The sequence below is a fragment of the Bubalus kerabau genome, chromosome 13 (genome assembly GCF_029407905.1).
Source record: "Bubalus kerabau isolate K-KA32 ecotype Philippines breed swamp buffalo chromosome 13, PCC_UOA_SB_1v2, whole genome shotgun sequence".
In the NCBI taxonomy this organism is placed as follows: Eukaryota; Metazoa; Chordata; class Mammalia; order Artiodactyla; family Bovidae; genus Bubalus; species Bubalus kerabau.
Window position 1 is genome coordinate 51,893,359 of NC_073636.1, and position 135,542 is coordinate 52,028,900.

The 135,542-nt window shown below is 52.1% G+C and overlaps 8 protein-coding genes, 2 long non-coding RNA genes and 1 other non-coding gene across 29 annotated transcripts in view; 7 read left to right on the forward strand and 4 right to left on the reverse strand.

Annotated features, from left to right (window-relative positions):
• Positions 1 to 1,512: 1,512 nt before the first annotated feature.
• Positions 1,513 to 11,109, reverse strand: CDC25B (cell division cycle 25B). Of its 4 annotated transcripts, XM_055544300.1 has the most exons (16): positions 10,693 to 11,105; positions 9,788 to 9,894; positions 9,090 to 9,141; positions 7,308 to 7,349; positions 7,117 to 7,153; positions 6,743 to 6,865; positions 6,516 to 6,638; positions 6,194 to 6,328; positions 5,661 to 5,741; positions 5,363 to 5,542; positions 5,089 to 5,184; positions 4,328 to 4,390; positions 4,087 to 4,185; positions 3,764 to 3,897; positions 2,951 to 3,062; positions 1,513 to 2,797 (listed from the first exon to the last, which is right to left on the reverse strand). In XM_055544300.1, the coding sequence occupies exons 1-16, from the start codon at positions 10,890 to 10,892 to the stop codon at positions 2,657 to 2,659; spliced, it is 1,725 nt and encodes a 574-aa protein (XP_055400275.1). In that variant the 5' UTR covers positions 10,893 to 11,105; the 3' UTR covers positions 1,513 to 2,656. The 4 variants fall into 4 exon arrangements, with proteins under 4 accessions (XP_055400275.1, XP_055400276.1, XP_055400277.1 ...); XM_055544301.1 differs by lacking the exon at positions 4,087 to 4,185 and having other exon boundaries at positions 10,693 to 11,109; XM_055544302.1 differs by lacking the exon at positions 6,516 to 6,638 and having other exon boundaries at positions 10,693 to 11,106.
• Positions 11,110 to 22,983: 11,874 nt separating this feature from the next.
• Positions 22,984 to 25,853, forward strand: CENPB (centromere protein B). The gene has a single exon (XM_055544304.1). The coding sequence runs from the start codon at positions 23,227 to 23,229 to the stop codon at positions 25,033 to 25,035; it is 1,809 nt and encodes a 602-aa protein (XP_055400279.1). The 5' UTR covers positions 22,984 to 23,226; the 3' UTR covers positions 25,036 to 25,853.
• A 130-nt stretch (positions 25,854 to 25,983) lies between these two features.
• SPEF1 (sperm flagellar 1) lies at positions 25,984 to 32,166 on the forward strand. Of its 2 annotated transcripts, XM_055544305.1 has the most exons (8): positions 25,984 to 28,787; positions 29,827 to 29,938; positions 30,287 to 30,443; positions 30,622 to 30,661; positions 30,809 to 30,869; positions 31,079 to 31,202; positions 31,291 to 31,394; positions 31,623 to 32,166. In XM_055544305.1, exons 1-8 carry the CDS (start codon positions 28,679 to 28,681, stop codon positions 31,945 to 31,947), a joined length of 1,032 nt encoding a protein of 343 aa, XP_055400280.1. In that variant the 5' UTR covers positions 25,984 to 28,678; the 3' UTR covers positions 31,948 to 32,166. The 2 variants fall into 2 exon arrangements, with proteins under 2 accessions (XP_055400280.1, XP_055400281.1); XM_055544306.1 differs by having other exon boundaries at positions 31,291 to 31,758.
• Positions 32,167 to 35,643: 3,477 nt separating this feature from the next.
• Positions 35,644 to 36,569, reverse strand: LOC129624988 (uncharacterized). The gene is made up of 2 exons (XR_008701216.1): positions 36,451 to 36,569; positions 35,644 to 36,327 (listed from the first exon to the last, which is right to left on the reverse strand). It is a non-coding gene; the product is annotated as an uncharacterized LOC129624988 (long non-coding RNA).
• Positions 36,570 to 36,722: 153 nt separating this feature from the next.
• Positions 36,723 to 49,823, forward strand: ADISSP (adipose secreted signaling protein). 2 transcript variants are annotated; one of them, XM_055544312.1, is made up of 6 exons: positions 36,723 to 36,879; positions 43,924 to 44,087; positions 45,355 to 45,497; positions 47,837 to 47,975; positions 48,814 to 48,936; positions 49,174 to 49,823. In XM_055544312.1, the coding sequence occupies exons 2-6, from the start codon at positions 44,069 to 44,071 to the stop codon at positions 49,272 to 49,274; spliced, it is 525 nt and encodes a 174-aa protein (XP_055400287.1). In that variant the 5' UTR covers positions 36,723 to 36,879; positions 43,924 to 44,068; the 3' UTR covers positions 49,275 to 49,823. The 2 variants fall into 2 exon arrangements, with proteins under 2 accessions (XP_055400287.1, XP_055400288.1); XM_055544313.1 differs by having other exon boundaries at positions 36,724 to 36,879; positions 43,971 to 44,087.
• On the reverse strand, positions 48,949 to 67,263 carry HSPA12B (heat shock protein family A (Hsp70) member 12B). 4 transcript variants are annotated; one of them, XM_055544309.1, is made up of 13 exons: positions 67,127 to 67,263; positions 62,805 to 62,864; positions 60,941 to 61,038; positions 59,856 to 59,980; positions 57,454 to 57,640; positions 57,073 to 57,132; positions 56,607 to 56,723; positions 54,527 to 54,701; positions 53,935 to 54,021; positions 53,411 to 53,515; positions 53,044 to 53,302; positions 52,319 to 52,422; positions 48,949 to 51,683 (listed from the first exon to the last, which is right to left on the reverse strand). In XM_055544309.1, the coding sequence occupies exons 2-13, from the start codon at positions 62,845 to 62,847 to the stop codon at positions 51,028 to 51,030; spliced, it is 2,016 nt and encodes a 671-aa protein (XP_055400284.1). In that variant the 5' UTR covers positions 62,848 to 62,864; positions 67,127 to 67,263; the 3' UTR covers positions 48,949 to 51,027. The 4 variants fall into 4 exon arrangements, with proteins under 4 accessions (XP_055400284.1, XP_055400282.1, XP_055400286.1 ...); XM_055544307.1 differs by having other exon boundaries at positions 57,028 to 57,132; XM_055544311.1 differs by lacking the exons at positions 62,805 to 62,864; positions 67,127 to 67,263 and adding an exon at positions 60,673 to 60,803 and having other exon boundaries at positions 57,028 to 57,132.
• Positions 67,264 to 91,739: 24,476 nt separating this feature from the next.
• Positions 91,740 to 109,609, forward strand: SIGLEC1 (sialic acid binding Ig like lectin 1). The gene is made up of 21 exons (XM_055543161.1): positions 91,740 to 92,006; positions 92,298 to 92,657; positions 92,926 to 93,222; positions 94,937 to 95,203; positions 95,503 to 95,757; positions 96,969 to 97,268; positions 97,925 to 98,182; positions 99,469 to 99,798; positions 100,073 to 100,327; positions 100,538 to 100,840; positions 102,664 to 102,924; positions 103,083 to 103,394; positions 103,896 to 104,150; positions 104,422 to 104,691; positions 104,769 to 105,020; positions 105,340 to 105,645; positions 106,259 to 106,519; positions 107,274 to 107,576; positions 107,835 to 107,937; positions 108,294 to 108,366; positions 108,997 to 109,609. Exons 1-21 carry the CDS (start codon positions 91,958 to 91,960, stop codon positions 109,069 to 109,071), a joined length of 5,145 nt encoding a protein of 1,714 aa, XP_055399136.1. The 5' UTR covers positions 91,740 to 91,957; the 3' UTR covers positions 109,072 to 109,609.
• A 2,738-nt stretch (positions 109,610 to 112,347) lies between these two features.
• On the forward strand, positions 112,348 to 112,420 carry TRNAW-CCA (transfer RNA tryptophan (anticodon CCA)). Its single transcript has one exon. It is a non-coding gene; the product is annotated as a tRNA-Trp (tRNA).
• Positions 112,421 to 112,796: 376 nt separating this feature from the next.
• On the reverse strand, positions 112,797 to 125,904 carry LOC129625671 (uncharacterized). 2 transcript variants are annotated; one of them, XR_008701581.1, is made up of 5 exons: positions 125,765 to 125,904; positions 124,903 to 125,008; positions 123,693 to 123,920; positions 121,256 to 121,456; positions 112,797 to 113,921 (listed from the first exon to the last, which is right to left on the reverse strand). It is a non-coding gene; the product is annotated as an uncharacterized LOC129625671 (long non-coding RNA). The 2 variants fall into 2 exon arrangements; XR_008701580.1 differs by having other exon boundaries at positions 124,903 to 125,207.
• Positions 115,492 to 131,867, forward strand: ADAM33 (ADAM metallopeptidase domain 33). Of its 10 annotated transcripts, none has more exons than XM_055544322.1 (22): positions 115,492 to 115,631; positions 117,832 to 117,911; positions 120,175 to 120,251; positions 122,767 to 122,845; positions 123,025 to 123,140; positions 123,228 to 123,417; positions 123,660 to 123,725; positions 123,813 to 123,884; positions 124,044 to 124,210; positions 124,294 to 124,378; positions 124,466 to 124,608; positions 125,073 to 125,250; positions 125,363 to 125,458; positions 125,666 to 125,861; positions 126,006 to 126,114; positions 126,196 to 126,394; positions 126,489 to 126,566; positions 126,651 to 126,759; positions 126,849 to 126,996; positions 128,225 to 128,316; positions 128,500 to 128,574; positions 128,813 to 131,866. In XM_055544322.1, the coding sequence occupies exons 1-21, from the start codon at positions 115,532 to 115,534 to the stop codon at positions 128,535 to 128,537; spliced, it is 2,418 nt and encodes an 805-aa protein (XP_055400297.1). In that variant the 5' UTR covers positions 115,492 to 115,531; the 3' UTR covers positions 128,538 to 128,574; positions 128,813 to 131,866. The 10 variants fall into 10 exon arrangements, with proteins under 10 accessions (XP_055400297.1, XP_055400299.1, XP_055400290.1 ...); XM_055544324.1 differs by having other exon boundaries at positions 123,064 to 123,140; positions 125,363 to 125,452; positions 128,813 to 131,863; XM_055544315.1 differs by having other exon boundaries at positions 126,489 to 126,759; positions 128,816 to 131,867.
• A 111-nt stretch (positions 131,868 to 131,978) lies between these two features.
• The window catches only part of GFRA4 (GDNF family receptor alpha 4), a 4,476-nt gene continuing 912 nt past the window's right edge, over positions 131,979 to 135,542 (forward strand). The window contains exons 1-5 of the mRNA XM_055543303.1: positions 131,979 to 132,024; positions 134,138 to 134,185; positions 134,344 to 134,689; positions 134,792 to 134,901; positions 134,982 to 135,116. Coding sequence (XP_055399278.1) covers positions 131,979 to 132,024; positions 134,138 to 134,185; positions 134,344 to 134,689; positions 134,792 to 134,901; positions 134,982 to 135,116 — 685 coding nt within the window. The remainder of the gene's footprint in view (positions 132,025 to 134,137; positions 134,186 to 134,343; positions 134,690 to 134,791; positions 134,902 to 134,981; positions 135,117 to 135,542) is intronic.

Genomic DNA, 135,542 nt, shown 5'->3' on the forward strand with positions numbered 1-135,542 from the left:
ACCTAGCTCATTCTGGGTGGGGTTAGATACTCAGCCCCAATTGCTTTCTCCTCCCCATGTGATCTGATCCACATGGCCAGGGAGGTAAGAGGACTCTTAGAGCAGAAGCTAGGCAGCCTAGCCCCACCTTCTTGCCTCTTGCAGAGGTGGGAAGGTGAAGAGTGCGAGTCCTGGGCAGCTGGAATATCTACTCTGCTTGTATCTGCTGTGTGACCTGGGGCAGGTGAGTGCCCTTTGAGTATCCAGGGGCCTTCCTCCTCATAAAACCAGACCACTTGAGCATTCAGGGTGGTGCAGGCAAATCTCAGAACTGTGCCCAGGGCTCTCTCTCTCCTCTCCCTCTACTTCTTCCTCTTTCTCAGGGGTCTGCACAAGTATTTTCCCTTTTCTGGGGCAAATCCCATCACCCAGATAAAGCTGGCTTGGTGCCAGCCGCCTGCTCAGTGGAGGGGGCTTCTGGGCTACACTTCTTGAGTAGAAGCCCAGCCCCCACCCCCACCCCCCCAATATCATCCCTCCTACCTATTGTGCCCTTGCAGCAGGCTCAAGACCAAGATTGAAGACCAAGGAGCTTAAGAAACTTGGGATCGGGGGGGACAAGCTAGAGACAGGGTAAGTGTCCTTTAGACTCAGCCTAGGACTCTCAAGTCTCTTCTTATTGCTCTGGCAAGAAACAGCCTGTTTTCCCACCTGCAGAATGGAGCGAATAATCACAGCAAGGTAGAACTTTAACAAGAAGTGGGAATGACACTTAACATGTTGTGTGAGCACTCTGTATCAGGCAGAGTCTTAGTTGTACATTTGCAAAGGAGCCCCTACCATCATAGCTCATATTTGGGCTGCTGTGGGAGAGAGTAATTTGCTGTGGTATTCCAAGCGCATTTCCTGACACATCCAGGTTTCTGGTTCTGCCATATAGGCCCTTTCCTACTCTTTTACCTTGACCTTGGCACCTCCTAAGTGGTGGAACCTTTGCTGAGTACTGGGGATAATGAAAGTAATTTCCCTAATAGAGCAGGGAGACTTCTGGGAGGCATTAACATTTGAAATTGAATCTTAAGAGAAATAGCAGCTTGAGGAGAGCATTCCTGAGCATATTGCAGATGCAAGGACAAGGAAATGTGAAGAGCAACTATGGGGGATTTAATTCAGCGAGAGGTGAGGAATGAGGCAGCAGAGGGTCTAGGTCCTAAAGGCTGAGACTTTTAAGTTTCTGAAGGCAATGGTGAGCCACTGACAGTTCTAGAGAACAGACTTGATGACATCATTCTTGTCTTTTTGGTGCAGAATTTAGGAATGGAGAGCTAGTTTAGAAAGGTGGACCCCAGAAGTGCTTGAGAAGCCAGATGAGGGAAACAGGGAAGCTGAATCCAAAATCTTGGCAAGACTTGGGAAGAGGGTATGAGGCCACCTCCCCAGGAGTCTTCCAACCCCAATCGGAGACTTGCCTCTGCTGTATTCCACCATCAGGGTCTGCCATAGTCTTATTAAGGGCTCCACAGGACACAATGCTACTTACTCAACTTGCTCAGTGCTTTATTGAACCAAGACCCTTCCAGATGACTCAGCAGAGCCTTCAAGAAGCCCTGCCCATTTCCCAAGATTCAGAATCCAGAGGTGGCTGGCCTTAGTTTAGCTGCTTCCATAACATTTCCTTTTGAATATCTCCAAATCTTAAAAGTGTAAAGATTTTGTTCACACAGACAGGCACATGTATACTCCTGCTGCAGGCAGTCACACTCACTGAAATGCCTTCAGTTCAGTGGTTTGTGGACAAGGCATTGTGGGTCTATGGCCATCCATGCACCCACTATCCATCCACACTTCCATTCGTCCATCTGTCCATCCGTGACGAGACAGTAGCAAGTTCTGACGTGGGTTCAGCCCCCAGGGTTCACAGCAGTGAGGGCTAGGTTTCCAGTGGGCTCAGGATGCAGGCCTTAACCCTCACCCAGGGGCCTCCATGGATAATAACATCCCTTTCCGAGCCACAGAAGCCAGGGCCAAGTGGGTTATGAATGTTTGTATCTTTAACAACTGGACAGGGAAAACCTAAACCTTAGCCTGTAACAATCCTGAGATGGAAAAAAAGAGATCAAACATACAAATAACACTGAAACAGGAAAGAGGAAGAGCTCGTGCCTGTGCTGGAGATGTTCACATGAAGAGATGGGAAGGAGAAAGGGAGTGTGGCACACATACTTAGGAGTGTGTTAACACCTGGGACTTGGTGCTAACTCCGAGGGTAGCGGTGGCTCCTCCTAGGAGGCTGGAGCTTTCTCTCAGCCACATACATATAGACAAAGCTCTTAGGAAAAAAGAGGCTTTTCTGAATACAGCAAGACAAAGGGTTAACCCAAACAAGGAAGAAAAAGACACCAAAAAGGCTCCTGTTAGACACAAATACTTCCTTTGAGCTAGACTTAATCCAATTTCACTTAGTCAGCAGGCTGGGCTCTCCTGGAGTGAGGATGGGGGTGTCACCAGGATATGGAACATGACTGGAGTGAGACAGAGGATCAGGGCTGGTGCAGGCAGACAGGACGCCCTCACCATCTTTTCCCTCGACAGCAGACCCTCAGCTCCGGAGGCCACAGGGCAGCTGATGCCCAGGCCGCACAAAGCAAGGAAGGCGGGTGGGACAGTTGCTGGCCTTTCACTGGTCCTGCAGGCGGCTGCAGAGCTCTCGCCGGCTCCGCTCGCCAGCCCAGCTGCGTGTCTTGAGGCGGAAGGTCTTCATTTCATCCTTGAAGTCCTCATGGTTCATGGGCCGGTAGTCTTGAGGCTCACAGAAGGTCTAGGACAGGATGGGATGGGGAATCAACATGGGGAACTGGGCAACTTCAGGGAGGACCCTATCCTCCCTTATCCGAGGGCTACTGCCTGGTCAACCCCTTTCCCTGTAGCCCAAACCTCCCATGGATGCTATGGCCACCCCCACCCATGGTACCGGGTGCTGTGGGAAAAAGTCCTTGTAGCCGCCTTTGAGGATATACATCTCAGGATAGTAGAGGCTGGGGTAGTCATTGGAGGCTCTGTCTCGTTCCCTGATGAAACGGCACCTGCGACCAGTAGGGGTGTGGGGGTGAGAGCTGGTTGTGCAGTGGGATGTATCAGGGGACCTGCTCCATGCACCCACTGATCTAGGAACTACAGAAGGCTTGAGTGCAGGAATGTCAGCCACAAGAACACTTTTAGTTCAGTCTGGCTAACTGGGTTCACAAGAGGTTGGGGAGACAGAAAAAAGCAAATCAAACGGGCTCTGTGTTCAGAAGACAGTTACACAATCTCTGTCCGAGACATTTCTTCTGGGCCAGGAAAGTGGAGGCAGAAGGGAGACAAGTGAACCAAGTTCAAGAAGTAAGAGTCAGAAGGTCTGGACAAGGCTTGGTGAGGAGATGGAGAGAGGAAAGAACAATCGAACCCTGGAAGGGCCAGCATCACTGAGGACTGGGACAGGGCCTTTGGATTTTAAGGACACTGCTGGAGAGTTAGAATTAGGTTTTGTGGAGATGGTGGCAATGGACAGAGGGAAGATGGGAGGCCTGACGGAAAGGATGAGAGGAGACAGGAGGACAGTGCCATGCACAGGGAAGCAGGGATACGGTCTGCTCCAAGCTCCAAGGTGAGATAAGAGGCCCAGATCAAGGAGGGGCCAGGGCTGGGCGCACGCCTCTTGGCCACTGGATGGTTCCAGCACCCGAAAACCTAAGCAGGGAAGGTAAGGAGGAGCACTAGCTGGCTGGGCGGAGCCGGGACTCACATGCGGGGGCCCCGCTCAGATGAAAATTCACAGTGGAAAATGAGGATGATTCTCTTATCCAGGCTGCAGGGTGTGATGGGGCTCTGTAGCAGGAAGGTCTCGGCATCCCGTTCCAGAGGCAGGTTCACAGCAGTCTGCCAGAGAAGCCGGGGTCAGGCCGCAGCTGTGCGCAGCTGACCCTGCCTTGTGCGGTCCCCATCTTTCAGATGAGTGACTCCACCTCTTGAAGGGCAGATCCTACCCCATGAGAGGGTGCATCCTCTGGGCAGAGGAAGGACAGAACTGGATGAGTCTTCAGGGCCTCTCCCGTCACCCTGCCTCACCTTGATGTGCCCGCCTTCATACTCATAGGGGTATCTGCAGTCGACAATCACAAACTTCTCCACGATGTGGCTGAACTTGCCTGTCAGCAGAGCCACCACCTGCAGGAGGCCGCAGAGGTGGGTCCCAGTGGCTCAGGCTGGCAGGCAGGGGCTGACCCAGTGCTTGTAGCCTGACTCCAGGGGAGGTTAACATGCAAACAGAAGTCCCAAAGGCACCGAAAAATAGCTCATCCCTGCATACCGTTTCTGGTGAGATGTACTTGAGGTCTTGGTGCTTTCCATCCACAGTCTGTAGGAGGAAGGCCTGAAGGGAAGGGGAGAGAGACAGTGACATTGGCAAAACTAGGAACCTGAGAAAAATGAATTTTTCCTCAAGTCTGAAAGCCAAACTTGCTTGACTTTCCCTTTTTTTAATATTTATTTATTTGTTTTATTTGGCTGCATCCAATCTTAGTTGCATGGGATCTTTGATCTTCACTGCTGCATGTGGGATTTTTTGCAGCACGTGAACGCTTAGTTGTGCCATGCGGGATCTAGTTCCCTGACCAGGGATCCAACCTGGGCCCCCTGCATTGGCAGCATGGAGTCTTAGCCACTGGACCACCAGGGAAGTATCTGCTTTGATGTTCAAATTAAGCTCTGGTTCCCATAGCAACGAAGAGGTGCCTCTAGGGTCTGATCCCCAGAAAACAGCCTTCCAAGGGGAAATGAAGATGGGGAGCAGAGGATATGAACCCTCCATGCCTCCTGCCCCCATGCTTTGCCAGGCAGGCCCCAGGAGGCCCCAGGCAAGATGGAAATCTTCTCCAAGGTGGAGATACCACTGATGCCCTGGACAGATTTGAGATAGGAGATCAAAGAGAGCCAGAGAGAGGAGTCTGGGTGAGACTACAGGATAAGATGCAAAGGACAAAATGAGGGGCTTCTGGGAGAGTGGGAGTCACTGAAGCATTGGGCCACATAATAAAGGACCGAGCCTCCTGAGGGTCCCACTGCTGGTACCTTGGAGTAATCCCCGATCAGTTCTCGGTGGTCACTGTCCAGGATATTCTCAATCTCATCATGACACAGAGACTTTGAGCGGAGAATGCGGGCTTTCTGTGAGGCAAGTGGCAGCCAGGGTCAGGGGTGAGGCTGTCCCTCAGTGCCTTGTCTGGTTAGCATCCCCCTTCCTTGCACCCTGCCCCCCTCTACAAACCCAGCTGAGACGGGCTTACAGGGTGGACTTGGAGGGTGGCAGTCCAGCCTAGTCCCAGCCCAGGACAGGGGTACTCACGGGTTCCTCAGCCTCCTGCAGTTCCTCCTCTGGAGGAGTCACACTCCTTTTCCGCTTGTTCTGTACAGGCAGATCCCGGTCCTGCGGGCGCTCCAGCCTCTTGAGGATGGGCCGGATCACACCGCAGGGCATGGACGGAGAGCGGAAGAGCCGCTGGCACTTGCTGTACATGATGAGGTCCTGGCAGACGTAGCAGGTCTGGGGTCAGCATTCCTAGCCCCTGCTTTCCATCCCAGTCTCACTCAGAGGGTAGGGCTCCACCATTCCCAAGTTTTGAGGGGCCTCTCCAGGGGCTCACCTGTTCCTCTTCCTTTTCTGAGGTCTTGACCAGTGGGGCACTAATGAGGCTCTCCATGCCTGGGGGAACTACATCATTCTCCTGAGGCCAGATCAGCAAGGGTATGGTCACACTCGCAGGCACAGGTCCAACACCTAAGGCCCCAAGTCCTCCAGGGCAGTTTTCCCAGTTCTCCCAGCAAAATTCCAGGCCAGCAGCCCTTGGTGACCCTGCTCATACCACCACACAGGACAGCCCCCAGGACCAGGAAACTGCGGGGCCCCACTTGCCAGAGGGACTTGCATAGATATGAGAAGCATGGCAATACAGGAAGACCAGGCTTCCCTTTGCCCTGCCCATCCACCCTCCACTGCAGCACCAGCCACTTCCTCTTCTCTGATTGGCCAGAGGTCAGGCTGTGACTCAGTTACTTCCAGTTCTTCTTCTGACATTGAAATGAGGTCATAGTCTTGCTGTAGGAGCTCAGAGCTTACCTCTTTCAGGAGATCTCAGGAAGGGAGAGGTAGGGGGCCTGACAAGGCAAGGCTGTTTACCTTTAAGTCCGTCTCCAGGATATCCACGAATCCATCGTCTTCCTCAACAGCCCCTGTGGAGGGGGTCACGGAGAACTGGCATCGGGCCAGGGGGATCAGTTCCTCAACTTCCATCTTCCGCTCAGGGGTGAGACACTGCATGGGTGACAAACAGAGGAGATTTAACATGGGGCCCGAGACAAGTCTCCACCCTAACCTTCTGAGAAATAAGGTTCCCACTGCCTCAGGGCTCAGGATCACCCCCAAGTTTCCCGGGGCTGCCTTCACAGGCACCTGCCCTGTGCGCATGCCTGCCCTGCAGGGGTCAGCTCTCCTGGTATACCATCAGGTCGGGAGCTGAGCTTGGCCTCTGGGCAAAGGCTTCTCTGCGGCTGGCCCACTCCCCAAGAGCACAGGAGTGGCTGGGATGTGTGGGTTTCCCTGGCATCTTGAAGACAAATCCATCCTGTGGGCAATACAGGGGGATGCATGATCAAATGCCAGAAAACCACTCCAGTAAGCCCCCCTCTCTCCCTGAAGTGCTTCGACTCTGGCCTTCTGGAAACATACATTCTCTTTGTCTTCCCCAGAGCCGTGGGCAGCTTGGTCACACGCCTCAGTCTTCCTCCAGGTGCCAGACGCTTGGGAGTTGGTGATGTTCCGTAGCACAGGACTGTGGCCCAGAAGCCTCCCCTAGAGAGCCAGGAGGGCAGTAGGTAAAGAAGGCTCCATTCCCCTAGTGCCAGCCCAGGCCCTACCTTCTCCCATCTCTGCTCCAACTCCCCCAGATCCCCTGTCCACCTCCAAAGCCCCATCTCCCATAGCCAGACAAGGACACCCAACTGCTTCAAGTCGACCTTCCAGAATCAATCCAGGTCCCTCCTGCCCTCTACAATCCTGGCCAGTAGGCCCAAGTCTCTCAATGGGCCTCAGAGGATACTCACCGGCAAGGACTGGAAACGTCGGATGGCAAACTGCTCACTGCAGAAGGAAAGAGGGACACCTCAGGGCTGGAGAGTCAGGCTGTGCCGGAGAACATGTAGTGTGCCCCTCCACCACAGAGCCCTGTACATCCTGGGGCCTATTCCACCCACACGGGGCAGGGAGCCTGCATAACGAAGGCCAGAGCACTTACTTTTGAATAACTCGGCTGGCTGCCTGGATGGCCTGTTCAAACCTAGGACAGAGAAGGGTCCCATTCAACCTAGGTCTCCTCACAGCCCATTGCCTATCCCCAGCCTTGGGTCCTCAGTCCACAAGACCCAGGGGAGCCAGAGCTCAGGCCAGGGGAAAGAGGAGGTAGGAAGAATGCAGCACCTATCATGGGCCCAGGTATAGGGGAAGAGGGAGATAAGACGCAGCCTGGGATTTTAAAAGCTGCCCTGAATGGAAGAAGCCTGAAGAATGGCAGTGACAGAGACAGCTGGGGTAGGTCTTGGGGTAGCTGAGGAGTTACCAAGGCAACGGTCTCACCAGCCTGCCCACAGGCCTTCCACCTGTATGCAAATCACCTCAGCAGGGCCATATGGCTGCCAGGAAAGGCATCCATCCATCCCATGACAGGCCTTGTCCTGAACATGTGGGTGTCTGCAGGGCCTGGATACCAGCAAGGCAGGGCTTCCCTCCCCTTGTGTGGGATAGTCCTGGCTCCTCCAGGACAGGGAGCTGGTTCAGTGTGCCCTTGGATCAGCCCCGGTCTGCCATGTCAGACCCCCTAGTGACAAATGTCCAAGGTCATAACCTCTCCTCCCTCCTGTGGAATTTTAGAACCCAGCCTCTGTTCTACCCCCTCCTCCTGCCTTAGAAGAGACCAGCAGGCAAAGAATTCCAACAGATGTTCCTTCTGAGCCTAGCTATGTTACCAGGGACCACCTGCCAGGCAGGGCTTTTGTGTGTCTCTGTGTACACACACACACACCTCTTTCTGTGTAACTGTTAAGGCAGGTGCAGTGTTGGTGGTGGGAAACTGAGGGCTAAAGTGTCAGGAGGATAGGCGCCCCCCTCACCCAGATGGGGCAGGGTGGCTGTATGCAGCCAACCTGGCACCAGGATGACCAATTTAATTGGCTTGGTTTTCAGTCTGCACCTGGGCCCTAGGGGTAAAGCAGGTTCAGCTCTGTGTTATCATCAAAACCCAACCTGCAGTCCCCACACCACCACCCAATGCTCTCCCCATTTCCTGTTTATGAACAAACCTGCAGCCCAGCCCAGTCTGACCAAAGGCAGTGGGAGGAAAGACAGCCACCGCCCTAAACCCAAATCCACAGTCCCTCAGCGCAGGCCGGGGATGCCCGTTGTTCCCAGTAACACCTGCTCTCCCTGCTGGGGCCTGAACAGCTGGATGGGAACAGCTGTGCTCTGGAAGGTACTACTCCTGCCCCACAACCAAGAAGCAGAGAACTGTGTTGAGCAGAGCCCCCCAACTTCTCCACTCTCCTTCACAAAGGGCCTGGTCCAAGGGTTGGCCAGCGGGTGAAATGTCACTGAAACCAGTGGTTACTGATAGGAGGGCCAAGGGCCAAACCAGCTTGCAGCAACTGTTTTGTTTGGCCTAGAGTAAATTAAAAATTTTGAATTAGTTGGACCATATTTTAAAATTGTGATAATTCACAGGAAAGAAAAATATGTGCATAGGCAGAAAGGGCACATACAGTCCTGTATTCCCACAAGAGGCTCCCTGTGGCTACTGTTCCTTCCACCCTGTTCCTGAACCCATTCTAAGCTGCTCCCATGATAGTAGACCCTTCCCTGAGACAAGCAGAATGCCAGGACATGGAAAGGTCAATTAGTGCCCCTACACAAGGGTTTAGGGAGGTCTGATTGCTCTCCCAAGCTCCCCTAGTGAGTTTAGGGTGGAACTAAGATTTCCAAGGGCAGGTTCCCCTCCTTGACCGTGTGGTCCCTCTTCTCTACTCACGTCTGCTCTGCCATGTTGGGGTCCATAGGGCTGGGAGAGTCCATGCACAGACCTGAGAGACAGAGTGCCTTGGTTTGAAAGTGGTGGCATTTCCTGCACGCTTTTCCCTACCATGTCCCAACCCTATTCAGAGAAGGGGGGAAAACCCATTTTTATCTTAGGTCTTGATACATTAAAAACTGAAACAAAATCCACCCATAGACCCCAAGGGCTGACACATGGCCAAGTTACACAGGGCTCCATTCCCTATTTACTATTCTCGCTGGAATTGCCTATTACTATGGAAACTTTAAAGCCTAAAGTTTAGGCTTTAAACCAAAATTCTGCTAAGCATTTTTCTTGAACTGATTTAAAATAATTTGTTCTAGAAGAGATTACAGCTTTTAATGAAAGTTAAAGCCGAAGGCAAGTGAATGTTATAAAATGACAGACTTTCAGCCTAATTGCCTCCCAGGTGGGGCTGTGGTTTAGGACTTCAGTGCCTAGTTTTAAATAGTAAGATCTCATCTCCCTTGGAGGACCCCACCCAGCACCCATCACTCAGCCAGTCTATGCTGGCTGTGGCATGCCCCACCAGAAGTGGGCAGGGGGAGGCTGCTGGGGTCCCATCAGGTTGTGGTGAGTATGTTAGTCTGACAGCAGGGAAGTGGGGAGGCTCGGGTAGCCCCCCAAACTCCCCTGGCACCCCTGGGCCTCACCTGCATCAGAAGATTCAGAGGACTCAGACGACAGGGAGGATTCAGACGCCCGACGGGACAGGGATAGGCATGTGAGCAGGCTGCCTACCTGACTCTTTGGGGTCTCGCTGGGAAGGGAGCAGGGACCCAGGGAAGGAGAAAGGTAAATGTAGGGCTCAAAGGCTGGCTGGCCCATGTTCCCACCAACACCGCCGCCCACCCTCCCCAACCTCTGAAGGACCCTTCCAGTCACTGCACTGTCTCAGGGAGGTGATGGCATCAAGGATCTACCCTCTTCTCAGGCCTTCTACAGAGGCCCTAATGTCTTCTCTTTGTTGATTGATTAAAGGTTCTCCTGGGTGCAGGGAAGGTGAACCCAGAGCAAGAGCAAGGAGGTGGGCTGGGACCATCCTGAAGAATGGTGGGGCAGCAGACAGCCCTAGAGGGCCATCCCCTAAACTCTAAAGGTCCCTACCCACCCACAAGCCTTTCTGGAGGAATGGCCAAGCCTTTGGCCTTTATTGCTTCAAGGACAACACAGCCTGGAGCTGCAAACTTGCTCAGGGAACAGGACCAGTGTTTAACCCCTTTACCCCAGGAAAGAACTGAGGGTGGAGGGAACAGGACCACCCTCAAATTCCCCCTCCAGGCTCAGGATCCCCTGCCTGGGGCAAAATGGTGGAGATTTGAGCCAAGATTAGGGAGGCAGCATGGTGGAGGTGGGGAAGAGGGTCTCCAGAGAATTGTGGCAGCCAAGAACAAGTCACCTGGAGGGTGTGAGCAGCACAGCTCGGTCCTGAGCCTTGAAGCAGGCTGTGTCTGGGATGCCTCTCCGTTTGGCACCCATGCCGGGTTCCAGAGAGGCGTGGGACCAAAACCTAGTACGGGCCTCCCACCCCACACCGAGCATCCCTGGGGCCCCCTACCTGCCGAGCCCAGCGAGGTGGTGCATAGTCTGGGTGAGGTTGGTGACCGGCGAGGAAGCGGCCGCGCGCTCCGGAGACCCCAGGAGGCCATGAGCCCCCAGCCGGAGGCCCGGGAGGTGGCCAGGACGCTGGGCGCCACCGCGCATGCCGGCCGGACTGAGAGCCGAGCCTGCCACGGACTCCGACTGGGGCAGCTCCATCGCGGTGGGCGGGCGGGCCTGGCGTAGGGCGACCAACAGACGCCGGGCACAGCTGGCCTGGACGAGGTAGGGAGCCGGCCCGGGGTGGAAGGGAAGGGAGGGAGGAAGAGCAAAGGGGCAGGAGCGAGAGAGAGGGAAGTGGGGAGGGTGGGGAAGGGAGGAGGGACACGGGGACAGGCCACCAGCCCAGGAAGCCTCTAGCAGAGGCTGCCACCTCCACCTTCTTATATATTCGAAAAATAACAGCGGCCGCGCCGCCGGACGCCACCAATGGGGGCGCAGTAAAGAAAAGAGGCGGGACAGAGGGCGGGGCTACTGTGTTGGAAGGCGCGGAGGCTGGACCAGCCCGGCCTCACCCAGCTCCAGGCTTTGAGTCGGGTGGAGGAATCAAGGAATTAACCCTGGCACTCCCTCCCAGCCAGGGCTCAAGGAGCCGGGCTTCTCAAATTCCGATTCTCAGTATGTGGTTTGGAGCTACCCACCCCTCCAGCGAAGAGGGCCTCAGGAGATGCAACAACTCCCTAGAGTAGCCTCAGAGGGACCCCACCGTTTAACATCACTTACAAGTACCGGCTGGCATCATGATAGCCTCCATTCCAGGAATCTGCGGAATATAGCTGTGCAGTGCGGTGTGTGTTCGCCTTTCCACTTTACCGACAGAGACGATGAGGCGTAGAGAAGTTCATTAACTCGTTCAAGGTCACATGATTGTGCAGATGGTAGAGTTCAGATTCACCCTAGATACATATACTCTCCCAGCTTCCCTGACCCCGCGACTGGCAGCTCCTGGGGCGGCCCCAAGGGTAATTCCCACGGGGAGCCCCCAGTGCTGGAGGTGGACCCGCGGTGGGGGCCGACACATAACTAGCCAGTGTTTCCGGGGGTCCCCGGTTAGATGTGATCCCAAGCCGCCCAGTTTTTGCCGGCAGCTCCAGAGGAGGCTCTAATGATTGGTCTAGTCGTGAGTTTTGGCAGTGAGGACAAAGGAGGGTGTCAGCAATCTCCGAACCCAGTTATGGAATGCCTATTGATGGTTTGGCTAATTTGGTGCCAATGTTTAATTGGTGTTTCTTTGATCAGAGAGGCTGAATTTGTCACTGGTTTTAACTGAGCATCTTCTAATTATCTGATTACCTGCTAGTGAGTTCACTGTCCTTGACTGTGGTGGGAAGGCTGCATTCAAAAACTAGTGGGGAGTAAGCTGTTTTTGCACCCCATCTCTCCAGGGAAGAAGTGGCTTCCAGCTTATCAAGTCACAGCTCAAGAATGCTGGCACTGCAGACTTGAGCCCCTTCCCATACAGCTTCAATCCTTCAGGCCAAGGAGCAGTAGCAGGGGTGGGAGGGGGGTGGCAGAAAGGAGAGCCTGGCATTGGGGGCTGGGGGAGGCCAGGAGAAACATGGAAGAAGGGAATGAGAAGGCCCCAGTCCCATCTGAGAGGGATGAGGAGGGTGGGGATGTGACAAAAGTAGATCATGAACCCCAGACAAATCTTCAGGACCCTTCCCCAGTCACTATAGTGAATGTGTTGCATATTCTTCCAGAGTTTAGTCTAAACAGTCCTAGGCAATAGAAACAAAATGGGAGACACGTAGGTAATTTAAAATTTTCTAGTAGGCAAATTTTTAAAAGTAACAAGAAACAGATGAAACTTTAATATTTTATTTAACCTAATATATTGTTTTTAATTTCAGCTTGAGAACTTTTAATGTTTTTATTTATTTATTTGATTATGCAAGCTCTCAATTGGAGCATGTGGGATCTTGGATCTTTGCTGTGGCATGGAGGATCTTCAGCCATGGCATGTAGGATCCAGGTCCCCAACCAGGGACCAAACCTATCACCCCTACACATTGGGAGTGTGGAGTCCCAGCCACAGGGACCACCAGTCAGTCAGTTCAGTCGCTCAGCCATGTCCAACTCTTTGTGACCCCATGGACTGCAGCAAGCCAGGCTTCCCTGTCCATCACCATCTCCCAGAGCCTGCTCAAACTCATGTCCATTGAGTCAGTGATGCCTTCCAACCATCTCATCCTCTGTCATTGCCTTCTCTGCCTGCCTTCCATCTTTCCCAATATCAGGGTCTTTTCCAATGAGTCAGTTCTTCTCATGAGGTAGCCAAAGTATTGGAGCTTCCACTTCAGCATCAGTTCTTCCAATAAATATTCAGGGTTGATTTCCTTTAGGATTGACTGGTTTGATCTCCTTGCAGTCCAAGGGACTTTTAAGAGTGTTCTCCAACACCACAGTTCAAAGGCATCAGTTCTTTGCACTCAGCTTTTGTTATGGTCCAACTCTCACATCCATGCATGACTACTGGAAAAACCATAGTTTTGACTAGATGGACCTTTGTCCACAAAGTAATGTCTCTGCTTTTTAATAGGCTTTCAAGGTTTGTCATAGCTTTTCTTCCAAGGACCAAGCGTCTTTTAATTTCATGGCTGCAGTCACCATCTGCAGTGATTTTGGAGCCCACGAAAATAAAGTCTGTCACTGTTTCCATTGTTACTCCATTTATTTGCCATGAAGTGATGGGACTGGATGCCATGATCTTTGTTTTTTGAATGTTGAGTATTAAGCCAGCTTTTTCACTCTCCTCTTTCATTTTCATCAAGAGGCTCTTTACTTACTCTTCACTTTCTGCCATAAGGGTGGTGTCATTTGTGTATCTGAGGTTACTGATATTTTTCCTAGCAATCTTGATTCCAGCTTGTGCTTCATCCAGTCTGGCATTTCACATGATGTACTCTGCATATGTTATATAAGCAGGGTGACAATATACAGCCTTGACATACTCCTTTCCAGTTTGGAACCAGTCCATTGTTCCATGTCCAGTTCTAACTGTTGCTTCTTGACCTGCATACAGATTTCTCAGGAGGCAGGTAAGGTGGTCTGGTATTGCCATCTCTTTCAGAATTTTCCATAGTTTGTTGTGATCCACACAGTCAAAGGCTTTGGCATAGTCAATAAAGCAGAAGTATATGTTTTTCTGGAACTCTCTTGCTTTATCTATGATCCCACAGAAGTTGGCAATTTGATCGCTGGTTCCTCTGCCTTCTCTAAATCTAGCTTGAATATTTGAAGTTTTCAGTTCATGTACTGTTGAAGCCTCTCTTGGATAATTTTGAGCATTACTTTGCTAGCGACCACCAGGGAAGTCCCTAATGTAATGGATTTTTAAAGTTATCACTTCAACATGTTATCAATATAAAAGTTGTTAATGAAATGTTTTACATACTTTTTGTTCTGATACTAAGCCTTCAAAGTCCAATGTGCATCTTACATGCACAGCACATCTCAGTTTGGAACTGCCATATTTCAAGTGCTCAGTAGCCTCAATGGGCTACTCTAGTGAAAAGTGTGTATCTATATATTCAATTGTATGACCATATTTTTATAAATCTACAAACAGTATAAAAAACAATGTTTTATACCTTGCTTTCTTTTATTTGAAGATATATTTACTCAATTCCCTAATGCTGTACATTTATTAGCTTTTAAATGATGCAACAGATATGCACAGAATGAATTCCTAAAGAGAAACTGCTGGACAGAATGGTTTTATTGAAATCTTCTTTTCCTTTTCCTAAATCTCATTTTCTGAAGCTGACTGAGTTTTTGAAGAACAGGTAGCAGATCATTTACCTCTCCCCTGCCTCCCAGTACCTCAAATAGGCCCGAGCCCGAGGTTGGTCTCTCTAACCCCAATATCCTAATTCTAGACATTTCTCTCAAGATGATAAAGGTACATACAGATGTATGTTTATAATATTGAATAACAATGAAAAATGAAGAGCAAGCTGAGTGTCCTTCAATAGGGGCCTAGGGCAATGAGGGTGGTTCCCCTACACTGTGCAATACCTGAAGAATCTAAAGAGAGCAGGCATTGGGAGGCTAGGGATGCTTGACACCTGGCAGGCCCAGTAATTCTTGTTCAGTCACTCAGTCGTGTCTGACTCGGTGACCCCATGGACTGCAGCATGCTAGGCTTCCCTGTCCTTCACCATTTCCTGGAGCTCACTGGAATTCACATCCATGGAGTCGGTGATGCCATCCAACCATCTCATCCTCTGTCATCCCCTTCTCCTCCTGCCCTCAATCTTTCCCAGCATCAGGGTGTTTTCCAATATGTCAGCTCTTTGTATCAGGAAGTCAAAGTATTGGAGCTTCAGCTTCAGCATCAGTCCTTCCAATGAACACCCAGGACTGATTTCCTTTAGGATTGACTGGTTTGATCTCCTTGCAGTCCAAGGGACTCTCAAGAGTGTTCTCCAACACCACCATTCCAAAGCATCAATTCTTCGGTGCTTAGCTTTCTTTATAGTCCAACTCTCACATCCATACATGACTACTGGAAAAACCATAGCTTTGACTAGACGGACCTTTGTCTGCAAAATTATGTCTCTGCTTTTTAATATGCTGTCTAGGTTTGTCATAGCTTTTCTTCCAAGGAGCAAGCGTCTTTTAATTTCAAGGCTGTAGTCACCATCCACAATGATTTTGGAGCCCAAGAAAATAAAGTCTGTCACTGTTTCCATTGTTACCCCATCCATTTGCCATGAAGTGATGGGATGAGATGCCATGATCTTTTAATTTTCTTTGAATGTTGAGTGTCAAGCCAGCTTTTTCACTCTCCTCTTTCACCTTCATCAGGAGGCTTTTCAGTTCTTCTTTGCTTTCTGCCATATGGGTTGTATCATCTGCATAGCTGAGCTTATTGATATTTCTCCCAGAAATCTTGATTGCAGCCTGTGCTTCATCCAGCCCAGGATTTCACATGATGTACTCTACATATAAGTTAAATAAGCAGGGTGACAATATACAGCTGTGATGTACTCCTTTCTCAATTTGGAACCAGTCTGTTGTTCCATGTCCAGTTCTGTTGTTTCTTGACCTGCATACAGGTTTCTTAGGAGGAAGGTAAGGTGGTCTGGTATTCCCATCTCTTTAAGAATTTTCCACTGATTATGGAATGATTACCCATTGGGCTTTTGGAAAATGGTCTCTTACAGAAAGCGTTCCTAGACTAAAAGAATTTTGAATCTCATTGATGTGCATATTTATTGATATGAGAAAATATTTATAATATGAGCTAAAATATTGTGCCAAGTGTGGTCCCATTAAAAACAATGTGCACAGATAAGTATCCTACAAGGGTGTTCTCTGAGCAGTGGAATGAATGGTAATTAAGTGGTTTATCCTAAAATTTTTCTGTATTTTAAAATATCTTCCAAAGAACAGGTATAATTTTTAGATTAATTAAAAGAACATGGTAGTACAGTGGATTAGAATCTTCTGGCCAACACAGGGAACATGGGTTCTATCCCTGGTCCCAGAAGATTCCACGTGCCATGGAGCAACTAAGCCCACACAACACAACTACTGAGGCCCTGTGCCCTAGAGCCCACACTCGGCAACTGCTGAAGCGCATGCTCTGCAACAAGAGACGCCACCACAATTGGAAGCCCGTGCACTGCAATGAAGAGTAGACACCACGTGCTGCAACTAGAGAAATCCCACAGGCAGCAACCAAAAATAAATAAAATAAATTTTAAAAAATCAAGAAGTACTTAAAAAAGAAGTACTAGGATGTCTCTAGTGGCCCAGTGGTTAAGAATCTGCCTTCCAATGCAGGGGACCAGAGTCCAATCTCCGCTCAGGGAATGAAGATTCCACATGCAGCAACACTTCTACTGAGCTCACAGACCTCAACTACAGAAGTGCACATGCCTCAATGAAGAGCCCAACTTGCACACCACAATGAAGACCGAGTGCAGCCAAAAAAGAATGGAAAAGAACATGATCTCCATCTGGCCATTCCTCAAATGATTAAACATAAAGTTATCATGAGAAAAGGAGAAAAGGAAAGATATACCCATCTGAATGCAGAGTTCCAAAGAATAGCAAGGAGAGATAAGAAAGCCTTCCTCAGCGATCAATGCAAAGAAATAGATGAAAACAATAGAATGGGAAAGACTAGAGATCTCTTTAAGAAAATTAGAGATACCAAGGGAACATTTCATGCAAAGATGGGCTCGATAAAGGACAGAAATGGTAGGGACCTAACAGAAGCAGAAGATATTAAGAAGAGATGGCAAGAATAATGTACAAAAAAAGATCTTCACGACCCAGATAATCACAATGGTGTGATCACTCACCTAGAGCCAGACATCCTGGAATGTGAAGTCAAGTGGCCCTTAGGAAGCATCACTATTATCAAAGCTAGTGGAGGTGAAGGAATTCTAGTTGAGCTATTTCAAATCCTGAAAGATGATGCTGTGAAAGTGCTGCACTCACTATGCCAGCAAATTTGGAAAACTCAGCAGTGGCCACAGGACTGGAAAAGGTCAGTTTTCATTCCAATCCCAAAGAAAGGTACTGCCAAAGAATGCTCAAACTACCACACAATTGTACTCATCTCACACACTAGTATGGAGAAGGCAATGGCAACCCACTCCAGTACTCTTGCCTGGAAAATCTCATGGATGGAGGAGCCTGGTAGGCTGCAGCCCATGGGTTCGCGAAGAGTTGGACACGACTGAGCGACTTCACTTTCACGCATTGGAGAAGGAGATGGCAACCCACTCCAGTGTTCTTGCCTGGAGAATCCCAGGGGCGGTGGAGCCTGGTGGGCTGCCGTCTATGGGGTTGCACAGAGTTGGACACGACTGAAGCGACTTAGCAACAGCGGCAGCACACACTAGTAAAGTAATGCTTAAAATTCTCCAAACCAGGCTTCAGCAATACGTGAACCGTGAACTTCCAGATGTTCAATCTGGTTTTAGAAAAGGCGGAACCAGAGATCAAATTGCCAACACTGGTTGGATCATCAAAAAAGCAAGAGAGTGTCAGAAAAACATCTATTTTTGCTTTATTGACTATGCCAAAGCCTTTGACTGTGTGGATCGCAATAAACTGTAGGAAATTCTGAAAGAGATGGCAATATCAGACCACCTGACCTGCCTCTTGAGAAATCTGTATGCAGGTCAGGAAGCAACAGTTAGAACTGGACATGGAACAACAGACTGGTTCCAAATAGGAAAAGGAGTACGTCAAGGCTGTATATTGTCACCCTGCTTATTTAACTTATATGCAGAGTACATCATGAGAAACGCTGGGCTGGAGGAAGCACAAGCTGAAATCAAGATTGCTGGGAGAAATATCAATAACCTCAGATATGCAGATGACACCACCCTTATGGCAGAAAGGGAAGAAGAACTAAAAAGCCTCTTGATGAAAGTGAAAGAGGAGAGTGAAAAAGTTGGCTTAAAGCTCAACATTCAGAAAACGAAGATCATGGCATCCAGTCCCATCACTTCATGGCAAATAGATGGGGAAACGGTGGAAACAGTGTCAGACTTTATTTTTCTGGGCTCCAAAATCACTGCAGATGGTGATTGCAGCCATGAAATTAAAAGACGCTTACTCCTTGGAAGGAAAGTTATGACCAACCTAGACAGCATATTGAAAAGCAGAGACATTACTTTGCCAACAAAGGTCCGTCTAGTCAAGGCTATGGTTTTTCCAGCAGTCATGTATGGATGTGAGAGTTGGACTATAAAGAAAGCTGAGCACCAAAGAATTGATGCTTTTGAACTGTGGTGTTGGAGAAGACTCTTGTGAGTCCCTTGGACTGCAAGGAGATCCAACCAGTCCATCCTAAAGGAAATCAGTCCTGGGTGTTCATTGGAAGGACTGATGATGAAGCTGAAACTCCAATACTTTGGCCACCTGATGCAAAGAGCTGACATATTGGAAAAGACCCTGATGCTGGGAAAGATTGAGGGCAGGAGGAGAAGGGGATGACAGAAGATGAGATGGTTGGATGGCATCAGTGCTTCAATGGACATGAGTTTGAGTGAACTCTGGGAGTTAGTGATGGACAGGGAGGCCTGGTGTGCTGCGGTTCATGGGGTTGCAATGAGTCGGACATGACTGAGCGGCTGAACTGAACTACCATGAGACCCAGCAATACCATTCATATACCCAAGAGAGATGAAAACATATATCCTTGCAAATAAGTGTTTATAGCAGTTATTTATGATTGCCAAAAGGTAGAAACAACACAAATGCCCATCAAGCTGACATTTTGATAGGCAAAATGTCATAAATCTCTACAACAGAATATTATTCAGCCATAAGAAAATAATGAAGTCCGAATAGATGCTACATAATGGATGAATCTTGAAACATGAAACTAAGTGAAAGAAGCCAGTCATAAAAGACACAAATTATATGATTCTATTCATATGAAAGGTTCAGAACAGGGAAACCTATAGATGGAAGTAAATGAGTGGTTGTTTAGGGCTGGGCAAAGGACAGGGAGTAGATCGGGAGATGATAGCTAAAGAGTATGAGATTGCTTTATAAAGTGACGAAACTGTGCCATCTTTCCAATTTTCCACCTTAGGGAAGTCCACAGTCCACCTTCCTTTCTTTTGGCCCAGGCTGTTCAAAGTTGCCCACCAGGCCTATACCCATTCCTCTTAGCTCATCACTATTCTTTGTGCCTCTCAGCAAACTTTTCATTTTCATTTTCAAGAGCCTGTAGTATTAGCTATTGAAGAAAACTTGGAAAATTCAGCAAAGTAGAAAATAAAAAAAAAAGCTCAGCCACAGTGATTTCACCCAAACATCCATTGATTATAAGCCAGGATGGGTGAGGGGTAGGAGACCACCAGTGCACATGGATGAACCCTCCAGAACGTCGACTTGGTTTCCTGAGGATTTGTGGGAAGGAGTGCTGGTGGCGCTAGTGGTAAAGAAACCACCTGCCAATGCAGGAGACATAAGAGATGCAGGTTCGATCCCTGGGTCGGGAAGATCCCTGCTATCCACTCCAGTATTCTTGCCTGGAGAATCCTATGGACAGAGGAACCTGGCGAGCTATAGTCCATGGGTTTGCAAAGAGTCGGACATGCCTGAAGCAACTGCGCCCGCACATCCTCAGCTAGGTGTATCTACATTTACTTCTGCATAGGGACCACAAACCCATTATAGGCCAAGCACTGATCCGGCTCTTATGAGAAAAAGTCTCCCAAGTTTTCTTCTGGACCTTGCGATTAGAAGGATATTTTTTATGTCTTGAGATGGGAGGAGGGGGGCAGGGAGAGAAACCCTCTCTAAGTAAGACATAAAATCCAGAAGCAATAAAGGAAAAAACTAACAGACCTGCCTATTTAAAAAGACTTTTTTAAATTCTCATATCTGAGATTCCTTATTTGTTGCTCAGTGTCTCAGTTGTGAGATTTCTTAGGCTAAGTTAAAGGACAGCGGCAGATTGGGAAAGTATGTTCAATATACGAAAAGATTTTATGTTCAGAGCATATGAAGAGTTCCCAAAAGTCAACAAAATGACAAATACAAGAGAAACAAAGGCAAAAGATATGACTAGAAAATTCTCAGGCTTCAGATGGCCAATACACATATGAAAAGAGAAACGCACACTAAAACAGTGAGTTATACTTTTCTTCTCTTAACTTCCAGAACAGCATACAAGAGTGAATTTCCTCGTACTGCTTTATCTGTTCCTCCCAAATTTCTTGTTAGCCTTTCTTGAGCCTTTAACCTTGGAGAACTCAGGGCACTGTCTTTGGTCCTCCTTTCTGTTTTGTCTACAGCCATTTCCTTAAAACTCCAGATCCTCAGCCTGTCCCTCTGGGTCACAGCCTTCCTCTCTGCCTACTCCTCAGGCTACTTTAAGATTAAAAAAAAAAAAAAAAAAAAACCCACTACAATTCATTGTTTTAAGAACTTGTCATTTTTTTATGCATTTGGTGGAGGAAGAGGTTTCAGGGATTTGTATGTATGTATATATGTATGTATGCTTATGTACATATATGACATTATTTCTATAGGTGCAAACACATACATTTATGGCTAAATGCATGGAACAGCACAGAAAGTGACCCCCTGAGATGTTATCAGTGTTTATATATGGATTGTAGGATTATCATCAAACAGATTTAAAACTATAGTGTTGCTTATAAAAATAACCTAAATGTGTAACAAGAGGCTTCACTGATTAGTATTCAACCATAGTTGGGACAATATACAACCATTAAAAAGTTTGCAGTACTTTATCAGTAAGGCAAAATTCTCATCACTTGATGCCAGGTAAAGAAGCATTTAGAAAATTCAGCAGTGGCCACATGACTGGAAAAGGTCACTTTTCATTCCAATCCCAAGAAGGGCGATGCCAAAGAATGTTCAAAATACCCCACAATTGCACTCATTTCACATGATAGCAAGGTAATGTTCAAAATCCTTTAAGCTAGGCTTCAACAGTATGTGAACTGACAACTTCCAGATGTACAGGTTGATTTAGAAAAGGCAGAGGAACCAGAGATCAAATTGCTACCATCTGTTGGATCATAGAAAAGCAAGAGAATTACAGAAAAACATCTACTTCTGCTTCATTGACTATGCTAAAGCCTTTGATTGTGTGATCACAACAAACTGGAAAATTCTTAAAGAAGATGGGAATACCAGACCATCTTACCTGCTTCCTGAGAAACCTGTATGCAGGTCAAGTAGCAAGTTAGACCTGGACATGGAACAATGGACTGGTTCAAAATTGGGCAAGGAGTTCATCAAGGCTGTATATTGTCACCCTGCTTATATAACTTATATGCAGAGTACATCATGTGAAATGCCAGGCTGGATGAAGCACAAGCTGGAATCAAGATTTCTGGGAGAAATATCAATAACCTCAGATATGCAGATGACACCACCCTTATGGCAGAAAGCGAAGAGGAACTAAAGAGGCTCTTGATGAAAGTATAAAAGGAGAGTGAAAAAGCTGGCTTAACACTCAACATTCAAAAAAAAAAAAAAAATCATGGCATTGGGTCCCATCACTTCATGGCAAATGAATGGGGTAACAGTGGAACAGTGACAGACTTTATTTTCTTGGGCTCCAAAATCACTGCAGATGGTGACTGCAGCCGTGAAATTAAGACACTTGCTCCTTGGAAGGAAAGCTATGACAAACCTAGACAGTGTATTAAAAAGCAGAGACAAAGACTCTTTAAGTGTCTTAAAAAGCAGAGACTTTGCTGACAAAGGTCTGTATAGTCAAAGCTATGGTTTTTTCCAGTAGTCATGCACAGATATGACAGTTGGACCATAAAGAAGGGTGAGTGCAAAAGAACTGATGCTTTGGTATGGTGGCCTTGGAGAAGACTCTTGAGAGTCCCTCGGACTGCAAGGAGATCAAACCAGTCAATCCTAAAGGAAATCAACCCTGAATATTCATTGGAAGTTAAATGAATGATGCCATATCTGAAGCTCCAATACTTTGGCTACCTGATGCAAAGAGCTGACTCATTGGAAAAGACCCTGATGCTGGGAAAGTTTGAAGGCAGGACCAGGGGAAGACAGAGGAGGATATGGTTGGATGGCATCACCGACTCGATGGACATAAGTTTGCGCAAACTTGGGGAGACAGTGAAGGACAGGGAAGCCTGGTGTGCTGCAGTCCATGCGGTCGCAAAGGGCTGAGCGACTCAATGACTGAACAACAAAAAAGCAACAGGAGATGCCAATATATGCCTATACTGTCTGATTCGTTTTATAAGATAAATTTTTTAAAAGCAAACTACATGCGCCTAGAGATAAGACTGGAAGAAAATGTATCCAACCGTGAGCTGTGCATCTCTCCAGGTGTTGGGATGAAAGGTGCTTTTTTAGTTTCCATTATTTTTCAGTTTCCGGGGGGAAAACAACAACAACAACAAAAAGGCGGGCTATTTCTACCTTGATAAGATAAAAAAGACAAAACACAGTTGTTATTCTTTGTAAGCTACAAATCTCTGCCCACCCGGGGCAAAGGCCGGGCACACAGCCGCAGCCCTCACTGCAGCCAGTGGGTCACCAGGCGCCACAGCGCTGGCCTTTCCGGCAGGCCGAAGCGCCCCCGCGCGGTCTGTCCCGGGCGGCTGGGAGAGGGGTGGGCGCGGAGGGCTGGAGGCGGTGCCCGGCGTCCCCGCGCTTCCCGCGAGATCCCGCTCCGCCCGCTCCGCCCTGCTCGCCGCGCTCCCGGCTCCCCGCTCCCCGCGCCGCGACACTTCCTGTCTTCAGCTCCCGCGCCGCCCGCCCGCGCCCGCGCCCGCGCCTGCCGCCTGCCGCCCACCGCCCGGCGCCGCGCCCGCCGGCGCCCCCGAAGGTGCCCCCGGCCCGGCCGGGTCGCTGCCCCGCCCGCCGCCCCGCGAGCCGCTTTGTCTCGGGCGGGGCGCGCGGGAGAGGCCGCCAGGTGCCCCCCGCCGCGGGCCCGGGCCCCCCGCCCCGGGGTGGCGGCGGTGGCGCCGGGCCCCGGGGCGGGGGGCGCGCCGGGATGGGCCCCAAGCGGCGGCAGCTGACGTTCCGGGAGAAGTCGCGGATCATCCAGGAGGTGGAGGAAAACCCAGACCTGCGCAAGGGCGAGATCGCGCGGCGCTTCAACATCCCACCGTCCACGTTGAGCACCATCCTGAAGAACAAGCGCGCCATCCTGGCGTCGGAGCGCAAGTACGGTGTAGCCTCCACCTGTCGCAAGACCAACAAACTGTCCCCTTACGACAAGCTCGAGGGGCTGCTCATCGCCTGGTTCCAGCAAATCCGCGCCGCTGGCCTGCCGGTCAAGGGCATCATCCTCAAGGAGAAGGCGCTGCGTATAGCCGAGGAGCTGGGCATGGACGATTTCACTGCCTCCAACGGCTGGCTGGACCGCTTCCGCCGGCGCCACGGTGTAGTGTCCTGCAGCGGCGTGGCCCGCGCCAGGTCGCGCAGCGCTGCCCCCCGGCCCCCAGCGGCGCCCGCTAGCCCTCCCGCAGTGCCCTCGGAGGGCAGCGGTGGGGGTACCACGGGCTGGCGCGCTCGGGAGGAGCAGCCACCGTCGGTGGCCGAGGGCTACGCTTCCCAGGACGTGTTCAGCGCCACTGAGACCAGTCTGTGGTACGACTTCCTGCCCGACCAAGCGGCGGGGCTGTGTGGCAGTGATGGACGGGCACGCAGGGCCACCCAGCGCCTGAGTGTCCTGCTGTGTGCCAACGCCGATGGTAGCGAGAAGCTGCCCCCACTTGTGGCTGGCAAGTCGGCCAAACCCCGTGCAGGCCAAGCTGGCCTGCCCTGTGACTATACTGCCAACTCTAAGGGTGGTGTCACCACCCAGGCTCTGGCCAAGTACCTGAAAGCCCTGGACACCCGCATGGCTGCAGAATCTCGCCGAGTCCTGCTGCTGGCTGGCCGCCTGGCTGCCCAGTCCCTGGATACCTCGGGCCTGCGGCATGTGCAGCTGGCCTTCTTCCCACCAGGCACCGTGCAGCCGCTGGAGCGTGGAGTGGTCCAACAGGTGAAGGGCCACTACCGCCAGGCTATGCTGCTCAAGGCCATGGCAGCACTAGAGGGCCAGGATCGCTCAGGCCTGCAGCTGGGCCTCATGGAGGCCCTGCACTTCGTTGCTGCGGCTTGGCAGGCTGTGGAACCTTCGGACATAGCTGCCTGCTTTCGTGAGGCTGGCTTTGGGGGTGGCCCTAATGCTACCATCACTACTGCCCTCAAGAGTGAGGGAGAGGAAGAGGAGGAGGAGGAGGAGGAGGAAGAAGAGGAAGAGGAGGGTGAAGGGGAGGAGGAGGAGGAGGAAGATGGTGAGGAGGAGGAGGAGGAAGCAGGGGAAGGAGAGGAGCTCGGGGAGGAAGAGGAGGTAGAAGAGGAGGGTGATGTTGATGACAGTGATGAAGAGGAAGAGGAGGAGGAGGAAGAGAGCTCCTCTGAGGGCTTGGAGGCTGAGGACTGGGCCCAGGGTGTAGTGGAGGCTGGTGGCAGCTTCGGAGGTTATGGTGCCCAGGAGGAGGCCCAGTGCCCTACCCTCCATTTCCTGGAAGGTGAGGAGGACTCTGAGTCAGACAGTGAGGAAGAAGAGGAAGATGATGAGGAGGAGGATGAAGATGATGAAGATGATGAGGAGGATAGTGATGAGGTGCCTGTACCCAGCTTTGGGGAAGCCATGGCTTACTTTGCTATGGTCAAGAGGTACCTCACCTCCTTCCCCATTGATGATCGTGTGCAAAGCCACATCCTCCACTTGGAACATGACCTGGTTCACGTGACCAGAAAGAACCATGCCAGGCAGGCAGGAGTTAGGGGTCTTGGACATCAAAGCTGAGCCACTGAGCTTAGCCATGCCCCCAACCTGGATGTGGCAGCCCCAGGGCAGAGGACTCTCTGGGCAGCTGCTGTGGATGGACCCAGAGTGGGGAACCCCACATCCTTTAGTGATATTCTCCTGGCCCTGTGACAGGCCCAGTCACCTCTGTAGGGCCTGGGGCTGGCATCAGCCTCACTGCCTGCTTTTTGCCTCTTTTTCAGAATCCTCTTTCCTCCCCAGTTGCCCCTGGGCATGGGGGACTAGGTGGGAGGATGGGGAGCTGTCCGGTGCTACCACACCGTGCCATCAGTGGACTAGGCCACAGTAGCAGCCAGGGATGGACCCTGGAAGCTCCTGGCCAGAGAGTGCCTCTCCCCTCTGCCATCCACACCAGGTCTTTGGTGGTGGGGGGGACCCCAAAGCCATTCTGGGAAGGGCTCCAGAGAAAAGTCCAGCCTAGGACCCCACAAGGCTGGCAGCCCCACATCCCTGTCCCCAGGCCACCTTGAGAAGCACAGTCTAACCACGGGCTCCTAGGCCTGCCTCAACCTGCTTCCCCACTTCCCAACCCCTTCCTCTGGCCCAGTCCATGTTACTTTGGCCCTTGATTTTCTTTCAGATTGGAGGTTCTCAAGAGGCCCTCCAGAGGAGTGATAATGGGCACTTCCCTTGTGGGCAGCTGCAGGCCCCATGCCTCTCCTCCCTCTCTGGCAGGGCCCTATCCTGGGCAGGGGGCCTGGGGCTGGGCCCAGAGTCCAGCCATCCAGCTGCTCCTTTCCTAGTCTGAATTCAATAAATCTGTCTGCTCCCCTTTTGTGGGAGTGGACGTTTTAACAGCCAAGGGTGCATCCTTCATGGTCTGGGCTTGCGTCTGTCTTGGGGACACGTCCTTTCCCGGTTCCTTTTGATCCTTGCTCTGGTGGGACAAATGTTGAGAGAGTGGCTACAGCCCAGGCCCTGACCAGGGTGAGGGGCAACATCTGTATTTAAATGTTGCCTAATCTGCCTGCCTCCTTAAGTGCAGGAGACTTAAGAGAGTCGGGTTCGATCCCTGGGTCGAGAAGATCCCCTGGAAGAGGCAATGGCACCCCACTCCAGTATTCTTGCCAGGAGAATCCCATGGACAGAGGAGCCTGTCGTGCTACAGTCCATAGGGTCGCAAAGAGGTGGACATGACTTGAGCGTCTGAGCACAGGCTTTGGGGCAGGAGGCATCTTCAATGCACCAATGCCTGGGGGTGGGTTTTAGGAAGCTAGGCCTTGCAGTGCTTAGAGGTTAGAAGCTTTGGGTCAGTTGGCTAGGATAGGAGGGAGGGAGCCAACAGTCCCTGGAGGGCCAAATTAACCTAGGTGCCTGGGAACTAGGCTTATCAAGGCCCATTAAAGAAGATCCTTGCAGGAGAGGGGCAGAAAAAAAGAATGTTGGGGGCAGCTCCTGTGGTCCTGGTTGGAGTTGCAGGGGTATCCCTTGTATGGTGCCTTAAGTGGGGAGTCCTCTACGCCTTTCAGTGTTTGGCATCTCCAGTCCTGGTGGCTATCCTTGGAAACAGTGGCAGGGTAGAGGTGAAGTTGCTGGGGACACTTTGCACCCTGAAGAGGCTGAAGATGTCAACCATTCCTTGTGTAGTACCCTCTAGAGGGCCCCCCCATCCACAGGTGAGACAGCCCACTCTGTTGATCCTACCTGCCTTTTCTCTTCTCATCCCTCCCAGGCCCTTCCTCGCTGAGGCCCTCAGCCCCAGTGGTTCCAGTGAAGGGAGGGCCTGAGCTTGAGCTGGCTGGCAGCTCTGGGCCCCAAACCGGTTTTCCCACCTTGCCTGAGGCTGGCACATCACCCCTCTGTTTCCCTGCCCCCACCTCGTTGCAGTTCCTCCTCTCTCCACCCTGGAATGTGGGGGGCGGGGGGCACTTATCCACATCATCTTTTTAAACAGGAAGGTGGAAGGGCTGTTCCACGCTTTCCCTTCCACACCTCTGGCACTCAGGGATTCCTTCCAGGCCTTGAAGGCTTCAGAACTAAGTGAGAGCAAAAAGCACCTGAGATTCTCAGCCCCACCTTGGCCCACGTCTAGTCCCCATCTGAGCTCTGGAAGGATGAGACAAAGAAGCCCAGTCTACCCCCTCGCCTGCTCTGGAGTAAATGGGTGGGAGCAGTAGCCTTCTCCCTAGGTGCCACTGGCCAATCCAAGTCCCTCGCCTCAAATACCAACAAGGCAAATGCTTCCATTTGCTGCCAACAAGAATGCCTCTTGCTGGAACTGAGATCATCTCTTTAGTGATAACACCAGTCAACATGAATAGGGCTCTTGCTGTGTGCCAGGCTCTGTGCTGAACACTTTAGATGCTCACAAAGCTCCTGTGAGGGGACCACCAGGACTCACAAAGCCCTGGTGGTCCAGTGGCTAAGACTGTGCTCTCAGCGCAGGGGGGCCTGGATACGATCCCTGGTCAGGGAATTAGATCCTACAGGCTGCAACTAAGTTTCATGCTGCAACTAAAGATCCTGCTCGCCGCAACGAAGATAGAAGATCCCCCATGCTGCAACTAAGACCCGACGTGTCCAAATAAATAAAATATTCTTTAAAAAAGAAACCCGTATGAGGTAGGTAAAACCATGAGAAAACATGTACAGAAAAGCGCCTAAAGCCAAATCACTAGTCTGTGGCAGAAGCAAGCTCTGTTCCCCAGGCTGATCTAAAAGTGTCCCTTTACTAAGACATTCCTAGCCCAGTTTTCCTTAAGGAACTGGTTACTGACTCAGTTTCTAACCTGTAGAAGAATAGCTCTTGGAGATGAACGGTGTAGAAGTGTCTACAGGAGCGGAAGCTCCCGTTCTTATAACTTAACTCTTGTTCCACCAGTTCCCAAATACAGATCTGTAAATATCCTTCCCATTCTCCCTATTACTCCTTTGGGACAAATAGATGAGAACCATATCCATTTCATGAAGAAAGAAATAGGGTTAAGGACTTAAATGACCTGCAAAGACACTGGTCTTGAGGTCTGGTTCTCTCCCTGGGAATCTGGGTTACATGTTAAATGCCTCACCAGGACACTACTGGGGGTGGGGGTGTAAGGGGCAGTGGTGTGGAGATGGCCCTATGAGCACAGAGCTTTGAGGAGGGACCTGGCAAGGCCTGTCACACAGCCTTCCACAGTCCAGATGTGAAGCAGCTGGTGACTAACAATGGACCCCCAGATAAAGCTAACAAAACACTGGGCTGCTGCCTTCACTTGGGACTGATTGCTAAAGGACCCTGAAGGGGATCTTTGTTCTGAAGACACAGGTGCAGGGGTTCTGGAGGCCTGGTTGTCTTCGGCAGTTCCCAGAGTGGGCCAGTGTCTGGTCAGCATTTGGCAGAGGTGGTTTTTCTTGGGAGGCGGGGAAGAGAAACCGCCTTTCCAAAGTGAGGCCTAAAAGGAGGTAGCGGGAGGAGAGGAAACTACAACTCCCAGAAGCCCCGGCTCCCCGGCGAGTCAGTTTCGGTTGCCATGGTTTCAGAAAACAATATGGCCGCTCCCAGCTGGGACGCGAGTCTGGGTTAGAGACGCAGCGGCGGATCTGGGTCGCAGCAGTGGCGAGAGAAGAGGGTCTTGAGGGCTCGTGAGGTTGGCCCTGGACGCTATACAGCTGGAACGGCTTGACCTTTCCGAGGGCGCCAATGGCGGGCAGCGTGGATGAGGAAGCACTGCACCAACTGTATTTGTGGGTAGACAACATCCCTCTGTCCCGGCCCAAGCGAAATCTGTCCCGGGACTTCAGTGATGGAGGTGTGTGCTCCAACGTGTGTGAGTGTGTCCGCACGCACGCCTGGGTGTCTCCTGTATGTCTTTGTGTGTCAACGCCTTCTGTCCTGTATGTACGTGTGTACAGGGTCTATGTGAATACCTGTCTCTTGGTGCTTGTGTGCTTGTGGCAGAGGGGTTAGGTGTGGGTTAGTGAGAGGGGTGTCCAATTATCTCCTAAGATTTCAATTGCAGAAGTGTACATCTGTGGGAATGTGAACATATGTGTGTCCATATTTATGTACACATATTCTATCCTTTATGTGTGTGGGGTGTATTGTGTCTGTGTATGTGTCTGTGACTCCTTCCCTGGACTTTAATGACTAAGATGTGTATATGTGCATCTGTGTGTGTGTGTGCATGCTTATTCCTGAATTTTATATATCTTGTGGGAGTCTGAGCATGTGTTTGTTCATATGCAAGTTGATATGTTCTGTCCTATATGTAAGAACGGGGGTGTTGTGTGCGTATGTTTCTTTGTGATTGTTTAGGTGTCTGTGTGTTGAAGACCCTCTCCTGGGATTTTAATGACAGAAGTATGCATTTCTCTGTGTGTATATTGATGCATATGTGACACTTTGTGTTTCCGTGTATATGTGTGTTGGTAACTGTCTCTTGGGACTCTGGTGATGGCCCTATGTGTCTGTGTGTGTTTCTACATCTCTGTATCATTGTGTGTGTGTGTGTATTTATGTCAATTCCTAGGATGAGCCCCCAGGCTCCTGAAGGTTTGTCTTGGAGACTCATTCTCTAATAGGGGACTAGAGACCTTAGTTTTCAGATGCCCTGAGTTAATGGCAAAGGGATGAAGCTCCTCCGGAGAATTTGTCTCTGGCTGATCACTGTTCTTGGTCTCTTACCTCCCCTCCATATTATCCTTCCCCTTTCCACATCTCTACCTCTTCTCTTGGCCCCACCACACTGCCACCCCTGATTCTCCCACCCCACCCATTCCTTCTCCCTCTTCCTTCTTACTTACCCATCTCTACACCTTCCATGTCTGTTCCCACCTCCTCTCCCTCAGTCCTGGTAGCAGAGGTCATCAAGTTTTACTTCCCCAAGATGGTGGAGATGCACAATTATGTCCCTGCCAACTCTCTCCAGCAGAAACTGAGCAACTGGAGTCACCTGAACAGGTAACAGAATACCTGGGCACACTAGTGGGATCTCTAGCCCCTAGCCTGGGATCTGAGGAAGGGTTGCCCAGCCTTTCCATCTCCTACAGTCTCCACAGTCCAGGCTGGTGGCTGGGGTGGGGAGGACAATGCAGACAGAATCTATCTGGTAACAAAATCAAGGGACTCTTCTTTGGGGGAGGTGACAAGGATCCTCGAGACATACATGCTCTGGGCTCAGGTTGGGTGCCCTTCCATTCCCCCAGGGCTGTGCACGGAAGGGCTACCACTGCTACATCTCCTTCCTTCCCCCTATCCCTCACTTCATCCACCCAGGAATCAGTCCACCATCCCTGTGTCTACCCCCAGGAAGGTGCTGAACAAACTGAACTTCTCTGTACCAGAGGATGTGATGCGCAAGATAGCACAGTGTGCCCCAGGTGTGGTGGAGCTGGTGCTCATTCCACTGAGGCAGCGCCTAGAGGAGCGTCAGAGACGTAGGAAGCAGGGCATCGGCTCCTTACAGGTGCCTCCCTACTCCAGCTTCTTGCACTGTTCTAGGGGAGTTTTCCAGGCAGCAGAAAGCTCTGCCTCAGTGACAAGTGTGGGAGAAGGGTGCTTGGCTAAAGGGAGCCCACAGTGGGAGGGATGTCCTTGGGAGTGGGCAGCCTAAGCTCACTGCAGACTCTGGGCGGTTCTTACAGGAGCTGGCTCCTCAGGATGGCACTGACTACATGGATGTGGGTAAGGTAGCCTTTATTTGCCTTCCCTTCCAGGAAGAGCTTTTCTCCTGTCCATCCTTCCTGCGGGGGAAGGGGTGGGACTATGGGGAGGGGGAAGACAGGAAAATAGGACTCCTTCAGGGTTATTCCTATACTTGCCTTGTCTCAGGTTTGTCCCAGAAGGCCCGAGGGGAAGGTGTCCCAGACCCCCAGGGACGGGGGCAACTCAGGTAAGGAAGCTGGGAGCTCCTGACCTTACCAAGCCTGATATTCTCTACCTGGGAGGTGAGGGTGAGGGTTGCATCTGGAAAGGTAGGGAAGTCAGGGATGGAGGGATTTCAGGGACAGTGGGAGGGAGGAAAGGCTTGGTCGAGGTACACTGAAAGGGTGATGGTGGGGTCTGAGATCCAAGCCTCAGCTAAGCTGCATCTCACCCAAGGGAGGGCCGACTGCCTGTGCCCCGGCCTCCAGGGGACAGCCAGGCACTGCAGAGCGACCCGAGCTTCGTCCTCCAGATCGCTGAAAAGGAGCAGGAGCTGTTGGCCTCACAGGAGACCGTGCAGGTGAAGGCGCACTGGGAGGGAGCAGGGGAATTGAGGCCTGGGAAGATGGGCAGGCCACTGGACTCGACTTCTGTGTGGCTTGGCCTAGGTCCTGCAGATGAAGGTGAGACGCTTGGAGCACTTGCTCCAGCTCAAGAACGTGCGCATAGAAGACCTCTCCCGGAGGCTCCAGCAGGCAGAGCGTAAGCAGCGGTGAGACTGGGAGACGCCCCCTTATCCGCCAGAGCCCAGAAGTCGCAAGTGACGCACCCACCTCAAAGGGCAGACGAATGGGCGGGCGGAGCCAGCTGCTCCAGTGAGCCTCCTGGGACACAAGCGCCCCCTTGGGGTGTGAGTGAGCGAGCACAGGGGGCAGTGGGACAGGAACCCTCCAAGCAGAGTCCAGGAACTGAGCCACTCCTTCCACTCCATCTGGGTCAGGAGAATGGACCGCTTTCCAGAACCCAGAAGCCACACGCAGAGACCTGGCGTGCATCCCAAATCAGTGCTTGACACCAGGGACTCTGCCTTGGTGCTCCCAGTGCTGGGCCTTAGCGGGTGGTCCCCCAGCCTGGTCCGCACCCTTAGAACCGGGTCCCCACCCAGCTCTGGTGACAGCAGTGTCTCCATCCAGGCTAGTTCTCTGTACCATGGGTCAAAGGGGAGGCTGTCCGAGACAGCTGAGGGGCTTCCTTGCCCGTCCTGGGCACTCACCTGGGACCCAGCTGAAGACTGGAGAACACAGCAGCTGAAGAGGAAGGGGTGAGGTGTGAGCTCAGCCATAGACTGTGCTTTCCAGCTGCCCTCCCCTCCCACAGCGTATGTTGAGAATGTTTGGGGGATGTGGAGCTGAGTTGTTCCCATTAAAGTTCTGGTATCCTTCCTGTGCCTGCTTTCTCTTCTCTGAGGGAAGTGAGTTCCTGTCCGCCTTGTGTTATCCCTACCCCTTAAGTGAAAGAGCCTTGTGGGCCCAAGCTGGGTCTCAACTCTTGGGGAGCTGGACCCTGCAGTGGCCACTTCTTGGTAGGAGGTTGGTTTTGTGCACTAGGCCTGCCTGACTTCTAACTCTTAGAAGTCTAACTCTTAACTAAGTCAGGCCTTAGACTGACCCCCAAACTTACTCTGTGTCTTCCAACATTGCCCAAACCCAACCACAAATCCAGGCTTCAGATTCTTCCCAAATGTAGCCTCAGATTCACCCTCAACCTTGCTTATGGTCTCACCCCTAAATATGTATGACTCCCGACCCCGCCCACAGACTGACCCCAAGTTCTGTGGACCAAGACTAACCCTGATCAAGATACCATGGCCTTGGTGTGACCTTAACTTTGATCATTACACTGCCAGTAACATTGAACATTTGAATATCCTGAGACCCCACAATTCTATTCCTAGGCATATATTCAGCATCACTTCAGTTCAGTTGCTCAGTCGTGTCCAACTCTTTGTGACCCCATGGACTGCAGCACGCCAGGCCTCCCTGTCCATCCATTACTCCTGGAGCTTGCTCAAACTCATGTCCATCAAGTCGGTGATGCCATCCAACCTCTCATCCTCTGTCATCCTCTTTTCCTCCTGCCTTCAGTCTTTCCCAGCATCAGGGTCTTTTCCAGTGAGTCAGTTCTTCACAGCAGGTAGCCAAAGTATTGGAGCTTCAGCTTCAGCATCAGTCTTCCCAATGAATATTCAGGGTTGATTTCCTTTAGGATTGACTGGTTTGATCTCCTTGCAGTCCAAGGGACTCTCAAGAGTCTTCTCCAAAATATTCAGCATATCCAGGGTAAACTTAAGTTCCTGTGTTTTGTGACACATGTACTGCGATGTTCATAGCAACACTCCTCATAATAGCAGAACTGAAAAGAACTCCTATTAATTCTCTATTACAAACTTAGTGACTTGAACAGCACATATTTATTACCTTATATTTTCTGTGAGTGAAGAGTCCAGGCATGGCTTAGTTGGATCCTCTGGTTCAGGGTTTCTCACAAGGCTGTGGTCAAAGTATTGGCCAGAGCTATGGTCTCATCTGAAAACCGGGGAAAGATTGACTTCTGAGTTCACTTGGTTGTTGACAGTTAAGTTCTTTGTGGGCTGAAGGACTGAGGGTTTGTTTTTTGCTGGCTATTGACTGGTGGCTGCCCTCATTTCCTTGCCACGTGACCATCTCCAGTATGATAGCTTACTTCAAAGCCAGCAAGGGAGTTAATGGAGTCTATTAGCAAGATGGAAGTTATAATCTTATCTAATGTAATTGCAGAAGTGACATCCATCACATTTGTGGTATTCCATTTATTAAAAGTCATTAGACAGGGACTTCCCTGGTGGTCCAGTGGTTAAGAATCCACTTTGCAATGCACGGAACTCAGGTTCAATCCCTGGTCAGGGAAGGAGCCCACATGCTGCGGAGCAACTAAGCCTGGGTGCCACAACTAGAGAGCCTGTACTCTGCAACAAAGATCCTATTGCCTGCAGCTAAGATCCAAGGTGGCAAAATAAATAAATAATTCATTAAGTCCTGCCCACTTTCAAGGGGAGAGGTACACAGGTGTGAAAATCAAGAGGCAGAGATAATGGAGCTATTTAGAAGCTTGTGACCATGAAGATGAAGAAACAATGAAAGGATAAAGTCTAGAATAGTGTTATTTCTGAGAGAAAGCAGAAGATTTATTCTATTGTTGATGGACACCTGGGTGGTTTCCAGTTGGGGGCTATTACAAATGATGCTGCCACAAAGATTTGCATACATGTCTTTTGATGTGTAACTAAGAGTGGAATTGCTGGGTCACAGGGTTGGCATTTATCAGCTCTATTAGATACTGCCAAGCAGTTTTCCAATGAGGTTATAATTGTTTAATTTTTATTAAAAAGAATGAAGTCCAGGGAACTCCCTGGCAGCCCCGTGGTTAGGACTCCAGGTTTTCACTGACAAGGGTGCATCTTCAGCCCCTGCTTGGGGGAACCAAGATCCCACAAGCTGGGCTGTACAGCCAAAAAAGGAAGAAAAAGGAAAAAAATAATAATGGAGTCCAGAAAACCATGTGTTTGAAGCTGGAGTGGATGCTTTACATATGCTCAATCTGTTCTCCTAACCTGGAGTTGCTCATAAATCCTCCCTTGCTGGCTCACCCTAATCTTGGTACACAGGCTGTTGGACTTTGAGGGGGGGCAGTTGGATACCTTCTACCCTGACTTCTTCCTGGCATGAAGAGTCTCATTTCCTCCTGGAGGCTTTCTGGAACCATCTGCACTTGCACCGTGGCTTTGGGGCCTTCCCTGGGAGCCTGTAATATCCCCAGGCATGGAAAGCTCTGTACTGCAGGTCCTCCCAACTGGCCAGTTAGCCAGACTGCCCAGTGCCTGGGAATGGGAGGAATGTTTGGCAGGGACAGGCGGTCACAGTTCTTTTTGTCTTTTATCTCCCACCCTAAACTGTAAGTGCCTTTAATTCCAGAGCCTTGCACAGTAACTTGCTCGTCACCTACACTTAGTAAATAGTTGTTGAAAGGAGGGGACAATTAAAAGTCCCAAAAGAAAGAAAAGAAAAGAAATAATACAGTTAGTTGTTAGTCTGTATGTCTGAAAGAGTCCATACCAGGGATGATTTTGAGAAGTTGACCAGAAAAATATAAAAGAGGAAGGCCTTAACCTGGTCTTGAAGGGAGGGTAGTTTTGCCTATGAGAGGAGGGAAGGTAGTATAAGGAGGGGATCATAAATTCAGATATCTACATAGACCCAGAGGTAAAATGTCAAGAAAAGGACTGGTGAGGACTATGGTAAATTGGGGGGTCAGCCTTTGGTACCAGGCTAGAATTGAATCCATGTTGTTCAATCAATAAGAGGAAGCAGAGAAGGAGGAAGAAACTTTTTTTTCAAGAGTTTAGTTTTTTTTAATTAATTAATGTCTGGCTGCATTGGGTCTTCCCTGCTGTGTGTAGGCTTTTAGTTGCCTTGAGCAGGGGCTACTAGTGGTGCAAGGGTTTCTCACTGCAGTGGCTTCTGTTGTTGTGGAGCAGCACGGGCTCTAGGTGTGGGGGCTTCAGAAGTTGCAGCACCCAAGCTCAGTAGTTGTGGCCCAGGCTCAGGTGCCTTGAGGCATATGGAATCTTCCCAGACCAGGAATTGAACTGTGTCCCCTGCATTGGCAGGTGGGTTCTTAACCACTGGACTACCAGGGAAGTCTGAATTAGAATTTTTTTAAAGCCCATATGGACTAAACAAAATACATCTATAGCTTACTCTGGGCACATCGTCTGCCACCTTGAATAGACACAGGACTGCAACTGAGGGATGGACAAGTGGAGCACATGGACTGGTGGGGTTGGGTAAAGAGAAAGCATCTGGCAAGAGTGAATGGGCTGAGATCAGTGGAAATCTCCCGATGATCGGTCATCTCAAACACCAGAGTGTTCACGTTTCACCCAAAATGATGCTAAGAAGTTTGAAGTTTTTCTGGACACTCCCAGAGCACAGAGCGCTTTTGAGCAGGGTAGGATTCACTGTAAACGATAGCTCAGGAAGACCTGTCAACAGTGTGTTAACCAGAGACCAGAAGATGAGGGGTCACAGGGATCCAGCAGAGGGTAGGAGCCTTGGAGGCCCCCCAGAGGCAGTGACCGCGGTCTTTCTGAAAAGCTGGCCTTCAGCCGCCCATACCATCTCTCCTAGTTATGTTGTTAGAAGGGTTCAATCCCCTCGGGTACTTTAGGGACCCTGTTCCAGCCAGCGAAATGGGGAGGAGGGACCTGTAGGCGGAGCAGTGGCTAGAACCCTTAAACATCCGAGGGCTAAGTTTTTGCTCCGAAGGCTCTGTGCAGGTGCGCACCCTGGGACGCAGAGCTAGGCGCATCCTTCTGACATTGCGACTGCCTCCATAGAGACAGCAGAGGCTGTGGTCCCCGGAGGCGCCTGCAGAGGTTCTCCCAACCTCCACCCCGTGGGGCCTTCTTTGTTCTGATGCATTTCAGGGCCAGCCAGGCGCCCAGGATGTCTCTCAGATCCTCAAAGGGGCATTTACTCCGAGGCAGGGAGATAAGACGGAAGAGGAAGATGCCGAAACCAAAAATCGCAGAGCGAGAATGGAGGGCTCTTCCGCTCCAGGACAGGACCTAGCGATACCCGTATCAACGGCCAGGCGGACTTGGAAGCCTAGGGGAAAAGGCAACCTTCAGGTGCCCCACCTAGCCCTGAGCCCCACCTTACGGCCGCTCCAGGGGGCAGAACCCGAGGACCGCCCCTTCCAAATTGGGCGGAGATATAGAAAGTGCAAACCCCAGCGCTGAGAGTGGTCGCGCTTTGAGCCCATTCAAAGTTGCTTCTTCCTTCTCTGGCTTCTGAGCGATTCCGGTTTATTGGCTACAGCGAGCTCGAGGGCTAACCTCATCGCGAGAACTTTTCGGGCCCTGGGGCGGGGACTCTTACAGCGCAGCCGCAGGGCCTCCTGACGCAGAGGCGCATCGCCCGTTGGCGGTTCTCTGGCGCCCGCTTATTGGTCCGAAGCACCCTCGCCCCACCCCCACCCCCGTCGACCAATGGGCGGGGGAAGGGGCGTGCCCCGGCGGTGGGCGGCGGCGGCGCGGGGCTCTCTCATGTTCGGCGTTGGGCCCCGGCTGCTGCCGCGGTCTCCAGAGCTGCCGCCTCAGCCACTGCCGCCGCTGCGGTCGTCCCTGACCGTCGCGGCCTCAGGGTGCTCCCCGCACGGTGAGACTGCTCTTCCTTCTGCCACCTCCCAGTTTCATCCCGCTCACAGAGATCCACTCCCAATCGAACCACTGTTCTAGGTAGTCGGTGGCTGGGACCCCTCCGGCTGGAGCTGGAGGGCTCCGCTGTCGGGTCCGGGCCAGGGAGGGCTCCTTGGCACCCGAGCTGGGGAGGTATTAGGCCCCAGGGCCGCAGGTGACTGTTAGGTGGTAGAGTTGAAGTGTTTTCCGCGGGGCGCTGTCGAAGGTATGAGTGACATTGTGAGGGTGGGGGCCTAGGGGTCAGCGCCCTCAGCAACTCCCAGCACCCCCTTCCCCCCATTGTCATCGCCTCGCTGGTGACCTTGGACGAGTAGTCTCGCTCTGACCTCGCGTGGCTCGGCACCTTCAGGGAGGAGGGCAGTGATGTTGGGGAGTATGGGCTCGCGAAACTACTGCGTCAGTAGAGGTGATGGTGGGACAGAGAGGATTATCTCTGAGGGAGAGAGTCACCGCTTCGCAGCCCGGGAGGGGTGTGATTGGGGTGGGTGGGGTGGGGGCGGCGTCCAGACGCTTTTGTCCCCTTAGAAGATGAGGATAGGATGGGGATGGAGGGTGGAGAGGATACAGATTCATATACCCAGGCCCCTGATGTCTCTTGGAGCTTGGCAATTACCACCCCGTTGTCATAGAGCAGGAGGTCTTCGTTTAGGTTCTGGACCAGTGTTTCTTTTAGTGAGCAGGGATCCTGGTGGACTGAGAAGGGAGACATTCAGTTGTTTTTCCTCTTGAATCTTGGCTTTGGGAAGTGTGGGTAAGGCGTTTCTCTGCCCAGGGAGCTGAAGCAGGTCAGAGGCAGCTGTTGCCCCCTGGACCTGGCCTCGCCTGGGTCGGGCAGTCAGTCTGGAGGCTAGAGGTGTCTGAGCACCCTCAGGCTAGAGGGATTGTGGGGAGGAGATGCTGGGGAGAGAAAGGCAGCATTTCTTGGTGGAGACAAGAGGATGTGAGATGGTGGGGGTCCTTTCCTCAGTTCAGTCCTGCTCCACCCATTTTTGAGAGAGAACATCCATAACTTACCCTTGCAACTTTGGCCTGCTGCTGGAAGGAGGAAACGTAGTCACATCCATACTGAGTTGCTGTAAAACTGTCGCAACCACTCCTGACCTCCATCCAGCCTTGCCTTTCCAGGCCTGTTCTAGGTATGCAGGCCCCAGTGAGCTGGGGCTGCTCTCTTGTTGCAGAGCACAGGCTCTAGGCACATCGGCTTTAGTAGTTGTAGCACGAAGGCTCAGTAGTTGCTGCTTTCGGGCTCTATAGAGCGTGGGCTCAGTAGTTGTGCCTCCCAGTTGCTCCTCAACAAGTGGGATCTTCCTTGACCAGGAATTAAACCTGTGTCTCCTGCATTGGCAGGCATATTCTTTACCACTGAGCCACCAGGGAAGCCCCATGCTTGAGCTTTGAGGAACAGCTTCTGTGGGATTGAGTGCTTAAGCCAGGACTGAGCCCAGAGTTGGGGTAGGGAGGGTAGGAGATTGTACAGTTCCTGGTTCAGAAAATACTTGAACAGGTTGAGAATGGGAATTGAAGAATGAATGAGAAACAAGGCCCCAAGAAGCATGTCCCTAACCACAAAGCAGAGGACAAGCTGGGGCTGGTCCTGTGATGCCTGGGACCTGCGGGCTGCAGAGAGGTGCTATTAGCATGCAGCTGTGGGATATAGGTCAAGAGTGTGGCAGGTCCTGGAGCTCTACTTTGCCATGGACAGACTGTCTTTGGCCCCCTCTCCAGCCTTGGGCACCAAGTGTGGGACAGTCTGGAGGAGCAGCTAGCACCCTGTGTGCACAGCGGGACTCTAGAGGGCTGAGAACTCTGAGTTTCTGTGTAACTGTCTCTCTGCCTAGCTGCCATTTCCTTGTTTCTGTTCCCCATGCCAGAGGCACCAGTGGGCCTGGCTGAGCCCTACCTTGGGTAGGATAACCTTGAAGCAGCTTTTCTCTCTAAAGCTGAGAGGGACCTGAGCTGGGAGCTCTCTGTTTACCAGAGAGAAGGTTCTGACAGTTTCCCTGAGAGAGTAACTGAGAGCTGAAGAAGTCCCCCAAGGCCCTTATTCCAGCTTCCCAACCCTCCCCATCCCATGACTCTCCGTGGTACCACCTCTGACAGCTCATTTAAAGAGGGGGGTGTCTTTTTTTTTTTTTTTTGCTGGAATGGGGGCATTTCCCAGGATATATATTCTTCACATTTTCTTTATATGTCTTTCTGGTTGAGGGAGGTGGACAGTGAGCTCCCAACAGTCTGCTCTCTGGCAATCCCTGGAGAACTTGCTGGCCTGGGAGTGGGGGAGGGAGAAGGCAGGATGATAGAAGGGAGAGGGAGGCCCCTCAACCCTTGAGCTGTTTTCTGAGAAGGCTAGAGGGCCTGCCCTGAGGGCCATTCCTGACTGTTCAGGATTGAAGTCCTTCTTTGATGCTGAAATTGCTGTTGCTTCAGAAAGCAGTCCTTTGGGGGATTTGTTCTACAAAGGTGGGGGCAGAGTGGGGAGTGCTGTCACAGAGCTTCAGGCAACAGCTGCACCAGACCCACTGAGGAAGAGGCCATTGCTTATTTATTCCTGTGCTGCAGGTGAGGAAACTGAGGCACTGAGGCATGAAGTAACTTTGCCATGCAGCCTGAATTTAAACCAGGTCTTTGGGGCTCTGGAGCCCATGCTCTTGACCATGGCCCTGCTGCCTCTTGGGGGCTGAGCTGCTTGGGCCACGATCAAGATTTGGCTGGCACAAGAGGAGGCCTGGGGCTTCAAGGGTGCCTGGTGTTTCTCTTTGGGCACAGCTGCTGCAGGAAGAGGCCTGATGCCCTCTTCTCCTGATTCTAATGAAGAATTGTGTGTAGCTCAGGTTCTGGCTCACAGGGGACAGCGACCAGTGAGGCTTTCTGCTGGGAAAGGAGCTTTTCCAGCCTTCTCTGGGCCTTCTCATTCTCTGTTCTCAAGGGTTACAAGGCAATGCCTGAGTGCTTGCTCTATACTGAGCTCTGGGCAGTGCAAGAGACACAGGTCCTGCCCTCAGTGACCTTCCATTTCAAGGTTGGTGGTGGCAGTGGGGAGGTAACAGCTGATTGTGGCCAGGCTAGAAGATGCCCTGTGGGAGGCACCACTCTGAGATGGGGGAAGGGGAATGCCTTCCAGCGCAGGGGTTGCTAAGAGAGCAGGGTGGGGAGCTCTTCTTCTAAGTGCCTCTGGGCCCTGATGTGCTACGTCTGCCTAAAGGGCCCACTGAGGCCCATTCTTGGGCTCCATTTAGTTTGGTCATTCATTCATTAACAAATATAAACCTAACACACCTGCTCCCTGTCAGATGCTGGACTGGGTGCTGGGGATACAGGGTTTGGCAAAAGCACAGTCGCTGCTCTTGTAAGGTGGGAGACAGAGATATTAAATGATTGCAGAAGTGAGAAAGGGAATTCTTTTTGAAGATTTTCAGGCCTATCCTGGAATGGGAGGGGATGGGAATGGGTTGTGCTGCCTTGAAAAAGGTCCCCAAGCTGAGATGTGGATGGGAGAACAGAATTATCCCAGGCAGATGGCCTGGGTGAAGGCAGGCAGGCAGGCAACAGGCAGTGGACAGGGGAGGAAGACAGGTACAGGGCCCTGCATGTAAAAGCCCTAGGAGCCTTTGCTCACCAGCCAGTTTTATCCAGGCTTCCCAGGAAGTGTCCTGGGAAGGATAGCTGTTTCCTATTCCAGGGGATCTTCCCAACCCAGGGATCGAACCCGCATCTCCTGAGTCTCCTGCATTGGCAGGTGGATTCTTTACCACTGCGCCACCTGAGAAGCCACAAAATTATGATTGTTGTTGTGTAGTCACTAAGTCATGTCCAACTCTTTTATGACCCCATGGACTGTAGCCCACCAGTTCCCCTGTCCATGGGATTTCCCAGGCAGCAATACTCAAAGGAGTTGCCATTTCCTTTTCCAGAGGATCTTCCTGATCCAGGGATTGAACCCACATCTCCCGTGTCTCCTGCATTGCAGGCGGATTCTCTACCGCCGAGCCACCTGGGAAGCTCAGGAAATGGGGGGATCTTGTCGTTTTTCCCCTGGCTGTAGAGATGTGGCTGGAGCAGCCTCTGTGCAAGGTAGGGGCAAGGCCTGGTCCCCTTGCTCTTGGCTGTGTTTCACAAGCTCTGAGTCCACAGCTTCAGGGGGTGGCTGGAGTGGGTAGGTAGGACAGGCCTCTCTCCAAGGGCCAGACTTTCTGGAGACAGCCTTAGGGGCTGCCCTTCTCTGGGACTGACCCAGAGTGCTGGCTTGGGGCTGTTCCTGCATTCCTGAGGCTCTAGCTTTGCCCTTCCCTGTACCTCCTGAGTCTTCCAATGGGGGTGCTCCTCATACCCAAGCTGTTAGCCCTGCCTTTGAGGTGGGGCTTGAGCCTTGGTGGGCTTTTGCATTGGGAAATGGGGAGGGAGGTAAGGCCTGCTCCCAGGGTAGCTCAGCACCTGAGGGGCCTTGAGGTCATGCCCTCCACAGGCCCAGCACCAACTCTGAGGCCACTCAGTGGTTTTTCTTCATTCCCTGGACCAGCAGAGGTCATTCATACATCACTCATCTCTACTTTAGTGTATATCTCTGACAAATAAGAACACATGCGTGCATGCGTGCTCAGTCCGTTGTGTCCAACGCTTTGCGACCCTATGGACTGTAGCCTGCCAGGCTCCTCTGTCCATGGCATTCTCCAGGCAAGAATACTGGAGTGGGTTGCCATTTCCTCCTTCAGGGGAAATAAGGACATACTTCTCTACATAATCTAATTCCATTATCTCACCTAGCTGATCAACTCTTATTTCTTAATGTCTAAGATCCAGTCCTGTTTATTAACATTTCCCAATTATTTCCCACGACTGAGCAACTGAACTGAACTGAACTGAGAAATGCCCTTCTACATATATTTTTCTTCTTGAAACTGACGTGGTGGGAAAAACCAGGTCAGTTGTCCCATTGAGTATCCTGCTGTCTTAGTCTCTTTGTGTATTAATGTAGCAGAACAGTTGGCAAACTTTTACTGTGAAGGGTGAGATAGTAAATATTTTAGACTTTGCAGGCTATGTGGCCTCTGTGGCAACTACTCAGAGTAGTTTTAATGTGTGTGCTCAGTCATGTCCGACTCTTTGCAACCCTATGGACTGTAGCCTGTCAGACTCCTCTGTCCATGGAGTTTTTTTCCAAGTAAAAATACTGGGGTTGGTTACCATTTTCTCCTCCAGGAGATCTTCCTGAAACAGGGATTGCTTTAGTGCAAAAGCAATTTTAGGTGGCAGTCCAGTGGTTAGGACTTTCACTGCCAGGCTTTAATCCCTGGGTCAGGGAATTAAGATCCTGTAAGCCGTGAGGGCACAGCAAAACAAAGAAACAAATAAAAGCAATTTTAGACAACATGTAAACAAATGAGCACTTGGTTGTGTGCCAGTAAAACTTTACAAAAAAAAAAAACAGGAAACAGTGGCAGCCTGACAGGCTGTAGTTGGCCCATCTCCTATCTAAAGCAACTTCCCTGTTTTATTAAAATTAGGTCACTTGTCTTGCAGAATATTTGGCCTTCTGGGTTTGTCTCCTTGCTTTTTTGTGGAGTCATTTAATTGGTTCTGCTCGCAGGTTAGACATTTGGGGCAGAACTGTCCTGTGAGCGGTGCTGTGACTTGGTGCCGCTTCACATCAGTAGGCATACTTGTGCCCCATGTCCCATTCTGAGAGGAGACTGACTAGTGCAAGACTGGCTAACGTCACTTTGCTCCATGGCAAACTTGTTCCCTTTGACCTGGGTCATCTGTCAGTGGTACTTGTGTGTCTGTGAGCATCCGCACCTTCCTGGTTTAGCACCCACTGATTGGTGTTGCTTCCAACATTTGTTTATTGGGGGGTTGCAGAATTATTTAGCATTCAGTTATTCCTTTGTTAAGGAAGAGCTATCCTTTAACCACCAGGGCTGTTTGGCCACAAGAAAGACCAAGAGACAGACTGAATTAGTTCTCTGTAAGATTGCCAGTTTTCAGAGCAGAGAGTTAGGGTGTTGCTCTTGTCAGTAGTGACAAATAAGGGTTTGGATTTGTTTTGCTTTCTTCCTTTTTTCATAATCACTGTGAATGCTCTGATTTTATATAGTTCCATCTGTTAACATCAATTGCATAATATTCTCTCTGATGCTGAAATGGTCCCAGCCCAGTGTTTCAGAGCTGTGCTGCTTACACAGGCTTCCTGGGGGTACTTCCCACTGCCTCTGCTCTGAGGCTGCCCTTGGGGACCTGAACTGGAAGGCCTGCCAATCAAGCCAAAGTCTGAACTGTGAGTTCTAATGGGTGGCAACCCTCTCATAGGTGCCTGTTCTGTGTATGGCCCTGTTTGATCACCAGGAGGGAAAGCTCTAAGAACATGTCTTATTATATAGTGAATAGTGAAGTCTCTCAGTCGTGTCCGACTCTTTGCAACCCTGTGGACTGTAGCCCCAGGTTCCTCTGTCCGTGGGATTCTCCAGGCAAGAATACTGGAGTGGGTTGCCATTTTCTTCTCCAGGGGATCTTCCGGAGCCAGGGATTGAACCGAGGTCTCCTGCATTGCAGGCAGATGCTTTAACCTCTGAGCCATCAGGGCATATAGGCGCCCCTCGAAGCCTACTGTTAATTCTAACCTGGATTGACTTGTGCAGCAAGAATACTATGACCTCTGGATGTATGATGGTACAACCTGTATGTCTGGGCTGGGCCAACTCTTGGGTCACCAGTGCCAGAACTGGCCCCTGGAAAGTGCCAGTGAAGTCCCCTTCCTTTGCTGGCTGCCTCTTCCCACCAGCCTCAGGTTTGCTGGGCACTAGAGTTCTGGGCTGGTGCTTTGACACCCAGAAACTGCAGCTCAGTACATACTGGTGGGGCTGTGGGTCAGTAGTGTGTCAGGCAAGGGTGAGGGCTCTTGGCAAATGTGGAGTGGGTGGAGGAGTAGGGGGCACAGGTACCACTTGGGCTACTGAGAGCCGCAAGGGTTTGGGTCCTTCCTAAAGGGAAACCTCTGCTCTCCCACCAGCCACAGGCCCATCAGTGGCCCTGACCCTTGCCCTCCCCACCCATCAGGCTCCTGCTGGTGTCCCTGGAGCATGGGAGGCTACTGAGCGTGACTGGTGGTGTCCGGCAGGAGCTGTGTGTCTCACCCTGTGGCAGGGAGGGCGTCCATGGCTGCAGCCAACAAGGGTGAGTGCCTGCCTGGTCTGCTGGGGTTTGTAGAGTCTTATAGTGCACCCTGGTGGGAAGGGGTATTGTTGCATGTGGGATCTGCGTTGGCTGTGTGTCTGTCTGTCTGTCTGAATGTGAGGTATGAATTATATTACATCAGTAATTACACCCGTGTCTGTGCTGGGGACGCCCAAGCACTAGCAGGGAACCTTGGTGTGCTGCCCTCATGGCCCCATGTTCCAGCCTCCCTGTTCCACTGTGGAGGTTGGTAGCACAAGGGGCTTGGTGTGAGCACGGAGCCTCAGAAGTGGGTAGGGCTACAGTAGGTTGTGGAAAGGAATTGGGGTTTCATTCAGAGTCCAGAAAGACTCATAGAAGGTTTTAGGTGAGGTAGGATATGAGGGTTAAATCCGAGGGACTCAGCAGGGAAATGTGGAAATGCCAGGTTGACCCCTTGGGCCTCCATTGAGTCTTCATTGTGTGCAAAAACCCAGGCAAGGACTGGCTCAGACCCTCACCAAGCTCCTACTAATCTGCCTGCCTTAACTCCCTGCCTGCCTGGCCTTGGAAAACCTGACCCAGTGAGGGACAGCCGAGGGCCATGTGAGGAGCTCAGCGGAGGAAGGAAAGGTTTCTCTGGGAGGGGTCCTGGAGCTCCCCTGGGTTCTTCTCACCTGCCAGTGATCAGTAGTGAGGTTTAGAGGAAGCTGCAGCCCCTTCTAGGAGGGCTGAGTGTAGTTTTTGACCCTCTCTGTTTCTCCCACCCCCAGGCAGGTCCCATAAAGCCCAAGCCCATTCCTGTCTCTGCCATTTTCCCCTCTCAAGGGGGTCAGCAGGAGGAGCAGGCAGAGGGCCTCAGGACTGGCAGATCTAGAAGAGAAGGCCTAAGAGATGGGGAGCTTGGAAATGTGAAGGAGAGCACAGGGCAGGGTATCCTGAGCACTGGGGCTGAGGCCCACACTGCCTGGGGTTTGGTTAGCGTCAGGACTGTCTCTTCCCTGTCAGCCCCATTCCCTCTAAGTGAAGGGTCATATTAGCTAATCCCTAAATCTCCTCATACCCTTTGAGGGTGTGCATTTTCTGTGGGAGGACTAAGCAGGCAGGGGCAGATGAGAGTCTCAAGCCTTATGATCTCCATTGTCCAGTAGGATGTGGCCTAGCTCAGCAGTGGATGCTGACTGATATGAAGGGGCAGTCACAGGGGCAGGGCAGTGACACGGTGGAGTAGTTTCCTGGGGCTAGGAGAAGGCAACACCCCTGGAGCTCTCTCCCACTCTCTTCGTAGGCAACAAGTCCAGAGTCCGGAGTATCCGCTTCGCAACAAGCCATGATGCAGAAAGCTCCCAGAGTCATGTCCACTTTGATGAGAAGCTGCATGACTCTGTGGTCATGGTCACCCAGGAGAGCGACAGCAGCTTTCTGGTCAAGGTATGTGCATACCTCCCCCCCTTATAATCATCAACTTTATTCCCTCTGCCTTCTCCCTGGCCCTGCCCAGCTTCCTGGGCCTGTTTCATTTCCTCTAAGCTGGCTCCATCTTTGTCCTTCCCTGGGCCTTGGTTTCCCCATCTGTAAAATGGGAAGCGTGCGACTGATGAGATGAGTGCACTTACGATGTTACTTGAATGGGAATGGGGCTTGTTAGCATCAGCATCACCCCAGCCATTGCAGTTGGAAGGCAGGTGTCCAGGCTTTGGTGTCACAGGCCTGGGTACAGTTCTGGGCCTCCTATTTTGGCTCTGTGACCTTGGGCAGGTCACCTTGATTTTCCTTCTCTCAAGCAGAGACAACTGACACCCCAAAGAACTGGAAATGGAAGGGTGTATGTATGTGAGGCTAATTATATTGATAACACGGTGTGACTTTATTTACTCTGCTTTGCCAAACCTCTGGCTGATTGAAGCTCTTTGCAGTAGTATTTATCACCTCTATGATTTTCCTTTCTCTTTCTCTTCTAGTGTCCATACCTCATACACCCTTGGCTCCTCCAACTACTGGGACACTGTTAGATCTCACATCCATTTGGGAGGGGCAGGAAGAATTCTTTGGAGGGGATGGATTGGAGGGAAACAGGGAGTGAGGCCTTAAGGTTGGACAGTATACCAGGGCTCCCATGTTGAGCCCCGGAAGGCATGGAGGTGAGCATGGTGGTTGGCGTCTGATCTATTGAGACCACCCTGCAGAGGGGCCCAGAGTCATAGCCATTTCTGCCCAAGTCTGAAACCTTTGCTCTTTCTCCAAGAGCTGACAGTTTCCCCAAGGGAGCAAACAGAATGAACCCAAACTTTCAAAAATAGCTCCCTGCCTCCCATTGCAAAATCTATTCATGTCCATGGTAGAGAAGACTTGAAAGATAGAGAAAACTATAAAGAAATTTAAAAGTATCTGCAATCATACTATCTGGAAATAACTATGGGTAATATTTTGATGTTATTCCAGTTTCCTTTCTAGCTTTCTTTCCAAAAATGAAAAGCTGGTATACCAGCGTACACACTGTTTTTTGGTTGCTTCTGTTGTGATCCATCTCCTGTTTGTTTCAGTAAATAATTTTCCATGAGATTTTACAACTGCCTGATATTCCACTATATCTGTCATCATTGATTTAGCTGGTTCCCTGTTCCTGGTGTTACAGTTGTTTCTATTTTGTACTGTTATAAATAGGGCAGTGATGAGTTTTGTTTTTTTTACATCTGAGTATTTCTCCAGGGAAATACTGCAAGTGGTGCAGCTGGATCACAGGGTACAGCCGGTGATTAGCAGGCACAGCCAGAAAGCCCTCTTGAGAGGTGTGCCCTCTTTTAGCAGAGTGTGGGAGCCATAGGGACTGAGCTTTATCATGCAGTGACATCATCCTGATCCTACTGAAAGGCTAAATACTCCCTCAAAAGACAGGGCCATCCATTTCCTGAAACTGAGCAGGAGAGCGCATGCCCTGTGAGCTGTGCATACAGCACGCACATTACCCCTCCTGGACAGGCACTCCAGTCAGCCTACCTGCCCAACAGCTACCCTGGCCTGTGACCCGTCACATGACTGAGTTTCTGAGGATGGCAAAGCTGTGTGTATGAACAACAGAAGTTTCCCAGGCCGTGAATCAGGGCTGTTGGACACAGTGAGCCTTTGAATGGGCAGGCATCCATGTTCGGGTGCCAGCAGGGCAGGCTGGATTCCAGGTTCCATGACTGGTGCCAGTCTTGTGGGCCAGCCCTGGACTGACAAAGCTTGTCTACTGTCTGTTTTTATGATTCTGACCCACCCTCCATCTTGTGCTATCTATGTTGCCTGGTGGCCTCACCATGAGTGACCAGAGGACCAGTGTCCCTGGGCACATGCTGATAGTGGTGGGGGCAGGTGGATAGCCTGTGTAGTGGGGTTTTGAGCCTTCCCTGTGGGCAGTGGCTGGTGCCTTGCCGTGTGGCAGGAGTAGCCAAGAGGTCCAGGGAGGACTATAGCTTGACCACACTGTGGCCTTCAGCCAGTCATTTCCTGGCTTCTATTTTATCATCTATAGAATGGGCCACCAAGGAACTTCAGGGCCCATGAGACAGATATGGGACAAGTAATAGGGGTGGGGTCCTTGAAGAAAGGGCCTGGAGCTGCCAGGCCAGGGGTGTGAACCAGCTAAAATGATGGAGGGAGTCAGAATCCCCTGGGATTGTCAAGGAAGCAAGTGGAGGGCCCACAGGATCACCAGTGGTACAACCTGGGCGGACCCTGGGGGAGACTGTAAGTGAAGGTGCCTCCATCCCCCACCCCTCCTGCTGCAGGTTGGCTTCCTGAAGATCCTGCACAGGTATGAGATTACCTTCACTCTACCGCCAGTGCACAGGCTGAGCAAGGACGTCCGAGAGACACCTGTCCCCAGCCTGCACCTCAAGCTCCTCAGCGTCATGCCCATCCCAGAAGGTGCGTCCCCTGCTTGGGGTGCTGGAAGCTTGCCCTCCTCCAGCAGAGCCTGGGTGTGAGCAGGAGTGCCAGCATGGGTACTTCCTTCCCCCATCAGGGGCTGATGGGTAGCTCAGAAACCAGGAGACATGATGCCTCTTTATGGGCCTGCTGTGTCACAACTTGGCAGGTCCCATGCCCCAGCCCTCACTCCTGGACAGAAGTCTATGGGTTCACACAATTGACCTATGTCTGCTCACCACCTGATGGTTACTTCAGGGGGATGGTGGGAGCCACTGAGGAACTGCTCTGGGCCTCTAGCCCTTCCTTTGCCAGGGGAAACCTACTGGAACCTCAGGAACTTTGCGCAGCTGCCTCCCAGCCCCCACCAGACCTGAAGTTGCTTTTCCATACCCTGCCACCTTCAGCACCCCTCTTCCCAAAGGCTAGCGAATCAGTTTCACCATTTACAGAAACCCCAGCTTCAGTTTCATGTCCCCCCTACCTCCACTTCATAATTTTGCCCTTAAGTGGGTTGAGCAAGCCTCCTCAGGTCTTTGCCTCTTGCCACCTGATCTGCTCAGTCCCTGCCCTGCTACTCCCTCTCTCCCCCATCACCCTCTCTCCCTGCCTGTGATTTTGGGGAATCCCACCTCTTGCAAGCATGAGTTTGACTTCTGGCCTACATGTAGAGCTCATTGAAGAATGGCAAGTTCCAGAGGCCTGTGTACCCAGCCCTGGGGGCAGGGGTGGAGGGAAGTTTGGGCCATCCTTGCTCCTCTAGAGGTCTTGGTGGTGGGTGGGGACCAGTGAGTGCTGGGGGGCAGGAGGCCACAGAGGTGCTGATCGCCCTGGGCAGGTTACAGCGTCAAGTGTGAGTACTCAGCGCACAAGGAGGGCGTCCTCAAGGAGGAGATGCTGCTAGCCTGTGAAGGTGGCTCCGACACCTGCGTGCGCGTGATGGTGCAGGCGCGCGTCATGGGTGAGAGCTTGAGGCCCAGGTCTGGCTAGAGGAGGGAGGCACCAGCTTGGCTACAAGGAGTTTCCACCCTCCTTGAGTCTGAAAAAGGGATCCTTGTTTTGGCCCATTCCCAGTCTCCTTGGTGGGTGCCTTTCTCCCCATCCTCTAGCAGAGCTGGGAGGGAAGGTAGAGGAGTCCCCTTGGAGTAGGTGGGGCTAGGGTCCACCCTGGCATACTGACTTGTTGCCTGTCTTGCAGACCGACACCACGGCACACCCATGCTGCTAGACGGCGTCAGGTGCGTGGGTGCTGAGCTAGAATACGACTCCGAGCATAGTGACTGGCGCGGCTTCGACTGAGGCCCTCGGCACCACCTGCCTCGGGGCCCTCGGCCTTAAACCCAGCCTCATCCCCCAGATGCTGCATGACGGTGCGGCTTCCTCCCCCTTCCCCAGAGTGGATGTGCAGTTGGTGTGTCCACGGGCCTCTACGATAGAGCCTTGCCCACGCCTCTCACTTCATTTGTGCCACCTTCCTGCCCCTCCAACGTCCTCTTCTCCCACTTTCTCCTGTGTGCCTCAGCCTCCTGCTGGAAGAAATGGATTGAGCCCCCAAGGAGGCTATCTGAGGAGGGCCAGGGGAGGGTTGTACCCACCCTCACCCCAGCCATAAGGGCTCTAGTCAGAGCCTAGGAGAGCAAGGAGCTGGCTCTGTGGTGGAGCTGCCCTATTACTACTGCTGCTGTCTCGCTTTAGCCACCTCTCTTGTCTACTGTTTTTTCCACTGTTGTCCATGGTGAGGAGGAGGGAGATGCAGTTCCCAATCCCTACCCCCTAGGTCTGTGTTGTTTTTAAATGACTGGTTGGGATAAAATCCTGAAGAAATAAAACTTCCAGTGGATACCAGAAGCCAGCAGGGTTTTTGTTCTCCAGGGCCCTGAGAATGCCCAGTCCTTGCAGATGGGCCAAGGAACAGTTTTGGCTACTTGCTCTTTTTGGAAGCAGGGTTACTTTGTGGTATTATAGCACCTAGCCCCCAAAAAGGTATGTGTGCATGGTGGCATTTTAGGCCTGCCAAGATGAGCGTCTGCACGCGGAGGGGCCTTCCATCCAGGTCACAGAGAGGTCTTGTGGAATGGGGTGTTCAGTTTGGGAGGCTTGACCAGAGACAGCAGCACTCCTTTCTAATCAATTCCCAGCCCCATGCACAGCTGAAAACCTCCCTTTGTAGAACCTAGCCACCCTAAGCCTTCCACTACTCCACTGTTGGAGTCCCCCCTTGTGAGGTACCAGAAGGGTATGGTTTCACCTTGAGCTTTATTGTCACCTTAGGGTTCTCAGGCAGGTGGGGCTGCTGCATGTCATGGAAGGGCAGGTACACTAAATTGATGGCAGAGCTGGGACCAGTGCTCTTTCTGTCCTCCCTACTCTCCTCCCTCTCCATGGCTGGATAAATACGTGTGTCATGCCCAAGCTTCCCCTGGGGCCTTCTCAGATAGAAAGGAACGCCCCCCTCAGCATGTTATCCCACATCCCCCTCGCCCGTACCCTTCTCATAGCCTGCTACTGCCCTTTCTACAATTAACATTCATACTTGGGTGGTCAGCACCACACCCAGGAAGGTCCTGCTGCTTCTGTCCCTCTCCTGTCAGCTCCAGTCCTTGTCCTGCCTGGCTCCCTATGTAGGCTGAGCCAGTCAGTCAGTGCACTCTGCCCTTTGGCTCCAGACCCTGCACAACCTCCTCCCTCTTGCTGTCCTGCCTGCAGCTGTACCCCCACCCTCACCCCCCAACTCCCACCCTGGCCCCTAGTTCAGACCAAGGGTCAAGCCTTCTGATGCAGTCTGCTTTCAGGACCACGTGCTCCCTATGGGGATGCCTTTGCAAAACTTTTAAGTCTCCTTGACCTCAGTCCTTGGAAGTGCCTTTCAGTCAGAGGGCTGAGGCCCAATCCCAAAGCCTGAGTTTCTGGATGTGTCCCCACCCATTCCTCCTGCGACCTCATCTCCCCGGGCAGGATGGCGGGAAACAGGGCGGATTTATCTGCCCGAGACCTGGGCCAAGAGTTCTGTTGGGCTGGGGCCCGGGGGTGGGAGGATGCTGGCACTGCGCCCTCAATTGGAAAGAAAGTCGATGGCAGCGCGCACGGAGCGATTGGTGCTGACATCGACGGCAGTGACCTTAATCTCAGTGTCGCCAAACTGCATGGCAGCGCGGATCTCGCGGCGGCCGGGGGACGCTCCGGCGGCGTCGGGGCCTCCCTCGGCTGGCTCAAGCTCGAGGCTGAGCGCGCCACACTTGCGCACTCCTGGGTCAGTGATGAAGCGCGCGTCCTCCGCGGCGCAGCAGTACAGGTTGATGAGCACTCGCCGCTGTCCTGGGCGCGCTGGGCAGTAGCTGCGCCGCACCTCCTCGCCCAGGGCCACCGATTGCTCGGCGGCCACGAAGCGCTCAAAAACGTCGGTGCACCAGCGGCGACCGTCGCGAATCAGCAGCTTGTCAGGCGGGTGAACACCAGCCACGAAGCGGTTGAGCACGCCCACACCATATGTGAGCGGCGATCTACGCACCCGAACCACTCCTGGCGCCTGCCCAAAAAGCACTGCGCCTTTGAGGATGGTGAGGGCTACGTCGTGCGGGACCACCACACGCAGGCCACGGGCGCCCAGAGCTGCCTGCACCGCGTGCTGCAGCATAGCCGACTCGGCGAAGCCGCCCACCAGGAACAGCAGTTTGACACCCTGCACCTCAGGGCGCTCCAGCAGTGCTTCTGCGGGGACGGGTGGGGGAGGGGGTAAGGAGGACGGACGGGGAGTGGGCCACTGAGGCTACCGCTGCGCAGCCACTGGCGCTTCCCTTCTGCCCTCCTGTATGCCTGGGGCAACGAGAAACTAGCCATTTCACTATAAAACCTTAGCCTGGCTTGGATGAAGAAAAACACAGAGCACTTTCATGAGGGACTCTGCCAGCCTCATAGCCTCTGCTTCCTCAACACTATCTCGCTTTCCCACTACACTGGAGGGCTTGAGTAAGGGTGTGAATTTACACGTATTAAATGCCTACTGCGTGCAAGACATTGTGCTCACTCTCTAGATACTTAAACTCGTTTAAATCACTGTGATAACAGTGAAGTGGTCCTCACATACAGTGAAGTGGTCCTAACAGTTTGGGAGGGACCTAATACTAGCTGGGGAGTCAGCCACGAGTTTCTTTAACCTGGCAAGACTACACATCGTCCTATTTCTTAATCCCCACGGCATTACATCCTCCAGGTATTCCCGATGATTCTGGGTCTCATTCCAGTGTATGGATTTGGGGAAGTTTCCAGGTACTAATCGGGGGAAATACTCTTGCATATGGGTGTGTATGCTAAGGTGAATGAATGACCCAAGCTTAGGCACTCACCTATGTGCTGGATGATCCCGCTGACGGTGGGCTGAAAGAGTTCGTTCATGGCCTCACAAGTCATCCTGAGCATCCCATGTGAGGACCACTTCACGAAGTTCACGCTGTAGATGGTGAAGGAGGCACAGGCCCATGGGTCAGGGTCCAGGTCCTACCTCTATTCCAGGCCAAAGTACCTGGGCACATTCTGTATTGTGCCAACCACACTTCTAGGGGCTTTAGACTCAGGTCTGTTCCTGGTCCAGTCATGAGGTCCCAGGAGAGGAGCCTCCTTTTGCCTTAAGCAGAGGAACACAGACCGGTTGGTTGGCAGGGGTGTGGGTGTGTGTGTCTATGTGTGTGTGTGTGTGTGTGAGAGAGAGAGTAGGTAAGGCTGTGGGGAATATGAGATAGATTTTGGCCTTTCCGGAGAAGGCAATGGCAACCCACTCCAGTATTCTTGCCTGGAGAATCCCAGGGACTGGGGAGCCTGGTGGGCTGCCATTTATGGGGTCGCACAGAGTTGGACACGACTGAAGCGACTTAGCAGCAGCAACAGCATTGGCCTTTCCCTGGGGGCTCAGGATTCTCTTGCCTCAGTTTGGGCTGCAGATTTCAGCTGGGGTACTCATGCCCCTCCCCCTGCCTCCACCTGGGCTGGCATGACTTGTGCCTGGGCCAGATCAAGTGGATCCCCTGCCTCCTGGGGCCCACACCTTCCCCTGTAGGGGCGGTCCCCCGCTCACCTGCTCTTGCGCAGGGCCATCTCCACATTGTGGCCTCCCTGCTTACGGTAGAAGTCAATGAAGGAGAACGGTAGGGAGATGTTGAGCGCCCCTGTACGGTGTGGGCCTGCAGTGCGTTTGCGGGCCTCGAAGGCTATAGTCAGATCCACCCAGGCTGCTGGACGTTGCCTTTTGAAGGTGGTGATGAAGTCCTCACCAAAGATGCGGCCCAGCAGCTGCTCGAAAGCCAGGTCCACGCCCACCGCACCACAGGGGCCGCCTGGCATCCAGCAGAGAAGGAAGAGGGCAACAGTGCTCATTCCGCTGCCAGGAGGTGCTGGCAGGGCAAGGGCGCTCTGGGTACCAAGGGTGCTGCCTGGCTACTCACCAGACGCCTTGTAGAGCTCCTTGAGGGTGCCATGGGGCTGCTCCAGCTGGTGCACAGTCAGGTCCACTGTGCCTCCCCCACAGTCTGCCACCACATAGCGATCTCCTGTGGGGGCAAGCATGAGCACACACTTGTGGCAGTTTAGCTCTGGACCCTCTGGAGACTCAACCAGCCTTCAGCCCTGCCCCAGGTCCTGGCCCCTGTCTGCAGGGCTGTGGGGGTAACGTTGAAAGGGGCTTCAGGTCACCGGGTAGGGGCACAAGGTGTAAGGGAAAATGATTCCAGGTTCTGCAGCTCCACCTGCAGAGCATCCCCTGGAGGAAGGGGGGTTAGTGGCATGGCTGTGAGTGGGGGTGGGAGTGCAGGCGATGGTGAGGGGGCTACCAGCTTAGGTACAGCTGATGGAGTTGGAAGGGGCAGGGTTCCTAGAGGCTGGAGCTAACTTCGGGAATGTTTTCCCACCTTCAGTATCTGGTATCCCGCAGGGCCCAAGGAATATCCCTCCATCGCCCTTCCCTCCCCACCTGCTTGCAGATCGGCCCACAGCTCTCCAACACCCGACTCCACCAGGAATGTCCGGCTGTGGCGGGATCTTCGAAGCTGCTCTCGGGCTGAGTGTTGAGGGACAGCAGGACAGTCAGGTCAGGAGGCTGCAAGACCTTGCCTTAATATAGAGGGGCTCAGGCCATGGCAAAATCAGAATTAGGAAGGTCTAGAGGAACTGGGGAGGAGGGGAGACCTGAGACCTGTCCCTATCATAGAAGGTTGACACAGCAGTCTCAGTGCCTAGTCCTGGCAGCAGGAGCCTGGGGCTGGTGGGGGTGGGGGGACAGCTGACATGCTAGGAGGGGAGGGAAAACTTATCAGTGCTATTTAAGGAAAAGGTGAAGACCTCCACCTTCAGCTCAGAGTACCTTTGTCAGTAACCCCAGCACCTCTTCCTAGGGTAGGCTGTCACCACCCCTACCACCCCTAGCCCCACCCCCACTCCCCACCTCAGATTCAGGGTTGGATTGAGTCCTCCCATCCTCAGACAGTGCTACTCCAGGGCACGGTATAGTCTTCAGCGCCTGCCTCCAAGGCCACCACTAGGCAGCACCCCTGGGGTTGGCTCACCCTGACGGAAGCTGGAGTCAATGGAGCGGCGTTCGCCCAGGCACCCTCTGCCTGGAGCTCGGCTACTCAGATCCACGAGCTGGTGCAGACGCAGCTTGCGGCAGTAGACAGAGGCAGCCTCAGGCTCCAGGGCGATGAGTAATTGCTCTGCATCCTCTCTCGACACTAGTCCAGCCTGAGGATGGTGGTTGGCAGGGTTGGGGAGCATCATGGACCAGGCATCACACTGAAATGGCACCTCAGTGCAGGCAACCAAGGCTTGTGGGGCTCCTATCTCCTCCCCATTATACCGCAGCCACATTAGGCCTCTCAAGGCCCTTCCATTTTGCATAGATTTGGAGCTGTCTCAGAGCCACCCTATGACCAGCCTTGGGGTGGGAGGGATGGCTGCGGCCAAGGATGCCATGGGGTTGCCCAGCAAGGAGGGACCTTAGACTGAATGAAAACCTAGAGCACCTGGGATCTGCCCCAGGCTGCCCAAGGTGGCCTGGGCTGCAGGAAGGTCCCCTTCATAAGTCCTGGGTTAGCAGCTGACACTGGCTGAGGGGGTTAGTGGAGACTCCAGAACAGTGTATTAGGGGGTATAATGGCCAGACCATCAATCAGAAGGGATGGTGGGGGAGTCCCCTTTAGCTTACTGAACTCCCTTTCTTCACTGGTAATGGACAGTGGCCATGGGCTTCCCCACTCTCTAGAGAACTTTGTTCTCAAGGAATGTGATATAGAAGAAAAGACACTTTAACAGTGAAATTTCAGGCACCAAGGCAAGCAAGCTAGGGGGGAAAAACACTTTCTATTACTTCCTGCATCAGGACAGGGGATCCCCATAGGAAGTACTTTATGGTTTTGTGGGATTCCTCAGATTCTGACCAGGTTGGGGGATGGGTGGGTATCAAGACTTCCTGCCCAGGGCCAGCCCTTTCTGAACTGACAGCCAGGGAACAGTGTGGGAGGAAGCAGGGTGGGTAAACCAGCAGGGGGCTACTGGGGTGGGGGGCGTTTGTTTTGGCTGGGTGTGGCCATGCTTTCATTCTGGTCTCTGAAAGGGGGATGGATGCCCACTGGCCTTGTGGTTAGCTCCTTCCAGAGACAAATGAGGGCACCTACAGATTTGACACATAAGAAAAGGTATGTTTCTGGGGGGTTGGAGGTTCTGGTATCTTCCAGGGGAGGGTGCACTGGAATTCCTGAGACTGCTTTTGGAAATCCTCGGATGTCCCCCCAAGGCCCCAGTTTCAGGGGCAGGATCAAACAATGAGTCCCCCTCCAACCTTCCCATCTCCACTGGGGGCGGGGGGGTGCCTGAGCTGCAGTCTCCCTTTCTCCAGAACTTTGGGCCTCTCTTATGTTAGGAAGATCAGCAAACATTGGCCAAAATACCTCCCTTCATAGTTTCATAGTCTTACCCTCTGCTCAAGAACTTAAACTGGTTGGGGCTGTGGTAAAAATACTGATGTTGGCTGAAGTGGATGTTCTTGGCGTCCTGCCCAGCTACTGTCAGTGTTACCTGCCATCAGCTCCCTGCTGCCCCTTCTCTGGAGAACTGCCTTCAACTGAATGGGAACTACTCACTTGGGGGGGCTTACTCCAACCAGTTACCAATGACAGACTGATAAGGATGGACAAAAAGCCACCCCTCTTGCCTCCCTGTGGCTAACACTAGGGTACAGTCTCCCTCCAGAGCTCTCCATGGGATCAGGCTGAGGCTGGGCTCCAGATGAGGACCCGTCCCCGTGCAGCTGTTTCTCCTGTCCTGCTTTCCTCACTCCCCTTTCACCTGAGAGTCCTTCTTCAATACACTACATGCACAAGAATTCCCATCTTGGACTCTGCTTCTACGAAACCTGCATTAAGACCCTGGTTAAGCTGGCCTGGGCTGTCCCTGGTCCCTCAGCTCTCTGTTCCTACAGGCCCACCCCCTCTCTTGGTGGCAACAACCCTCCAAAATGCCCAGCAGGGTGGGGCTGGCAGTCTTTACTCGATGGCTCTGTGGTCCCAAGGGTGGTGTATGAATGAGGGTGTGGAGCCACGCCTGGGGCCCTTCCGAGCAACATCCACAACTCTGCCTGCATGTTCTCACCAGGTAGGCAGCCTCCCGCATGAACTGCTTGGCTGGTTGTTTCCAGATGGCAGGTACGGTCAACACCCAGCGCACCGTGTCCTTCTCCAGCAGCGACGGGCACTGCTCCCTCAGCTCCTGGAGCACAACGGGGCAGTGAAGGGAAGAGCTGGCTTGGTCTGAGGGGCGTGTCTTTATAGGAGCTGGAGGAGCTAATCAGGCCTGGGGAACTTCCCAGCTGACTTGGAGGAATCTTAACACCCCCTTTCCCACCACCACCCACCTCCCCAACCCCTGATGCAGGGCTACCAGATAGGAAGGCAGAGGACTGGAAAAGATGACCTCTGTCTTCTGACAGTGGCTACTCAGTGGATGGGCTGAGGGGAAAGGATGGGCCTGGGGGTTGTCCACCCCAGTAAGCAGAGATAGGGTCACAGCGCACCTGAAGGGCATGCTCCTTGAAGAAGCGCAAGGCATGAGCGAATACCTCCAGGGCAGGCATTTTCTTTCCGTTTACTGCTTCTAGCTGGGTCTTCAAAGTGAGATCCTGGCAGGGACATAGGGCAACTCTGTAGGAGGCCACAGCTCTCCATTTCCTGACAACCTTATATTTAACCCCATTTCCTGTGCTCCCCTCTTTGGTACTGTCCCACTCTGGCTCTAATCTTACATCAGTTCTTCTCCCCAGCCCTTCCCTTTACCCTATTATACCCCATGGTCATGCCTCCATCCCTTAAGTTCAAACTCCTCCTCCAGGCCCCCCTCACCTTTTAGCTCTGCCCACCCTCTATGAGGCCTCCCTCCCTGCTTTTCCTCCTAGCCCTGCCTTCCTGGCTGGAGCTGGGCCCTAAGCCAGAATGTGACTCACGGTGGTACTGTGGATCTTCATCTTGAACTTCTCGAAGTAGAGCCAGTCACGAGCCTCCTCAGGGTCCAGATCATGGTAATAATCGCGGGCTGTATAGCCAAAGCTGTGAAAGGCACCCTCTGGGGTCAGCAGCAGGCAGGTAGGGGTCTTCTGGTGGGCCACACCTGGGTCCCCCCCTTCCCATTTCCTGTGGAGGCAGAAGGCTGTCAGTGGGGTCAGCAGTAATCTTCCCTTCATGGGGTTGGGTGCTGGCTCTGGGACCAGCTGTGTGACTTGGGGCAGCTCACTTGGCTTCCCCAGGCTCCATATGTAAAATGGGAATAATAACGGTACCTACCTTTTAGGGTTCTTGTGAATATGGTGCTTGGCATCCACTTAAATCTCCATAAGTGTTGCTCATTGGATCATCTCTATCCATGGAGCCATGGGTCCCATTCGACATCCTCAGCTTCTGCTCCCTCCCATGAAGTACACCATTTGACTTCACCTCCCTGTCCTTTTAACAAGTAGCAGCAAGCCATCATCCATCTGCCTTGTCTGGCCTTCTGATGAGTCTCTCCAGGACCCTGGCAGAGGCCTTCTCCCAGCTGGTTGGTTGCCCTCCTCTAGGCCATGTTCCACATAGCTAAGCTCTATGATCATTCCTGTCTGGCCCACCTCAGCAGCTACAACCCAGCTGACTGCACCTTCAACAGGCCCCCAAAACCTGAGATTCCAAACTTCCCTGTACGCAATCATCATCTGGACCTCCACCCACAACTCACTGCCCAGGTCATTGGCCTGGCAAATCCTTCCTCCCCTTCCTCTGCCTTTTCTGATGCCCTGACTCCTCTAGGCCAAGCTCACCATTGCATCCATTTGGGGGAAGGAACTAGGAATCCAGGAAGAAGGAAGAGCATGTGCAAGTTTACAGAGGTGTCAAAGAGTGGGGAGAACTAGCTATAAAGTTGGCTCAAAGCAGCAATGTTAAGATCAACTAAGGAGTATCAAATGTCATATCAGAATTCTGTCTTGGTCGGTTTTAAGGGAGTGAAGAAGCACGACCACATTTGCCTTTAGAAATATCTTTGGTCCCCATGTAGCAACAGAGTGGAGGAGAGGGAGGGTGGAGAAGAAAAACCAGGGAGGATATTGCAGCCATTCAAGTGAGAGAGGGTGGGGCTGAACTCAGGGGTGCGACTGGGGGAGAGAAGTAGATGGGTATTACAGAGATATCAGGGAGATAGACATGATGGGGCTTGGTGGCTAGTGGGAGTGGGAAGGGCTTGGGAGGAGGCCAGAATGTCCCCCAGTCACTCCTGTGACTATTATCTCCATAGTATCCCTTCACGTGTCCTCAGCCCTAGCAACAGGCCCAGCGTGGCCTCAGCTGTGTGTGCTGACAAGCTGGGATGCCATTCAGCTCCTTGAAAGCTCTAAGGTCCTAGGGCCTTTGTGGCCTCAGATGGATGTGGAGGGAGCAGAGAAAGGGGAAGGACAGTCCACATTCATGCAGGTCAAGTCCCCTGTATCTTTGGGGCGGTGACCCTTGGGGGTCTTTCCATATAGCCTCTCAGGCCCTGGTGAAGCCTGCCGATCCTCCATCCCAGTCTGAGTTGGGAGCTTTGGCATCTTCCACCTACAGGCTACAGTCTCACTAAGATACATTCAAAGGATCAGGGTCTTGAGGCCTGAAGGGAGGTATCAAACAAACGTTTTGTTCAAACAAAACTCAACAAACTTCATCAGAATGGATTTTTTCAAACAGCTCTTTCATGACAACTGTGTGACTTGTCAATTCAGCTAACCTCCCTAGTCCTTCATTTCCTTGTATTTCATTTGAGATGTTGAACCTAGGACTGCCTCTAGGAAGCTACCACATAGAAATTCCAGCACAAGTTTCCAAGGAAGAGTATTCATTGCAACACTTTTTGTAGTGGTGAAAACTTAGAAGGAAAAACTTCCTCAAAACTATCAATAGAAGAATGAATAAATTATGATATATCCGAACTGTGGAATACTATGCAACAATGAAAATAAAATGGTGGCTCTCTCCATATTCACATGAAACATCTACAAAATAGTGCTGAAAGCTTAAAGCAAGTTGTATGTTTTATTTTAAAACCACATATTTGTGCTTACATGTGTGTCCCTATGACTAGCCCAGAAAAAATAATAAAAAATTTAAAATAAAAAATGAAGCCAACATTTTCTTGCAGAGGTCAAAGAGCTGCCCCAACTGGGGCTGAAGGCCCAGACCTGGGTCCCATCCTCCAAACTTTTACCCCAGTAGGGAGCCCAGACTAGGGCTGGAAAGCTTCTGAGAAGACCCCATGTCTCCTTAGTGACAGTACTTCTGGGACTAGGTCTCTCCCAGGGTGTAGGACTCCCTGCAACCCATCTCCCAGCCCAGCCACTCTCACCTCATCATGTGGATGGCCTCAGGGTCACTGGCAAAGCTGAAGGCATAGCCACTGGATGTGGTGCCAAAGTCGATAGCCACTACCACGGAGAAGGGGGCCTGCTGAGGGCCTCGGGCCTCGGGCTTCTGCAAGTGCAAGAGCTAGTCAGGGAGCAGCCAGAGGGCTAGGCTGACTGTACGTCGAAGTCCTCCCCACCCCTGGCTGTGGTCCAGACTAGCCCTGGCCCACGCTACTTACTTCCTGCCTGATTTCTCTCCCCTCCTAAGCTCCAGACTGAGCCCTTGAGATGCTAACTGCTCAGAAAGCCCAAGGCCTCTCAGGTAGCCCCATGAAGTTTTGAGCTCAAGTTCCTACTTCCCTGCCCTTCTGCCTGGGCTGCCTTAGCCCCACCCCCATCTTACATCATTTCCGGCCTGGGCCCAGCTGGAAGCAGTTCTAAAGCACATGGACCTGTGTATATGAGACCCTCCTGCTCTTTGTGGCCACAGTGAAATAGCCCGACTCTGTCCAGGTTTGTGGCAGAGAAGAGAACCCCATGCATGTGCCTCAGAGTGGTCCTTACCTTCTCCCAGGCTAGGCCTGGGCTCCCTGAGAACAAGGGGGTCCCCGGGTTGGATCACTAGGGTGAGGCCACCCTGGGTAGGGTGACTTAGGGAATTTGGGGGTGATGGTTATGTCTTAGATATTTCAAGCTAGCAGTTACCAAACTATTTTTTAGCCATGTGTCTCCTCTTTCCTAGATATATCTTAATAAGGTGGGGCTGTGGTTGACAGGAGGGGAAGCAAGTCTGGGAGGCCCAGTGCTCTGAGGACCTACCAAACTAGTTGCTCAGAAGTACATCTGCCCAGGCAGGCTAGTTGCAATGGTTCCCGGATGTCATCCTGGACGGGGCTCATCTCAGTAAAACTGTCACTCCTATAGTCCAAGGTCACCTAAGGCTAACCCATCTGGGGAGAACATGAGTGTACAGGGGCAGGAGGCATGGTAGTACTCCCAGGCCAGAGCTACGGGCTCTTCTCGACACCAGCGCAACCCTCCCCACCACCCAGGCCCCCCACCACCCCAAGCCCTACCCTAGGCTTACTGGAGACTGTGAGGGTGTGAGAGGGGCAATGCCACAGCTTTCCTGGGTCCTTGGGGAGGCAGGTGGGCTGGGCACTGGAGACCGCTGTGGGCTGGAACCTGCAAAGAGAGAACAAATCACTCTGGTACAATCAGGGTAAGGGGCTGGTCGCTAGGTCCCAGGTGTGGGGGATCCCCATCAGTCACTGCCGGGCCAAGGTGAGCCGTACCCTGCTGGGGAAGAAGGACTAGGGAGGGAAGGTAGGAAGGACAGGACTGAGGTGGAGGTGGGGGATACCTGGGCTCAGGGCCCGTTATCAGTTAGAGGCGACCTATTCCTGAAGGGTGACTCATACTTCACCTAGGGACTCACTGTCTTCCTCAGCACCCATCAGACACGGTGGGGAAGGGGAGAGATTAGAGAAGCATTGTGGGGGTGGGCAGGACTGAGTCCAAAGATAGAAGGGCAGGAGAGAGGGACAGGTGAGCTCCTGGGTGAGGATGAAGAAACCAGAAGAGGTGGGGGAACTACAGACCTGAGTGGGAGGTGGAGCAACTCCTCTCCCCATAATTTCAGCCTCATGTTCTAATCAGGACCTGGGGGAATTGCCTCTCCTACCAACTCTCTGCCCCCAAGGGTCAAGGACAGGCCCAGCCCTGCCCTGAGCAGCCCTGAGCCGAGAGGTGTCTAACCACCGGAGGAAGACAGATTCCAAGCTCCCATCCCCCATAACACGCACAGACCTGAAGCCAGCATTTGTGGGGAGGAGGCCCCCTTGAGACCCTCTCACAGGCCCAGGATGAAGCTGGACGTTTGGTGGAAGGAAGCAGTGCAGCTCCCAGAAGGCAGCTGGCTTGGAGGCTCAGGCAGTTCAGGAGGCAGGAGGGCCTGCCTGGCTGGACATCCCCCAGGTGTGGGCTGGTGGCTCAACACCACCACACTGGGCTTTGCTGAGGCCCCTGTGCGGAGCACTGGGGCTGCCCTGGGATCTGTGTGTGGGGACAGGAGGCTGGCCAGGGAGATTGGTGGGGTCTGGCATTTAGACACACTGGCAAATCAAACAGGCCTGTCTAGCTTTAGGCTGAGCCAGGGCTGGGGCCTCGACTCCCTCAGCCACAGCCATGGGGCCCTGACAAGTCCCAGGCCACCCTGGCCTTGGGTACCCTGGTAACATATGTGAGGGGCGGGGCATGAAGGGGACTCTAGGAAGTGCCTGCACAGGGCTGGCATCTGTCTTGCAGTGCTGGAGGGGCAAGGACATGGTGGTCACACTTCCAGAGGCCCTTTTTCTTAGCCGGCCGGTGCAGGCTTGGGCCAAGCTGCTGTGGCTTGAGCCTGGGAAGGGAGGCAGGAAGGAAGGCCCAGCCCACCAGGTCTTTGTGAGTGGACTTCCTGAGGCGTGTCTGTCCTGCCGCCTGGCCTCCCACCCCTGCACAAAACCCAGAGCCTGCTCCCAGACCAGGCCAGACGTGCATGCACAGAGTTCTGTGCAGATATACACACACCCTCACTTGAGACCCTGTGCCCAGAGACCTGCCCTTAGGCAGACAGGCAGGGACACACACTCAGACTCACATACTACACACACACTCTGCACAAAATACATGCACACCCATACAGCCCTGTGCACACAGGCCTGCCCTGCATACACATACATGTAGACACTTGGGCATCCCGTGAACAGGCTTGCAGAGTGTGCACACGCACACACACACACACTCACATACATACTCCTGTTGCACTAACTGGTCCCGTGCACACACACTCACAGAATGGCTCTCAGGAGCCTCTGCTGAGAGAGGCATATGGACAGCCTAGGGTTTGGTCTGAGTGCTGGGGTGACAGGGGTAATGGGCCTAGATGGAGGTGAGGGGGCAGGTCTTACCAATGTACAGCCCCTGTAGGTCCATCTCCGGAACAGCCAGCATCTTTGCAGGCCCTGTAGCTGTGAACAAGAATGGACAAGCAGAATGGCATTTATTTGCTCCTTTGTTCCCTTACTGAATAATTATCTACTTTCGGCTGGAGTCCATTGAAGCAAGTCCCAGACATCATGTTGCTTGACCTATAAATTCTTTAACATGTCTCTCCAACAGATACGGATTTTTTTTCTTTTTGATAGATACGGATTTTTAAAAGGACACTGCCACAACACCACTATCATGTCCAATAAAATCAACAGTAATTCCTTAATCTCATCCAGTGATCAAGCCCACAGTCCTAGCTTGTCTCAAAAATGTTTTGTTTTTTTTTTTGGCTGCACCACCTGGCTTGCAGAATTTTAGTTCCCCGAGCAGGGACTGAACCAGGGCCTGCTGCAGTGGAAGCATGGAGTCCTAACCACTGGACTGAAGGAAGTCCCTCAGAAATGTCTTTTTTAACAGTTGCTTTGTTGGAACCAGGACGCTCCTAAGTGTTTTCAGGTGCCTATTCTCTGCCAGATGCTGTGGGACATCAGTGACCCAGAGAGACACTGTTCCTGTCCTGGGGGCCCATAGCCTGGTGGAGAAATCATTCATAATCAGATAATCATGTACCTGAATCTAAGATTACAAATGGTGCTATGACGGATATAAGCAGGGCAGAAAGGGTAGCATGGCAAAGCTGGAGAGAGGGGTTGGGCAAGGCTTACCGTGCAGGCAGATCCTGGTGGTCTCAATTTTAAATCTGGTTTTATATGAAGGACAAGAGCAAATCCTGAAGGGTTTGAAGTGGCAAAGTGGAGACAGGCACATGACTAAATCTGTTTTAAAAATCCCACCTGGCTGCATGGAAGTATGGACCGCAGCAGGGCAACATGAAATGGGCCAACAGTGCTCCAGACAACAGATGCTGACTATCTTGAGACATAAGTGCACACATTTAAGTTAGAAGTTAAAATCAACAAGCCTGACAGAAGTTGGCTGGATTGGACATGGGAGATTAGGAAGAAGGTGTTCTTCTTGGACTGACTATCCAAGCAAGGAGATGGATGGTCAGATGGAGAATACTGGAGCAGGGCAAGCTGGCAGGGGGAAAGGGGCAGTGTTCCGGGTGCAGTTTTTGAAACTGCTGAGAAAACAGACCAAGGAGTCAGGTGACATATGACCTAGAGGTCAGGGAGAATTCCGAGGTGGAGATTTGTGTTTGGAGTCATTGACACAGGAGGTTTGGTGGAGAGTAGTGTGGGGGAAGGGAAGGGAGGAGAAGCTCTGAATAAAGGTTGACAGGAGGAAGGTTGGCTGGCCAGGGAGACAGGGATGCCTTCTATGGTTTCATGAAGATCTCGATAAGAGAAGGCCGTGAAGCTAGATCCTTCAGCGATTTTTAGATGAGATGGGGAAACACCAGATTTAATGTTTTAAAGGCCCAGGGCATTTTGGTGGAATGAAGGAGTGGAGTGGGAGTCTGGTAGGCAAGGAGGGAGCAAAGGATGAGAGAACAGAGCTAGCACTTCCGGCTAGTGCAGCTGAGATCAGGAGGTGATGTGCGTATCACCTGGAAGAAAATAAAGTTTGAGGAGGGGAGGACAGGATTTTGTTTTCTAAGATGAGAGGAACTTGAGCTTCTGTCCGCCAGCTCCCAAGAGCTGATTCTGTGCATCTCTTCTCAATTTTGCATTTATTGACATCACATTGATAGTTTGAAATCAGCCATGGTGATTACACCATACAAGTTGGCAAACTGCAAATCAGGTTTTTCTCCCTCTTGGGGAGCAGACTGAAAAACATTTACCAACAAAGGCTGGATGAAGGCCACAGGAGAGATGATGGCAGCTGTATTTATAAGTTGTTTCAATTCATCAGCAAAAACATTGAACGTTTCTTCCAGCCAGGTTCTACAGCTAAGTGCTGGGGAAACACTGCTCAATAAGTGGATTTTCTCAACCAAGGATATTGTATTTGGAGCAGAAACAATCTAGAATAACCAAGAAAAAAAGACTCAGGGGTTGTCATTCTAAGTTGATTCCTTGTCCAAACCATTGTCTGTAATTACCCCAGCTCTTATCTCTGAGCCTGCGATACACTGAGTGCTCTGATACTCAGGGCTGACAAGGGCCTATTAGGCACCTTAAGGACACCTGGCTGGAGTGCATCCTGTTGCCTGTCCATGCCTCAGTGCCCTTTCCTGTAAAACAGATCATGCAGGGGCTTGTGAGGATCAAGTCCAAGGATGGAAGGCGGTTGATAAAAAGGCAGATGTGAACAGTGTTCTTTCCCTTCATGATATGGATTCTGAAGTTTCTCTTGTCAGAATTTTTGGTCTTATTGAGACTTTTATTAGTCATTCTGAGTTCTTTAGAGAAGGAGAGAGGCCCTGAATCAATTTGTGTTAAAAAAGGAGGATCCTGCTGATTCTCTGAGAGGTGGAGGTAGAAGCAGGTGGCAGCCACACAAGCATGCATACATGCCCCATATTTCTTTGGGACATCCTTACCGTGCATACACACCCATTTACCAGAAACATTTAGGGAGAATGCTGATCATGGGACTCAGGACAACCTTCACTCCCAAAAGCTACATCTGGGCAGGGTCTGCAGCTGGAAATGGGGGGAGGTAGAACCCTGCCCCAGGGGTCCACTAATTTCAGACTGGCCATGCTTATGGGTTTGAGAATAATTGAATGGGCCAGTTTGACTTACACAGAAAGTAACCATTTCCTGGCTACAAGAGCAGGCTAAACCCTGGCTCCAGCCTGACCCCTACCCTACCCACAGACAGACACTTAATCCCACCTCCAGTCTGTCCCTTAACCTCACCCATGGACTGACCTATAGCTCTTGGCCTCATATTAACCTCTGATCTTCAGCTTTACCGTGACCCAACAGGCCTGACTGGGGACTAGGACAGGGTGTGGCTGAGTAGGGAGTTGAAACCAGAGATTCCCAACCCACAGAGTTCCTCAGACTACAAAAGCCTAGGACTTTCTGTCCAATGGAGAGAAATCTCCAAGGATCTTTTCCTCAGTTGGGCGTGATGAGGCTGGGTCCTTACGTCCCTTCCCATCCCCCACCAGAGCACTTGGACATGTAGTGTTGCTGGATTTCAGGGCTTCACACATACCCATCTTCTGCCCGTGAAGGCAAAGAGCCCATCCAACTTTACAGCTCACCTCCATACCCCCACAGGCCTTTTCCCTGCACCCTGCCTCTTCTTTCCACTGCTCTCTCTCATCATCCTGCCATTCAGCAAACAAAGAGAAGCCACGGGCATTTTTCCCAAACCAGAGACTGAGCCAACCTGGGCCCAAGGGACAGATCAGAAATGGCACCCAAAGGGCTGCCCCCATCTGTCTCTGGAGAGGCGCCCTCAAGGTGAGGGACCACAGGGAGGCTGTGGGGTGAGGAAACTGCCTTCTCTGGGGCTGTGGCAGGGAGCAACAGAAAAAGCCTCCTGCATCCCCTCCCTGTCCTCCGCTTTTCTTTCCATACATCCTGCCCCACCCCCATGGGTCCCCATCAAGGGAGCAGCCAGTTCATAAACAACCTCTGTCCCCCACAGCCTAGGCCCTAAGCCCCTCCCACCCTCTCCTGCAGTCCCTCATCACCTCTCTTACCTTCTGGGGATCCAGGGCTGCCTTCACTCTCACAGGGAGTCCATATGTTAGAGCTTCCTCCCTCCCCTTCCCTCTCCCCCATACAAGCTAGCTTTGCCTCCTGGCTCCACCGCCCCCACACGGAGCCCAGACCCCACTCCACCTGGACCCCCACGCTGGCCTCACAGAGAGAAACCAGAGGTCCCAGTTCACGAGGCCAGCCCACAGTCTGGCACTGTGGCACCCCAGCCACTCTTGAACTTTTGAGACCATAGGCCCTAGGAACTCCCCCTGCAGGCACCCCCATAGTACACACATATTCAACCCCGGGGTCTCCACCGTCTGGCCTAAGCACCGTGTCCCTCCACAAACTTGCTCCCCTGGAGCAGCCCCCAGCCCCACAGCAGACGCCCCGACATAGAAGTCTCTCGAGCCCCGCTCTGTCCCTCCCCTCCGATCCCCACCCTCACCAGTGTAGGGTCCCAAAGCCCGGATGGGAGCCCTCAGTCGCTGCCCCAGTTGCCTTCCTGAACCCCAGAGCCCTGCTGGAGACAGGGGCTTGCAGCTCTGTCCCAGTCCCGTTCTCCAGGTCAGGAAGTTTGTGGTGGGGTCTCAGCCGCCAGTCCGCAATGAAACCGCAAATCTTGGCGCCCTTCTCTCTAGGAGCCCAGCAGCGCCCTGCCCAGGACTCACCTTTGCCCTCCCGACAGCTCGACCTCTGTCCAGACGCCTGGAAGCTGGGCCCGCAGCCGGTGGGCTGGCCGTGCAGTGCCGCGGCGGCAACAGCCCTCGACGTGCGCCCAGCCCCGGCCCCGTTCTCCGCCCTGCAACGCCCCGACCCCGCTCCCTTCTCCTCCCCCTCCCCCAGGCCGGATGGCCGCGCCGCCCCGCCGCCGGGTGGGCCAGCGCTCCAGCCCAGATGTGCGAGGCCGGGGCGGGGCCGGCAGCGCGGGCCTCCGCCGAGGGGCCCCGCCCGGCTCGAGTCCACAGCCCCTCCCCGCGCCCCTCCTGCGCCTCCCACTTCCCAGCCACCCGGGGGGCCGTGAGGGAAGAAGGTTGAGGAGGCGAGGTAGAGGGTAGAAGAGAGGAATTTCAGAGCCCCACTAGGCCTCCTGCAGCCGGGCTGCGGACGGGCCCTCTGCCCACCTCAAGGCCACCATGGGCCAGCTAGAAGGCCTACCTGCCTAGAGGGAGGGCCCTGCCCCAGACCCTCAGAGCCCCTTCACCCAGACACCTACCCCCACACCACATCCCCACCAAGATCCCTAGCTTGGTCTCCAAGGATCAGAGAAAAGAGGCCAACCTGAGGGTAAGCACAGGCCTTCCAGCCCAGACCGGGCCCTACTTCTGTCCTTGTTGAAGTCTGGGGCAGGGAGGGAAGCATTCTCAGTCTGGGTGCGCCCTCCTAGCGAAGGGAGCACTCAGAACTCATTCTGCTTCGACAAGGAGCACCTAGCCCCTTTCCTGTGAGGGCCCGTGGCCTTCTTTCTAACCTAGCCTTCTGTCCTAGCCCATGCTTTCCTGAGGATCTGGGGACCTGGCCTCCAAATAGAAGACTGACAAAGTGGAGATCTGGGTGTTAGGCCCTTCTAAGGCAGCTAACTTCCCATGCCGCACCCCCCACACCTCCTGGTTCTGGTAGGACCTGGGCCTGACCCATTTCCTTCTGCCCACTGTGTCCCCATAGAGGCTTAAACTGGCATGGGTGGAGTGGGGCCAAGGGTTCCTTCTTAGCTTGTCCATCTGAGCTAGGGGGGCTGGCCTCTTGTTTGTTCCCTCAGCCCCCTCCTCAGAGAAGGCTCCCATAGTTCTTTAGGCATCAGTTGCCACCACCCACCCCAAACCTTGACATGGCCTATTTTCCCTCCCTGGAATATTTTCTTTCCTCCTCTCTGTGCATCTAAAAGGCTCCTCAGCTAAGGTATCATCTCTTCTAAACTTTTGGCCCTTATTGTCAGGGCCACTGCTCTAGAGGGCTCCCTGCAATGAGGTTGGGGGTGAGGGGCGTGCAGCACCAAACAATTTTTGATGTTAGCACTGGGCCAGTAAGCCAGCAAGGTATTCATTCAGCAGCCTCCACTGGCTGCTCCAAATGTGTCTGTAAGAGTGGTGACTGCAGCCATGAAATTAAAAGACGCTTACTCCTTGGAAGGAAAGTTATGACCAACCTAGATAGCATATTCAAAAGCAGAGACATTACTTTGCCAACAAAGGTTCGTCTAGTCAAGGCTATGGTTTTTCCTGTGGTCATGTATGGATGTGAGAGTTGGACTGTGAAGAAGGCTGAGCGCCGAAGAATTGATGCTTTTGAACTGTGGTGTTGGAGAAGACTCTTGAGAGTCCCTTGGACTGCAAGGAGATCCAACCAGTCCATTCTGAAGGAGATCAGCCCTGGGATTTCTTTGGAAGGAATGATGCTAAAGCTGAAACTCCAGTACTTTGGCTACCTCATGCGAAGAGTTGACCCATTGGAAAAGACTCTGATGCTGGGAGGGATTGGGGGCAGGAGGAGAAGGGGACGACAGAGGATGAGATGGCTGGATGGCATCACTGACTCGATGGACGTGAGTCTCAGTGAACTTCGGGAGTTGGTGATGGACAGGGAGGCCTGGTGTGCTGCGATTCATGGGGTCACAAAGAGTAGGACACAACTGAGCGACTGATCTGATCTGATCTGATCTGATCTATTGGTGTGTCTCTGTGTGTGTGTGTCTATGAGTATGAGTGTGTCTTTGTGTGTCTATGAGTGTGTATATATATATGTGTCCATATGTGAGTATGTCTCTTAGGATGTCTGTGTGACTGTGTCTGTGCCTGTGTGTCTGTATGTATTATATATGGGCATGTCTGTGTCTTACGTCTTTTTGTGTATGTATTTGTCATATTTGTCTGTTTGTGAGTGTGTGACAAGTATGTTAAGGGGGCTGGCAGGTCTTCATCTCATTGCAGAGGCTGAGAAAAGCCAGGGAGGGTTGAAGTGTGGCTGTGCATTAAGGGGAAGGGGCAAAGGGTCTAGCCCCTTAAAAACATCCTGCTTCTTGTTTTTCTTTTTCCTCCATTCTAGGTGTTCCTCCACCCTCACCCCTAGCTTCACAGGCTGGCTCACTTCTGAGGGCCATGGCGGCAGGCTTTGAGCAGGAATGGAGAATCGTTGGGGGGGGGGTCCCTAGCTCCTGGTGCCCTTCTGCTTAGCAGCCTTCTGTTCCCCACTATTTTAGGCCCCTCAGGTATTGCAGTCCCACCCTTGGGCAGCTTCCAGTCAGACACAAGAGAAGGACGGCAAACAATCCCAGTGAATCCTTGCCCACTGGGAGCTTCAATTCAATTGCCACCAGAAGATTTGGACCAAGATAGGCATTGATGAGGGTCCCACAAAGCCCCCAAGGGATGTCTCTGAGCACTTGCATTCCCTCCTCTCCCCTCCAGTGCCATGGAGATGCACCCAGTGACCTCAGTGGCTTCCTGCTTCTCCCTGGTGGGGGAGGAGGGGGGAAGGATCCGCTCAGGAGCAGCCTCTCTCCAGGCCTTGCCTCCCTCCTCTGGCCTGCACTCAGGATCTCCCTCTATTCATTCTGTTCCTAGCCCTGCCCCTCCAGTTCATCTCTTTCTTGCAACTGGAGGAGACTTTCAAAAGTGCAAATCTGATTCCACTGCTTCACCATTCCTACACCGTCCCTTATCTACAGAAGAGCCAGTGATCCAAGGCTTGGACTGCTGTTGGCTGACCTCTCAAGCTCCCCCTTCCAGCCCTAAAGTCCAACCCCATCTGCTGCCCTTCAAGCCCAGCTTGCCTTCTCTGCTTCCAAACCTGGGCCAGCCCCCAGCCTGCTCTACTCAGCAGGCAGCACCCTTCCTCCCTTGGGCTCTTTGGGAAAAACTGGCCCCTGGGAAACTTTTGTGGGTGATGTGTCTGCTCAACGAGCCCCCAGACGTGGCCACACCAATCTCAGGTGGCCTTGGCCTGCAATGGCTTGGAGCAGGGTTCCCAGCGAGAGACTGGGCTGGGTTGCAGTGGTGAAAGCACCAGTTCCTAGCCACTAGGTCAGTGGCCAGTGACAAGGGCCCTGGCCCTTCGGCTTTGCAGAAAGGAATTCCCACAAAGACAGAAAGGAACAAAGCAAGTAAAGTATTTATTAAGAGAAAAAAGAGTACAGTACATGTGGAGAGATACACAGGCAGACTTAAAGGGAGAGTCCCTGAGTTGTGCCCTCGTGATAGTTTGAATTAATTTTATGGGGTATTTCTTCCCAGTTGCCTTTGGCCAATCATGTTGATTTACCTGGTTCACAGTCCATATTTGGGATATCTCAGGATCCTCCCGTATGTGCCCACTCATCTCTTAGCCTGGATGGATTTTACTGAAAAGACGAATGGTAGCCTGGCATTAGTTAGCATCATACCCCTTTGACCTCCAAGGAGCTTTTCTGTGTATGTATGGTCGAGGAGGTCTCCTGACTTTGAGAATGAGAAATATGTGGTCTGGGCAGGACCCAGTGAAGTGAAAGTCGTTCAGTCACGTCTGACTCTTTGCAAACCCATGGACTTAGCCCTCTAGGCTCCTCTGTCCGTGGAAATCTCCAGGCAAGAATATTGGAGTGAGTAGCCATTCTCTTCTCCAGGGGATCTTCCCAACCCAGGAGTTGAACCTGGGGTCTCCTGCATTGCAGGCGGATTCTTTACTGTCCAAGCCACCACCAGAGAGGGCCCAAGCAGGGGCCAGTCTCCTCCCTTAATTGTCCTATGGACTTTCAGTCAACAGGGAATGAATCTCCAATTGCTTTACCCTGGCGGGGGTGGGGGGGGCATCTACCTTCTGCCTCAATACCAAGTGGTTTTTAGGAAAACTCTGGGTTTGGAAGACAAGAGCAAGGCTCCTCTTGTCTGGTGTCTGACACGCACACCAGCAGGCAGTTTTAGGGCAGAGGGCATGTCTGCCTGTCTTTAGGACATGTCATTCCCCACCTAAGCTTATGTGTACTGAGGGGCTGTGGAGAGAACTTCTGTCTCTCCTCCCTTTTGCCCAAGTCTGGCTGCTTGCTCCACCCCAGAGCAAGGCAGACAGACACATCACAGACACACCACACACACACAGGCACACACAGCACATACCACATATACCAGGGGGAAGGAAGGTGTTCCTGCCTTGGGAGGAGAAGGTGGGCAGAGGTTGTTTTTTTTTTTTTCTCATCAGTACCCTATTAACTGCACCTCGTGGTATGCTGGTGCTGCCTGGCATTTATTCTGCCACAACACCCTTGGTGGGGAAGGACTCTCCATCCTCATTCTACGGAGGAGAAAGCTGAGGCTTAGAGAAAACAGGACATTGTCCAATTCAGACCCCTGTCGATTCAAGGCACAGACTGATTCAGTGGGCTGTCTCAGAGTTTGTGCTCTTGCCAATGCCACATGTTGCAAGAGACTGATGAAGGAAAGATGGTATCTGGGCACTCAGAGTCAGGCTTCCTGAATAGTTGTCCAGTCCTGCCTGCCCCTCCCTGGGGATGGAAGGTGGGTGGCTCCTGGGACAGAGGCCTCTGGAGTGTTCTTCTACAAGATTCCTGAGGTGTGAGCTTCCTTCCAGGAATGACTTTGCCTGCCCCACCCAGCTGGACTTCCTCTCTGTGGCCCGCTGCCTCCATCTGCATCATTTCCCTTTTTGGAAATGGGAGCATGGGAGGCCCAGTGTGTTCCTATCTCAGTCCTGGTGGTACCCGGCCTCTGCTGTTGCATGGGCAGCTGGCACTTTCTCCTACATAAAAAGAGAGCCCTGGGGTTCTCCCTTCATGCTGAGCCTCCCTAATACCCTGCCCTAAATGACCCCCAAAGCACCAGAATTGACCCGGTCTCCCAGAACTCTGCACTGACAGGGCTCAACTTGTAGCCCCTTCTCCAGCGTGATGTCATTAGGGCTCCAAACGGGGACCTTGGAAAGACTTCTTGGAGGTGGTCTGTGTCCTGAAGGATGACTGAGAGAGTTCTTGATGTGGAGAAGCAGGAAGGGCCTTCCAAGGGGAGGAAACTGCAAACAAAAGCATGAAGGGTGGAGTGAGCAGGAGGCAGAAGGGGATCGACAGATTCAGCACTGGATGGGCTGGGTGTGTGTGTCCCTGGTGCTTTCGAGTACAGAGAGACCTCCCTTGTCTCCTTCCCAGCAGGCACCTTTATTCTTTGCTCAGGAACCTCAACCCCGCTTGCTCCACTTGGACATCTTCTGTTTGGGATCTTTGACCACTGGGAGTTCAGCTTCAGTGCACAACCCTTTCTCTGCTCACCCCTTCACTTTCCTTGAGTGACACCTCCCCTTGTCGACCCCTGCCCCATAGAATAGCCTCTCTGCTAGAGTATAGGGGTACAGAAAAGGACCAAGACTCTAAGGGAAAAAAAGATGTTGAGGGAGAGAGAATACTTTCATTTCAGCCGTGTCAAGTTGGAGGGAATGCCATAGGCAGCGCTGGTGCATTCTCCAGCTGAGTTCTCTGCAAGTATGCCCTTGCCCTATTACCTAGTCTCCTTTTCTTCATAATAGAATCTTCTTTTTTCAGCCATGCACATGCCCCAGCATTAAGAATAGATCTCCCAGCCTTTCTTGCTGCTAGATGTGGCCTTGTGACTGAGTTTTTACTAACAAGATAAAAGCAGACATGTTCCATGGCACCTTCCAGCCTTTCAACATTGCTGTTGGCTCCCCACTGCCCGTGTTCCTTATCCCGCTTTTCTCCATCTTGCCTGGAATGCTGATGGGATGATGGCGCTCTAACCATCATGTTGGACTGTAAGGTTGAGAGTCACACCCCGGTGATAGCAGAAAACAACTGGCAAGGAGACTGGCACTCAACAGGAGGCCGTGCCCACCCAGGGCTGTGTACTTGCAGACGTTTCAATGTGAAAGAAGGAAACTCTTTTGTTTAGGACCTTGTATTTTCAGTCTATAGAGCTGGACTATAAAGAAAGCTGAGCACCGAAGAATTGATGCTTTTGAACTGTGGTGTTGGAGAAGACTCTTGAGAGTCCCTTGGACTGCAAGGAGATCCAACCAGTCCATCCTAAAGGAGATCAGTCCTGGGTGTTCATTGGAAGGACTGATGTTGAAGCTGAAACTCCAATACTTTGGCCACCTGATGCAAAGAGCTTACTCATTTGAAAAGACCCTGATGCTGGGAAAGATTGAAGGCAAGAGGAGAAGTGGATGACAGAGGATGAGATGGTTGGATAGCATCACCAACCCGATGGACATGAGTCTGAGCAAGTTCCAGGAGTTGGTGATGGGCAGGGAGGCCTGGCGTGCTGCAGTCCCTGGGGCTGCAGAGAGTCAGACATGACTGAGCGACTGAACTGAACTGATTTTCAAACTCTGTTACTCATAGCAGAATGTAATCCTATCTGATTTGACCCCAAGGAAAAATGTTGACTAGGCAGTGGATAATGGATCTGGAGCACAAGCAGAATTTGGAGTTGAGGGTAGAAAGTTGGCAGTCATTCTCATGGAGATATGAATTGAAGCCACCAGAGTGATGAGATCACCCAGGCAGAAGTATGCTGCGTGGAAGAGCCAACGAGGCCTTCCCAGGAGGCAGTCCACCCCCTTCTTGCCCAGAATGACTGTCCTGGCTCTGTTGCTCGGTTTCATCCACCGTCTTCCAACACAGATGTCATTGCATGAGGAGGGTTCTGCCTCCTCAGCATATTTCTTGGCTTTTATGATGCAGAATCTGGATGGCAGGAGGCTGAGGGAAGACAGGAAATGTATGAACTAGGATTAGGGGAAATTGTTTTGAAGAGTTTTTGGAGAGATAATTTTAAGAGCAGCTATGGTGTGTGGGGCAAAGTGGATTGGAGAAGGAAAAAAGCGGTTTTATAATGTGTTGTTGTGAAAACCCCTTTTGTGGTGTTCAAGGAAAAACACAACTTGAAAATGTGTTGAAACTACTTTTTAGTAGCTAGACTGGACCTCATCTATTATAGCATCACCTGAGACTGGTCCACCTGGATGATGGCTTGAGAAGCGCCACCCAAGTAATAGAAGTCCATTAAAGTGGTGTAAGTAAAGGAGAAGCTCACGTCACAGACACAGGGGTTTGTATATTATAGAATCTGGGGGCAGAGGAGTGCAGCTGGGCTCCACAAGGGCCTGGAACTAGGAACTGGAAATAAGCCAGCAGCAGAGAGCTATCGCCCTGGCCACTTTCCTCCTTCTGCTGCTCCCTGTATATCTGCTCAATTCTTCCCTTGCAGCAGACTGTCTTTTAAAACAATTTAGTAGATTTCATTTTCAAAACCAGTTTGAGATTCATAAAGGTACTGATCAGATAGTAGGTAGTTTCCATCTATCCCCTCTCTCACACAATTTCCTCTATTACTAAAATCTTGGATTAGTGTGATATATTTGTTACAGTTCATCAGATCAGATCAGATCAGTCGCTCAGTCGTGTCCGACTCTTTGCGACCCCATGAATCGCAGCATGCCAGGCCTCCCTGTCCATCACCAACTCCCGGAGTTCACTGAGACTCATGTCCATCGAGTCAGTGATACCATCCAGCCATCTCATCCTCTGTCGTCCCCTTCTCCTCCTGCCCCCAATCCCTCCCAGCATCAGAGTCTTTTCCAATGAGTCAACTCTTCCCATGACGTGGCCAAAGTACTGGAGTTTCAGCTTTAGCATCATTCCTTCCAAAGAAATCCCAGGGCTGATCTCCTAGTTTACATTAAATCTCACTCTTTATGTTGTGCATCTGTGGGTTTTGCCAAATACATAATATCACATATTCACCGTTACAGTTTCACAGAGTAGTTTCACTGCCCTAAAAATTCCCCGTGCTTTACCTGTTCTGAACACCTTGTGACCACTGATCTTTTTACTATCTATAGTTCTGCCTCTTTCAGAATGTCAAATAGTAGGAATCATACAACATGTAGCCTTTTCAGTTTGGCTTCTCTCACTTAGTAATATGTATTTAAGATTCCTTCATGTTTTTTCATGGATTGACAGCTCATTTCTTTTTTGTACTGAATAATGTTATTCCATTTTACGTATGTAACACAGTTTATTTATCCATTCACCCACTGAAGGACAGCTTGGTTGCTTTGGCAATTATAAATAAAGCGTCTATAAACATTTGTGTACTGGGGTTTGTGTAGACATAAGTTTTCAACTTAATTGGGGATATATCTAGAAGTGTGACTATAGATCATATGGTAAGACTATGTTTAGCTTTGTAAGAAGCCACCAAACTATATTCCAAAGTGGCTGTACCATTTTTGCATTCCCACCAGCAGTGCGTGGGAGTTGTTGTTGCTCCACATCTTTGTCAGCATTTGGTGTTGTCAGTGTTCTGGATTTTCACCATTCTAATAGTTGTGTAGTGGTATCTCATTGTTGTTTTAATTTGCAATACCACCCATGTTGTTTTAATTTGCAATACCCCAATGACACGTGATGTTCAACATCTTTTCATATGCTTATTTGCCATCTATGTCTTCTTTGGCAAAGTATCTGTTCAGATGTTTTGCCCATTTTTATTTATTAATTTTTTTATTTTTATTTTTGGGGCTATGCCTCACAGAACATGGGGTCTTAGTTCCCTGGCCAGGGATCAAACCCAGGCCACCTGCATTGTGAGCCCAAAATCTTAACCATTGGACCACCAGAGAATACACTGCCCATTTCTAAATGGAGTTGTTTGATTTCTTCCTTTTTTTTAAAAGGATTTATTTATGATTTTTGTGTTTTTGGTTGTGGTGGGTCTTTGTTGCTGAATGCGGGCTTTCTCTAGTTGCGATGTGTGGTGGGCTTCTCATTGCGGTGGTTTCTCTTGCTGCAAAGCACAGGCTCTAGGCACACGAGCTTCAGTAGTTGCAGTCCATGAGCTCAGTCGCTGTGGCTCACAGACTCCAGAGCACTGGCTCAGTAGATGTGGAACACTGGCTTAGTTGCTCCCGGGCGTGTAGTTCGTCCCAGACCAGGGATCTACAGGTGTCTCCTGTATTGCAAGGCAGATTCTTTACCAATGGGCCACCAGGGAAGCTGTTTGATTTCTTATTGTTGAGTTTTAAGAGTTCTTTTTATATTTTAAATACAATCTTTTATCAGATATGTTTGCAAAATATGTTTTGCAAACATATCTGATAAAACATATCTATATCTGTGCTTATCTTTTCATTCTCTCAATGGATTGCCTTTTCTTTATGTCTTTTTTTCCTTCATGCATGCGATCATCCCACAGCTCCTGAATTTATTTGCCTTCAATTCAGCTACAAGCAGGTGCCAAATAGGGTCTCTTAGTCCCAGTTCCAGATTTTTGAGAGAGACTGTTATTTGACCAGTTTGGTGACGTGGAAAATTAATTATGGCTGGATGGTGTGGTGACTTTAAGGTAGCTGGAAGGGGATCTGAGAAATGTAACTTTAGCTTTCTAGCCTTTCCTCTGCAGTACAGGAAAATAAACCAGAAGGAGGTGGGAGGGGAGTGGGAACCCTCCACGTAAATACAGGAAATAGAGCCTGGTGGGTGGTTGGCAGGCTGCTGCTATGGTGCAGTAATTGTAGGTAAAGAAACTCATCCAATATAGAAGGAGACAAATCCAACAGCAAAATTTCCCACAGTCAGTTCCAATCCTCAGAACTTTTTCCATTTTTAGATATTCCAGAGTTTTAACATCATAGCTTGAAATAGTATGCTTTACCTTGGTTTCTCAATTTAGTAAATCAGAGAACATCTAATAATGCCTCATCATTAAAGCAAGAATTTAAATCACACTATCTCTCATCTCTCCATGTCTGCTTTCTCAATTGTGTTAGCTGTATTATTACTGCAGTCTTATTTTTTGTGTTATTCAAGTTTTAAATACTCTGTGTTTAAAACTTAGTTCCTTTCTCATCAACTTCGAACAGAATTTCTTGAGCCCTGCCCTCTAAGCCATCTGCCATCTTCCTTCCCCACCTCCTTTGAATTTCTGGTGGTTTTGTCTTTGCATTTCCATGGTCAAAGTTTATAATACTTCTGTATTATAATTATAATTAAATCTTCCACTCTTTATCTTTAAATTGAAAACCAACCAATTTTATGATTATATAAGCATTATTTACTGCAGAATTAAGTAATAAGATAACTCTGCTGAGAAGGAAATGTATTGCCATTTCCTCCCCCCTGTGCTGCTTGAGGCAGAATATTTGCTGCCTCAAATGCTAAGGTTAAGCAGATTCTCTTTTGTTACACTCCACTAATTGCTCAAAATCATGCCTCAGATGTGTTTGCTTCATATTTTATTCCTGGAATAGATTTTGTTGTTTCTGTTTTTCTAATTGCCTTTTTTTTTCCTCTCTCTCTCTTTCTGAGGGAAGAAACAGATGTTGTCTCCATTACGTTACCACAGTCTATTGGCCATAATCACTGTCCCATGCCAGATCCTTCGTCTGGGTAGTGAGAGGTGGTAGCTGTTGTTGAGTTTATCCAGCATTCCATTCACCTCTCCTTTCTTTTGGTGAACTGCTGCTCCCCACTCCAATGGTGTGACTTGGAGTTTTTTCCCCAATTGCAGTCCCTTCACGGGTGGACTGTACCCAATGCCTGGCAGTTTACCTTTATGGTGACTGATGAGGGTTGAACACACAACTCATGTGGAATAACTGGGGTCCAATGGGACTTGATCAGTGGCTACTGAGCGTGAGAGGCACTCACCCCTCTAGCTTCAGGTAAGGCTTGACCCAGGAACTCTAATGATGTCATCAAGGGCCCAGAGTCACTATATATCTTTCTTCTGCTCTCAGTGTTTTCATCATTCCCTGGCTCCTCATGGTGGTCTGCCAGGATCAACATGTTTATCTCATGTAGCAAATGTTGGGGTTGGGGGGTCAATCTCATCCAATTCACAGAACTTGAGAATATAGGTGGGAAATCAGTATTTTTTTTTAATCAAAAAGAGAATGAATTCATTTTGTACACTCAAACCACAGATGTTCACACTCTCTTGATTGAATTTCTTTTTATTTCAGTGATTCTAGCTTAAATTTACAAGTATTATTTCTTGCTTTATTTTCACAGCTTCCCCTTTTTGGTTTAAATGTAATAGCATTAGAATCTTTTTATAAATTTTCTTCTGTTCCTTATCTATTTCCTCTGGGATCAGTTTTTCACCTTTTATTTAATTTATTAAATAGGCAGAACAGTTGAATGATTCAGAGTATAATGCAATAAACAGGCTGCCTGGATTCAGATTCTATCTCTCTGCCCTTTACTAGCTAGGTAAGCCTCAGCCAAGTTATGTTGCCTTATTGTGACTCAGTTTCCCAGAAAGTGGATAATAATAGCACCTAACTCAGAGGGTTGTTACATGAGTTGCATGCATGCATGCTAAGTTGATTCAGTCCTGTCTGACTCTTTGCAACCCTATGGACTGTAGTCCGCCAGGCTCCTCTGTCCATGGAGATTCTCCAGGCAAGAGTATTAGAGTGGGTTGTCATGCTCTCCTCCAGGGAATCTTCCCAACACAGGCCAGGGATTGAGCCTATTTCTCTTACATCTCCATTGGCAGGTTCTTTACCACTAGCGCCGCCTGGGAAGCCTCGTTACATACATACTGAAGGTAAAATGCTTAGACCATGGACAGGTCCACAATAAGCCCTGAAAAGGTATTTACTATTCTTTTCTTCGTTTTTTTCCCCCCCATCATCTCCTTTCACTAAGAATAATGACAAGGAAACAAGAATTCTTCCAGTCAAATACACTTCTGCTCCCTCTTATTGATATTTTTATGACAACTGCTAGGTAGTACAGAATACATTCCGTTGGTCCCACCCAGATGTGTGTCCATTTTATGACCACTCTAATGATCCAGTTGCAAGTTCATTAAGATGAGTATATGTGTAGATAAATATAGTGAATACATATATTTATATATGGCCCATATCTGGATAAGGGTTTGGGATGGTGCAAGACCTTAAAATTATGCATGCTCAAAATGGGCTCTTTGCCCAGTGCTATTCTTTGTTAATCCTTCTCCTTTTGTTGCTTTTTCTCAGTTGTCTGGTAATACTTGGTAATACAGTTCATCTTTATGACCGAAGGGCAGGACTGATCGGTATTGGCATTGATGTAGGGTATTTCCCCTGCTCTGGTGAGTAAGCAGTGGGCAGGGCGATGGGGAGTGATGCATTTGCCACTCACCATCCCTTTAAGGGATGAGGTCTACCATGGTGGGTCCACTCCTGCTTCTGTGCCTGCTTGTTCCTTTGGGGCAGCTTTCTCTCTGGAAGGCTTTGACTATACTTTCCTCTGCTCCCATCTGTGCCTTATTGCAACCTACCCTTCTATCTTCCAGAAGTCAATAAAAATCCCTGGACAGTTGATCCCCCACCTCCAGCCACCAGTCCTCAGGCCTTTGATGGATTTGCCTCTTTTTCCCTTTCCTCACTGTGCTTTTGATGGTATTTGAAGGACTAGGAGTGGTAGGGAGATGTTTTCAGCCCACCATCTTGAACTTGAAGTTGGTGTAGTGGTTTAAATGTTTCTAACTCCATCCAGTTCTGCACGTATGGGGTCCTTTGGGGCCTGCAGTTGTTCACACTGGCTGTCCAGACCCTGCACAGGAAGGAAAAAGGGAGAGATAACTTGGGTCTTCTAATTTTCTTGTGAAGCTTCTATGGGCCTGTTGACCTCCAAGCCAGGCTCTCAGACTTGGTGGCTGTTTGGGGAGGGAAGGTGGCCCTTCAGTTTCCCTAAGAACTCCAGAGACTTCACACTCTCAGGGAGCAGAAGTGAGTGAGTACAAGGTGCATGTACTGGGGAGGAGAGCCAGAGGGACAGACGACAGGCTTGGAGGGGTGCTTAAAAGAGTGAAAATCCAGGGTGTGTGATGAGAGTGGACGTCATCTTGGGGGGAGTGGAGCACAGCCTTCAGTCACTCCCACTCTGCACTCACAGAGCTCTTCCGACAGTCCAGGCCCTGTCAGAAGCTTTTCATACAAGCTCTTGGGAGGCTCCGGGCTCTGAGTGGTTTGAGTGACTTCTCCATGATTGCATAGCTGCTGAAGGATATGTTATGGATTTGAACTCAGATCCATACAGGGTCCTGGATGCCAACTACTGGGTTACATGACTGCCACCTGCCCCAAAGCTGACCAGAGCAAGGTCTGGAGGATCTCTCACGGGTCACTTGGGCTGAGCTGTCCACACCTCGGATGTTGCAGTTGGGTCTCAAAGGAGAAAAGCAAGGCAGCAGAGAACTCTGGCGCCCTCTGGGGGAGATAGGAGGCTCTGCAGAGTTGCAGCAGTGAAGGTGGTCAGGGCCTGGGCCTGGGACCCAACTAGGTCCAAGAAGTAAATGATTGAATTAGGGCACTGATTGTTCTAGATGAGAGCAGGACCCCAACTCCTTAGGAAAGATCCCCCAGTATTTACCTGGGCACATCATCTATAGGAATAAAGACATAAGGCTATGTGTCTAATTTCTGGCTAGTGCAACATAAGCAGAAATGAAGTGCACAATGTAAGGAATTAGCTTTAAATGAAGGGGCATGACTTGCCTTGTTCCTTCCTCCATCCTACTTTCTGGAATACAGACATAATGATGAGCTCAAGCAGCCGTTTTGAACCAAGAATGAAAACAAACCACTGAAGAGGGCAGAGTGAAAAATAAGAAAGAAAGTGAAGTCGCTCAGTCGTTTCCGACTCTTTGCGACCCCATGAACTGTAGCCTACCAGGCTCATCCATCCGTGGGATTTTCCAGTATTGGAGTGGGTTGCCATTTCCTTCTCCAGAGGATCTTCCCGACCCAGGAAACGAACCTGGGTCTCCCTCATTGAAGGCAGACGCTTTACCGTCTGAGCCACCTAATTTCAGAATGATTGTGAAGTTTCCCTATCAGCCTTGGATGCCAACACTTTACTTGAAGGAGAGGGAAATACACTTCTATTTTATTTAAATCACTGTTACTTTCCGTCTTCTGTACTTTTAGCCAAGCTTTTTCCTTTTCACTTAAAAAATTAAGCTTGTTCGTGCCAGAACAAAAGTAAAATGCATTATCAAAATTTTACTAAGCCTGCAGCATAAGCCATGAAATAAATTCACTTAATAGCCATTTGTTTATGAATAAATGGATTTTTGAATAGAATTTAATTTCATATTCAGATTTTATATCTCAAGTATTGTCACTAAAAAAATACTGTTTGGTGTCTTTACTCGTGTTCTTTCCCAATTCTGGTGTGTTCTATTGTTTTAGAATCTACCATTCTTAGGATAGTCTGTGATGTGATATGTTTTCCCACTCTGACTGGTTCACAGTTGGGAAAGGAGTACAACAAGGCTTTATATTGTCACTCAGCTTATTTAACTTCATGCAAAATGCAGAGTACATCATGCATAATGCCAGGCGGGATGAATCACAAGCTGGAATCAAGATTGCTGGGAGAAATATCAATAACCTCAGATATGCAGATGATACCACTCTAATGGCAGAAAGTGAAGAGGAACTAAAGAGCCTCTTGATGAGGATAAAAGAGGAGAGTAAAAAAGCTGACTTAAAACTCAACATTCAAAAAACAAATACTATGGCATCCAGTCCCATCACTTCATGGGAAATTGAAGGGGAAAAAATGCAAACTGTGAGAGATTTTGTTTTCTTGGACTCTAAAATCACTGCAGATGGTGACTGCAACCACGAAATTAAAAGATGCTTGCTCCTTGGAAGGAGAGCTATGACAAACCTAGACAGCATGTTAAAAAGCAGAGGCAGCACTTTGCAGACAAATGTCCATCTAGTCAAAGCTAAGATTTTTCCAGTAGTCATGTATGGATGTGAGAGTTGGACCATAAAAAAGGCTAAGTGCCAAAGAATTGATGCTTTCAAATTGTGATGCTGGAGAAGACTCTTGAGAGGCTCTTGGACTGCAAGGAGTTCAAACCAGTCAATCCTAAAGAAATCAACCCTAAGTATACATTGGAAGGGCTAACGCTGAAGCTCCAATACTTTGGCCATCTGATGTGAAAAGCTGATTCATTGGAAAAGATCCTGATGCTGGGGAAGATTGAGGGCAGGAAGAGAGGGGGTCAATGGAGAATGAGATGGTTGGATAGCATCACTGACTCAATGGACATAAGTTTGAGCAAACTCTGGGAGACAGTGAAGGACAGGGAAACCTGGCATGCTACAGTCCAGGGGTGCAAAGAGTCGGACACAACTTAGTGATAGAACAGAACAGAACAGAACAGTGGTATCTCATTGTGGGAGTTTTTTGTTTGTTAATTTGTCTGTTTTTGGTGGAGACACATGGTCTGTGGGGTCTGTTTCCTGGCCAGGGATTGAACCTCAGCCCTTGGCAGTGAAAGTGCGAAGTCTTAACCAGTGGACCAGCAGGGAAGTCCCATCATTCTTGCTTTGATTTGCATTTCTCTGATGACACTGATGTGGAGCATCTTTTCAGATGCTTATTTTCCATCTGTATATCTCTTTGTTAGTTGCCCAGTTGTGTCTGACTTTTTGCAACTCCATGGACTGTAGCCCGCCAAGGTCCTCTGTCCACAGAATTCTTAAGGCAAGAATACTGGAGTGGGTAGCTATTTCCTTCTCCAGGGGATCTTCACAACCCAGGGATGGAACCCAGGACTCCTTCATCACAGGAAGCTTTTTTACCACTAGCGCCACCTGGGAAGCCCATATATCTCTTTAGTAGTAGTAGTGTTAGTCACTCAGTCCTGTCCGACCCTTTGCGACCCCATGGACTGTAGTCCACCAGGCTCCTCCGTCCATGGGATTCTCCAGGCAAGAATACTGGAGTGGGTTGCAATTCCCTTCTCCAGGGCATCTTCCCGACCCAGGAATTGAACCCAGGTCTCCTGAATTGCAGGCAGATTCTTTACCATCTGAGCTATGGGGAAGCCCTTTATACAAAAAGAAATATATCTCTTTGATGAGGTCTTAATTTTTTATACAAAGAGAAATTTATCTCTTTGGTGAGGTCTTATTTTTCTGTAGTCAAAAAATTTTATCTTGGACAAATATCCCACATCCCCATGCCTGGATTCTCACATCTGGAATGAGAATAATAGTGCCTACCTCACAGAATGTTTGTGAAAGTTAAAAATACGTGTAACAGTGAGACCTATTGAGAAATTACCAAAGAATTTTTTATTTTAAAATTGTTTTGGCAACGATTGACTTGGAAAACACAGAAAGGTAATGTTCCTTGACCAGGCAAAGCAGACAAGTCTTTGTCCTCCTTACCCTAAAGAAAGGTGATCTGTGGTGTTGAGACTTAGGCCTTGTATCATTTACTCTTGTAGCTAACGCGCAACCACAGGATTCTCAGTGGATTCCAGCAATAGATACATAGATCTGAGCAGGTTGACTGACTGGAGGCGTGGCCTGTGGGTTTGGTCCAGGTCTGCTCCACATGTCCCTCATCCTCTTCAGACCTGCAGGTTGGCTGGCGCTTTTGCTTGGCAATGGCAGAAATCTAAGACAGCAAGGCCAACTATGCAAGTCCACTTCATTACTATGTTTGTGCTGTGTTCACTCACATCTATCGGCTACAGTAAGCTACATGGCTAAGTCCAAAATCAAGGGGTGAAGGAGAATGCTTTACCCACCATGGTGCTGTGGGATAGACATATGTAGTCTAGAATGGACTGAGGGATTGGGGCTGATAAGCCACACTCACACAGTCCTTGAATTAGGGGGTCTCTGGGCCCATAAGTCTTATGTTGGTGTTGGAGAAGGAAGCAATGAGATTGCTTCAAAAAATGTCAAAACAGGAAATGACCAGGACTTCCCTGGTGGTTAAGACTCCAGCTACCAAATCAGGGGGCCCAGGTTTAATCCTTGGTCAGGAAGCTAGATTCCACATGCTGCAACAAAGATCAAAGATCCCACCCGCTAAGACATGGTGCAGCCAAATAAATAGATACATTTTTTTAAAGGGGTACACAGGGCTACAAAGAGGACAGAGTGATAGAGTTCAGTCTCTCTGGGCCTGAGGACTTCAGGGTAGAATGTCAGGAGACATCTGTTTTGGACCACTGAGACCTGAGATCCTGGGTCCCTCCTGATTCAAGGTTTCATATCACTTTTGATCTGCATGTGTGGGTTTGCTCACAGGGTATAGACAGCCTGATCTGGCTGGGCTCCCCACCACTGCAGATAGGCTAGGGTTGAGCTGAATTACATTTGGGTTGTGAAACAAATGTATTGTCACTTGTATCCAAGATTGTTTGGAGCAATTAACATTTGCCCTATATCCTAAGTGCCTGACACATGAAGTAAAGTGAAGTGAAAGTCACTCAGTTGTGTCTGACTGTTTGCAACCCCATAGACTGTAGCCCGCCAGGCTCCTCTGTCCATGGGATTCTCCAGGCAAGAGTACTGGAGTGGGTAGCCGATTCCTCCTCCAGGGGATCTTTCCAACCCAGGTCTCCCACATTACAGGCAGATTCTTCACCATATGAGCCAACAGGGAAGCCTGAGAATATTGGAATGGGTAGCCCATCCCTTCTGTAGCAGATCTTCCCAACCCAGGAATTGAACCAGGGTCTCCTGCATTGCGGGCAGGAGCTTAGCTACCAGGGAAGCCCTGGCACATAGGCTCAATAAAATGGGCTCTGGTATCATGACAGCATCACAACCATGGCAAGATCTTCCCTCTTCTGCTTTAGCAGGGGTGGGGGGTGCTGCTGAAATCCCATGGGGACACATGGCGGGAGGGACAGTGGGGAAGGGAAGAGGGATTAGAAATACTCTTCTAGCTTGAGACTGGGGCCTCTGTGTCCCTCACATCTAGAGCCTGCTTCTCAGAGGGTTGTCTCCAGAGTAGCCAGGTGCAAGGGGGTACTGGGAAGGTCCCAAAGGACTTGGAAAATCAACATCTTGGTCTGGGTGCCTCGTCACGCTTCCCTACCCCAGGATGGACTTGTCTCCTCTGTTGTCAGGAGGAAAACAGTGTGCAGAACTCTCCCTTCCTCCTTTCTCAGATTCCCTAAAAAGGCCAAGGGGTCCCCAAAGAGAGGAGTATGGCCATGGCTGGTGACCAGGACCCCTAAGTTCCCACTTTGCCTGAGAGGAGGCCCCATCTCAGGCAAGGGGGCCCAAGGTCCCACATATGCTTGCTCAAGTCCCAGAGTCGCAGGCCTTGCAGGGGTCGTCCCCTGCCTGAGAGGTCTTTCCGGTCTTGATGTTGTGCAAGACTGGCTTTCCTCCCTGACTAGCTTCCTCAGTGGAGCTGAGTGGAGCTCAGTGGAGCTGAGGCTTTGGGAAAAGAGGAAGGAACCTCGAGCTGGGTCTCCTTTCCCAGAGAGACAGCGGCACTTCGAGCTCCTGGCCCTCCCCACGTCCTCCTCACCCGCGGTTCGCCAACCCTGCAGCCCCGTCCCTCTGTGGAGCAGGTACTCCCATCCCCGGGCCTAGAGGATGAGCTGAGGCTTGGGAGCAGGGCTGGATTGGGATTTGGGGGAGGACACCTGGGAGTCCAAGCCCAAGACAAAGATACGCTCATAACCCAAAGCCTTGCACAACTCCAAAGTTTCCCCAACTCACATCCCAACCCCCATCTAACCCTGACTCCTGTCCCGCCCAGCCTTGGTACTTATTCCACCCCTACCCCATTGCATCCCATCCCCAACCATTTAGTAACCATCATCTCCATCCAGCCCCAGGCCTGACCGGCATCCTCACCCAACCCCATCACTCTCTCTTCCACACCAACACTAAAACGCAGCCTAACCATCACTTTCACCCCAAACCAACTGCAGCCCGACCCTCCCCTTCCCCGCAGTTCTCTTCATACATTACCACTTCATTCATCCGAGCGAAGGCCCCCCTGCACCATCCAGCATAGCTTGGTGGAATGGGCATTTGGGCTAAGAGAATTTACAGCCAGATTAAGGAGAGAAATGTGATGCTTCTACTACTTTTTCAAAGCCGATAGACCTCATTTATGGATAATGTGGTTTTCCGAGTTAAATGGCCTATGTTTAGGACTTTCCATTATTATGAAGATAATGTATTCCTGGAATCGCCCATCTGAACCTGCTTTCTGACCTGTTGAGCAAAGCGCTGAAGCTGGCTTGGTCACCCCCTTTCCCTCCTTCTCCAACTTGAATAGGGAAGTTGGGAGAAGCTCTGGTACTGGGAAATAGAAACTGAATCCTGAACCCAAGCACAGCTGCCTGCAGTGAAACTGCCTTTGCCCTTTCTTCTTCTTCTTCTTCTTCTTCATCTTCTTCTCCTTTGCCCAAACTTGGCCTCTGGGATCAGAAATCAGGGACTTGTGGCCCTAGTAACCCTCCCAGATGTCCTGGGACACTTGGTCTCATATTTACTCACTCACTTGCTCTAACACAGAGAGCAAATGTGGGTGTCCTCCATGTGCCATACACCCCAACCCAGGGCTGAGGCAGCGTCTATCAGTTCAGAGGAGTGGGACTGTAAACCCTGTCTTCAGAAGGTGCAAGGCTTGGAGACTCCAGGATGAACCCTGGAACCGTGCTCTCCCGAATGGTCATTGCCTGAGGGCTACAGTGCTTCCTGTCCCCAGTATAGCCACCCCCTTCCCAGGAGCTGCAATCATCTGTCTACCATCAGGAGGTGCTAGGTGCCCACCAGGACACCCCACTCAGCCCGAGCCCTAGGGGCACCTCCCTGTCAGCACCAGGCTTTTAACTGGGACAGGAGCTCCCTTCCTGGAGTTCTTCATGCCCTTCTTTTTTTTCCGGGAAAGTTCTCTGGGCTGAGGCTGGTCTTTGGGGTAGAACAAGCTGAGCAATAAGCTGGACTCTGGTGGGACTGACCCCTTGGTTATTGGGGCTGGGCTAAGTATAGGTGACATCTACAGGCTGTGACTTTGGGTGGTTCTAGAAAGGGTCCTCTCAAAAAGCCCTGCTCCATTCTGGGGTCAGTGTGTCTAAAATCCCACCATTCCTCCTGTAGCTTCAGCGTTTCTCTTTCCAGGGCCCCAAATGGGAACCGCAGGGGAGCGGGGGACAGTGTGAACATTGGTGGTGTCCCAGCTGTAGAGGAGCTGACCCTGATGCTCAGTGTGGCGCAGGGCCACATCTGCCCCCAAACATGGCCAGCAGGCTGCTGTTCAGTCCAGCTTCCAGGACACTGCAGCCAGGTCGTGTGGCCCAGCCTGGACCAGCGTGACCAAGGACCAGGTGTGGAGGGTGTGGGCACATCTTCCAGGGAGAGGAGCAGCACTAGGACTGCCCCAGAGACTGAGGACTGGCCACGGGCCCCAGCAAATGACCAGACCTGCCTGCAGCAGCGGCCTAGCCAGGGGCCCCAGTCTCCTGAGGAACAGGGCTCTGCCTGTTCTTTCCACAGTTTTGCCTTCACTGTGCTCCCTCTGAGGACATCCCTCCTCTCTTCACACTTGGCTAGTCATCCTCACAGGCAATTCAGCACCTCTCCAGGCTCTGTTCAGCCTCTCCCCAGGAGTGCCCTCTGGTAGCCACCAGAATCAGCTGGGCCCCATCCCTGAGACAGATGGACTTGGGACCGGAAGATATCATGAGTTTCCTGTCCCCACTTCCAGGTTCCCCAGGCCCTTCCCCTCACTCTGCAGGGTCAGCATTTAGGGCCAAGGAAGATTGCAAAGTTGACAATATGGGTTTTGTATGTGCATGTGGTAAAGTTTACTGTTTTAACTATTTTTTAAGTATGAAATTCAGTGGCATTAAGTACGTTCATACTACTGTGTGGCCGTCATTACTGTCTATTTCCAGAATTTTTCATCATCCAAAATAGAGACTCTGTACCTATTAAACATTAACTCCTCCGTCCCTCCTCTCTCCAGGCCCTGGTAACTTCTATTCTACTTTCTACAAACTTGCCTATTCTACGTATCTCATAAAAGTGGACTCATATAATATGTGCCCTTTTGTGCTTAGCTTATTTCATGTGTCAGAATTTCATTTCTTCCTATGCTGCTGCTAAGTCACTTCAGTCGTGTCTGACTCTGTGCGACCCCATAGACGGCAGCCCACCAGGCTCCCCCGTCCCTGGGATTCTCCAGGCAAGAACACTGGAGTGGGGTGCCATTTCCTTCTCCAATGCATGAAAGTGAAAAGTGAAAGTGAAGATGCTCAGTCATATGTGACTCTTAGTGACCCCATGGACTGCAGCTTACCAGGCTCCTCCATCCATGGGATTTTCCAGGCAAAAGTACTGGAGTGGGTGCCATTGCCTTCTCTGTTTCTGTTGTATAGATCTATCACATTCATCTGTTGATGGACACTTGGGTTGCTTCTACTTTTTGGCTATTATGAATAATGCTGCTGTGAACATGTGTGCAAATATCTATTTAAGGCCCTATTTTTTATTCTTTTGGGTATATACCTAGGGGTAAAGTTGCTAGGTCATATGGTAATCTGTGTCTGACTTTTTGAGGAAACACAAAACTTTCCAAAGGGGCTGCACCATTTCACATTTCTACTAACGGTACATGAGTCTTCCAATTTCTCCACAGCCTTGTCAACATTTGTTATTTTCTGGTTTTGTTTGTTTGTTTACAGTGTGAAGTGGTAGCTCATTGTGGTTTTGATTTGCCTTTCCCTAATGACTACTGATCTTAGTTTTCTGAATGTTGAGCTTTAAGCCAACTGTTTCACTCTCCTCTTTCACTTTCATCAAGAGGCTTCTGAGTTCCTCTTCACTTTCTGCCATAAGGGTGGTGTCATCTGCATATCTGAGGTTATTGATATTTCTCCCGGCAATCTTGATTCCAGCTTGTGCTTCTTCCAGCCCAGCGTTTCTCATGATGTACTCTGCATAGAAGTTAAATAAGCAGGGTGACGATATACAGCCTTGACGTACTCCTTTTCCTATTTGGAACCAGTCTGTTGTTCCATGTCCAGTTCTAACTGTTGCTTCCTGACCTGCATATAGGTTTCTCAAGAGGCAGATCAGGTGGTCTGGTATTCCCATCTCCTTCAGAATTTTCCACAGTTTATTGTGATCCACACAGTCAAAGGCTTTGGCATAGTCAATAAAACAGAAATAGATGTTTTTTTGGAACTCTCTTCCTTTTTCCATGATCCAGCGGATGTTGGCAATTTGATCTTTGGTTCCTCTGCCTTTTCTAAAACCAGCTTGAACATCTGGAAGTTCATGGTTCATGTATCGCTGAAGCCTGGCTTGGAGAATTTTGAGCATTACTTTACTAGCATGTGAGATGAGTGCAATTGTGTGGTAGTTTGAGCACTCTTTGGCATTGCCTTTCTTTGGGATTGGAATGAAAACTGACCTTTTCCAGTCCTGTGGCCACTGCTGAGTTTTCCAAATTTGCTGGCATATTGAGTGCAGCACTTTTACAGCATCATCTTCCAGGATTTGAAATATCTTTTTTGTACAAAAACGTGAAGATCTTTTTTGGACAGTTCTTCTGTGTATTCTTGCTACCTCTTCTTAATATCTTCTGGTTCTTTTAGGTCCATACCATTTCTGTCCTTTATTGAGCCAATCTATTTCATGGCAAATAGATGGGGAAACAGTGTCAGACTTTATTTTTTTAGGCTCCAAAATCACTGCAGATGGTGATTGCAGCCATGAAATTAAAAGACGCTTACTCCTTGGAAGGAAAGTTATGACCAACCTAGATAGCATATTAAAAGCAGAGACATTACTTTGCCAGCAAAGATCCATCTAGTCAAGGCTATGGTTTTTCCAGTGGTCATGTATGGATGTGAGAGTTGGACTGTGAAGAAAGCTGAGCGCCGAAGAATTGATGCTTTTGAACTGTGGTGTTGGAGAAGACTCTTGAGAGTCCCTTGGACTGCAAGGAGATCCAACCAGTCCATTCTAAAGGAGATCAGTCCTGGGTGTTCTTTGGAAGGACTGATGCTAAAGCTGAAACTCCAGTACTTTGGCCACCTCATGCGAAGAGTTGACTCATTGGAAAAGACTCTGATGCTGGGAGGGATTGGGGGCAGGAGGAGAAGGGGACGACAGAGGATGAGATGGCTGGATGGTATCACTGACTCGATGGACGTGAGTTTGAGTGAATTCCGGGAGTTGGTGATGGACAGGGAGGACTGGCTTGCTGCAGTTCATGGGGTCGCAAAGAGTCAGACACGATTGAGTGACTGAACTGAACTGAATGACTACTGATGTTGAGTATCTTCTCATGGGCTTGTTGACCATTTGTATATCATCTTTGGAGAAATGTCTATACAAGCTTTCAGCACATTTTTTCAAATTTAAGTTGTTTGGGGGGGGTTGTTGTTAAATTATAGGAGTTCTTTATATATTACAGATGGTAATCCCTTATCAGCTATATGATTTGCACGTATTTTCCTCCAATTCTGTGGGTTGAGTTTTCACTCTCTGGATAGTATCCTTTGATGCAAAAAACATTTTGCATTTTGATCAAGTTCAATTTATTTTTTCTTTTGTTGCTCTGCGTTTGGTTTCATGCTTAAGAAACCATTGCCTGCTACTAGGTCATGAAGATTTTCACCTGTTTCCTTCTAACAATTTTATGGTTCCAGAGGCACTCTGTGATGAAGGGCCTGCTTCTTGTGCATGGCATACAGTAGGCATTTATCTTTGTTTGTGACCTATATGCCACACAAGGTTCTTGTGTCCCCTGTCACACCAAACTCACCCTGCCACGAAGTCTCAAGGACCACGCTCTTCTCTTGCCCACTCACAGGGGGTGAGGGGTTCTGCACTGCTGCAGGGCACACGTCCTCAGTCCCAAGTCCTGAGAAATGGGTGCTCACAGCTACAAAGAACAAGGTAAATACAGAAATGACCCTAGGGTGGCTAGAGACCCCAAAGGGAAAGTTTCAGCTAGAAGCCACTTTGAAGACTGAATAAGATTTCAACAGGCAAAGATCATTTGTGGTGAAGCCAGAGCTGGATAGCTGGAGAGCTTGTGGATAGACAGTACCGGCCCCAGGGTGGGAACTGGCCGCAGGGGGAGCATTAATTGGGGGCAGAGCTGGCAGTAGGAAAGGAAGGCCTTTCAGGGAGGTAGGGGAGCCACATCTCATGGGCAATGGGGAGCCATAGTAGGTTTTTGAGTAAGGGAGGACTCTTGAAGGCTGCAGTTTTCTAACTGCTCAAATTCCACTATGGTCTACAGCTGGTAAGACTGGTGGTAGGGAGACAAATTTCAAGTAAGAAACCATCATTTATGCTGGATGCCTTGGAATAAGTCATTGTGCCTCTCTGGGCTGCAGTTGCTGGTGACTTGGATGTCAGGGAGGGGGCAAGGAAGTGGGGGAAATAGAGAAACAGCTGTTTATCTTTGAAGAGGCTGGGAAAGCAGAACTTAGGGTGGGGCCAAGCGACAGACAGGATTTTCTGGGGCCACCAAGTGAAGGCATTCCTGGACACAGCCTGAGCTGGGAACATGGGCTCCTGGATGCCAGCTGGCAGCTGCCCTGCCCTCTCACTGGGTTGGCCAGCATAGTGTGTGGGGAAACAGGCCTGGGATCCCAGCAGGCTCTGAGACTGAGGTTCCCTAGGAGATCCCTGTGTGCCCAGCACAGTGCTCCCCAACCTCGTAGGCAACAGAACCAGCGTGACAACCTGCTATGGACTTCCTGCTCCAGCTCCTCCTCCTGGCCTTACCCATCCCAACAGGTAAGCTTTGCTAGCCGTTTCCTTCTCACAGGGCCTGGCCGCGGCAAGTCCAGCCTCTGTAGGCCTGGGCAGACTGAACTGTGTCTGGTCACAGGTTTAACTGCTGAGATTGAAGGAGGGCATGAGGAGGCGGTGACAGGGAACAGGGACGGTCTCTGGGGTGCCCAGAGGGGTTGCATTGCTGGGGGCAGGTCAGGGCGGGATTTGAGAGTGCATCTGGAACACCTTCTCGGGGGCAGAGCATGACCCCAGGCCTGCATTACAATCTTTCTTGTCCTGCCTCTCCCTCAGACCTGATCTCGTGGGGCGTCTCCAGTCCCGAGACCGTGAAGGGTGTGAAGGGGTCCTGCCTCGTCATCCCCTGCACCTTCAGCTTCCCTGCCAGTGTGAATGTGCCCGATGGCATCACAACCATCTGGTACTATGACTACTCAGGCAGACGGCAGGTAGTGAGTCACTCCACAAACCCCCAGCTGGTGGAGGCCCGCTTCCAAGGCCGTGCCCAGATGGTGGGGAATCCTGAGCTCAGGGTGTGCAACCTGCTGCTGAAGGATCTGCAGCCTGAGGACTCAGGCTCCTACAACTTCCGCTTCGAGATCAGCGAGGGCAACCGCTGGGTAGATGTCAAAGGCACAGCAGTCACTGTGACAGGTGAGAGCAGGGTCACCGACTGGAAGGGACTCCAGACTGCTCCTGGCCCCACTGGCTCACAGTTCCAACCCTGCCTAAACCCAAACCCAAACCCAGCCCTAATCTTGGCTGCAGTTCCAGCCCATCCCTGTGCCCCCTAGCATTTGCCCCCAGTGAACCCCTGGCTTCTCCTTCCCCTTGAAGTCCCCTGCCCCGGGCTGAGGTCTCCAGGGCAGGTGGTCTCAGGTACGGTGAAGGGCAGCCCCTAGCCTCCCGTCTTTGTCCTCAGAGGAGCTCATCATGCCTACCGTTGCCTCTCCGGCTGAGCTGCATGAGGGCATGGAGGTGGACTTCAACTGCTCCACTCCGTACGCATGCCTGCTGGAGCCGGTCACCCTGCGGTGGCAAGGCCAGGACCCTGCCCGCTCCACCACCTCCACACTCCAGAAGCTTGAGCCCACGGGCATCCACCACCAGGAGACCCTCCACATGGCCCTGTCCTGGCAGGACCATGGCCGGACCTTGAGCTGCCAGCTCTCAGCAGCCAACCATAAGACTCAGCGTGAGCTTCGTCTCCAAGTGCAGTGTGAGTGAACGTGGCAGGCAGGGTGGGTAGCACATCCTTGTTACTGAGCTCACACACATCTGTGGTTCCCCAGTGGAAACCATCCCTTTCCGGCCTGCAGAAATAGCCAGGCTGTGCTTGGACCTCCAGAGTGGAACAGGTGGAAAGACCACTAAGCCCCAAGAGTAGTATTGAAAGGCTCCCTCCACCTCCAGTCCCTGAAGCTAGGCTGGGCAGGGAAGGGGAGACTCAGCCGGAGAACTGGGGGTTGGCCAGTAGGGGCCCTGGGATTTAGACCAGCTCTGGAGGATGAGGAGGCGGCGAGGGTTCACCCCTTTCCTGCCACTCACACTCAATGACCAGGGTAACACTTGGACATGGCAAAGAGACAGTGGGAGGAATTCCAAGTCTTCACTTGATTATGCATCTTCCCATCACAGTAAAGACGGGCAGCCTGTTCTAGAACAACTGCCGTACATAGGCATCAGGCTGCTGGCTTCACCACTGACTAGATGAGCAAACTTGGGGCAAGTTACTCGCCTCTCAGAGCCTCTGTTTTCTCACTACCTCTCTGGAGTGGCAGTAATAATAAATACGTTTTATCTCACAGGATTGTTATGAAAATTAAAAGTGTGCTTAGCACCTTTTAAGCATGAAAAAATATTAGCTTCTATTATTTTCATAGTTACATAGATTAAGGACTTGAAAATACTAGTGAATAGTGAAGTCGCTCAGTCGTGTCCGACTCTTTGCGATCCCATGGACAGTAGCCAACCAAGCTCCTCCGTCCATGGGATTTTCCAGGCAAGAATACTGGAGTGGGTTGCCATTTCCTTCTCCAGGGGATCTTCCCGACCCAGGGATCGAACCCGGGTCTCCCGCATTGTAGGCAGACGCTTTACCGTCTGAGCCACCAGCAAAATACTAGCTTTTTTTTTTTGCCACACTGCGTGGCTTGTTTTGGCAAGAGGAGAAGAGGATGGCAGAGGATGGGATGGTTGGATGGCATCACCGACACAGTGGACATGAGTTTGAGTAAACTCTAGGAGTTGGTGATGGACAGAGAGGCCTGGCGTGCTGCAGTCCACGGAGTAACAAAGAGTCAGACACGACTGAGCAACTGAACTGAACTGAACTGCATGGCTTGTGGGATTTCAGTTCCCTGACTAGGGACTGAACCTGGGTCACAGCAGTGAAAGCCCAGAGTCCTAACTACTAGGCAATCAGGGAACTCCTGAAAATATTAGCTTTTATTAGCATAGTTACATAGAGAGAGGCTTGAGAACAAGATTTAAAGAAATGCAGTTTCTTTGTATCGTTAGCATCTCCCAGCAAATGAGTTAACCATTCTCAGAGAGAATTTGACTCTGCCTTTAGCCCTTGTGTTTGATGGTTTGTCCCTTGCCAGCAGCTGCCACAAGCCACCAAAGCAAGCAGTGTGCCCATGGCCCTCAGATAGAAGAGATGGCGATGGACATGTCATGGGGCAGAAAGCCACTGAAGGCAGTGTAGGCTGAATGCTATGCCAAGCATCAAGGCATCAGGCTGTCAGTAGACACGGACAGGAGCAGGCTTCCTCACAATGTGAGGCCAGTGCCTGCCCTGGACAGGGGACTGATGGGAGTTCTGGTTTATCTGGGTGGGCTTCCTTAGCGCAGAGTGTTGAAAGGGGAGTGGAAAAATGCCCCTGCCTTCCCTGGGCACCATACTCGACAACCCCTGTCATGCCTTGCAGATGCCCCCAAGCATGTGGAAATCCTCCTCAGCCCCTCGGGGCGGAACATCCTTCCAGGGGATCTGGTCACACTCATCTGCCAGGTGAACAGCAGTCACCCTCAGGTCAGCTCTGTGCAGTGGGTCAAGGATGGGACGCACCTCAAAAACCGGAGTCGAGTACTACAGTTGCCCCGGGCAGCCTGGGCTGATGCTGGCGTCTACACCTGTGAAGCTGGGAATGGCGTGGGCTCTTTGGTCTCACCTCCTGTCAGCCTCCACATCTTCAGTGAGTCCTGGGTGAGCCTGGATCTTGACCAGAGTGTAGGGAGGCATCCAGGCCATGAGGGCTGAGGGAAACGAGGCCAAGGTGCCTCCTGGGATGCCTGTGTGAAGTTCCAGCTTGGCTTCTGACAGATGGCAAACCTCCCTGGCAATGAACAGGGCAAAGAAATGCATGGCCAGCCCAGGAGGCTCCTCCTCAGAGGGTTGTGATGTACAGCGCGCAGAGGTTTAGGCTGCAACCCTGGGGGGTGGGGCCTGGAAGTCGCCTGAGTAGCCCTCAGTGTGCTCTATGCTGCCCCCCAGTGGCTGCGGTCCAGGTGAGCCCCTCAGGCTCGATTCTGGAGAACCAGACTGTGACGCTGGCCTGCAACACACCGAAAGAAGCGCCCAGGGAGCTGCGCTACGCATGGTACAAAAACCACGAGCTGATGAAGGCCACCCACAGTCGCATCCTCCAGCTGCACTCAGTCACCAGGGCCGATACAGGCTTCTACTTCTGTGAGGTGCAGAATGCCCAGGGCAGAGAGCGCTCTGACCCAGTCAGCGTGGTGGTCCGCCGTAAGTGGGGGGGACGAGGGCTCTGGAGCTGGGAGCCAGGCCAAAGATTAGAGCCCCTGCAGGAGGGTTGGGGTCCTGGGCCGGCGTGCCCTTGAGCTCACATCTGGGCAAGGCTTTGAACCCCCCAGACCTCAATGTCCTATTTTAAACAACTTTTTATTTTGAAATAAGTTCAAACTTAAAAGTTGCAAGAAAAAATACAAAGAATTATCATATACCTTTAACCTTGATTCCCATTTTTTAACATTTGATTTTCTTTCTAACTATATATTATATTTGTATGTATATATGTACTCACACACATATACATATGCATATACACATGCACATATATGTGTGCACTCTTGCACACATTTTTGCTACACATACACTCTATTCACATGTGTATATACACATGCCCTCTATATGTATACATGCACACATAATCTATCTATCTATCTATCCATTTATATTCTTCAGGCATAATGGCCCTTTACTCCTTAATTTCTCAGCATGTATTTCCTAGGGTCATTCTCATGCATAACCACAGTACAATTATATGTAGTCAAGAAACTTAACATTCATACAAGATCATTATATAATTCACAATCCATGTTTAAATTTTACCAGTTGGCCCGATAATGTCCTTTATGGTAATTTTTTTTTTTCTGGTTTAGGATTCAGTTCAGGATCTTGCATTGCATTAAGTTGTCAAATCTCTTTATTCTCCTTTCTTCAGTCTTTCCTTGTCTTCCTTGACATTGAACCCTGACCAGCACAGGTCAGTTGTTTTGTGATAGTCTCACCTTGCATTGGTCTGAATGGAGCAGACCAAGCCCATGCACCTGGGCAGAGACACCACAGACATGATTCTGTGTCTGTCTCCCCGTGTCACCTCAAGAGGCACATGGGGTCAGTTTGTGTCATTGCTGGGAGTGTGGACTTCGATCATTTGCTGCAGTGCTGTCCTCTGCCAGCTTTCTTTACCAGTTGTCCCACCATTAAAGTGGAATCTCTGGATCCCCACTCTCAGGGTGACTGCAAGGATTGACTAGGATGAACTAGGATGACAGAGTGATTTGCCCAGTCTGGGGACAAATAGGAGCTGCTGGGGTCACTAACTTTTCCCAGGGCATCATGGGACAAAGTAGGTGCAGGGGTCAGAGGCTATAAGAGGAAATCCAGGAATGCACCTGTTGAGGGTAACAGGCCTGTCCCTCATCTCCACACAGACCCACCCCTCACCCCACACCTAACTGCCTTCCTGGAGACGCAGGAGGGACTGGTGGGCGTCCTCCAGTGCTCTGTGGTCAGCGAGCCCCTGGCTACTCTGGTGTTGTCACATGAGGGCCTCGTCCTCGCCTCAACTTCCAGAGAGGGTGACCAGAGCCCACGCTTCAGTGTCTACTCTGCCCCAAACTCCCTGCGCCTGGAGATTCGAGACCTGGGGCCAACGGACAGTGGGGAGTACACCTGCTCAGCCACCAATTCCCTTGGGAATTCATCCTCCACCCTGGACTTCCATGCCAATGGTAAGATGGTCCCACTGGGGCTGGTAGAAGGAGCCTGAGGAGGAGGCCTGCTCTGGCCTCTTCCTCCTGAGAACCAACAGGGCTCAACTGAAGGCCTGACCTAGCTGGCTAGAAAAAAAATCACATCAAAGATCTGAGCTATACAGTCATCCCAGTCCCAGAGTTTCCCTGTAAGTCAAAGCAAAACGAGAAACGTGGCAGATTGAGTTATTCCTTTTGTATCCATTCTGACTCTGAACGTACAGGGTTTTTCAATGCACATTCATTTGTTTTTTATTTACTGAACATTTGGGGCAGACTCTGTGGTAGGAGTCAGATGCAGAAGCCCAAATAGAGAGGCTGAGTCTCGGTGCACATGTTGCCCTTCCCTCCTTCTGAGGCAGACATAGCTAATTGATCAAGCCAGGTTTTTGACAGAGGCCTAGGATCTGGCCCAGAATCCTGCTCAACCATGCTGCAGCCAGGTACCAATAGATCTGAATTGGCATTCAAGGTCAAACCCTTCTGATCATCAAGAGATTCACAGAGCTGATGCCATGATGCTCAGACCTCCTGATAATTGAGTTGGGAGAAGCCCAGGAAGGCTTCCTGCTGTGGGTGGCACGGAGCCGCAGACATGCAGGGGAGCTGAGCTTTCTTCTCTCCTTCTCTGCTAGTGGCCCGCCTCCTCATCAGCCCAGCAGCAGAAGTGGCAGAAGGGCAGGCGGTAACACTTAGCTGTAGGAGCAGCCTGAGCCCAATGCCTGACACCCGCTTCTCCTGGTACCGGAATGGGGCCCTGCTTCTTGAGGGGCCCAGCAGCAGCCTCCTGCTCCCTGTGGTCTCCAGCACTGATGCCGGCTCATACCACTGTCGGGCCCAGGATGGCCATGGCACCAGCGGGCTCTCCTCACCTGCTGTCCTCACCGTCCTCTGTGAGTAGCCTTCCCTCCAGCCCCTGCCTGCTGTGGGAAGATGAGCCACCGGAGCCCATCAGCCCCCTCCTCCAGGACCTCCTGACTCTGTCCTGGCCAGAGTCCCGAGAGAAGGCAGCCGCGAACCTGGTCACCATGGCCCTGACCGCCCTAGCTGAAATATGGAGACCGAGCCTAGGGCATCCCATTTCCCCATCCCAGTCCCATTATAGCTCTGCCTCTAGCCTCAGACCCATCATGGACACCATGTCCAAGCTTTATCCTCTGCAGCTGGGCCCTGGGACACTCTACTCCTATATATGTAGACACGCCCCATAGGTGGCACCCTCACAGGTACAGACACAAAGGCAGAGCCTCCCCACACAGGCCTGCATCTCGTCAAGGGTGGATGCTCCTGAACGGCTGACCAACATTCAGGACACACTCAGCTTCCAGCACGGCTTCCCTAACATGTGCAGGACGCATGTCCAGGGACTGTCAGGAAGAGTGGTCACCTCTTGGGGGTTTTCTAGTGTTCAGGGTGAGATCACCTGGGGGTCTTGGTCCCACTCTTCAGAAATTTCTAGGAGGAGGGCAATTTAGGCATTATCTGTTCTCATGGGAGCTGGCTTGGAGATCAGAGATAAGAGACAGGCAGGGTCTTAGGGGAGGGGGTGTGAAGAGAGGAAGCAGACAGTAAAACAACCAGGGATTGCTCTGTAGGTACCCTGCCCAGGAGCACAGGGCTGTTATGCAAGGTGGCTGCTAGCCCATACAGTTCTGGCAATGGCACCCCACTCCAGTACTCTTGCCTGGAAAATCCCAGGGACAGAGGAGCCTGGTAGGCTGCAGTCCATGGGGTCATGAAGAGTCAGACATGACTGAGCGACTTCACTTTCACTTTTCACTTTCCTGCATTGGAAAAGGAAATGGCAACCCACTCCAGTATTCCTGCCTGGAGAATCCCAGGGACGGCGGAGCCTGGTGGACTGCTGTCTATGGGGTCTCACAGAGTCGGACATGGCTGAAGCAACTTAACAGCAGCAGCAGCAAGCTAGAAAAAGGCCCTTCTTCCTCTGGGAAGACTCAGTCCAGTGCTAAGGCATAGTTTAGCACATGGGCATGGGCTGAGGTCCTGCCACCCAGGTCCGGTGGTCCTTGTATAATGCACAGTCTGCACAGCTGTTTGCGGCAGCTCCGGGTTCATGCCTTTGCTCAGTGTGTTCTGGGAGCCTAGCTAGCTTTGACTGCACCTGTGGGAGCCTGGCAGAGGCTGTGGGATAGTGCCCATACTCTTCTCTCTCCAGATGCCCCACGCTGGCCCACGTTCACTGCCCAGCTGGACCCTGACACCGCCGGAGCCGGTCAGCGAGGCCTCCTGTTGTGCCGTGTGGACAGCGACCCCCCGGCCCAGCTGCGGCTGTTCTACAGGGGTCGCGTGGTGGCCTCTTCCCTGCCATCAGGGGGCAGCTGTAGCACCTGCGGGAGCTGTTCCCCACGCACAAAGGTTACCAGAGCCCCCAACCTGCTGCGGGTAGAGATCCAAGACCCGGTGCTGGAGGACGAGGGCGTGTACCTCTGCGAGGCCAGCAACGTCCTGGGCAACGCCTCTGCCTCAGCGAACTTCAATGCCCAGGGTGAGGCAGGGCAGGGAGCAGGTCGCTTGGGGTCAGGGGCTGGTACTCGGAACCCTATTCATTTGCAACCCCCAGCTCCGAGGAAGGTCAGTTGGGCGAAACCACCTCCTGTCAACAGAGGGAGTTTGGTTTCCTCCCCTTTCCCCGTGGGCACCCAGAGGGGCTCCTTCCCACCTGCTCCAGACAGGGAGACAGGACCACTCACCCTGGGAACTAGGGGGAAGACGTCAGGGTTGAGGCCTGTCTCAGTAAGCCTGTGCTGCCTGCTCTCCAGCCACCGTCCTGGTCATCACACCGTCGCACACGCTGCAAGAAGGCACCGGAGCCAACCTGACTTGCAGGGTGAGCCGGGAAGCTGGCGGCCCTGCCAACTTCACCTGGTTCCGAGATGGGGCCCTGTGGGCCCAGGGCCCCCTAGAGACCCTGACGCTGCTGCCTGTGGCCAGAACAGATGCCGCCCTGTATGCCTGCCGCATCCTCACTGAGGCCGGTGCCCAGCTCTCCACCCCTGTGGTCCTGCAAGTGCTGTGTGGGTGATAGGCAAGGGGATTTGGGCCCTTGGAGGGTGGAGGGGGTGGTCTGGGGCAAACAGGGCTGAGGTTGAGTTTGAGGAGGCAAGAACATGGCTTGGGTGTGGGTGCGTGCAGGCCTAGACTGCGTATCTGGAGGAGGACAGCCTGGCAGCTGAAAGATGGTGAGCTGGGTAGGGGCTGGCCTGAGCTCCCCACTGTCTCTACAGACCCTCCAGACCCTCCAAAGCTGTCTGCTCTCCTGGATGTGGACCAGGGCCACACGGCTGTGTTTGTCTGCACTGTGGACAGTCGCCCTCCTGCCCAGCTGGCACTGTTCCACGGCGAGCACCTCTTGGCCACCAGCCCAGGGCTCCAGCTTCCATCCCGTGGCCGCCTCCAGGCCAAAACCACAGCCAACTTCCTGCAGCTAGAGGTCCAAGACTTGACCCTTAAGGACTCTGGTAGCTACCGCTGTGAGGCCAACAATGCCCTGGGATCAGCTAACACTTCCCTTTTCTTCCAGGTCCGAGGTGAGTGTCCTCTGTAGCTGTGGTGCATCCAAGTGTCCTGGGGGCCACTCTGCATATTTATGTAGAGATGTGTAATATATGGGCTTCCCAGGTGGTGCTAGTGCTAAAGAACCCCCGTGCCAATGCAAGAGATGCAAAAGATACAGGTTTGATCCCTGGGCCCGGAAGATCCTCTGGAGGAGGAAATGACAACCCACTCCAGTATTCTTGCCTGGAGAATCCAATGGACAGAGGAGTGTGGCAGGCTACAGACCATGGGGTCGCAGAGTTGGACACAACTGAAGCGACTTAGCACGCACATGGAATATGTAATGTATGTGTTAAGTCACTCAGTCATATTGGACTCTTTGTTACCCCAAGGACTGTAGCCCACCAGGCTCCTCAGTCCATGAGGTTCTCCAGGCAAGAATACTGGAGTGGGTTGCCATTTCCTCCTCCAGAGGATCTTCCCGAGGCAGGAATTGAACCCATGTCTTTTATGTCTCTTGCATTGGCAGGAGGGTTCTTTACCACTAGTGCCACTTTGGAGAAGGCAGTGGCACCCACTCCAGTCCTCTTGCCTGGAAAATCCCATGGGCGGAGGAGCCTGGTGGGCTGCAGTCCATGGGGTTGCTAAGAGTCGGACATGACTGAGTGACTGCATTTTCACTTTTCACTTTTGTGCATTGGAGAAGGAAATGGCAACCCACTCCAGTGTTCTTGCCTGGAGAATCCCAGGGACGGGGAGCCTGGTGGGCTGCCGTCTATGGGGTCGCACAGTCAGACACGACTGAAGCGACTTAGCAGCAGCAGCAGCAGCAGCAGCAGTGCCACTTGGGAAGCCCCATATAATGTACAAATGATCACATTTGTATGTACATTGTTGGTTGCTGTTTAGTTGCTAAGTTGTGTCCGACTATACATATATATATATATGAATATATCCATATTCTTCATTTATCTATCTGTATATATTCTTCTGTAATAATCCTGCCTAAGTGAATAAGCCAGAAAAGAACAAAGTTAATATCAATAATGCTGAAAAAAAAAACTTTTTTTTCCTCCCATAGTGACAAACATCAATTTTTGAACATTTTCCCTGGGACTTGTTTCTGTATCTCCTATTTATCCTACCCTTTTCACAGTCAGAGAAATTGAAGGTCAGAGATTTAGGGGCTTGCTCATGGTCACATGACCAGGAGGGGGCCCTGCTAGCTCTGGATGAATTCAATGCTGGTCTCTGGCACAGTCTGAGCTCTCAATCACCACTCTAGCTGTCCCTCCTTCTTACTCCCTCACTCTGCTCTCTTCCTGCCTCAAACCTGGGGGGAATGAGAGACAGCCCTTTGCCTGGTCTTCCGTTCCTGCACTCTCATGACTTGGAAGTTGGATGAGGAGATGGGCTAGAGAGAGCTGCTAATTTCCGCTTCCAAGCTGTTGGTCACCATGCTGAGGTCAACTCATGATCAAGACAGTGGCCCTTGGTTGGACCTAAATCCCTACCATTTCTGTGCTTTATGGGGTCAAAACAACATCTGTCAAGAGCTAGCACGTGCATGGCACTAGGGTTGGACCCAGGTGAGGCTCACCCTGTGGTGGGTGAGATATAATTGACAAACAAAACCACAACTCAAGGTGATGGGCAGTGAATGCCAGGTCAGAACCAAGGCAAGGGAGTCAGGCACAGGAGAGGAAGAGGCGTGAAGCTGCAGTGGGGCCCTCCACAGTGGTCTGGGTGAGCAGTGGCTCTGGCACATGTGGTTGGGGTCTTGCTGTCCTCATGTGCACACAAATGCAGTCCCAGATGCGGAAGGCCCTCACCTGCTCTTGGTTTCTCCCTGCAGGAGCCTGGCTCCGGGTGTCACCGTCACCTGAGCTCCAGGAGGGCCAGGCTGTGGTCCTGAGCTGCCAAGTACCCACAGGGGTCCTGGAGGGGACCTCATACCATTGGTACCGAGATGGCCAGCCCCTCCAGGAGTTCACCTCAGCCACAATCCGTTTTGCAGCCATAACTCTGAGCCAAGCTGGGGCCTACCATTGCCAAGCCCAGGCTCCCGGCTCAGCCACCACGAACCTGGCAGCCCCGGTTAGCCTCCATGTGTCTTGTAAGCACTTTGATCTGTTCATGTTTCTTGGGGAAGGAGGGAGCCAAGGGCATGACTGGGGAAGGGGATATTGAGCCCTGGTTCTGGACTCTACTTCTGAGAGAGTCCTAGATGAGGGACCACCTGCTTGGGCCCTGACCATTGTCTGCCTCGTGTAGATGCCCCTCGCCAGGCCACACTCACTACCCTCATGGACACAGGCCCTGGGCGACTGGGCCTACTCCTGTGCCGTGTGAACAGTGACCCTCCAGCCCAGCTACGACTGCTTCATGGGGACCGCCTTGTGACCTCTACCCTGCAAGGAGTGGGGGAGCTTGCGGGGAGCTCTCCCCGGCTACAGGTGGCTGTGGCCCCCAACACGCTGCGCCTGGAGATTCACAATGCAGTGCTGGAAGATGAAGGCGTCTATACCTGTGAGGCCACCAATGCCCTAGGCCAGGTCTTGGCCTCAGCCACCTTTGATGCCCAAGGTCAGAATGGTGGTGTGAGTGTGTGAGTGGGTGGCTCTTTTAAGAGAAGAGGAGGTTGGAGAGGGTTCTGGAAGCCTGAGACACAGGCAGGAGGGCTGAACACAGGACAGTGCATTCCCACTCTTCTTAAGGGCAGCAATCTCCAAACTTGGTTTTCACTGAAGAACCTTTTTTAAAAACAGAATTTTACATGGATGCCCAGGGGATAAAACTAATCAGACAGGGGTCACTCAAGGAGAAACCACAGCAGGGCTTTTAAGGCCTGTGTTCTCCCAGGTGCCCTCCAACAGGGTCAGGGAGGGCTCAGGGCACTCCAGGGAGAACTCTGCTGGGGACCACCTGACAGATGATGAACTGTTTCCCAAGCTCCATCTCTGAGCCCCACTTACAGGTGGGTCACCTGTGCCTCCCAGAGGCTGAGAGGCTTCCCACCCTACAGGTGGCTTGCTTTACACAGCCTTCGGTATTCCCTGGTGTCCCTGCGCCCTCTTCTCTCTCCAGCTGTGAGTGTGCAGGTGTGGCCCAAAGCCACAGTGCGGGAGGGGCAGCTGGTGAACCTGACCTGCCTTGTATGGACCACTCACATGACCCAGCTCACCTACACATGGTACCAAGATGGGCAGCAGCGCCCAGATGCTGCCCAGTCCATCGCCCTCCCCAATGTCACGGTCGTGGACGCCACCTCCTACAGCTGTGGTGTGTTGATCCCTGGCCAGACACTCCATCGCTCCAGGCCTGTCACCCTGGATGTCCTCTGTGAGTCTGGTTGGATGCAGGGTGGAGCTGGGAGGGATGACAACAGCTTGCGGGGATCAGGGCACGGCCGAGTCCCACAGTCATCTACCCCAGGAACTCAGTACCAAGCTGGCTAGTAATGGACAAGGAGCATTAGAGTTGGGGGACATTGGGGCAGAGGAGCAGTGCTGCAGGTTGGGCAAGTGGAGGCCATTGCGGGCAGGGAGCCAAAGCCTTCCTGTTTTGAATGCCACCTGCAAACTGGCCTCCTTCTCGCCTTTCTGCATTACAGATGCACCCCGCAGCCTGCGCCTGACCTATCTCCTGGAGAGCCGTGGCGGGCAGCTTGCCCTGGTGCTGTGCACCGTGGACAGCCGTCCACCTGCTCAGCTGGTCCTCAGCCATGCTGGCCGCCTCCTGGCCTCCTCAACCACAGCCTCAGCCCCCAACACCCTGCAGCTGGAGCTGTGGGAGCCCGGGCCCAGCGATGAGGGTCTCTACAGCTGCTCAGCCCGCAGTCCTCTGGGTCAGGTCAACACATCCTTAGAGCTGCGACTAGAGGGTGAGGCAGGGCCTAGCCGGGGTGGGATCAGCTATGGTGTCTTGCCAGGCCCAGCTGACCCTGTCTTCTTGGTACAGGTGTGCAGGTGACCCTGGCTCCATCAGCCGCTGTGCCTGAGGGAGCCCCTATCACAGTGAGCTGTGAAGACCCTGCTGCCCGCCCACCCACCCTCTATGCCTGGTACCACAACAGCCGTTGGCTGCAGGAGGGGCCAGAGGCCTCTCTCTCCTTCCCAGTGGTTACACGGGCTCACGCAGGAGCCTATACCTGTCAGGTCCGGGATGCCCAGGGTACACGCAGCTCCCAGCCCACAGCGCTGCATGTCCTCTGTAAGCAAGGGTCCTTGCCTGGGGGTGCCTAGGGTGAGTGGAGGGTGCTTCTGGGCCCTAGTCTGGGTGGGCACAAGACTGCACAGGACTGAACCTGGGAATGGACACTTGGGGAAAGACATAGCGGATGAGGGAAGATTCCTTAGGGTCCTCTGAACCCTGCCTGGAGGAATCTGCCCACAGGATTCCTGAAGCTGTCACTCCCCAGAAGTGACCATTTCCCCAGAGGCTTCATCCTCACCAATGCCAGGCAGGTGGGCAATGGATAGCACAGGGTTTCCAAGCAAGACCCTCAACTCTGCCCTGCTCTACCATCCAGATGCCCCCCGGGATGCCGCTGTGTCCTCCTTCTGGGACTCAAGGAGCAGCCCCATGGCTGTGGTACAGTGCACCGTGGACAGTGAGCCGCCTGCCGAGCTGGCCCTGGCCCGCAATGGCAAAGTTCTGGCCACCAGCAACGGCATCCCTGGCTTGGCAGTAGAGACGGGCCATGTCCAGGTGGCCCGCAATGCCCTGCGGCTGCGAGTGCAAGCTGTGCCCTCAGGGGACGAGGACACCTACGTCTGCACAGCTCGCAACTTGCTGGGCTCAGTCAGCACCACCTTGGGGCAGCTGCAGGCAGAAGGTGAGCTGGCCAGGAGGCAGGAGGGGTGCCGTTGCTATGGGGTCTGAGTCTGTGTGAGGGGTGGGGCTCCCACAAGAAGAAGCTGGCTGGCCTGACTTGATGGGGAGGAACAGTGCCCACTGGAGGGGGGTTGCTCAGCCTGAGGGGGATAAACAGCCTGGCTTTTGGAGAGCTCCCTACAGGAGAGGTGGGTGGAGATATGGCAACAACTCAAGGGGAGCATGGGTGGAGGGGAGACATAACCTTGCCCTCAGAGAGCCCAGACTGTGGGTGGGAGCACAGACCTGCCCTGGGGAAACTGGGAATGGGAGGACTGATCCAATCTTATCTTCAGGGAGCTCAGTTTGAGGGACAAGGTGCAGTCCCATCCTTGGGGCATTCAATCTGAGGGCAAGACACAGCCTCATCCATCAAAAAGCCTGAATTGATGAGAGAGGGAGGCACCACTTTGCCCCAGAAGTCTCCAGGGCAAGGAGAGGTAGCCCTGATGGCAGTCTGATGGGGGAGACACAGTCCCACCTTTGGGATCCAGATCCCATATTATGCACAGAGGACAAGCCAGAGGCTGCAGCTCCCACAGGCCTGCAGACCCCAACAGCGTCTGGTCCTGCAGGTGTGCATGTGGTGGCCGAGCCAGGGCTAGATGTGCCCGAGGGCGCAGCACTGAACTTGAGTTGTCAGCTCCCTGGTGGCCCTGGGCTCATGGGCAACTCCACCTTCACTTGGTTCTGGAATGGCCGGCGACTACACACGGAGCCTGCGCCCACCGTCGCCTTCACCCACGTGGCCCGTGACCAAGCTGGGATGTACCACTGCCAGGCTGAGCTCCCCACTGGGGCCATCGCCTCTGCTCCAGTTACCCTCCGGGTGCTCTGTGAGTGTCACATCCTTGACATCCTCCCCCTGCCTCAGTCTCCCCACATCTCACATGCCTGTTTCAGGTCTTCCTCCTCTTCTGTCTGCAAAAACCAAGGACTTCACAGCAATGGAGTCCTGGGTCAGAGAATTCCCACTGACTGGTGTGTGATCTTATGCCTCCCTGCCTTGGTTTCCTTATCTATAAAATGTCAGTCCCCTCTCCTTGTGAGGAGTGCAGGAGGTAGAGCATGCAGAATGCCTGGCACACAGTAAGCCCTCATCAAACTTAGCCCCTTATTTTACTCTTCACAAGAGCCCACACTGTATTAGTCAGCTATTGCTGTGTAACAAGCCACCCCAAAACCTAGTGCTTAAAGCGACAGCCACTTTTTATTTGCTCACAAGTCTACAGGTCAGAAATTTGGGCTGGGCTAGCAGTTCTGCTGGCCTTACATCATGTGGCTGCAGTTTCACCTTCTTGGCTGGCAAATGGCGTGGGCTGTCGGTTGGGCCTCGTGTGTCTAGCACGCTGGCCTGGGCTTCCACTTGGTTGTTTTCCAAGGAGAGCAGAAGCTGCAAGGCCCATTGAGGTCTAGCCCTGAAGTCACACAAAGGCACTTTTGCCTTCAAAGGGAGTCACAGATTTAAAGAGTGAGGAAACAGGCTCTGCCTTTTAATGGAAGGAGCAGCAGTCGCCTTGCATGGGATACAAGGAGGGGAGGAATTGTGTAGTTGTTTCTGCAGTCACCACACTCCCTGTCTTCCTACAGATCCCCCCAAGACACCCACGATGACGGTTTTTGTGGAGCCTGAGGGTGGCATCCAAGGCATTCTGGACTGCCGAGTAGACAGCGAGCCCCTGGCCAGCCTGACCCTCCACCTTGGCAGTCGGCTGGTGGCCTCTAGCCAGTCCAAGGTTGCTCCTGCCAAGCCACACATCCATGTCTCAGTCACCCCCAATGCCTTGAGGGTGGTCATAGAGGAGCTGAGGCCCAGTGACCAGGGGGAATATGTGTGCTCCGCCTCTAATTCCCTGGGCTCTGCCTCTGCTGCCACCTACTTTGGAACCAGAGGTGAGACCCCCCACCCTATCTCCTAGGCTGCGCTGCACAAAGGCCCGGCTCTCAGATCCAGAGGCTTCCTTCTGAGGTCTTTCCTGAATCCCTTCTGCTTGTCTAGTCTAGACTGATCGCTTGAAACTCCTTTGCATGGGGAAATTTCCAAGGGAAAGTAGAACTTAAAATAGGTTTCATCTTGGGGGAGTCAGCTTGGGAGGGAGAATCAGAGGCCTGGAGCCACAGCCACCCCCTAAGCCTCACCTCGTGTTACAGCCCTGCACCGCCTGCAGCTGTTCCAGCAGCTCCTCTGGGTCCTGGGACTGCTGGCTGGCCTTCTCTTCCTTCTGCTGGGCCTGGGGACCTGCTACACCTGGAGGTGGGTCTGGAGCTAGAAGGTGAACAGAGTAACCTCATCCTTCCCTCATGTCCTTCCTACCAAATTCACAAGCTCCATACTTTCTAGCCTGTCCCTCTCCTTCCCTCTGCTCCAAATTTGAGAAGCCTAAAATTGTCTCTAAATCTATCTTTCTATAGTTTTCTTCTTTCCTTGTCTCTGCTCTCTCACTGCTGAAGAAAGGACTGGGGAGGAAGAAAGATCAAGTAGCCTATTCTCCACAAATCTCCCCCACTGCTCTGTGTATCGAGCAGGGTGTAAACTTACAGGGTGGGGGAATGGAACGGGGGCAGGCCGGGGAGGAGAGAGGCTCTCTGAGTCCACTCTTGTCCTTGCAGAAGGAGGCATTTTCATAAGCTGAGAGAGGGTGAAAATTCAGTGGAGATGGCTTCTCAGAAGGAAACCATGCAGGTATCCATGCACCATGTGGGCACATGTAGACACAGTACTTGGCTAACCTGCGCTGTGGGACTGGCACCGAGAGATTATTCTCATTTATAGGACAGTGCTTGGGGCTGGGGGAGATTGGAGAGAGAGCACAGAGACCCAGCACCCTCTAGAAGACAGTGGGGGCCACATTCTGAGTAGGGCAGAGCACTCACGGGCTTGCTGCTTGGCTGCCTGAATAACTGGAGCAGACATTCTGAACTGAGCAGCATCACCTCTACTTCCAGGACCCCACCTGGGTTTTAGGGTCTCTCTTCCTCACTCCTGATTCTGCCCATCACCTTTGCAGGGGTGAAAGTCTGTTTTCCCTCCCCCGTGGTGTGTCCCTTTCTGTAGATAATCCATTTGGTGGGCCAGGGCTCCCAGCCACATTTTCAGCCATGCACACTCTCTCCAATCCCCTGGGGACCCATACCCAGGCCTGGGGACTTGGAGGACTGCCCTCCAGAGCTAGAGGTCAGGTGATGACTGCTCCCAGAGTCCTCCAGTGACCAGTTTTCTCGGTGGGAAGCTCATTGATCCTTATGCAGCCACATCTTGGACCTCATGCTGGACTCTGCCCCTGAGCTGACCTGTGGCATTTCCTGCCTTTAGGAGGAGGAAGTCACCAGAATCTGTGATGACTCGGACCCTGTGAACAATGCAGCGTTGGGTCCTGACTCCCTCTGAAAACATCTCTGTGGCATCTGACTTTCTATGACCTGGCTCCAACCCCCAAGAAAAATGGGTGGTGAGAGGTGGTGGTGAACCTCAATCTACCCATAAGGGTGTTGACCCTGGGCAACTCTGAAGAAAAATGAATTGATCACGTTGTCTATTTCTCTTTCTCTCTTCTCTGGATCTCATCTCTCTATTTATCTTCCAATGCACTACCTCTTCACGTCTTCTTCCTCCAAGCTCACTGTGGACTTCTGGGATGGATTAGAATAGAAGAAGAGCTTTCTATATCATTACAAGCTGGTCACGGCACCCTATAGTGACTAGAATATAAGTTAGGCTGCTCTAAAAAGACCAAATACAGTAACTTCAACATGAAAGAATTTGATTTTTCTCTCTCATACTAGTCTGGGTATATTATGGTGGTTTAAAATGTTGGAGCTCTGGATCCTTCTCTTTTGTTTTTCTCCATCCCTAAAATGTTGCTTCTGATTGTGAAGTTCACAATGATCCCATTGGGCTCATACTCCTTCCAGCAAGAAGAAGTGGAATGAAAGGCACACTCATTCCCATTGTGGATACAACCCAGAAGTTCTGGCTGGAATTTGGTCATATGGCTACTCCAAGCTGCAAGGGATTTTGGGAAATGTAGTTTTTATTATATTTCCAAAGGACTCCCAACTATGGACTCATCCCTGAGACTTTGAGAACACTGATGAGAAGGCTGCCAGCAGGCCATATTCTGTCTCAGTGCCCATCTACTGAAGGCCAGGGTATGCCCCTGTCCTTTCTGGTCATGAGTCCTGGAGGAGGTAGTGCCTTTCACACATTAAGACTGAGAAAGTCAAGAAGGATTTGTGGTCGCTAGGGAGAGGGAATGCCAGGCAGTTGAGTTGCCTGAACAGGCATCTTGTGCCAGGTCTAGCCCTTGAAAGAAGAGGTGCCTCCATTTACACTCCCCACCCCCAGAGAGTGTGGGGAGCAGACATCGTATCAGCATCCTTGTTTCTGCTCCAAGTGCATTCCTGTCCAGGATCAAGTGAGCTCACGTCCTCTTCCTGGAAGTGTGTGCACCAGGGGTTACTAAGACAAACAAGGGTCACTAAGAAAGAATAACGTGCCCCTAGGGAAGTCAGTGCCTGAGGGGAACCAGTTCTCGGGGGGCTAGTGACTCCTTTGGTATCCTGGTGGCACATGGTGGGAGGAGCACGGGGCTCACCACTCTGGGATTTGAGTTGAGAAATGTGGAGAGAAGTGGGAAGTTGGCATAGGAGCTAACAGGTTGGGAAGAGATTGAAGGCCAGGTGAGCTTCATGCAGCCATACATGGACCCTTCTGGTTCCAGGCCCCGTTCTTATTAGTGCCCAATTGCCAGGCTCTTCCTGGGGTCTATCAAACATGTCCTCCCAATAAACATCCATCCTGTGGCATAACTGGAATGAATCATTTTCTTGAAAGCCAACTGCTGGACTGGAACACAGAGGATTAGAATGTGAGTGGTGTTTATTCTGGAAGACTGTCTGCTGAAGGCAGCAGTGGGTGCAAAGTACATAACATTTACCACAAACTACCTTACACTCAAGCAATTCATGCTCCTTCCTGCTCCTTGAGGCTCTGGGCACCGTTCACCTCTGCTCCCATGACCAGCACTGTGCTTGGCATGCTGTGGGCAAGCACTTGGTAAGGGGTATTTTTTCTACATTGCTATTAAGTAGAAACTGTGGGTTAAAATGGGACAGGGAGAGAGCAAGCCAAATGCAGCCGAATATTCCCTGGTGGCTCAGGTAAAGAATCTGCGTGCAATGCAGGAGACTTGGGTTTGATCCCTGGGTTGGGAAGGTCCCCTGGAGACGGGAATGGCAACCCACTCCAGTATTCTTGCCTGGAGAATTCCACGGACAGAGGAGCCTGTCGTGCTACAGTCCATGGGGTCGCACAGAGTGTGACACAACTGAGCATGCACGCAGCTAGCAAGGAAGAGAGGGTGAGGGGAGGACCACGAGTAGACACAGGAAGGATGGCTCCTGGGGGATTTGGGAACATTTGACCTGGAGTCTTCACCTGCTTCTGTGCACCTCCAAGTGGGTGTAGGTCCACCAGGGATTGGAAGATTCTCAGAGAGGTTAGTTGTGTCCACCCCCGGTGGTCTGAGCCTCCTCAAGACTTTTGAAATAACGTTTAATTCAAGCGTAGCACAGAGAAAAGTGCACACATTTTAAACGTACAGCTCAATGACTTTTCACAAAGTGAATATACCCATGCAACCAGCCCCCAGAGTCTCCTTTGTGTCCCTCCCCCAGTCGCAAGCCCCCAAAGCTAACTAGAAAAAGACACCCCTCTTTTCTCCCATTTGGGAAGGATTTGGGGAAGAAGTTTCACAAGAGAATGTGGATCCTGACAGAGGGCAAATCAGGAAGTTACAAGTCCTTATCCACAGGAGGAGGGGTTGATGGCTATCTAGCCTGTCTACACTGGAGCACCCAGCATAACCAAAGTGATCTATGTCTGTACTAGGTCTGGTTCCCCAAGACAAGGTTTCATGTGCAAGTGACCTATTAAGGATGTGTTCCCAGGGGAGACCAGGAAAGGGGTGGAGGAAGCAGGACAGGCAAAGGGAGGAAGTTAAGGACACACAGCATTTTTTTATAACGTCTCAAAACTAAGAACCACCCTAAGGTCCAGCAACAGTAGTGTCAATGAAGAAAACACGTGGTTATAGTCCACAATTGAATGCTACTCAGCAGTGAGTATAATTGAGCTGAAGTCATACACCCCAGGCTGGATACATCTCACAAACTGGGGAAAAAGTTTTCAACTCATACTCCAGACAAAGGGTTCATCTCCCTTATATAGAGAGTTCCTTCCAAGTTGTTAAGAGAAAGACCTCAATAGAAAAATGAGCTGGAAATATGAATAGGCAATTCAGGGGAAAAGACATACAAACTGTTCTTAAATGTGTGAATAAATATTCAACCTGACTCATAAGACAAAATGGAAATGAAGACTCCATTTTCACTTGCAGACTAGCAAATATCATATCAATAAAGTCTTGATAACTGTGTTGGGAAGGCTGTAGGAAAATGAGCACCCCAGATGCAATTGTGAACTGGTACAAATCGGAGGGCAGCTTAACTCTATCTGCCCAAATAACAAGAGCACATATCTTTTGACCCAGAAATCCTGCTTGTAGGAAATCATCTCACAAATGAATGTGTGTATGAAGCTATCCACTACAGCATTGTTTGTAAGATCAAAGGGATTGGAAACCATTTATAAGGTCAAGGGGCTTCCCTGGTGGCTCAGAGGTTAAAGCGTCTGCCTCCAATGCGGGAGACCCAGGTTCGATCCCTGGGTCAGGAAGATTCCCCTGGAGAAGGAAATGGTAACCCACTCCAGTATTCTTGCCTGGAGAATCCCATGGACGGAGGAGCCTGGTAGGCTACAGTCCATGGGGTCGCAAAGAGTCGGACATGACTGAGCGACTTCACTATACACTATACTATATGCCCAAGAGGAGACTATGAATAAATGACATCATTTAACTATTAAAACTAATGTAGATTTTAGCCATTAGAATGGCTAAAATTTTAAAGGTGGACCAACACTGAAGTGTTGGTGAGGATATAAAAAAACTCTGACACATTGCTGGTGGGACTGTAAAATGGTACAGGTACTTTGGAAAATAGCTTCTTTAAAAAATTAAACATGCCTTTTACTGTATGACCTTTCAATTGTACTTCTAGGTATTTACAGATGAGAAATGAAAACATGTTCATATGAAGACTTACACAGTAATTTGTGGCAGCTGTATTTAGAAGAATCCAAACTGGAAAAGAACCCAAATGCCTAGCTGGAGAATAGAGAAACCATGCTTCCCTCATACCACCAAACATGCTCAGTACTACAAAAGAGCAAATTACTGCTACAGGAAACATCGTAAATGAATCTCATACGCAGAGATGGGAGGAAGCCAGACACAAAAGAGTACATGCTTTGTGATTCTACTTGTTTGAGGTTCTAGAATAAGCAAATCTATAGATAGAAAGTTTATCAGTGGTTGCTTGGGGTTAGGAGTCGGGGAGAGACTGACTGGGAAGTCAGTCAGTCAGTTCAGTCACTCAATCGCAACTCTGCGACCCCATAGACTGCAGCACACCAGGCCTCCTTGTCCATCACCAACTCCTGGAGTTTACCCAAACTCATGTCCATTGAGTCAGTGATGCCATCCAACCATCTCATCCTCTGTTGTCCCCTTCTCCTCCCACCTTCAGTCTTTCCCAGCATCAGGGTCTTTTCAAATGAGTCACTTCTTTGCATCAGGTGAACAAAGTATTGGAGTTTCAGCTTCAGCATCAGTCCTTCCAATGAACACCCAGAACTGATCTCCTTTAGGATGGATTGGTTGGATCTCCTTTCTGTCCAAGGGACTCTCAAGAGTCTTCTCCAACAATTCTTCTGCGCTCAGTTTTCTTTATAGTCCAACTCTCACATCCATATATGACTACTAGAAAAACCATAGCCTTGACTAGATGGACCTTTGTTGGCACATAATGTCTCTGCTTTTTAATATGTTGTCTAGGTTGGTCATAACTTTTCTTCCAAGGAGTAAGCGTCTTTTAACTTCATGGTTGCAGTCACCATCTGCAGTGATTTTTGGACCCCCCCAAAATAAAGTCTGTCACTGTTTCCCGTTTCCCATCTATTTGCCATGAAGTGAGTTCTGGATGCCATGATCTTAGTTTTCTGAATGTTGAGCTTTAAGCCAACATTTTCACTCTCCTCTTTCACTTTCATCAAGAGGCTCTTTAGTTCTTCTTCACTTTCTGCCATAAGGGTGGTGTCATCTGCATATCTGTTACTGACTGCAAAGAGGCACAGGGAAATTATTTGGGGGTGATGGAAATGTTCTATCTAGACTGCGGAAGTGATGACACAGGTATATAAAGTTATCAAAACTCATCTAACTGTACACTTAAAATAAGTGCATTTTTATTGCATGTAATAATGTTAATTTTAAAATCCAAAGTAATAATAATAGAATAGTAGTAATAATCATAAGAATACTGTTGATGTGGACTTCCCTGGCGGTCCAGTTCCTAAAACTCCCCACTTCCACTGCAGGGGGCACGGGGGTTCCATCCCTGGTCAGGAACTAAGATCCCACGTGCTGCCGCAGTATGGCCGCTCTCCCCTCCCCCCGCAAAAAAAAAAAAAAGAAAGAAAAAAAAACCAAACCAACTAGTGTTAATGAGATCTCTGATAAGAAGGATCTTCAAGGCATATAAACTGGGGAAAAAAAGATGCAAAAAATGTTTAAAAAGAGGGGAAAAATGTTTGTATTGTCTTGGACACACAGTAAAATAATCAAAAAACCTATACAAGAAGGTAATAATAGCTTTCTGTTGGAGGGATGTGGTCTGAGAGGACGCGCTATTCCCTGTACTTCCCACCATACTTCTTGATGTTTGAATCAGACCAGCATAGGTTACCCGCCCCACTGCAACTCTTACTAACTGAATTTTGAATTCTTGAAAACAATACATTTGCTTGGAAGTTAACATTCCTCGCTATCAGAACACATGCTACTCCCTATCCACATTTATTACTCAGTGAACAAACTTTTTTAAAACAAGAAACAAATGTTAACGAGGCCCAAAGGATCCCCCACGTGTGGGAGTCTACGGCTTTGTGCCATTCTTCGCGCCCTGCCCGCCTCCCCACCCCCATCTGCCACCACCGGGGACACAGGGCTGCCCCACTCTCCGCCCGCCCGCCCTGCTGCCTTGTCTGTGCGGCCAGGGAACCCCAGGCCCGGGGCCTCCACTAGTCCAGCCTCCACCCGCGCGCCTCGGCGGGCAGGGGCTGGGGGCCCTGTAGCACAGAGGTTAGCTTGGGGCCGTGGCCGCACCTGCCCGTCGCGGTCACCCGGGCCTCCCTTCTCTTAGAGGCCGCCAGTCTCTCACCTGGGCAACTCTGGGCAGGACTGGTGGCAAGGTGAGGACTAAGGTCCGCCCCGAGAGACTACGGAAGAGGGCGCTTCTCGAGCAGACCCGAGCAGCCACAGGTGGCCCCTCGCACTGTCCCTGCTTCCCTGCTCGGGTCTCCAAAAGCCCTTCTTGGGGGTCGCTGCCCCATCTCACTTCCCATCCCCACGAGTAGGGGGCCCGCTGAGATGCTGCGGGTCGGCTCGGGAGGGTCTCCCAAAGTGGGGGGCGGGGCGCACAGATTCCCACCCCCGCCCCTCCAAGCTCTAGGGGAATGGATCTGGCTCCCCGAGGGCACACGCCGCCGGCCTGGGGTCAGGACGGATGGGCGGCGATGGTGGCAGGGGCAGGCGGGGCTCCGCGCCGGGTCCCACGAGGAGCGGGTGCGAGCCGGAGGGCCGGCTGTACAGGGCGTGGGTCGGCGGCGATCCAGCGGGGGTGGAGCCGGGAGCCGGGAGCCGCAGCGACGACGCTGGGCGCTCAGAGCTATGCGTCCGGGGTCTCGGAGAGCTCGAGGGTCGCCCACGTGGGGGCTGCTGCTGCTACTGGGCCTACCGTGGCCTGTGTGGGGGACGAAGGAGTTTCAAGGTGAGTGGGAGTTCCCCCCACAGGGTCAGGCGAGGCACTGTCGGGATGGAGGTTCAGAAATCCCCGGGAATCCCGCGGGCCAGGAGTACAGGCCCTGGGGCGGGTTTGGGAACGTCTCCGTAGGAATTGCCCAAGGACTTTCACCTGTAGTCGGGCAGACCTCTCGCCCAATCTTCCACACTCTTCCCAGACGCCCTGTGCCAATAGTTAAGCAGAGTGGCAGGGCCCCCTTCCCCTCTGAGTAGCGGCTCAGCAGCCCCAAGCCCCTCTGGATTCTCTGCTCTTGCCCATCTGCCCGTGAAGGTCCCTGGACCTCCATTTCCTAGGGTTCAGCCGGCCTCGGTCCTCCAGGAAGCCCCAGACAACTGGTGCCCTGGAGTCCCTGCTGCGGCCTCACACTAAGGGGCTAGCTGTGGCCTCCACACTCCTGCATCAGCCCATGTTCACTGCCTCATCCCCGGACTCTGGGGCAGTGTGTATATTGTTTATACTGTTGCCTTGTTTGGTTAGATAGCAACTGCTTCAGACAGATGGTGCCTGATAGCAGGGCCCTGAGGGAAGTCTCTAGCTCTGTCTCTTCTCAGAGTGACCCCTCCAAACTCTCTTCGAGATGGGGTTGATAAAAATCTCTCCTGTGCATCAAGTGCCTGACCGGGGGGCAGGAAGGGCAGGGCAGCCTGGTGGCAGTGGGTTCCAGAGCACTGTGCAGGGTGTCACAGTGAGGGGCACAGGGCTAGGATCCTGCTGTGTTCTGGGATGTGCGTGGGGAGGGACAACAGCCCTCAGGCCTTTGGGAATGGTCCACAGGCATTCCAGCGCTCCTTCTTCAGCCTGAGGTCTGGGGATGATGAAGGAACCCCTGGGAGGAATGAAGAGGGGCTCTATGCTCCCCAACACCACACTGACTCCTCTGTTTCCACTCCCTTCCACCTAGTCACCACCGTTCCATCTCTGCCTCCTTGCCCCCATTAAGGTACCAATGGCCAGTGTGTGTGCGCAGGGCCAGGAGAGAACCCCCAACCCACACTCACACGTGCACACCTTCCCCTCTGCACCTTGGGAAGCCCAGGGCCAGTTGGATCTAGTTAAATCCTCTCTGGCCTGAGACCCCCACAGTGGCTCCCATACATGCACTCAGACCCCTCCCTGCACTAGCCCTTCAGCCGCCATTCCAAGGCCCTGCACCTCCCTACCCCCACCCCATCTCCTTAATGGCAACTGCTGATCCACTCAAGGAGGACTTGGCAGAGGAGACTTCCTGGAGCTGCTGCTATCCCAGGTCTTTGATGATGGGGTCTAGAGAAGGAGATGGAGGAGAAAGGAGTTGAGGTGGCCTGGAAGGAGCTGAGCCACTTCCACAGGCAGCCATCTCAGCCTGGTCAGCACTGGGGACAGGGCTGGGGGGATGGGTGTTGGGGAGCGGTCAGTTCTGGGAGCGAGGCTTCCCCAGGGACTGAGTGCCAGAGGGGCAGGAAGGTTGCCTGCAAGGTCTGGGCAGCCTAAGGTCTGATTCCTTCAGCGCGGGTGTGGGTGTGGTGAGAGTTTCTGGGGCTCACTAGGGAGGACTGGGAGCATTCCAGGGGAGCATTCCAGGCACCTTCTGAGTAATGCTTGGCTCCTAGAGCCCCCTTAAGCCTCCCCCTCCCAGCCTGGGAGCACTCAGGCTCTGACTCCAAAACAACCCCATTCCCCCCCTCCCCCCACAAAGGGGGCTTCTGGGCCAGGGTCCCTGGAAGCCCTGCCCCTAGCACAAAACCCCAGGGGAAGCTCTGGGCAACATCTGGTTGTTGTTTTTCTCAGATGGTGGCAGAAAAACAGGCTGTCCTCTCTTCACAGATTTCTCACCATAAAAGCATTTGCTGCCCCACCTAAAAATACCCAAAGCTGCCTCCCATTTCCTTTACCCTCTGTTTTGGGGGCCTTGGTCTCTTCCTGCTGATCTTTGATTCCCGTTTTCCCCTCCCAAGGTCATTAGAGCTCCCGAGTACCCAGCTGAGTTGTTCTTCCCAGACTCCTCTCTCTTCTGCCTCCCTGGCAGCTCCTAGGTTCCAAGGATGCCCCATGGGTAGTCACCCTTCTCCAGGCTAAACCTTTGAGTATTGAAGATGAAGTGTCCTGTTTCTGCCTGCTGACATCCTCTGACTCTATCCCTGTGTTGTCCCTCAGCTCCCTCTTACCCTGTGCTCTGTCCTCACCCCAGGAAACAGCCTTGGAAAGCCAGTCATTCTGCATTGGAGCCTAGATGGACAACCCCAGCGCGTGGTCACCCTGGAGGAGCCGGTCAGTGCCAGACCATCCCTTTCCATGTAGAGGCCGAGTTTCTTGGCCCCTTTGCCCCTCCCCAGATTTCAGCATGGCAGTTTTGCTAGGGTCCCTAGATTCCCAGAGTCCTTTAGGCTCCTCCCCAAAGGTTTGGCAGGTCGGGGTGGGAGACATCCAGATGGAGAGAGGATTCACAACATGGAAGTCATTTTCCAGTTTCCTCTCCCCCACCTCCTCCCTAACCCTCTCTTTCCAGTATTATTCAGGCCACCCCCACCCCATCAGGCAGAGGTGAAGCCAGAGTTTGTGGGGCCTAAAGTTTTTCAGGGACCTTTTAAAGAAAACACCAACATATCTTCCTTTTGCAAAGTGACACTGGATGCGTTGCTGTCCTCGCCAGGACCCTGTCATTTAGGGACCTGAAACGTCAACCTCACTGACTCATGCAGGATCTACTTCCCCTTAGATGCAAGTCCACCCTGTTTTGTTTCTTGTGGATGCTCTACCTCAGTCTCCTCCCAACGGTCATCCATCACACACTTCCAGAATAACCTTGTCCCTATCTGTATGTGCCGCACCGCTGTGCTGCGCAGAGCCCAGCATCCTTTGTATGCCCATTTCACAGAGGGGCAGACTGAGGCCCAGAAAACTTGGAGAAACTGCTCAAGGTCACACAGCTCTTTAATCCATAAGCCTGAGACCTACTAAGGTCTGAAAAACTTCAAACCATTGGCCAATGTCCCATGCCTTGAGAGGCCTATTCATCCTGAATTATCAGGAGAGGACAACCCAGTGTCCAAGCCTGCAAGGAAGAAGGCAGAAGAGCGCTGCCATGAAGGCCAGGGCACCCCCAGGCCCAGCACCTCTCAATCTAGGGCCCTCCCTGGGTCCCCCAGACCCTCAGGGCCTCAATTCAAGTGGTCAGCATGGTGCTGGCCTGAGATTTGAGACTGTTCCTCACATGCTGGGGCCAGCCTGACTGTAGACCTCCTTCTGGGCCTGGCCTGGGTTGTGACCGAACAGGAGGGGACTGCCAGAGGGGCTTTGCTTTCCCCACTGTCTCTGTCCCTGGGAAGCCTGCCAAGATGAGGACAGCAGACAGCGTGGCAGGGAGTCATGTCCTTGAGGCAAGGAACACCTACATTTCAGGTTGGAGATGGAGTGCATGGTGAGGGGTAGGGTCATCGGAGGGGGAGAAATGAGGACAGCAGGCCGCAGAGAACAGAAAGAGGGATGGGAGTGGGGCAAGGGATGCTTTCCAGCTGGACTGCCTCCTGTCCCCGCGCAGACCTTTCTCCATAAAGCAAGTGGCATTCCGGCCACATGAGCTCATGCTGGCGGCACGGGGGTGGGGGTGGGGGGCTTTAGGCTGGGGGAAGGGACTATTTGCTCCCCACCTGCAGAGGAAGGGCACCCCCAACAAGACTCTGAGCCTCTTGGCCTGAGGCCCAGGACAGTGCATTGTGGGATAAAAGGGAAGGGCCAGCATTCCAAAGACGTAGCCGCTCTTCAGGAGGCTCCCAGCTCGCTCCAACTCTGGGCCTCCAGCCAGGCTGAGTGGACAAAGGAGGGCAGATGGGGTACTCCCACAGGCTGGAAGCAGCAAAGAAGGTAGGGGGAAGGAGAGAAGGACAGGCTAGCTCCAGGCTAGCTGACATCTAGCTAAGAAGAAAGCCAGTGTTTTTCTCTTGGCCTGGGTTGTGGGTCAGGGTTTACATTCCAGGCTCCGGGAAGCAGATGTGAGGTGAGTCTACTAGAGGTGTAGGCAAATTTGGTGGTGGTGGGAGGAGTTTGTCAGCTTTGGAGGTGGAGGTGCTAAGTCTGAATCCTACAGGGAGTGAAAGGAGAGGTTGTGAGGAGGCCCAAGCCGTGGCTACCCAACTCTCCAGCATCAACGTCTTCAGGACCGCACTGTCCTCCCTGCGTAGAGGGAGCCTTCTGGGCATGAAAGAGGAGGGAAGGCCAGAAGAGCCCAGGGCCCTCAGGCAAGGAATGGCATCTTTCCCAGACCCTTTGTCTCTCCAGGGAGGAGGCGGAGTGAACCTAGAAGGCTCTGTCAAATGGCTGCTGTTAGAACAGACATTCTGAGTTTGGGGACATCTTTGCATGTTTGCAGCCCACACCCATCTGCACCCACCATGGCAAGGGGACGTCTTCTGCCCTATGCCCCTATGCTCTCCCGGTGAACTCCCTTGTCAGCTACCTCTGTATTCCTCCTGTTCCCTGGCAGGCAGAGGGCCTGGATGTCCACCCTCTCAGCCCTATACTCCTTCTTGCCCAGGTCCCAAAGCTAGAAGTGAGGCTGGTGGCCTTGGAGGCTGAAGGTCAGGAGCTCCTGCTAGAGCTGGAGAAGAATCAGTGAGTACCACGCTGGGGAAAGAGCTGGGAGCCAAGAACAGCCCCTCTCTCTGGGGAAGGATCACTGCAGGGGGCAGGGACGGATGGGAACTCCAGAGGGAGGCTGGGGTTGGGAGGGTGAGAGCCCCAGAGGAGGAGGTGCAGGTTACAGGGAGAGTCAATGTTAGTCTCCCCTGGCTCCCTCGAGACTGAAATGGGTTACTGAGGCTGGATTCGCTGTAGGGCATATCTCTCATCCCAGCCCCAGGAACATCTTGTCAGCTTCCTGCCATGAATGAGTGAGCATCACCTGCTGGCTGCTCACAGGGTGTGCTGAGTCAAAAGAGAATCCAAGATGGATTCCAAGAATGGGCAGGTGGTCCAGAAGGAGGGAATGGCAGGCACAAAAGTACAGTGACTAAAAAGGTCAAGGCACGATCAGGGGGTAGCAATTTGTCTGGCTGGCCTGGGGAGTCTCCTTCTATAGGGAAGGGAGCAAAGAGAAACAAATTTGGGGAGTCCTAGTAGGGCCAGATTACAGAAGGCCATTTTGGTGCTGAGTGTCCAGGATAGTGCAAAGCCAAAGATTTTGAGCTGTGAATGAACAAGCAGAGCCGGGCTGGGTGAGGTGAGTGTCTAAGATGGAGAGTGGGTTCTTGAAACCATCTAGATTGTATTAGCGACATCTCTCATTTATCAAGTGCTTGTTTCATGACATGCACTGTTCTAAGCATCCTACATACACATTTTTTTGTTCTCCCCCATGCGCTGAGAACAAACTCAGGTTCCACCATGCCTAACTATAGTTTCTCTGGGGTTTAATATCCCCATGTGTTGAAAGAGGTGATCACATCACCTCCTCCCTAGGTTTGAGTGTGTGGGTGGAGTTGGGGAGCAAAGCTGAAGGAAGGGGAAAGATTGGAGAGTGGAGATGCAGGCATCACAAGTCTTTGGGGGCAGTTTTGGGGTAAAGAGGTCAAGGTGGAGAGGGATGAAGGATTTTCTTCAAAGAGAAATTGACTTACGGTTGATCCATCTTGGTGGGAAGGATGCTGGTGAGATGAAGCCTGAAGATGAAATCATTACTTGAGTGGGGTCTGGAGAAGGAGAGGAGGAGGATCCCTGCTCACATGGGTGGGATCTGCAGGTGTGATTTCTGTATCCTCTGGAAGTAGGGGATGAGCCTCAGTGAAAGACAGCTGGGGAGATATGTAGGATCCGGGGGCCTGAGGAGATTTGAAGGAACTTTGAGTGAGAGGAGGTGCCCCAGAGCAAGGGTCCCCAACCTCTAGGATCTAATGTCTGATGATCTGAGGTGGAGCTGATGTAATAATAGAAATAAAGTGCACCATACATATAACGCGCTTGAATCATCCCCACACCATCCCACCCCTACCAACCCCACTTCACCCCTGTCCATGGAAGAATTGTCCTCCATGAAACCAGTCCCTGGTGCCAAAAATGGTGGGGACTTCTGGGCTAAAGGTTTGTCCAGATATCCAACAAGGGTAGGCAGCAGCCAGGGCCAAGGAGTTCACACTTCCTCGGCTCCAAGGTCTGCCTTCTCGGCAGTTTCCTGACTCCTCTCCTCCTGCCCGGTCTCTCTAATACCCCTGACCTGTGGATCCAGCTGCCTGCTATAGGTCCCATGAGAACCACAAACTTTCCCCTGTTTCTGCTCCTCTCTGATGCTCCCCACACTCCCATTTCCACATCTAAGCCATTACCAAGACTCCTTCCTGACCTTCACCTTGCTCCCTCTTGCCCAAGATTTTTCAGAGCTAAGCAATGCACAGTCACTCCTGTCCTTTCTTTAAGAGACACCTTGAAAGCGAAAGTTGCTCAGCCATGTCTGACTCTTCGGGACCCCATGGCCTATACAGTCGATGGAATTCTTGAGGCCAGAATACTGGAGTGGGTAGCCTTTCCCTTCTCCAGGGGATTTTCCCAACCCAGGGATCAAACCCAGGTCTCCTGAATGACGGGCAGATTCTTTACCAACTGAGCTATGAGGGAAGCCCATATAAGACACACCTTGGCTGCTTCTTAAGTGCTAGCCCTGTGCCTCACTCATCAGTTCAATTCAGTTGCTCAATTGTGTCTGACTCTTTGTGACCCCATGGACTGCAGCACGCCAGGCCTCCCTGTCCATCACCAACTCCTGGAGTTTACTCAAACTCATGTCCATTGAGTCGGTGATGCCATCCAACCATCTCATCCTCTTCTCCCGCCTTCAATCTTTCCCAGCATCAGGGGCTTTTCAAATGAGTCAGTTCTTCGCATCAGGTGGCCAAAGTATTGGCGTTTCAGCTTCAGTATCAGTCCTTCCAATGAATATTCAGGACTGATTTCCTTTAGGATGGACTGGTTGGATCTCCTTGGGACTCTCAAGAAGTCTTTTCCAACACCACAGTTCAAAAGCATCAAAAGTCATTACTTTGCCTCACTCATAGAGCTACTCAATTAGCATTTAGGGAGGAAGACCAGAGGGTAAGGCAGGGCTGGATTAGGTAATTTCTGCAACACCCCCTCCCAGCAGGCTGCTGGCCCCAGGATACACAGAAACCCACTACAGCCCAGATGGGCGGCCGGTAGTGCTGTTCCCCAACCACAAGGTGAGATGCTTCCAAGGGCCCTGAGGACAGGGTGAGGAGTGCAGGGGAACGCACCCCCCCGCTGCCCCCCCCCTCCGCCGAGGGCCTCTCCACCATTCCCCTCTTCTCCTCCTGTTCTAAGGAGAAGCTGGAGCTAGTCCCCCACCATGCTTTCTTTCTTGCCCCCCACCCCACTTCAGCCCTGGCTGAGATTTGGGGCTGGGTCCTTTGCTCTCCAGGATCATTGCCACTACCATGGGCATGTAAGGGGCTTCCTGGACTCCTGGGTGGTCCTCAGCATCTGCTCTGGGATGAGGTGAGGAGTTCTGGGGGAGGAGGCTGGACCTGGGGCTAGGGAAAGATGTCCCCTGACTGCCCTTCACTGCACCCCTTTGCACCCTAGGGGCCTGATCACACTCAGCAGCAATGCCAGCTATTATGTGCATCCCTCGCCAGCTGGGGACTCCAAGGACTTCTTGACCCATAGGATCTTCCGGGTGGAGCAGCTGTTCAGAGGGAAAGGAACCTGTGGCCACAGGGACCCAAAGGACAAAAGGAACATGACCAGCCTTTCGTGTGCCACCCAGATCAGGGTCAGGGGCATGGGCAGGGGTGGGAATGCAGTATCCAAAGCCCTTTACGATCAGAAGAGACAGGAACACTGCAGCCCCAATTTAGGGCCTCCTGTCCTGATATTTTTATTTGGAAGCTGAAGGAACAAATTCTAGCAAAATATTTTAGAGTTAACTTTGTGCTCTCTGAGAACTGGGGTTGGTGGTCAGGGTTCAAGCCGGGCAGCCTGCCACTCAGGGTCACCATTGCCACCCCCACCCAGGAGAGGCGGGAGTCCCTCCGGAGCCCGAGGTACCTGGAGCTGTACATAGTAGGGGACCACACCCTGGTGAGAGGAGCCCCAAGGGGGTTGGAGAGCCTGGTTGGGGTCAGTTCAGCCTGTAGTCACACCACCGCTGTATCTCTGCCTCTCTAGTTTTTGACTCAGCACAGGAACTTGAACCACGCCAAACAGCGTCTTCTGGAGGTCGCCAATTATGTGGATCAGGTTGGGTCGGCAGGGAGAGAGCCCTTCTGGGGGTGACTGCGAAGGGGCAGACTTGGAGATAGGGAGAGGGAACGGAGGGGAGAAAAGAGGGGTGCTCCCATGGAGGAGCCCAGGCACCAAGGCGGTCCTCCTTTTCAGTCTGCTCCCCTGCGTCCGCAGATTCTCAGGACTTTGGACATTAAGGTGGTGCTGACCGGCCTGGAAGTGTGGACCGAGCAGGACCAGAGCCGCGTCACGCCAGACGCGAACGCCACGCTGTGGGCCTTCTTGCAGTGGCGCCGGGGGCTGTGGGCGCGGCAGCCACACGACTCTGCTCAGCTACTCACGTGGGTGCCACCTACCCCCACGCGGTCCCGGCTGGGCGGCTCGGACTCCCGGCCCGCCCAGTCATGCCGCGCTCCGCTCTCAGGGGCCAAGCTTTCCGGGGCGCCACAGTGGGCCTGGCACCCGTCGAGGGCATGTGCCTCGCGGAGAGCTCTGGAGGCGTGACGACAGTGAGCACCACCTGGTACTGAAGCGGGAAGAGAGGGGCTGGGGAGCGGTCCTCGCAGCCAGCAGTGACTGTAGCCATGCCCTCCCAGGACCATTCGGAGTTCCCCATTGGTGCTGCAGCCACCATGGCCCACGAGATAGGCCACAGCCTCGGCCTCAGCCACGACCCCCACGGCTGCTGCGCGGAGGCGGCGGTGGAGCAGGGCGGCTGCGTGATGGCGGCGGCTACCGGGTATCCGCGCGGGGCCGGGGCTGCCGGGCGGGACCTGGGCCTGCCTCTGCTGCCTTTCTGTGGGAGAAATGGTTACCCCTGTTTCGGGATGATGGTAACAGTTCCCGCCCTAAAGCAGGCAAAGTGGATTCCCATGATGTGATAAATTATTTTCGGAACAACCTTTCGAGGTGACTCCAACCCCGGGAAGAGTGGCGTTGGGTCGGGATTTGACCTTGGGTCCTGGGCCGCTCGCCCTTGGCATCACACCCTCCTGCCTCGCGCTCGCTGTGTGACTTTGCGCGAGTTACTTACCCTCTCTGGGTTCTGCCTCTAGAGAATTCGAGCTGTCCGTCGCGCAGGCGGTGTCTGCGCATCTACCGGCTGCGTAGCCAAGCGCCAGTGTGCTGTGGGGGAGGGACTGGAGACACGCAGGGGTTGGCGGGGGTGGTCCCCGCACGCCCGACGCCCTCCCCCGTCCGTAGGCACCCGTTCCCTCGCGTGTTTAGCGCCTGCAGCCGCCGCCAGCTACGCGCCTTCTTCCGAAAGGGAGGGGGCGCTTGCCTCTCCAACGCGCCGGACTCCGGGCTCCTGGTGCCGCAGGCGCGCTGCGGGAACGGCTTTGTAGAAAAGGGCGAGGAGTGCGATTGCGGCGCCGGCCAGGTGGGGTCCGCAAGACCAGCCCCGGGGGACCAAACTGGTTCCTGCTCGCCCCTTCCCCGGAGGTCTGAGCGCTGCACCCTCACCTGGTCCCTCCTCGCCTTTCCGGCTCCAGGAGTGCCCCGACTCCTGCTGCCTTGCCCACAACTGCTCGCTGCGTGCGGGGGCCCAGTGCACCCACGGGGACTGCTGCGCACACTGCCTGGTGAGGGTATGGGAGGCTCCGGGGTGAGGGTTGGGGGCACTTGGGAGCCGGCCTGTTGGTCTTGGCTAATTGGCGCCCTTGGGTTCCCTTGTGGGTGCTGGCTCTGCTCTGTGCATGGGTTCTCCTGAACTTCCCCATCGGGCTCTCCCGTATCTCTGTTCGTTGTCTCTCTTATGTCTCGCCACCTTCCCTTCACCCGGGTCACCTACGTAGCTGAAGCCGGCGGGCACGCCATGCCGCCCGGCTGCGGGAGACTGTGACCTCCCTGAATTCTGCACCGGAGCCTCCCCTTATTGCCCACCGGACATTTACCTACTGGACGGCTCGCCCTGCGCCAGAGGCCGCGGCTACTGTCGGGACGGCGCGTGTCCCACGCTGGAGCAGCAGTGCCAGCAGCTCTGGGGGCCTGGTGAGACCAGGAGCGCGCGCTCCGCCCGCATCCGCAGTTCTGCGCAGCTTGGTGCTCTAGGGGAGGTGGGCGGGTGACTGGAAACAGGCAGAAGGGGCGTGGCTCCAGTCTGGGCTGTCCCCAGTCCCGCCCCTGCTTCCTCAGGCTCGCGCCCAGCCCCGGAGGCTTGCTTCCAGGTCGTGAACTCCGCGGGAGACGCCCAGGGGAACTGCGGCCAGCAGGGAGACGGCAACTTCGTACACTGTGCGCAGAGGTGGGGAGCGGACGGAAGGGAAGCTGGGGAAGAGGGTATGGAGAAACACCACGCGGTTTGACTACCTCCGCTTCTCCCTAGGGATGCGCAGTGTGGGAAACTGCAGTGCCAGGGCGGGGAACAGAGCGCACTGGTGCCACACGCGGTTCCGGTGGACTCCACCGTACACCTGGGCAGCCGCGAGGTGACTTGCAGGGGAGCTTCGGTGCTGCCCGGTGTCCAGCTGGACCTGCCTGACTTGGGCCTGGTAGAGGCAGGCACCCAGTGTGGACCTAGAATGGTGAGCCCTGCCCACCCAACCCCTCGCTACCACTTGAGTCCCATGGGTCAAATCCTCACTCCCCCTCACTGCCCAGTACCCACACTGCCCATAGGTGTGCCAGGAAAGGCGCTGCCAGAACACTACCTTCCAAGAGCTGGAGCTCTGCCTGATGGCCTGCCATGGCCGCGGGGTGAGTGGCCTGAAAGGTGTGTTGGGGGTTGACCCTGGGAGTCCCCAGTCTCCTGGGACCCTCCTTTTCTCTTTTCCTCTGCAGGTTTGCAATAGTAACCGTAACTGCCATTGTGCTCCAGGCTGGGCTCCGCCTTCCTGTGACAAGCCAGGGTTGGGTGGTAGTGTGGACAGCGGTCCTGTGCGGCCTCAAAGTGTGCCCAGGGCGGGTGGGGGGAGGGAAAGCAGGTGGGGAGGAGCCATGTGGTGTACTCAGGACTCAGATATAGCCTGTCCTCCGCAGACCGGGACGCCTTCACGCTGGCGATGATCCTTAGCTCTGTGCTACCTCTGCTCCCTGGGGCTGGCCTGGCCTGGTGCTGCTGCCGGCGTCCTGGACTCTGTCTCCAGCAATGCTTCTGGGGTTCAAGGAGGGCCCTCATGTGCAGTGGGTAGGCACAGAGGTCTAAGGTTCTGCTCCTCAGAGCTCTGCTGGACCTGGCGTAGCTGGGGTGGTATCTGTTGCCTCAGGTGCAGAGAGGCAGGCAGAAGCAATGGAAAGAAGCCTTGAGCAGAAGGCCCCAGTGGTCTTCCAGTGAAGCCAAAGGTGTAGGGCCATGCAGGGCCCCCACGGCCCCCATTACTGTGGTTCAGTACCCCTTTTCCATGTCTCCTGTTTCTCCCACCAAGAGGCTGCTTTATCCTTGGCTTTACCCTGTTTTTCCACCAGCTCATAGCGCAACTCCTGCTCCACTGAGTAAGGCCTCTCCAGTTTCTCTCTCATGAACTTTCAGCCCTCTGACATTTCTTCTGCCAAAATCTCTGCTGTTACCCCCTTAAAGTTCCCAAATGCTGGGGCCAACACACCTTTCCTTTCCTTGTCACTGAGGAGCTGTGGTGCTGGCTGCCTTGTGCCAAGGGCCTGCCCCTAACACAGAGCTCCATGACCTGGGATGAGGGCCACGTGATACCAAGTATTGTCAGTCTAGGGCAGCCTGCTCACTGGGTGCTGGGCAAGGCAGGCCCCCTTTGACCACCTCTGACACAGCCTGGCCTTGGGGACATTCTGGGCAAAATGAGGGAGAGGGCGTGGTTTGGACTGGAGATGGGAATACAGGGCATCCCAAGCAGGAGCAGGGCACAGCTGAAAGGGCCTTGACACAATGAGTGTTGATTGTGGGTCTGTGAGCAGAGGATCAAGGTGGTCAGAGCTTGGTGTGTCATCACTGGGGGCTTACAGGAGGCAGCGACTACATGTCATCACCTGGTAAAGTATTGAGACTGTTGTTTCAAAGAGATATCAAAGGAAGTGGTAAGGCCCTAGAAAATGAGATGTGAGCAGCTGAGCATAACTCAGAGTCATCGAGGGCAGCAGGGTTACCCAATAGCAAGGAGCACAGACATGGGTACCACTGGGAAAGGAAGCCCATCCCTCTTTGGGACCTGAGTGACATCAACATCTGGAAGATGTTCGGGTGTGCCAGAGTTTGGGGAAAATGTCAGGGTTGGAGAGAGAAAGTGTCCAAGGCCCTGGGAAGCATAAATCTCTAGGGTTCCCCTCAGGAGGGAGCAGGAAGCGAGCTGGGGAGAGTGACCTGGGTGCAAGCTTCTACCGCAGGGAAGCAGCCCCAGGGTGCCATGTCGCTGTCTAAGTCTCCTGGTCTGTTACCCGCTGCCCAGATCCAAAGATGGCCCATGCAGAGGCCACCCTCTGGGCAGCATTCACCCAATGGAGTTACGCCTGACAGCCCCTCAGGAGCCCCAGCCTTTGGGTGAGTGAGGCACAGTAGGAGATGGGGAGGGAAGGGAAGGGATGGGCTCTTGTCTTCTCTTTCCAGCTGGGCCCCTCCTCTCCACCTAGCACCCCAGTCACCTTGAGCCCTGTGCCCCACCCTGCACCAGGGACTCTTGCCACCTTTGTTCACAGCACTCTTCCCCCACCTGTTGCTTCCCAGACCTTGAGAACTCTGCTAGAACCCAACAGCCACCTTGAGAAGTCTGTTCCTCATAGTCCTGCTTGTACCCCTAAGGTAGGTGGGGCCCTCCCCCTCCCATAGTTCATTTATCCTCCTCTAGCCCCTCATCTCACAGTCCCTGACTCTATTTTTGAACTTGTACATTATGGAAATGAGACAGACCTTGTGGAGAAGCTGTTGTCTGAGGCCAGTTGGTGGAGGCCCCTGGGATGGGAGGAAGAAGTTCTATGGTTTTCCCTGAGGGAGGAGAAAGGGTCCCAGCCCTTCCCTGGAACCTCCACTTCATTCTCAGCAGGTAGAGTCCAAAAGCCAAGATCCTGTCTCTGGTGAAGTGACTCCTGACATGAGAAGACTTAAGGACAGGTGGCTACTGACTGCCACTCCAAGGAACTCGGACCCCCAGGGGAAGAGCCAGCAACTCAGATGACTTTTTGCACCTTCAGGCAGCTTTGAAATTTCTTCCCTGAGTTACTGCCATACCACCTACTCCAAGACCCTGGAACCTCATCAGAATTTGGACAATGCTGTCCCCAGTCCTCTGGGCTGTAGGATGCTCTTAAGAGTACACCTTCCAGCATAAGCAAGAATCCATCCGACCCAGGAGTGAAGGCCATGTAGTCACTGACCTCCTGTTACTACGGGGTGCTGGGTCAGGCTGGGAACCCAGAGAGGCCTCTCTGTCCCAGGAGTCTGGTGGTGGTGTTCAGTCCCCCAGCTGCCTCTGACTCTTTGCGACCCCATGGACTGCAGCACCCCTGGCCTCCCTGTCCCTCACCACCTCCTGGAGTTTGCCCAAGTTCATGTCCATTGCATTGGTGATGCCCTCTTCTCCTGCCCTCGATCTTTCCCAGCATCAGGGACTTTTCCAGTAAGTCATCTGTTCACATCAGATGATCAAAATACTGGAGCTTCAGCTTCAACATCAGTCCTTCCAGTGAATATTCAGGATTGATCTCCCTTAAGATTGACTGGTTTGATCTCTTTGCAGTCCAAGGGTCTCTCAGGAGTCTCCTCCAACACCACGGTTTGAAGGCATCAATTCTTTGGCATTCTGCCTTCTTTATGGTCCAGCTCTCACAACCATACATGACCACTGGGAAGATCATAGCACTGACTATACAGACCTTTGTTAGCAGAGTAATGTCTCTGCTTTTCAACACTGTCTAGGTTTGTCATAGCTTTCCTGCCAAGAAGCAATCATCTTTCTGATTTCATGGCTGCAGTCACCGTCCAGTTAAGTACAATGCAGTTTAGTTCAGTCACCTGAACAGAACTGTATAAAAGGAGTCTGTTACTCTTACTTTATTCAGACCTGGCTCTTAGGAGGGCAGTGCCTGCTGGGCCAGGAGCCTGGCTCCAAGGGCTCTACATTTCAGACGGAAGCTACTTCCCTGGAAACTGACCTCCCTGCAAAACAAACAAGATCCTTGGGACGTCCCTTTCTGTGTCCTGTTCTCTCTTGTCCCTCAGATGCATCCTCCGCCCCACCCCATTCCTAGTCTTTAGATGAGATTTTAGAGGAGCACGGGGCTGCTGCAGTCCCCTCACTTTGGATGTTAATCAACCCCTCCTTCATTCCATGGGAGGGAACAAAGGAAGCCATTTTGGAGAGGACTTCAAAGAAGTCAGAAGAAAGCTATGTTGCCCTTGGCCCTCTCTGAGTCTTCTCTGTCTGTAAATTCAACACCATGGGACTCCCTGAGGATGACAAAGGGTGGTGTCTGGAACCTCAGATGACAGCCAGGACCCAGAGATACTGGGCATAGGATGGTGTTGCCTTGCTTGAATGATCCCTTGTCTCCACCTCTCCTGCCTCCCTTGGACACTCTCAGCAGCCATTTACTCTCTCCCCTTGCTTCATACAAGAGTTGCTTAGTGACCTTCTTTACCAGCTAGATATTGCTATATAACAAAACCACCCCAAAACTTAGTAGCTTAAAACAATAATCAATTCTGTGAGTTGGCAAATTAGGTTGAACTCAGCTGCTGGTTTGATTGGTCTCAACTCACCTCACTTATACATTTGCAGTCAACCGTTGGCCACTGCTTTTGGGGTTGGCTGGCTTTTGGGTAGCGGGGTGGGGAGAGTGGGCTCTGTGTCTCTCATTTTCCAGGAGTCTAGCCCAGGCTTGTTCACAAACAGCTGGGGAGGGTTCTAAGACAGCAGGAACAGGATTAGAGTGAAATGAGGGAGTCAATTATCTTGGGCACAAAAAAAGTAATCAAGTAATATTTTAATGCAATATTTTGTAAAGATCAAAATTAATACAAAAGTCCATGATGAGCAAAATAACAGAATCAGTTACCAAACCAAGGCTTTTAGGAAACTGAAACAAACAAAAAATCTGTAGCTGTGATCTTGAGACAAGTACCTCACTCACTGCCTCCTGCAGAAGAGCGTGTGGAAGCTTGCCAGGCTTCCTGAGAGTCTATGACCGGCACATTTTACTTCCATAACATTCTGTTGGGCCAAGCAAGTCAAGGATTCCAGGGGTTGGGAGGTAAACTCCACCTACACTGCAGGGAGGAGCAGCAAAATCACATTTCAGATAATGTGAAGAATTGGAAAATTTTTGCAATCACTCACTGGCAGCAGAGTAGCAAGCCTCAAGGCTCAGGCCTTGATTTCATTCTACCAGCGAAAGGCGCTGAATGAGACTATTTGCTAAAGCCCCCTCCTAGGCTCTCTATGGGATTCTGATTCATAGAGATGACAGAACAATAACACACAGAGGTTAATGCCATTGAAAGAAGTTTTTATCGCTTACAGTTCCCTGGAGAAGGGGGTTGCCCACCGAGCAGTCAGATAGGGAAGCACCCAGTTTGTAAAGAAAGACTGAGGAACTGCCAGATTGGAAGAAACTGAGGCAACACTGACCACTAAGTGCATCATGGGTTTCTGGATGGGATCTTGAAACAGACAAAGGACGTAAGTGGAAAGACTGGGGAAATGCAAAGGGATTTACAGTTAAGTGTCTTGTACCAACGTTAATTTCCTTGTTTTAATAATTGTACTATGGTCAAGTAAGATGGTGATGTTAGGGGAAACTGGTTTTCCCTTTACCATCTGAAGGGAAAAACACCAAACTGGTTTTATATCCTTCACCCAGAAGGATATAAAGGGAGCATTTTTGCAGTGTTGTAACTTTTCTGTAAGTCTAAATTTCAGCTAATAAAAAGTTAAAAATAAAATTATAAAAGGAGAAGAATTATGTTGTTTCATAAATTTAATAGTTTAGTATGGGAGAGACAAGGTCAAGTGGCTCTCAGATCTATCTGAAGGTGCGGCCTGGGCGGGGACTCAGTGAGGGCAGGAATCATTCCCGATGCAAAGGCTCCTCCCACCAGAGGAATAGTGACACCTAGGTTTCCCTCACTGTGGGCCAGGGGCGCTGGGAAGGAGGCGCCTGCTGACAGAGGCTCTGCCTCCAGCCGTCCCCTCCTGTTTGCTGCCCAGCATGGCCAGCTGCTTGGTACCCGCACTGCTGTTGCTACTGCTTCTAGGTGAGTGGCTGCCTCCCCCAGACCTCTGCACCTTAGCTTCTCTGTCCCTGATCCTCCTCGATCCTTAAGAAAAAGGTGGGAGCACAAGAAGGTGATTCTAGGAAAAGCCAAAATGCAGGAAGAGGCACCAGTGAGACACCTGTGCCCGAGGTTTGAGGACACACACAGCACCCTGCCTCCAGCTTTTGGGCCCAGCGGAGCCATGGCCTCCCAAATCTCGCCTTGGTAACTGCCCCAGGGACTTTCTTTTTCCTATTGCCTGCCCTCCCAACCTCTGTTACCCTCTCCCAGGCCCAGCCCTCCACCTTCAGTCTTGCAACTTCACACTGATTCCTTGCCCTGCATCCTCAATGTCTTCATGCCATGCATCTGCTGTTCCAACCACCTGGACTATCCCTCCCCAACTTGGGGCATCATGGAGGGAGGGGGTCACTTTAGCAGGTGGTGTAGGGTAGGGAGAATGGAGAAGGTGAAGGAGATCTTGGAGCTGAGATGTGCTGTTTTGAGGGGTGCTCCTGGTGGAGGGAAACAGGTAAGCAAAGAACAGAAATGGCAGCAAGACCACAGGAGACACTAGGAGCTGATGTGTGTGGCTGAGGCCTGGGGATGTGAAGGCTTGGTTGGGAAAGAAGGGCAATGTTTGTCTGCTGCTCTGAAGTCCTGGAAGGACGGGAGGGAGCTTGGAGGTGGGGAGAGGAGAGAGAAAGGAAAGGCCAATGCCAGAGAGGGCCCTGCTCCCAGATCTGAGGTAGGAAATACCCTACTACACACACAGACACTCGGAAATAAATGGGTGCTGAGCCAGGCTGGGAAACTTCCCTCAGACTTTGGGGCCAGAAGGCTTCTCATCTTAGGAAGTCTCCTGGAAGCAGAGAGAACCGAGGGGCAGGGGTAGCCTGGCTGGTGCTCTAGGGGGAAGGGGCTGCCAGATTCCTCCAGAGACTCTAGCTTGGCTGGATTGATTTTTATTTTTTATTTAAAAATTTTATTTATTTTTGGTTGTGCTGGGTCTTTGCTGCCACGTGCAGACCTTCTCCACTTGCGGGGAGTAGGGGCTACTCTTCTCTTGCAGTGCACGGGCTCAGTAGTTGCAGCAGGTGCAATCTTTTCGGACCAGGGATCGAACTCGTGTACCCTGCACTGGCAGATGGATTCTTATCCACTGGACCACCAGAGAAATCCCTGGCTGGATATAGATGCCCATGGCATTTAGTGCCCATGGCACTTCCAGACAAAGCTCACCCTCTGCCCAACAGACCCCTGGTATGTGACTGGGCTGTGCCAGGCACACTCTCTGTCCACAGTGGAGTGCCCTATGGCTAAGGACTAAGCCCCATGGCCTGCCATCTGGGACTTCTCTTGAATCCACACCCTGCAGCCAGGACTAAATGGCTCCAGTTCCTGAGCCCTTGCCAGGAAGCCCTCTTTCACTTGGGTGGTGGAGAGGAGAGACGCCAGGGGGAAGCCAAAGTCCATCCAGATGGGGCAGCACCGGTTAGATCGGTAAAAAGGGAGCAGTAGAAGAGGATGGAGGGGGAAGATGCAGAGGCAGGAGGATGCTCTAGAGACAAGAAAGAAGGGAACCAGAAAACTATAGGTCACTCGAAGGGTCTCCAAGGGAGAAGGGAAAGGAGGGGCGTCTGACAAGTCAGGTGTCCCCGCATGTCAAAGAAAGGAAGAGGAGCAGCCACTGTGCTCAGTGCCACGTCTTTACATTAATTCTATTTTTATGATTTATTTTGGTTGCGCTGTGTCTTCCTTGCTGTGCCAGGAGCTTTCTCTAGTTGCCTTGGGCAGGCTTCTCTTATTGCGAAGCATAGGCTCTAGTGCGCTCAGGAGCTCAGCAACTGCGGCTCCAGCGCTCGAGACATAGCTGCTCTGGGGCATGGGGGATCCTCCTAAACTCTGGACCTCGGCGCCATTTCTGATACGTCTCCATTAGCCAGGTCCCCAGAAGCCTTGCTGCTTTCCGTGTGAGGTGGGGCCCAAGACAATGGGAAGAATCTCAAGGGCCCCTCTTTGGATTGGTGAGGGGTGGCGCCTGGGGAGGAATGGTCTCAGCTTTTGGGGGAGGCCACCCAGGCCCAGCCTCGACGCTCTGCATCCACCGCAGACGTGCGGCAGGAATGCCCAGAGGCCATCGCTGCCCATCCCCGCAACGGTAGGCCAGTCAATGCCAGTCGCTAACGCTTTTGGGTCACATTCTGCCCACCTCGAGTTTTGGGCACCCCACATCTTCTGAGGCCCTGACCCAGAGGCGGGGGTGAAGTGTGCGTGTAGGGCACGCCAACAACCGCAGCCTACCCGCCTCTCCAACAGGATCGCGGAGCTCTGTAGCACCGAATCCATGCGTGGACGCGGCCGACGCGTGCACCGCCGACGAGCGGTGCCATTGGCTGCGCACCGCGTACGTGGCGCAGTGCTTGGGTAGTGCCGCGCCGGGGGGCTGCCCCCGCGCCCGCTGCCGCCGCGCCCTGCGCCACTTCTTCGCCCGCGGGCCGCCCGCGCTTACCCACGCACTGCTCTTCTGCCCTTGCGGCGGCCCCGCGTGCGCAGAGCGCCGGCGCCAGACCTTCGTGCCCTCCTGCGCTTTCTCAGGGCCTGGCCGGGCGCCACCTTCCTGCCTCGGGCCCTTAGATGCCTGCGAGCACAGCCGGATCTGCAGGTGCCGGAGGAGGTGGAGTGGGGGGAGTGGGGAGAGGGGACGCGCGGGCGGGGGTCGGAGCCACTCGTCGCCCACTCACCGCCTTCCGGCCGCGCGGCGCAGGCCCCGCCTCCTGGCCTTCCAGGTCTCCTGCGCGACCACAGCCAGCAACCCTGACGGCTGCCTCCGAGACCAGGCCCCCAGCTGCCTGCGCGCCTACGCCGGCCTCGTGGGTATGCACCGCCCGGAGGGCATCTCCCGGGGATGCCTCCGCCTGGATGGGCCGATTACCCTGTTTTCGGGGTCTCACCAGGCACAGCCATCACGCCCAACTACGTGGACAACGCAAGCGCGCGCGTGGAGCCCTGGTGCGACTGCAGAGCCAGCGGAAATCGGCGTGAGGAGTGCGAAGTCTTCCGGGGGCTCTTTACGAGGAACCGCTGCTTGGGTGAGGGGCCCGGGAAGAGGGGAGCCCGTGAGGGGCGGGGCCCGGGAGGGGCAGGACTCCAGTCGGCCCTTACTGCCCCATCCCAAGCTGCCTGGCTGGCGGTGAGGAAACCGAGGTCCGTAGCGGAAGCCATGGAGGCCCACTTCCTTGCTTCTGCCACTTCTGAGGCGGTTCCATCCTCCAGGCACAGCCAACTCCCCCCCATTAATAGTCTTGCCTTTCGAGTCTGAATAGCTGGGTGGTTCGCTGACCAGTCTAGGAGTTAGGGAGTAAGTTTGAAGCCTAACCCTGCCACTTACTAGCTGAGAGTTAGTTAACTCCTCTAAGCCTTTTTGTGCTCATCTGTAAAATGGGGTGATAATTGTCATGCTTCCATAAGGAGAGAAGACTGCAGTTTGTAAGGCACTCTTAACTTAGCATCGTCCA

Excerpts from the sequence above, each read along its gene's own strand:
- CDC25B (XM_055544300.1), bottom strand. The coding sequence starts at position 10,892 with ATGGAGCTGCCCCAGTCGGAGTCCGTGGCAGGCTCGGCTCTCAGTCCG. Across the intron at positions 6,639-6,742 it reads CTGGGGAAGACAAAGAGAAT|GATGGATTTGTCTTCAAGAT; the intron begins GTATGTTTCCAG and ends TATTGCCCACAG. Across the intron at positions 5,742-6,193 it reads TCCTGGAGACGGACTTAAAG|GAGAATGATGTAGTTCCCCC; the intron begins GTAAACAGCCTT and ends ATCTGGCCTCAG.
- ADAM33 (XM_055544315.1), top strand. The coding sequence starts at position 115,532 with ATGCGTCCGGGGTCTCGGAGAGCTCGAGGGTCGCCCACGTGGGGGCTG. Across the intron at positions 126,115-126,195 it reads TTCGTACACTGTGCGCAGAG|GGATGCGCAGTGTGGGAAAC; the intron begins GTGGGGAGCGGA and ends GCTTCTCCCTAG. Across the intron at positions 126,760-126,848 it reads CGGTCCTGTGCGGCCTCAAA|ACCGGGACGCCTTCACGCTG; the intron begins GTGTGCCCAGGG and ends TGTCCTCCGCAG.
- ADISSP (XM_055544312.1), top strand. Across the intron at positions 45,498-47,836 it reads ACAGCAGCTTTCTGGTCAAG|GTTGGCTTCCTGAAGATCCT; the intron begins GTATGTGCATAC and ends CTCCTGCTGCAG. Across the intron at positions 47,976-48,813 it reads CGTCATGCCCATCCCAGAAG|GTTACAGCGTCAAGTGTGAG; the intron begins GTGCGTCCCCTG and ends CGCCCTGGGCAG.
- SIGLEC1 (XM_055543161.1), top strand. The coding sequence starts at position 91,958 with ATGGACTTCCTGCTCCAGCTCCTCCTCCTGGCCTTACCCATCCCAACA. Across the intron at positions 99,799-100,072 it reads AGCGAACTTCAATGCCCAGG|CCACCGTCCTGGTCATCACA; the intron begins GTGAGGCAGGGC and ends CCTGCTCTCCAG. Across the intron at positions 103,395-103,895 it reads AGCCACCTTTGATGCCCAAG|CTGTGAGTGTGCAGGTGTGG; the intron begins GTCAGAATGGTG and ends TTCTCTCTCCAG.
- SPEF1 (XM_055544305.1), top strand. The coding sequence starts at position 28,679 with ATGGCGGGCAGCGTGGATGAGGAAGCACTGCACCAACTGTATTTGTGG. Across the intron at positions 28,788-29,826 it reads CCGGGACTTCAGTGATGGAG|TCCTGGTAGCAGAGGTCATC; the intron begins GTGTGTGCTCCA and ends CCTCTCCCTCAG. Across the intron at positions 30,870-31,078 it reads CAGGGACGGGGGCAACTCAG|GGAGGGCCGACTGCCTGTGC; the intron begins GTAAGGAAGCTG and ends ATCTCACCCAAG.
- CENPB (XM_055544304.1), top strand. The coding sequence starts at position 23,227 with ATGGGCCCCAAGCGGCGGCAGCTGACGTTCCGGGAGAAGTCGCGGATC.
- HSPA12B (XM_055544307.1), bottom strand. The coding sequence starts at position 62,847 with ATGCTGGCTGTTCCGGAGATGGACCTACAGGGGCTGTACATTG. Across the intron at positions 53,516-53,934 it reads GTGGGCCGATCTGCAAGCAG|GAGATCGCTATGTGGTGGCA; the intron begins GTGGGGAGGGAA and ends TTGCCCCCACAG. Across the intron at positions 51,684-52,318 it reads CGGGATCATCCAGCACATAG|AAGCACTGCTGGAGCGCCCT; the intron begins GTGAGTGCCTAA and ends CCGTCCCCGCAG.